The sequence below is a fragment of the Ahaetulla prasina genome, chromosome 12, assembly GCF_028640845.1.
Source record: "Ahaetulla prasina isolate Xishuangbanna chromosome 12, ASM2864084v1, whole genome shotgun sequence".
NCBI classification, from domain to species: Eukaryota; Metazoa; Chordata; class Lepidosauria; order Squamata; family Colubridae; genus Ahaetulla; species Ahaetulla prasina.
The window spans coordinates 10166847-10300018 of record NC_080550.1 but is presented as its reverse complement, the minus strand read 5'-3'; the positions used below and the strand labels follow the sequence as shown (position 1 = coordinate 10300018).

At 42.3% G+C, this 133172-nt stretch overlaps 3 protein-coding genes across 6 annotated transcripts in view; 1 reads left to right on the top strand and 2 right to left on the bottom strand.

Annotated features, from left to right (window-relative positions):
- Positions 1-39352, bottom strand: part of URI1 (URI1 prefoldin like chaperone) — a 56828-nt gene extending 17476 nt beyond the window's left edge. The window contains exons 1-4 of the mRNA XM_058154833.1: positions 38893-39352; positions 19696-19730; positions 15245-15323; positions 11403-11538 (exon numbers count right to left, since the gene is read on the bottom strand). Of these exons, the coding sequence (XP_058010816.1) occupies positions 11403-11538; positions 15245-15323; positions 19696-19730; positions 38893-38976 (334 nt within the window). The 5' untranslated portion in view covers positions 38977-39352. The remainder of the gene's footprint in view (positions 1-11402; positions 11539-15244; positions 15324-19695; positions 19731-38892) is intronic.
- Positions 39353-80843: 41491 nt separating this feature from the next.
- Positions 80844-101271, bottom strand: CCNE1 (cyclin E1). 2 transcript variants are annotated; one of them, XM_058154786.1, is made up of 12 exons: positions 100816-101268; positions 99320-99371; positions 96888-96981; positions 95247-95315; positions 92131-92273; positions 90731-90866; positions 88472-88618; positions 86831-86926; positions 84014-84148; positions 83818-83929; positions 82607-82764; positions 80845-81405 (listed from the first exon to the last, which is right to left on the bottom strand). In XM_058154786.1, exons 2-12 carry the CDS (start codon positions 99331-99333, stop codon positions 81289-81291), a joined length of 1221 nt encoding a protein of 406 aa, XP_058010769.1. In that variant the 5' UTR covers positions 99334-99371; positions 100816-101268; the 3' UTR covers positions 80845-81288. The 2 variants fall into 2 exon arrangements, with proteins under 2 accessions (XP_058010770.1, XP_058010769.1); XM_058154787.1 differs by lacking the exon at positions 88472-88618 and having other exon boundaries at positions 80844-81405; positions 100816-101271.
- LOC131183977 (uncharacterized protein F13E9.13, mitochondrial-like) lies at positions 101009-132762 on the top strand. Of its 3 annotated transcripts, none has more exons than XM_058154800.1 (7): positions 101009-101146; positions 103094-103169; positions 114773-114953; positions 124929-125079; positions 127069-127196; positions 131603-131781; positions 132198-132327. In XM_058154800.1, exons 2-7 carry the CDS (start codon positions 103152-103154, stop codon positions 132243-132245), a joined length of 705 nt encoding a protein of 234 aa, XP_058010783.1. In that variant the 5' UTR covers positions 101009-101146; positions 103094-103151; the 3' UTR covers positions 132246-132327. The 3 variants fall into 3 exon arrangements, with proteins under 3 accessions (XP_058010783.1, XP_058010784.1, XP_058010782.1); XM_058154801.1 differs by lacking the exon at positions 132198-132327 and adding an exon at positions 104652-104734 and having other exon boundaries at positions 101092-101146; positions 131603-131811; XM_058154799.1 differs by lacking the exons at positions 101009-101146; positions 103094-103169 and adding an exon at positions 108196-108275 and having other exon boundaries at positions 132198-132762.
- The last annotated feature ends 410 nt before the right edge of the window (positions 132763-133172 follow it).

The following is a 133172-nucleotide window of genomic DNA, read 5'->3' as shown; positions in this document are numbered from 1 at the left end:
ACAGCGATTGAATCAGTTTTTTAAATTTGATAGTGTTATTTTAAATTTGTTGGGATTTTTGTCGTTTTATTGGCTGTACACCGCCCTGAGTCCTCGGAGAAGGGCGGTATAAAAATTCGAATAAATAAATAAATAAATAAAGCCAAAATTCACACAGCCACCCCTCTGGACAGAATTTCCAGAATTTAATTTCAGAATTAAAGTTCTTAACCAACAACAAGATACCAACAAGCAGCATCTAAAAGGCAAGTTCTGAGTCTTGAGAGTAAAAGGCTAGGATAAATAAAGATTTCTAAGATACCTCTTAAAAACCTCCCGTCACTTTCTTTATTGAGATACAATGTTCCAAAGCAATTTAATTCATCCCAATTAAATTTAGATACTGGGCTGAATCTTAAGTTAAGTGGGATTCTGCCTCACATCCAAATGCACAAAATACCATATGGTTACATGACTTCCCCCCAATAAAAATGAAGATGGAAAATATGATCAATTCCTTGTGTGTCTAATCACGCACTTGCTAAGAATATTCTATTTTATATTCTTTACAAAAAAACAAAACAGAAAGGGTACTATCAAGAGACCTGAACTGCACAGCCAGCTACACACTCTCTTTATCAGAAACCTATTTGATCTTAAGGGATCTTAAAAATTAGTTTGCAAAGTAGCAGATGGAGCTGTAGGGCAGAAAGGAAGCTAGACACTATTTAAGCCAAGCCAAGGACATTTAATCCTGAAACTTTTTTTTAAAAATAGATTTTTTTAAAAAAAATAAAATAAACATTGAGACCACCGACTGCTGTTAGCTTTGACTCCTAATTTTGGAGATAATTACTTAAAACCTAGCCAGAGCAACCTCCATAAAAGATAAACTACTGTTTGATAAATTAAGTAAAGTTTGTCGATTCCTAATTACAAATTGGAACACAAACCGTGGGGTCACTTAAGGAGAAAAATGGTTCAATCCAAGTACAATTTAAAAGACATGTCAACCAACATTTTCCCTTTTTATTAAAAACGGGGCTACAAGACTGTGGGTTATTTTTAATGCAACAGGCTGACTATCCTTCCAAATATTTCAAAGCAATCATTGGATAAAAGACACCCATGTCAAAATTTATAGTTACAGACAAGACTGGATTTAGTTCAACAATAATAAATCTTTCCCTGAACTTGCTTGCTAAGATTAAGGACAGATAGGGGAGCCTGAGCTGCAGGGATAAATGGAAATAGGTTTCACGAAACTTCTGTGAATTACAACAAAAAGTCGGCTAAAGCCCCCCCCCCTTTGCATTCTGGGGACTTGAAACAGAAAAACTAATCGTACAACAATAATTAAAAAGGGCAGGGTGGTCAAAGTTGATTGTTCTTTTGTGTTTAACAAGGTTATAGATTTTAAGCCCCGAATCTTGAAAAACCACTTGAAAATCTATAGCCTATAACAGCGGTCTCCAAACTTGGTCACGTTAAGACTTGTGGATTTCAACTCCAGCATGGCCTACCTGAGGAATTCTGGGAGTTGAAGTCTTAATGTTGCCAAGTTGGAGACCTGATCTAGAACGTCACGAGATAAGACTGGCCATCATGACAACAGTACCCGTGACCCCCTATGCTATTGAATGTATGTGGTATTTCATGTATGCTATTATTTTTCAAGCTATAGTTACTTGTTCAAGGAATCAAGATTGGTTTAGCTGCATTCGCATTCCCTTTTCCAATTTGTTCCTTCTTCTAAAGCAGGGGTCTCCAACCTTGACAACTTTAAGACTTGTGGACTTCAACTCCCAGAGTTCCTCAGCCAGCAAAGCTCAGCAAAGCTGGCTGAGGAATTCTGGGAGTTGAAGTCCACAAGTCTTAAAGTTGCCAAGGTTGGAGACCCCTGTTCTAAAGACCGTAAGTTCCCGGAAACTCCTTAGAAATTAAAGCTTTCTACCTGTAGCTAAAAACACAATCGCTCTGTATCCTGGGACCTCAGAAAAGTTTATTGGCTGTTACTACTTCATAAATCTTTTAAGATATCATCAGAATCCTACATTACTGTACCCTAATCTTGTAAAAGGCAGAAAATATATTGCTTTAAAGACATCTCCGAAGGAATAGAGATACTATATATATCCGTGATGGTGAGCCTATGACACGTGTGCCGGGAGTGGCACGCAGAGCCATCTCTCTGAGCACGTGAGCCATCGCCTGTTGCTCTTCCAGGTTCCGGTGCACCAGCCAGCTGGTCTTTATGCATGCGGGAGCATCAGAAACTGAAAGAGCAGCTGCCTGGTGCATATGCACCACCAGTGCTGGGAAGATGATCTTCCAGTTTCCAGCAGGCGCATGTGTACCGGCCACCTGGTCTTCCGGTTTCTGGCACACATGCACGTGCAAAGACTGGAAACCGGAAAATCATCTTCCCGAAGTACGCATGTGTGCCGGGCGGCAGCTCTTCCACTTTCCAGCATGTGTGCATGCGCCCAATTGTTTCGCCACTCTGTGCCGAAAAGGTTCGCCAACAGTGCTATATATTAAGGAGATTCAGCAAAGCAAAAATCTAGTTAAAATGAACTTTCTCCTTGCTCAGAGTTTCAAAGGCCTGATAGCACTAGAGCTGTACCTAAAGTTTTCTTAATTTTAACAGAACTCCCAAATGTTCTTCTGCTGTCTTACTTTTCTGCTTCTTTGTTTAACCATTAATTTTTATACTCTTTTTATTAAGAATTATCTTCAGTTCCCGAGAGACCGAGGATTCAATTTATCACTAAATATGTTTGCTCGTGTATAAAGATATAGATGATAGATAGATAGATAGATAGATAGATAGATAGATAGATAGATAGATAGATAGATAGATAGATATAGATAGATAGACAGAGACAGACAGACAATAGATAGAGATAGAGATAAATGGATAGACAGACAATATATATATTGTCTAATCTGTGCTGCAGGGGGATTTGAGCTGGAAGAAACAGCTGCGATCACACATTGCTCCCAGAAGCACGAAGCTGAAGCCTGAAGATGACGAATGAGACTTCGTCGAAACGTCGCCAAGACACTTCCAATTTTACACGGGAGAAAACCCGAACAACCAAAGACCTATATACAAACACCCGTGAAAACCTCAGAAAACAAATATATATATATATTTGTAGCACGATGTAGCACGACCACGAAGCCAAACAGCAGCAGTGCAGCTCACCAGCTCAAATCCCCCTGCAGCACAGATTAGACTGAGCACAACCAAGCCCCCACCAACACAGGACACACCCCCAGCCAATCAGAGCACAGAAAAACCCCCATCCAATCAGAGCACAGCCAAGCTCCCACCCAATCAGTTCAAACCCCCTCTAGCAGTTAAAAGGAAGAAACAGCTGCGATCACACATTGCTCCCAGAAGCACGAAGCTGAAGCCTGAAGATGACGAATGAGACTTCGTCGAAACGTCGCCAAGACACTTCCAATTTTACACGGGAGAAAACCCGAACAACCAAAGACCTATATACAAACACCCGTGAAAACCTCAGAAAACAAATATATATATATATTTGTAGCACGATGTAGCACGACCACGAAGCCAAACAGCAGCAGTGCAGCTCACCAGCTCAAATCCCCCTGCAGCACAGATTAGACTGAGCACAACCAAGCCCCCACCAACACAGGACACACCCCCAGCCAATCAGAGCACAGAAAAACCCCCATCCAATCAGAGCACAGCCAAGCTCCCACCCAATCAGTTCAAACCCCCACTAGCAGTTAAAAGGAAGAAACAGCTGCGATCACACATTGCTCCCAGAAGCACGAAGCTGAAGCCTGAAGATGACGAATGAGACTTCGTCGAAACGTCGCCAAGACACTTCCAATTTTACACGGGAGAAAACCCGAACAACCAAAGACCTATATATATATATATATATATATATATATATATATATATATATATATATATATAGAGAGAGAGAGAGAGAGAGAGAGAGAGAGAGAGAGAGAGAGAGAAAGAGAGAGATCGACAGACAGACATAATTTTATTTTTACATTTTTCTTTAAAGTACTTAAGTGCTTAATAAACAGTATTGTCTGGATCAATTTACTTACACAATATAATAATAATGCTGATAGTACTAATAATAACAGTAATAACAACAACTATAATAATAATAATAATGTTTACTTATGTATAATCCAATTCTAGGTATGATATTTTTGTAGGACTTGATTTCCCCCAATTACAAAAAAATGTCCTCCGTCAGACACATTAGTGTGAAAATCGTTTGATTAACAACCCTGTATTGTATCATTCTTTTGTGCAACTGGCATTGGGAAAGTAAACTGTTTTCAATCATGTTGTTAGAATGCCTGAAATACAACTCATCACACACTTAATCAAGACACAGATGTATAGTGTAAAAAGCATGCTAATGTAGCTTTTGGCTGGAGACGCAACTGTGGCCTTGCTTTAGCAAGAGTCGGAGGGGGGGAAGAAATGTTAATGAGAGCATTGTTTTTCCTTAATATGTTGGAGGTGGAGTTCACATGTTGCAGGATACTGTGTCGTCAAAAAAGTCCCGTTAATTTGACACGCGGGTGTTTGTGAACACTAACAAGAGTCTTTTCTTTAACCTAACTTATTATTTGGTTGCTTTTAAGGAACTGTGGAGAAGCATTTGGCACCAAAGTTAAGTGTATCTGGATTTTTAACCATGCCTTTGGTGAAGGGTCCTCAGCAGAATATTTGAAATCTATTAAAAGCATATCTAACAGATTATATAATAAGGTATGGAAAATAAATGTGATTTCCAAGTATGCTCTACAGCTTTCAAAATGTATTATCTAGCATCTTTCTGTTCCATTTGGGCTTTCTATCAAGAAATTACATATTCTTTTAGACATGTGGTTGAAAAATTATTTGTTGGCCTCCTAGGATAATATGGCCTTCAGTCATAACTCTCCCTCTCTCTCTCTCTCAGTAGCCTAGAGGCCTATAACGTATAACATGGTTAAAATAATATAAACAAGCTCTGGAACAGGAATTATGTTTTTATGATCACATTTATCTATATGAAGGATTTTCATTTCATTTCGCTCTAGCATCTGCTTTTAAATATTTTTCTTCCTACTTTTTAAAACTGCCCTGTTTATTGTCATTCACACTGGCACTACTAAACGTCAATATCGATTTGGAATTCTGGTTTTTTAGCAAGCTTTTTGTTTTATATAAAGGCCTGTGGTATATACGACAGTTTACTTTCATATAGTGCAGCGGATAATAAATTCCACGACCAGTGAAAATGGGAAATACAGTCAAGCGTCTAAGAACTCATGAGAACTAGATTCATGCACTTAATGGACAAGCAACTCATTCACGACTTAGCTAGGGGATGATGTGTTTGGCAAAACAACCAAGAGTCCAAGATACATTATATAGCCGTGATGGTGAATCTGTGGCATGCGTTCCAGAGGTGGCACACAGAGCCCTCCCTGTGGGCACGTGAGCCATCACCAACTGATCTTCTGGTTTCCAGGATGCATGCTGATCTTCAAGGGCGCTGAAGCACTGAAAAATGGCCTCAAAATGTCCTCAAAATGGCCTGAAAACAGGCCAAAGAACAGCCTGAAAATAACCCGAAAAATGGCATAAAATGGCCAAAAGACAGGCATGTGCGCGCCCGCCAGCTGCTCTTTGGGTTTCCGGTGCTCCAGCGCATGCATATGGATGTGCATTCCAGTTTGGGCACTCGGTCGATTCAAGTAGCTGGTTCAATAAGCAAAACAAACAAACAAACAAACAAGAGAAACAACACCAGTTCACACTTAAGAGAATTCTCATTGACCATGTTTGTGACTAACCTTTTTAAATGTTATGCTCCATTCAATTTATTAATGCCACAAGAGATTGCCAGACGTTAGGTCACAGAAAAAACTAGGAATCTGCTACATGATGTAATCCCTAGTACCCAAATCATAGACCACTAAACACAGCAGGGGCAGAAGATTTAAAGGAGAAACCTTGATTCGGGGTTGGTCGAATATTACATCCTAGAAATCCCTCCTAGGAAATACTGTACAAACCCATGATGGGTAGAAATTGCTTAAATGTATCTTGTTGCAGGAATTGGATATGTCTAGTCCAGTGGTGGGTTTCAAAATTTTTTGCCACCGGTTCTGTGGGTGTGGCTTGGTGGGCATGGCATGGCTTGGTGGGCGTGGCAGGGGAAGGATACTGTAAAATCTCCATTCCCACCCCACTCCTGGGAGGAAGGATACTGCAAAATCCCCATTTCCTCCGGATCAACTAGGATTTGGGAGGCAGAGAATAGATGGGGGCGGGGCCAGTCAGAATTTTTACTACCGGTTCTCTGAACTACTCAAAATTTCTGTTACCGGTTCTCCAGAACCGGTCAGAACCTGCTGAAACCCACCTCTGATCTAGTCCGGGGGAGGGGGTGTCAAACTCAAGGCCCAGGGGCCGGATCCGGCCCACGAGGTGCTTAGATCTGGCCTGAGGAGCCGCCCGGGAAACAGCAAAGGACCAGCCCGCAGTGCCTCTGCCAGTGAAAATGGAGCTTGGGAGGGCTGCGGGTGACCCCCGCGAGCTCCATTTTTGCTGGCAGAGGGTTGCAGGAAGCCGTTGCAGCCGAAAATGGAGCTTGGGGCTGAAACAATCTCCGCACTGGCAACAGGAAGGGCATCCAGCCAGTAACACTCAGCTCCATTCAGCTGCCCAAGACTTCACCCTGCAAGGGATTACGGGGTCTTTAAAAGATGATGATGATGGTTAATTCTGACAATATCCTTCATCTTATATGGATACTCTAACAAAATGTTCCTTCCTAGGAAACCTGTGCAGTCAAGGTGATATTAATGCCCTAAGCATATTGTCCCTATCCACCTTTTCACCTCCTTCTTGAGGTCAAGTGAAACGAGTTATTACCGGGCTGACGGAAAAAGAAATGTGTCCACTATATACATATGGCGACGTCACTGTGTATATTAGTAATTAGATTTATTGCTTGATTTTCAAGAGTGTTCCGACACAATACAAAGCATAATAATTACATTCAGCTTGAATATCAGGAGAGAGGATTGACACAATGCTACTGTATTTTAAATTACCGTATCATATATACAGAGTTGTCAAAAGATTCCATACAGATAGAACCATTAAAATAATCAAAGCCCCTTCAAAGTGCAACACTCAGAAGCAAACGAGATCTTGGAAGGCAATGACAGAGAGACAGAGAGAGACAGAGAGAGAGAGAGACAGAGAAAGAGAGAGAGAGACAGAGAGAGAGACAGAGAGACAGAGAGACAGAGAGAGAGAGAGAGAGAGAGAGAGAGACAGAGACAGAGACAGAGACATAGGAGTGCCAGTTATTCACTCCAGCCAGGCACTTGTGTTTTGGAAAACAGTGACACAGGTGACGGAGTAGCAGCTGCTGTGTTCTTCGTGCACTAACTCCCTGTTGGGAAATTCTTTCTGCTGCTCGATCATTATCTATCGTGCAGCTTGCAAAAATGCAGGAACCTCGCAGGAAAAAAAAAAAAAAGATGCTTAGCATTCCCCAGGCTAGAAAAAATTGGAAGCACGCTGGTCATCGCTGCTGGTTGCAGGGATGCCTGGTGGTCCCTTGCGGTCACAACGGAAGGGTGGCGGTGGCGTGGGAGGCATCCTGTATTAGCAGGAGAGACGGAAACAGAGTGTCATAGGCAAACTGTACCTGGACTTGGAGGCATAAGAAGTATGTATAAAGGTGTGTGAGTAACAGTGCAGTGGTGTCAGCCAAATGAACTCTGCTGTCCCAATCCACCCACTTATTCAGCACCCCAAGGGAAGGGGGAAATGGATGAACTACAACCAACAAGGTGGGTCTGGCAATAGACGCTTTTCCTCCATGCACCTGGATGGTGATTCAATAACGCACGGATGCATTAGCCAACAGTAGTAACGGCACTTATATACCGCTTCACAATGCTTTATAGCCCTCTCTAAGCGGTTTACAAATATCAGCCTATTGCCCCCAACAATCTGGGTTCTCAATTTGAATGACCTCAGATGGATGGAAGGCTGAGTCAACCTTGAGCCGGTCAGGAACAAACTCCTGGCAGTGGGCAGAGTTAATTCTGCATTCTAACCACTGCGCCACCACGGTTCAATAAGTACTGTATCTGTATGGAGTATCTGGTTTTTGCCAACACAATTTACCTGCTCTCCATTGTAAGAGGAGAAGGTTGTTTAAAGCAACACAGTCTAGACAAACATCTAGACAGGGAGGGTGAGGAAGACACGGGATACAGTTACCGGTAGTCCTCGACTTACGGCCACAATTGAACCCCAAGGTTATGTTGCTAAGCGAGACAGTTGTTACGTGAGTCTCGTTTCATTTTATGACCTTCCTTGCCACCGTTGTTACATTAGTAAAACAGTTGTTAAATGAATCTGGCTTCCCCCATTGACTTTGCTTGCTGGGAGGTCGCCAAAGGTGATCACATGACCCCTGGACGCTGCACCCGTCATAAATAGGAACCCGTTGCTAAGCTTCCAAATTTTGATCACGTGGCTACGGAGATGCTGCAACGGTCGTAAGTGTGAAAAACAGTCCTGTCACTTTTTTCAGTGCCATTGTAACTTCAAGCAGGTCACTAAACGAAAGGGGGTGTAAGTTGAGGATGACCTGCAATGAGGTTAAACACTACTGTACAACTATATATCATTTGTGGCTTACCTTTGTGTTCTATGACCTGCCCTGATAACCCAGTTCGTGGCGTGGAACAGGGTTGGATGCCAATGTCAGGAATGTCAAAGGCGAAGTAGCTATTAGGATTCTAAAGGAAAAAATGTTAGCACGTTTTATATTTTCCTGGACATTTCATGGGCAGGATGCTTCTCCTTGAGTCCTAAGAACGTACAAGGTAAGAGGTAGTGAATAGAACCCATACAAAAGAATATTCATAGCTCAGGTTAAACTGTAGAGTCCTTGGGGACTATTCGTAGCTCTCTCTAAATTTGTAGATGTTTCATTACCAAACTATGTAACATTATCACTGCTCATGAGTGTCGGTTTTGCAAACTCCACTCACTAGCACTGATGATATTATCTAGTTGGGTAATGAAACTTTGCAAGCAAACAACCAAGCTCAGAGAGCACCAGACTATAGCCCATGTACTGAGAACCTGAATTGTGTCCTCCCCTTCTATATATATACCTAAATGCGTATACATATACATTCCAATATTTGAGGGGCTGCCACAGGGAGGAAGGGGTCAAGCTATTTTCCAAAGCACCGAAAGGCCAGACAAGGAATAATGGATAGAAACTGATCAAGGAGAGAGATTCAACCTGGAAATAAGGAGTATTTTTCTGACAGTGAGAGCAATCAACCCATGGAACAGACGTTGCCTTCAGAAGTTGTGGGAGCTTCATCACTGGAGGCTTTCAAGAAGAGACTGGACTGCCATTTGTCAGAAAAGATGTAGTGTCTCCTGCTTGGGTGGGGTGGGGGGTTGGACTAGATGACCTACAAGGTTCCTTCCAACTGTTAATCTATTAATATACATACATACATACATACATACATACATACATACATACATACATAAATAGATAGACAGAGAGAGAGAGAGAGAGAGAGAGAGAGAGAGAGAGAGGGATAGGGATAGGGATAGGGATAGGGATAGGGATAGGGATAGGGATAGGGATAGAGATAGAGACAGAGACAGAGACAGAGACAGAGACAGAGACAGAGATAGAGATAGAGATAGAGATAAAGCTAGCTTAGCTACTTTTCTCCCTCCCACTGAAAATGGTTAAGATCTTCCTTTCTTCTTTTATAAATGCATTTCCTGTTCACTTCTGGTAAAAAAAACAACCCCCAGCTGTTAACAACAGAAATCAAACACTTAAATCAGTAAAATCACAGCAAGTGTTAAAAATATAGGAGAATCATCATAAGCCACTACATCTTCATGCTATGCTTTCCAAGGAAAGAAAAACCCGAGAAATCGTAGGAAAAATTAGACACAGTTTAGCTAATAGGGAAAAATACCTGATGAATGCCTCTAATCAATTTGTAAGATAAAGAAGCAATATATTAAACAAAACATGGGTAGAAACAGAATGTAAAAGCCTTATCTCATAACATGGCATTTTATGCCAGCCGTCAATTTTGACTGGTGCCAATATTTGTATTAAAGACTGCCTGTTGCAATTTACGATTGAGTAATATTACAGTACCATATGTTAATGCAATCAGTGTTGCCATTTTGTGAATTCATTTGCAGCCCCATCTCACTAGAAAAACCAGCTCAATTGCAAAGTAATTCTCAAAGTTGAAGTTTTTGTATTTTAATTTGTTAGGTGTTAAGACAATGAAGCGTGCTTTGTTTTTACCATTCACACAAACATTTGACGAATATATGGAAAAAAAATCAATCCTACGGAAACCAGAATCTGCTTTAACATTCAGAGGGTGCTCAGATCAAGGTTGTATGTTGTTGTTGTTGTTATTACTGTTGTTGTTATTATTATTAATTGAATTTATATTGCCGCCTATTCGTACATGGCAACTCAAGGCGGCTTACAGAATATAAAACCTCATTTAAAACAATAAAACTAATAAAAAAGAATCAAATAAATTAATAAAATAAAATAAAATCACCCCCCACCCTCCAGACAGCAGATCACACGAGCCATTTAATGGGCCTCCATCTCCCTCTGGGTTTCCCGGGCACACTGGCAGAACCAGGTCTTCAGTGCCTTCTAGAAAAGTATTAGAGTGGGGACCATTCTAATCTCTGGGGGAATGATGTTCCAGAGAGAGAGGGAGCCACCACTGAGAAGGCCCTTCTTCTGGGTCCCACCAAATGTATCTCCCTCGGGGATGGGACCCGCAACATTCCCTGCCTCCCCACTCTGATGGGTCGGGTAGATCAGAGGTGGGTTTCAGCAGGTTCTGACCAGTTCTGGAGAACCAGTAGTAGAAATTTTGCGTAGTTCGGAGAACCGATAGTAAAAATTCTGAGTGGCCCCACTCCCATCTATTCTCTGCCTCCCGAGTCCCAGCTGATCTGGAGGAAATGGGGATTTTGCGGTAACCTTCCCTGGGAGTGGGGTGGGAATGGAGATTTTACAGTATCCTTCCCCTGCCACACCCACTAAGCCACACCACTGAGGTATTGAGACCCACCACTGGGGTAGATGTGACCGGCAAGAGACAGTCCCTCAGATCACCTGGTCCCAAGCCAGGAAAGGGTTTTCAAGGTGACAACCAGCACCTTGAATTGCATCCGGAAGCAAATCGACAGCCAATGCAGCTCCCGCAGGTGTACACTGAGGTCTGCACAAAACCATCCGGGCAGTACGGTAACCACGTTACAATTGATTTGAGTGTCATCAAAAACTGGGAAGATAACTTACGTTTTTTCCTGTGTTCTACTAGATCGCCGGCCTGTTTTGCTGAACATTTTGCAAACCAGTTGTCCCCAAGGAGAACCGTCACCTCATTGGTGTGAACGAGTCGTCCTGGCATGAAAGCAAGAGGACCAAAGGGGACCTATCGAAGTAACAACAGGAAAAAGAAGGCAGTAAAAAATAATCTACGGAGACAGATTTCACTGATGGGCAGTTCTACCTTTGGGCTAATGTTTCCAAAAAAAAAGAAAGAAAGAAAGGACAACAGGTAGTGCTTGACTTACAATCATTTGTGTAGTGACCATTAGGAGTTACAACGGCAGGGACAAAAGTAACCTGTCACCGTTTTGCACACTTACAACTGTTGCAGCATCCCAGTGGCCACGTGATGGATGTATAGGTGCTTGGCAACTGGCAGGTACACTAGAGGCCAAAATTGTGGAAACCTTTTGGGAAAAGTGTATTTTTGAGGTTTGATGGTTAATAACCACTTTTTTGTTTTTGGAGTTTCAAGATAATCATATTCCACTGCTGGAATGGCCTGGGAATAGCCCAATTGAAAATCTATGGAGCCAACTAAAGAAACTTGTTAGTCAGAAGCGACCCAGTAATAAAACCCAGTTAATAGAAGCAATCATTCAATCTTGGTTTCATATTATAACAGCTGCAGAACTAAAAGACTTGGTTCATTCCATGGGAAGACGTTGTAAGGCCATAATTCATGCTAAAGGCTACCCAACTAAGTATAAACTGACACGATGATCATTTGTGTATATCTTGTTTTTTCTATGGTGATAATTTTTATATATCTCGCTTTTTTCTACGGGTTTCACTTTTCTTCTTTATACTGTAACTGCTATTCTAATAGCAAATCCTTCATAGAAGTTATTGCATTACATTCTTGATTAAACTATCTTTCCATGGATATATAATTTTATGGTACTACTCCAAAAAAAGTGGTGTTATTAGCTAGTTTTAGAAAATACACTTTTTCCAGTGGAACAACTTGCCTCCAAAAGTTGTGGGTTCTTTAACACTGGAGGTTTTTAAGAAGAGATCGGACAACCATTTGTCTGAAATGGTGTAGGGTTTCTCTCCTGAGCAGGGGGTTGGACTAGAAGACCTCCAAGGTTTCTTCCAACTCTGTTATTCTGTTAAAAGATTTGCCCAAAATTTTCCACAATTTTGGCCACTACTGTATTTTTGACAGTTGTATGGTCCTGGGTTGATGTGATGACCTTTTGCGACCTTCTGACAATCCAAGTCAGTGGAGAAGTCAGATTTACTTAACAACTGTGTTACTAACTTAACACCTCTATGGCTCAGGCTGGTAAGACAGCCTGTTATTAACAGCAGCTGCTTGCAATTACTTGCAAGTTCAAGCCCCACCAGGCCCAAGATTGACTCAGCCTTCCATCCTTTATAAGGTAGGTAAAATGAGGACCCAGATTGTTGGGGGCAATAAGTTGACTTTGTATACAAATATACAAAAATGATGAAGATTATCGCTAACATAGTGTAAGCCGCCCTGAGTCTTCGGAGAAGGGCGGGGTATAAATGTAAATTAAAAAAAAAAAAACCTGCAGTGATTCACTTAACAACCCTGGCAAGAAAGGTCTTAAAAAGGGTAAAACTTACTTAAGAAAAAAAAAACAGGAATTTGGAGCTGAATTGTCGTCATAGGTCAAGGACTAGTTGTGTCTATTAGTTAAACATACGATGCTTTCATGACTATCTCAGAGTCCTTCAGTGTATTTTGCAAAAACTGTTAATTAGATGTATATCTTACTTGCCAAAAAAGCTACCACTGTATCCTCTAAGTGCATATTTCACAGATCAACTCTATCACCAAGTCCTAGCGAGCTAATCATGTTCAGATATGCTTGATGCTACACAAGCAATTACTTCTAGGCAACAGGCTTTCTTACCAGAATAAAAACTTTTCCCAAATTAAGATTCTCTCAGTGTAAACTATTTTATATAATCAGTAACCAAGACTTAAAAGCTTTTTTTCCCCTTCTTTCGCGTCACAGGAAATTATTGTCAATCGCAAATGAAATTACAGACTTCACAAAATAACTACCAAATATGAATATTTGGTTATAGAGTTATTATATCAAATAGGCCAGACTCCGTAGTATGTTATCAACATTATAGACTTGAAAAAGAAAAAAATATACATGTCAGAATCAGCCCCAAAAAATCAGGACAACAGGAAAGTTTCAGCTTTATTCAGACGATTTATTCTGGTCTATACACAAGATACGCGGTGGCTCAGTGGCTAGGATGTTGAGCTTGTCAATCGAAAGGTCGGCAGCTCGGCGGTTCGAATCCCTAGTGCTGCTGTGTAACAGGGTGAGCTCCCGTGACTTGTCCCAGCTTCTGCCAACCTAGCAGTTTTGAAAGCACGTAAAAATGCAAGTAGAAAAAATAGGGACCACCTTTGGTGGGAAGGTAACAGTGCGCCTTTGGTGTTGAGTCATGCCGGCCACATGACCACGGAGACGTCTCTGGACAGTGCTGGCTCTTCAGCTTTGAAACAGAGATGAGCACCGCCCCCTAGAGTCGGCAACGACTAGCACATATGTGCGAGGGGAACTTTTACCTTTACCTTATACACAAGATGCAGCATGGTGGCTCAATGGTTAAGATATTGGGCTTGTCAGCTGGAAAGCCAGCAGTCCAGGTTCGAGATCCGAGCACCACACGACAGGGTGAGTTCCCATCCTCGCCCCAGCTCTTACCAATCTTGCATGCAAATGCAAGTAGATAAATGGGTACCACTTTGGTGGGAAGGTAACAGTGCGCCTTTGGTGTTGAGTCATGCCGGCCACATGACCACGGAGACGTCTCTGGACAGTGCTGGCTCTTCAGCTTTGAAACAGAGATGAGCACCGCCCCCTAGAGTCGGCAACGACTAGCACATATGTGCGAGGGGAACTTTTACCTTTACCTTATACACAAGATGCAGCATGGTGGCTCAATGGTTAAGATATTGGGCTTGTCAGCTGGAAAGCCAGCAGTCCAGGTTCGAGATCCGAGCACCACACGACAGGGTGAGTTCCCATCCTCGCCCCAGCTCTTACCAATCTTGCATGCAAATGCAAGTAGATAAATGGGTACCACTTTGGTGGGAAGGTAACAGCGCTCTTTGATGTTGGCCACATCACCGCAGAAATGTCTTTGGACAGCACTGGCTCAATGGCTTTGAAACAGAGATATGAGAATCACCCCATAGAGTTGGCAACGACAAGTGGAATAAAATCTGCAGGGACTCTTTTACCTTTTTTTATACATATGACTCTGGTCAACTAAAGTTCAACACTAAATTGGCGTCAGATATGGGTCAATGAGGTTAGACTTGGAGCTCTTTTTTTTTTTTTTTGCATTTATATCCCGCCCTTCTCCGAAGACTCAGGGCGGCTTACACTATGTTAGCAATAGTCTTCATCCTATTTGTATATTTATGTACAAAGTCAACTTATTGCCCCCAACAATCTGGGTCCTCATTTTACCTACCTTATAAAGGATGGAAGGCTGAGTCAACCTTGGGCCTGGTGGGACTTGAACCTGCAGTAATTGCAAGCAGCTGTGTTAATAACAGACTGCATTAGCAGTCTGAGCCACAGAGGCCTCTCTTGTGGGAACGCAATGACTCTAAGCTTAGGACACGCTTTACTCTGCCTCCCCAGCCTGCCTGCTCTTCGTTTGAGGCGATCAAGAATTAGATAGTCTGTTTTCAAATCTTCTAGACTGTGCTACATGCCTATAAATGATAAGCCTATAAATGATAAGCACACGACAGAGGCATAAAAACAAGCAAGAGTCAGATATTAAACCGCACCTACCATGATATCATATGAAAGTTTGTCGGGCAGCGTATTGAGTCTGTCCTGAAGTGCTTCATAGTCACCCTCAACCTTCTTCCTATAGGGAAGTTCAGACAAACATACTGTCAGTTCTAAATGTTGATTAACTTTAGGAACATAGAAATATATTATACACATTTTTAAGTTGAGGCTTGAAAACGAGAAACTGTGCTTTGCAGGTTATGGTGACAAAATGCCACAAGTAATTTGGATTGGGGGGAGAGGGAGTTCCAAAACATTTCTTCATCTTTTTATAAATATGGTATGTGAAATACGGTATGTGAGAGTACAGGTAGTCCTCAACTTACAACCACAATTATGCCCCAAATTTCCATGGCTAAACAGGACACTTGTTAAGTGGATTTTGCCCCACTCTGCCAAGCGTTCAAATTTTACTCATGTGACCATGGGATACTATAACAGTCATAAACCACTTTTTTCAATTTATTTTTTTTTATTTGCATTTATATCCCGCCCTTCTCCGAAGACTCAGGGCGGCTTACACTATGTTAAGCAATAGTCTGCATTCTATTTGTATATTTATATACAAAGTCGACTTATTGCCCCCAACAATCTGGGTCCTCATTTTACCTACCTTATAAAGGATGGAAGGCTGAGTCAACCTTGGGCCTGGTGGGACTTGAACCTGCAGTAATTGCAAGCAGCTGCTGTTCATAACAGACTGTCTTACCAGTCTGAGCCACTAGAGGCCCAATGTCATTGTAACTTTGAATGGCCACTAAATGAAGGGTTGTTGAAGTCAAAGACTACCTGTAATGAAAGGAATTCCATCAAGGGATATTCTCCAAGCTCAAAAAACTTGTTTCTAAAAAGACGGTTATTCTAAAGGCGTATGTTTTGACAATTTTTTTTTTTTATCAATATGCATTAGGTTCAATCATACACTCATCGGAGGCCTATTTAATTCAATTCCACGTGGACTCAGATAGGGTTGTGCTGTTAGAAAACCCTGTCATTTGGGACTTGCTGAGGATGGGTACCATATATGGTTGTTGTTGTTGTTGTTGTTGTTGTTTTAAAAAAAATGGCAATTACAAAAAAAAAAAGCTTAAAAGCACCTTCCACATAATGGTTCTCTTGTCTGCACAGCCATCGTTTGGCTTGAAAAGGGAGCCCATTCCCTTCCAGTTGATTGCATAGTTTTATTGGAAGTATGCCGCAGATTCCACTTCACAACTGGCTGATGGTTCTCAACGTGTGGAGTTCAACTCCCAGAATTCCAAGTGCCGGCTGGGAAATTCCAGGAGTTGAAGGACTCCGCAACATCTTAAGGTGGTCAAGGTTTAAGAAACCTTGCAATACAGCCTCTAGATCAGGGGTATCCAACCTTGGTGGCTTTTAAGACTTAATGAACTTCAACTCCCAGAATTCTCCAGCCAATCCAGAAAGTTGAAGTCCATAAGCCTTAAAGCTGCCAAGGCTGGGACAACTCTGGTCTTGATTTCAACTGCTTTGTAGGACTCTTCATAGGACATAGACTTGAATGGGCTTTTTCGTTCTGTCTGATCTAGCCAATTGAGCGCAACCAGACTAAAGGGAGAAACAGTTAGCCTAGTGGTCTCAATTCCGTGTCTTTCTTCCTACGGTCTACTGCCTTGCACCGAGATAGGAAGTGGAGGCGAATTACGTGGAGATGTGTGAAACTGCTTTCCCAAAATTAAGCCCCTCTTCTTTGAGGGGCTGAGCCGAACATCTCAGAACATTAGCTAGGGAGAAGAACAGTGCTGCTCTCTGTGGAGAAATCTGTACATCAGATTTCACGATAAAGGTTCTGCCAGGGGTATTACAGTGTTTAAAAAAAAAAGCTTGACTCCAGCAGCACCAATAGACACCAATATAATATCCATCTTATTGGAAATTAATGCAGCCTCTGAATTTTAAGCAGTAGAACAACATATTAGCTTTAAACCGTTTTGGGTTGGGTTTTTTTTAACCAACCGATGGCCACAATTGAATACGATGAGCATGAGATGGTCTTGAGCCTCCCTCCCTCCCTCTCCTTCTTATGCTCTGGTGGCAGCTTATGTGCATTTTAAACTAAGCCCCCTCCTCATCGAAACCAAACATCTGATACGTCTGAACTATAAATTATTTGTTTGGGAGGTCTTTCAGGCATGAAGAAAAAGCCTCTTAAAATAAATTTAAAATATTATATGCTTGATGGTGTATAACCAAAAGTTTAATCTCTCCACTAAAGGGGGCAGTTGCTATGATTTTATTATTATTATTTTTTTTGCAATAACCCTGCAGACAATAATCAAGCAAACTCCTGTTGTTCCTTCCGTAAAATCCAAGCAAACACAGCATGGATGTTGCATAATTTGGAATGTGTTAAGAGGGAAGGTTACCTCTCGTAACGCATAAACAACTGTTTACCTTCGAGTGTCCCTTTCCCAATTAGATGGCCATAGGAAACTATTTATTTATTTAAGCTGTTTCTATTAATTTTAAAAAAAGCAACATGTTAAAGCGATAAAGAGAAGACCGAGGAATATTTTAAGGGATGAGAGTTCCTCTAAAATCTTCAGTTTATCTAAAATAGGCCTCAACCTTAACGTTAAGACTTGTGAACTTCAACTCCCAGAATTCTCCAGCCAATCCAGAAAGTTGAAGTCCATAAGCCTTAAAGCTGCCAAGGCTGGGACAACTCTGGTCTTGATTTCAACTGCTTTGTAGGACTCTTCATAGGACATAGACTTGAATGGGCTTTTTCGTTCTGTCTGATCTAGCCAATTGAGCGCAACCAGACTAAAGGGAGAAACAGTTAGCCTAGTGGTCTCAATTCCGTGTCTTTCTTCCTACGGTCTACTGCCTTGCACCGAGATAGGAAGTGGAGGCGAATTACGTGGAGATGTGTGAAACTGCTTTCCCAAAATTAAGCCCCTCTTCTTTGAGGGGCTGAGCCGAACATCTCAGAACATTAGCTAGGGAGAAGAACAGTGCTGCTCTCTGTGGAGAAATCTGTACATCAGATTTCACGATAAAGGTTCTGCCAGGGGTATTACAGTGTTTAAAAAAAAAAGCTTGACTCCAGCAGCACCAATAGACACCAATATAATATCCATCTTATTGGAAATTAATGCAGCCTCTGAATTTTAAGCAGTAGAACAACATATTAGCTTTAAACCGTTTTTGGGTTGGGTTTTTTTTAACCAACCGATGGCCACAATTGAATACGATGAGCATGAGATGGTCTTGAGCCTCCCTCCCTCCCTCTCCTTCTTATGCTCTGGTGGCAGCTTATGTGCATTTTAAACTAAGCCCCCTCCTCATCGAAACCAAACATCTGATACGTCTGAACTATAAATTATTTGTTTGGGAGGTCTTTCAGGCATGAAGAAAAAGCCTCTTAAAATAAATTTAAAATATTATATGCTTGATGGTGTATAACCAAAAGTTTAATCTCTCCACTAAAGGGGGCAGTTGCTATGATTTTATTATTATTATTTTTTTTGCAATAACCCTGCAGACAATAATCAAGCAAACTCCTGTTGTTCCTTCCGTAAAATCCAAGCAAACACAGCATGGATGTTGCATAATTTGGAATGTGTTAAGAGGGAAGGTTACCTCTCGTAACGCATAAACAACTGTTTACCTTCGAGTGTCCCTTTCCCAATTAGATGGCCATAGGAAACTATTTATTTATTTAAGCTGTTTCTATTAATTTTAAAAAAAGCAACATGTTAAAGCGATAAAGAGAAGACCGAGGAATATTTTAAGGGATGAGAGTTCCTCTAAAATCTTCAGTTTATCTAAAACAGGGGCCTCCAACCTTGGCAACGTTAAGACTTGTGGACTTCAACTCCCAGAGTTCCTAAGCCAGCAAAGCAAAGCTGGCTGAGGAACTCTGGGAATTGAAATCCACAAGTCTTTAAAGTTGCCAAGGTTGGAGACCCCTGATCTAAAGCTTTAAATAAGGATATGCTTTCACAGCCATTGGATAAACCTTTTGAGTGAGGGGAGGAAAAAGTCCTTTGTAAATAGCAGACCGGATAATCTAAACTTGCACTTATGGAGATATCCGTTTAACTACTCAATTGTGAGTATTACATTTTCTTGGAAACAATAGAGAAAATAAATGGTTGGAACTGGAAGTTCGCAGAGGCTTTTTTAAAAGATTTTTTTAATGCAGTTATTCTAACTGGAAGAATGTGGAACATCTTTTTAAAGAGGTGCAGGTTTTAGAAGGAAGATTATAGTGGTGAATTAAAGCAATAACACAGGCAATGCAACGGGTGCCATTTAATAAGCCAAGCAGAGTCAAAAAGGAAGCGCCGGGATGCAGTATTATATGAATTTGGTTAATTTTCTAAAGAATATATATATCTATATAGGGCGTTTTTCTAAAGCAGACATAAGCTATTTGCATTGATATTTTAGGCATGCAATCAAACATTTTTTTCACTTACCAGTGCTGGATTTTTTCTTGGCAGCTACTGACCACCTGTCATTAAAACAGATAACTGCTCATGAAAAAGAGAAGGCTAAGCACACAGCTGCAAAGTCAATGTTTTAGAAACTAGAGCAGCAGCGTTATAGATTTAGTAGCGTCTGGCTATACATTTTTATTTGTCAGCCCAAAGGCGCAGAAATGTTCATTCTTAAGCAGCATACTTTATCACGATGCCCTAATCCAGACTGATAACCACAGAATAAATTACGGCAGCCTCCACTCAAGATTTTGATACAATGCATGCTCCACAACAAGATGGCACCATACAAGATAAGGCCGGTCTTTTTGTACGATCTACACATCTGCTTTCAATTCCCCGACCTTTGCGAAACCCAAACCAAATGTAGTTTATGAAGGACTGGCTTGTCTGTTTTCTTTAAAAGAACCCATTAAAACGATGCCATTTTTTTTGGACTAATGGAAGGTCTAAACCATAGCATCACTCCAGCAAAGTTCAAAAGATAAAAACAAAAAACAAATATATAGGGCTCGTATTTTTCCAAAGCATCATATGGGCACAAATGTAAGTAAACATAAACTTCTGTCGTTGTTGCCGTCTTTGGATTTCGTGAAAAGGTCACCATGTGGCCACCACCAACAGAATCACAAAATGCATTACGCTTGTTATATTCCACAAATTTTCATCTAGCAATTGATAGCATTCACCTCTGAAATACAATGTCTGGATCACTGAGCTCCATCCAGCCACCCAAATTAGGTAAATTTTATTTATAACCCATTACATTTCCATCGCACCTTTAAGGACCTATCCATAACATTCCTTCTTCGGTTTTTATCCCACTATTAACAATTGTGAAATTGGCCTTAAAAGAATGAGAGGTCCAAAGACACTCAGTGACCTTCACAGCCAAGGATGCTGAGTCACCCTACTCATAATCCCAAACCTTTAACCACTACTTTTATATTTATTTTTTTTCAAATTAAGCATATAGTCTTTGAGGTTTGGGAATCTTAGAAGTTACAATTCCAATGAATCATGAACAGTGTTTTTTCCAATTATAAGATGTGTGGACTTCTTAAAAGTTTAAAAATATGCTGATCCAGATTTGAGAAAGAACCAATGTGAGAAAGAACACTTGATTTAGTTTTAACCTGCCTGATAACTAGGAAGTAGTGAAAGAGAAACAGCGGAATCCAAAGAATTAAGGGTAGAACTTGTGTACATAAAGAGATTTCTTACATTCTATAAGGTGCCCTCCTGTCATTTTAATTCTCAAGAGCTTTTTTAAAAGCTGGGAAATCTTCCAGAGCAGACTTTAAAGCTACCAAAACTTGTTTACAGAAGAAGAAACCAGGAGGGTTTTGAGAGATGAATATTTGGGTGTAAATATCTTTTACCTAGAGCTTACATATTTTATGCATGCATTCAATTTAAATGTACCTGCTTTATTACATAAAGAAAGCAACCAACCAACAAACCCGCTTGAATGAAAAAAATCTGGTCACAGTGAGATTTATATAGGACTAATATATTGGAATTGCCATTGTGGTTGCAGATGGGTTGAAGTTTTTTTTTTTTTTTCAGTTTAAGAAGAAAGAAAACCAAGTAATATTACTCTGCTTATCAAATTCCCTAAAACTACACGTCTTAAGCCCATGAAGAGCTATAGATAATCCATTCTATCAGCTTAAGTCCGTTATCATAAAAACTAAACACTTAGGACAAATACGATTAAGGGAGATGCTTGATTTATATGTATCTTTCCCTTCTAAAGAGTTGTCTAAGATGTACACATATAGAATAGAATTACAGAGTTGGAAGGGACCTTGGAGGTCTTCTAGTCCAACCCCCTGCTTAGACAGGAAACCCTACACCATTTCAGACAAATGGTTATCCAACCTCTTCTTAAAAATTTCCAGTGTAGGAGCATTCGCAACTTCTGGAGGCAAGTTGTTCCATTGATTAATTGTTCTAACTGTCAGGAAATTTCTCCTTAGTTCTAAGTTGCTTCTCTCCTTGATTAGTTTCCATCCATTGCTTCTTGTCCTGCCTTCAGGTGCTTTAGAAGAATAGCTTGACTCCCTCTTCTTTGTGGCAGCCCCTGAGATATTGGAACACTGCTATCTTGTCTCCCCTAGTCCTTCTTTTCATCTAACTAGACATACCCAGTTCCAGCAACCGTTCTTTATCTGTTTTAGCCTCCAGTCCCCTAATTGTCTTTGTTGCTCTTCTCTGCACTCTTTCTAGAGTCTCTCAATATCTTTTCTACAGCGTGGCGACAAAAGTGGATGCAGTATTCCAAGTGCGGCCTTACCATAAAGTAGTATTAACACTTCTTGATATACAGGTAGTCCTCGACTTACGGAATGGAATGGAATGGAATGGAATGGAATGGAATGGAATAGAATAGAATAGAATAGAATAGAATAGAATAGAATAGAATAGAATAGAATAGAATAGAATAGAATAGAATAGAATAGAACAGAATAGGATTTTTTATTGGCCAAGTGTGACTGGACACACAAGGAATTTGTCTTGGTGCATAGGCTCTCAGTGTACATAAAATAAAAGATACAACTGTGGCAAGAAAGGTTTTAAAACGGGGCAAAACCCCACCTAAAGAAATGTCTCGCTTAGCCACAGAAATGTTGGCCTCAATTGCGGTCATAAGTCAAAGGACTACCCGTACCAACAGAACCACGCCGACGGTGTTATAGGGCCAGCGGGCACACATCCCTGAGACCACAATAAATACTGAATGCTGAACGTGCTGTAAACAGGGCTGTGTCCTATTACCGTTAAGGAATGCATTCTGTGTTACGAAATTGTTTTTTTTTGGGGGGGGGGAGGGAGATGAGATCTCAAATCCCCCATTTCTGCGTAGGGGGAAACAAGAGCTCAACGGAAACCTTCCGATTCCCAACGCAGGGCTTTCCGAGCAGAGAGCGCTAAAGGCAACGCAACCCGTGAAGTGCAGCATGTTCATTAACCTCTACATGATAATCCTTTCGTAGCTGCATATTAACTAGTTACATATTCATAATCATTTACATTATTTAGAAGACCTCCTATGAAAATTTCCAGGCTCATATCCATTAGCTGCAATGTGAAAGGTTATCCAAGATTGTCTGCTTAATGTTTCCAGGAAGCGGGTTTTTTTTTTTAATTAGTAAATATGTAAATTGGGAGCATATGCTTTCCCCCCCCCTCCTTTTTTTAAAAAATAAAATTGGGGAGATATGAGCCATCAATAGAAGAGCAGAAGAACATATGTTGTTTTCACTGACCTTTAACCCTTTAGATAAAAATCGGCAACGCCGATCCGCTTTAATTTCATTCTTCTTCTTTTGATATCTCCCATAAAGGGACATGGAAGGGCAGACTCAAAAGAGAAACATATGTGAAATCCCTTCATTAGGAGAAAAGACGTTGCCAGGGTCGGATCAATGGGTCTACCTGGCCCGATAGGATCTACTTTGGACTGGCAAAAGTGCCGAGGTCTTGGATGGGAATTTTTCCAGCTTGGAAACACTGAACTTCAGACCAGCTGCAGAGGGAACAAGGGTCCAGCCCTGAGTCATTGGCTTCAAAGAAAAACAACGATTTAATATGACATGTCTCTAGAAGCATTTCTGATAAGGTAATGGTTGGCAGCAACTTACACTGCCATCAAGCAGATTTGAAGTTACAAAACAAAGATGACTGATAAATAAGACACACAAGAGATGGGAGGGAGGAAACAAGACCTCTCGACTGGAAGATTTGAGGGGTGCTTGTCTATAGGAAATTGGTGGGGACCAAGGTAGAATAAAGGCGGCACAGTAGCTCAGTGGCTAAGACACTGAGCTTGTCGATCGAAAGGTCAGCAGTTCAGCGGTTCAAATTCCTGAGTGCCGCGTAACGGGTGTCAGCTCCCGTTACTTGTCCAACCTAACAGTTTGAGCACCCGCTTCGCTCGTATGCACGCCAAACTTGCGCTCTGCGCAACCACAGTGTATTACAGAACAGATGAGACGTGGCAATCCGCCCTGCCGAGCCTTTCAGATGGGCTAAAAACGACCGAATATAAGGTATGTATAATGCAGGGGCGGGCGGGAGGGCCAAGCTAACCGTCAGAGAGAACTGGTTCGCTCTCAGTTCACCATCACCACTATCGGCTCGCCCGAACCGGGCTGAACCGATAGAAACCCACCATTGGTATAAGGTTAACAAAATAAGCACCATCCCTTTAGATGGAGGAAGAATTGGGAGGGGGATCTCCAGGGATTTGAGAAGAAAGAGAGAGAGAAAAAAGATGGGGTTGGCAGAGAAGGAAAGATCTGAATATCTGTAAGAAAAGGGGCTGAGATTTACAGTCTGACCTTAAAGCACGCCAAGGTATTCTAGCACATAATTTACAGACATGAAGACTAAGATCATTGACAAGGGAAGAAGGCAGCAAAAATCAAGTAGTTGTTAATGTGAAGTGGGGGGGGGAAATGGTTTCTAGATATTTTATCTGGCACTCATTAAATAGCATATGCGCACCTTAATTAAGTTATGTATTTTTAACCTAAGTTGGCCAACGGTAATTCCAGCTGTCATAATATGAGTATCTGTCCTAGATAATTTTAAAGTTTTTAAAGACGAGATTGGACAACCATTGGTATGAAATGGTATACGATTTCCTGCCTGAGCAGGGGGGTTGGACTAGAAGGACTCCAAGGTCCCTTCCAACTCTTATTATTCTGTTATTCTAGCCTAAAGAAACCTAATAGAGTTTTAGGAGCTCCTTCTACAGATAGCTGGACTGATGGAGGTTCAACGCATTGGCCAAGCTGGCCTCAGAGAAATATAATGTTGTATTCAACTATGGTTAATGGATGTCATCACTATATAATAGCTTTAAGTACAAGATGAGGCTTAATCATGGATTTAGCTGTTTAACTATGCTTATGGAAAGAAATTATGACTCATTATTTTATCTGCAACATAATAGTGTGTGACATTTTTCCTCTTCATAAATGTTACCTACATATTCCAAATACTAATGGTTGATTTACGTAGCATAATATTTGAAATGTGTGGGTAGTTTTCAAACTTATTTCTAGGATGTACACTGACATGTATTAAATGTCCAAATCATTTTCGAAAAAAACAAAACAAGGATCACTTTTCTTTGGGGGGCCATAAAAACCATAAAAAGATGTTTTTGCTTATTTTCATTTATATAGCCACCTATCTCATAAGAAGCAAGTTCATATTTTGTTTTCAGAACAATTACAGGTCTTTAAAGGAGATGCACCAAGTGATTTAAAAGCTTGTACTTTTTAAACCTATATTAATATTTCTTGGGAACCACAAGGGGGCATAATCATGAATATCCTCACCAATAAATAAACAACTGCACAGGCATTGTATATAAAAAAAACTTGATTTATCTAAATAAATATTGGGCTGAAAACGTTCAAATTCTCAATATTAGAAAAAAGGAGGAAACTATTCCAATTATTCTCTGAGGCAGAAATGAAACAGTGTTATATGTGATCACAACTACTGTGTCTTGTTTAACAAACCATATATTAAAATAATGAATTAAAGTGATTTAATGCATGAATTCAACCACTGCCCAGTGTAACTTATGGATAAAGTAAGTTACACGAAAGAGGTTGAACTTTCAACTCAAATAAGTCAACTTTTTTATTTGTTCAACATCTCTTCCCATCAAGTATTCCAATGTGTATTTAAAAGAAAACAAGTATTTCTAATTATTTCCTTTCCTGAAATGGAACACATTTTCCTAAGGAAAAAAAAATCAATAGTATTGTTACAAAAATAATATATTAAACCAAGTAAATGCCATCGATTTATTGCTGTGTTTTTTTATTAGTTCCATTTGCTTTTTATTGTTGTCTGCTCTATTTTTTTTTTAAAGTTAATTTTTTTTTAACCACTGGAAAAGCATCAATCTCCCCAAACTAGGGGTTAACTGTCCTGATAGGCATCTGTACTCCATGAGAGTATAAGAGGGGACCTGCATAAATATATATACATGAATAGATATAGATACAGATACAGATACAGATACAGATACAGAGACAGAGACAGAGACAGAGATAGAGATAGAGATAGAGATACAGATACAGATACAGATACAGATTCAGATATATATTCATTCAGATCTGGCATATGTATGTGTTCCCTCGTATCACACATGCTCACACAACAAAACACGCAAAACATCAAAATAATATTCTTCTGAACAAATGTTTATTGCAATGTGCTAATTTACACATAGAGAACAATACGTATTTTAATCCGCGCTTTGTAAGCTTAAGTAGGGGTGGGCTGCTGGGGGTTCAAATGGGTTTGGGAGAACCTCTAGCTATGATTCTGTGCAGTTTGGAGAACCACCAAATCCCACTTCTGGCTGGCCCCGCCCACCCTACTCCGCGAGTCCCCACGCACCCCGTTTTGGATGCAGGTAAGTGCAGGGTGCATGTGGAGGCTCGGGGAGGGCAAAAAACAGGCCTACTGGAAGTTTGGGAAGTCTAGAAACAGGCACGATTCTGGCCTCCAGAGGGCCTCCAGAACCTGGAGAACCCGGGGACGGAAAAAACGCCCCCTGCCATGGTGCAGGAGGCCAATAAGGCCACACCCACCATGGCCATGCCCACCCATCAATCGGGCAGAGAACCCCTTGCCAAAAATTTTGAAGCCAACCTCTGAGCTTAAGAAAACTCTGCAGTGAATCCAGAGGAAGCTTTGAAGCAAAACTCACAAGACTTTCTTCTTTTAAGACTGGAAAGCTTCAGCAGCCTCAACTTTTACATGGCACTTTTCAATTGTAATTATTACAATTGTTTACAGCAGGGGTGTCCAAATATGGCCGCTTGAAGAGTGGTGGACTTTAACTCCCAGAATTCCCCAGCCAGCATGAGCTATAAATAGGAGCAAGTTGCTGGCTGGGGAATTCTGGGAGTTGAAGTCCACAACTCTTCAAGGGGCCAAGTTTGGACATCCCCGGTTTCTAGCTTTATATCGATGCCATTAAAACTAAAAAACTGCCTTGCGGGGGAACAAACTGTACTAAAAGCGCCTTACGACCGACCTCAACGTGAGTTACAATTGCCATGTAAAACATGCTGAAAAGTGTTCAGGATCTCACTGTCCGCAGAGTGTTTTCCCCAGCCTGCCGTCTCCAAGTGTGTTATCGAAGAAAAGGTGTGGCTGAACTTTGAATTTGATAGCTAAAGTCGGGTAATAAAGGAATAACAGAAAGTTAAAGCTTCCACTTTCGTTTTGGAAAAACATCCTAGTTTTTCCATTATCCAAGGATAGAAAACCATTGTTCACTTCATGAGTTGTTGTGAATCGAGTAAAAATACTGGGTTCTCACCAAAACACCTTATTTAAGCAATATGCTTTTAGCCTCCAGTCTCGCTGGAGGCTAAAACACATGAAGACCTTTTGCGGGAAATGGGTATGTCTAGTCTAGTGAAAAGGAGGAGGAGAGACATGATTTCAGGGGCTACCACGAAGATGAGGGGGTCAACCTTTTCTTCAAAGCACCTGAGAGCAGGACAAGAATCAATGGATGGGAACTAATCAAGGAGAGAAGCAACCTAGAACTAAGGAGAAATTTCCTAAGGATGAGAACAAGCAATCTGTGGAATAGCTTGCCTTCAGAAGTTGTGGGTGCCCCATCGTTGGAAATTTTTAAGAAGAGGCTGGACAACCATTTGTCTGAAATGGTACAGGGTTGGACTAGAAGACCTCCAAGGCCCCTTCCAACTCTGTTGTTCTATGTTTCACACTAAGCAAAAGCCAAACAGATTTGGTTCATGCATAAGCCCACTTGCATACTGTTTCTTCCCTAGTAAAGTACAAAGCATTAAGTGCAGAGGTGGTATTACAGATTAACAGAGCTGGAAGGGACATTGCAGGTCATCTAGTCCAACCCCCTGCCCAAGCAGGAGACCCTACATCTGCCTCTACCTAGGATCGAACTTACAACCTCCTGATTGGAGGCAAGAGCTGCACCTCTAGGCTACAGCAGCTGGGCTGTATTCAGTATTCAGCTGTTCTGGAGAACCAGTAGCAGAAATTTTGAGTTGTATGGAGAACCGGTAAATACCACCTCTGACTGGCCCTGCCCAGTGGTGGGATTCATGTAATTTAACAACCGGTTCTCTGCCCTAATGATTTCTTCCAACAACCAGTTTGCCAAACTGCCCAGAAAGTTAACAACCGAGGTGGTCCGAACTGGCTGAATCCCACCACTGGCCCTGCCCTCATCTATTCTCTGCTTCCCGAGTCCCAGCTGATCGGGAGGAAATGGAGATTTTACAGTATCCTTCCCCTGGAGTAGGGAGGGAATGGAGATTTTACAGTATCCTTCCCCTGGAGTGGGGAGGGAATGGAGATTTTACAGTATCCTTCCCCTGCCACGCCCACCAAGCCACACCCACAGAACCAATAGTAAAAAAAAATTGAATCCCACCACTGATTAGGTGATCAGAAGATCTACATCCTACTTTGAATTTCTTCTTTTTATATGAAATGGGAGGGGGGGCGGCATTGGCTAGTTTATTACACTAAGAAATTACAAGCCGTGGTTTATCATGCTGCATACCAACCTCTAGTTTAAACTAATCAGAGCTTATCCATTTCAGATATAACAGAAGATTTTAGCAAGTTAAACTTTAGTGGCTTCGGTTTACAGCCATGCTTTTACAACGAAAAGCAAATTCTCCAGCCCAAGCCAGCTCATGCATATAACTAAATAATGCTTTAGCATTATATCTCAAATGGGTCTAACTCTAGTTAATTAACTAGTTAATGAAATAGTGCGCTGTAGAATTAAGCAGTTAAATCAAGCAATTAATGTATACCAGATCTACATATTTACATATATAACAGGAAACTGGCGTATTCAAGACATATTGGAAGTTTCAGACTCCACCCTTCCTGTGGAGTTCGTAATCCCAAGCCTTGCCATAACTTAATTTCATAATGCTAAGATATGCTTGGCATAGCTTAATAGTTCTTATTTCAGTAAATAAGAAGTGAATATAAAATTCCCAAGAGGGATAAATTTATTCAGGATAATTCTACCATTATGTGCAAATCCTTTAAAAAGAATTAAGTGCTCAGTTCTAAAAAAAATATATATGTTATTTTATATATATATATGCGCACGGGCGCGCGCACACATGCACAAAAAGAATAATTTTACCCAGCTGCCCTTTTATCTAGTCTCTCTATGCATCGCTGAGAAATTCAGTCTCTATAAGCTATCTTGAGCTTAGCAAATTTGGGGATTCACAGATCAGTACTCCTGACCTTAGAAATACATTATTTCCCATGCAAGCAAATGAACTTAATGATCCAAGCACTCAAGCACCTTAGCCAAGTTTCTTTCTGGAGCTTATTACAAACCTTTAAAGAACACATCACCATCATCATCGTTATTATCATCATCATCTTAATTCATTAAACATGAAACTCAGTCAACTTAACATTCAAAAAGGCATCACAAATACCATTGACTTGTGCTGATGGTTGATACAGGTTGCTGCCAGTGTCCTAGGTATTATTATTATTATTTACTTTATTCATTAAACATGAAACTCAAGTCAACTGAACATTCAAAAATGCATCACAAATCCATTGACTGGTGCTGATGGTTGATACGGGTTGCTGCCAGTGTCCTAGGTATCAACCAAGTACCTTCTTAAGATATATGATGTTCCAAGTAGCAGAGTTTTTTGTAGTTTATGCTGGTGTTATTGTAGGAAGCTGCAATTTGTTGAATGTATCTTATAAAATTCTTGGACATGGTACCAAGTGCCCCGATGACAACGGGTATCACTGTTACATGTTTCATCCACAGCCGTGTAGTTTCAATGGCCAGGTCGCGATATTTCATGATTTTTTCCAGTACTTTTTCTTCAACTCTGGCATTTCCTGGTATCGCGATGTCAATAAATTGTATGTTTCGATTTTCTAAAACTGTGATATCTGGTGTGTTGTGTTCAAAATGATGATCCACCTGTATTTGAAAGTCCCACAAGATCTTCACCTTCTCATTTTCTGTAACTTTTTCCACTTTAAGTTCCCATGACTTTTGGGATACAGACAAGTCGTATTTTTTACATAATGACCAGTGGATTAATTTAGCAACTCGGTGGTGTCTAGCTTTGTAATCAGTTTGTGCGATTTTGCTGCATTCACATATTAAATGTGAAACAGTTTTGACTTTGTTGTTGCAAAGTCGGCAGTTTGGATTGTCAGTGGATTTTTGTATCTTTGCTTTCATGGCATTAGTTTGTAGCGTTTGTTCTTGAGCAGCGAGTATTAAACCTTCCGTTGCTTTCTTGATTCCCACAATAAGCCATGTAAAGTTGTCATCACATTTTCCTTCGATGTTTTTCAAGTACTGTCCATGCAAAGCTTTGGTTTTCTATCTATTTAATCTGTCACTATTATTATTATTATTATTATTATTATTATTATTATTATTATTATTATTATTATTATTATTCACATGTGAAATCAGAGCTGCCAGTTCTTTAGGTGTTGTTGGGCTTCGTAAGCATCAAGTTCTTGGCAAGAACTGAGGATGCCACAATGTGTCGGCGTAATACAAGTGTGGACCTAAGCAATGGGGCCTTTTGTAATTTGTCAGATGGAAATCTTGTTGATGTGCCATCCAGAGCTTTTGGGTATGGCACCCTGTGTGCTCATAACCACTGGGGCCACCATATGTGATTTCCACCATAATCTTTCAACTTTGATTTTTGGGCCTGGATACCGTACTTTTCGGAGTATAAGACACACTTTCCCCCCTCCCCAAAAAAAGAGGCTGGAAATGCAGGTGCATCTTATACACTGAATATAGCCATTTTTGGCCTCCCAAAACCCCGTCCCGCGCGTCCTGTTTTCGCCAAAAACAGGCCCATTTTTTGCAGAAACAGGGTGCGCAGAAGGTTTGGGAGGCCTGCAGAGTGCTCCTGGGGGCCGGGGAGGGCAAAATCTTTTTTTTTTCTTGTTTACCTCTTCGAAATCTTGATGCGTCTTATACTCCGGTACGTCTTATAGTCCGAAAAACGCGGTACTTTGTGATCTACTCCAATACTTTTTCTTCTATTTTATTATCCCATGGCAATTTTTGTGAAAGCCAACAGTATTCAAATGGTACTCCAGATATTTGGGGATTTCAGCCAAGATGTGTTGTGTCCCACTCCTCCGCTGATGGCCGGGTCAGGGAAATCCGAATCAGGCGTGCCTCTGCAGCTCTGCCAAAGTCCTAGCAAAGTTCTCAAGGCAGGCAGGAGACCAGAAAGTGACTTCAGCAAGATATGTTAGACTTTGCCTGACTCAGAGAATGCCAGAAAGCAGATCCTTTATATAGGCCATGGGGTGTGGCTCCATGACTCAGCACTTATCCAGGCCTGCCCCTCCCTTCCTTCTGTCGCCGCCGCCTATCAATTCTTCTGAAGCGAGGGTCACTCCAGTCTGTAGCTGTTGGCAATTGACCTTCCTCAGGCTCACATGCTGTGGGGGAGGGGGAGGGGTCTAGTTGCTCCATTTGCCTGGGCATGGAGCCAGAGCTGGGGGCTGGAGGTACTTCTTCCTCCTCAGCCTGTCTGGGCATGGAGCCAGGGCTGGGGCCGGGAGGCATACTAGGACATTCCTCAGCGTTCGGAAGCAGATAAGAAGGCCCCGGCTGCGGTGAAAGCGGGCGAGACACAACAAGATGGCTCTTATTATTGGAACTGTCTCTGCTTTCTTTTGCCACAATGGTTCTATTTCTATTTGCGGGGCTTCGTATTTTGTGATTTTATTATTAACATGCCACCCAATTCCCAGAGATTCAAATAAGTGGCACTGTACAGCCTGTTCTATACTCTTTGGGGGGGAAGAGAGATGCATCCGGGTCAGGGAGGAAAATTATTTTGCCTAACTACAGCTCTGCCTAATTATTTCACTAGAAATAAACGCCAAAGCTTTCCAGTAAACATGCAGAATTTCTAAAAAAAAAAAATAAATTAAAAGTAATTGCTCAATAGTGTTCCCCAGTAAGATTTCACAACTCAATTTTATGAGTGGAAACTAAACTGGCCAGAAACGAAAATAATTGGTCTACCCATGTAATCGTTGTATAGAAGAGACCAGCTATGCATGCGGAAATGTTTTATTTTCCTCAATTAAATAAGGTACAGAAATGTCATATACTGTGCCAGGAATTTTCAGCATGATTGTCCCGTCCATGTCACTGATAGGAACAGAAGAGAATATCTGTAGCTCAGGATCGAACTGTGGGGTCCTTGGTGCTTGCTGAGCAGGATTGCTTTCTTGCGGGCATTTCGTTACCCAGCTAGGTAACATCAACTAGAAGATAGCTAGAAGACGCTATCTTAGGGGCTGCCACAAAGAAGAGGGAGTCAAGCTATTCTCCAAAGCACCTGAGGGCAGGAGAAGAAACAATGGGTGGAAACTGATCAAGGAGAGAAGCAACTTAGAACTACAGAGAAATTTCCTGACAGCTAAAGCAATTAATCAGTGGAACAACTTGCCTGCAGAAGTTGTGAATGCTCCAATACTGGAAGTTTTTAAGAAGGTGTTAGACAACCATTTCTCTGAAGCGGTGTAGGGTTTCCTGCCTAAGCAGGGGGTCGGACTAGAAGACCTCCAAGGTCCCTTCCAACTCTGAATAACTCTGTTATCCTATTCTATTCGAGAAGAGAGTGAGGATTGCCTTTATACTACTGAACTGATGATGTTACCTAGTTGGGTAATGAAATCCTGGTAAGAAAACAACTAAGCTCAGAGAACACCAAGAACCCCCTGCCACTGACTTAAGAGAAGCAGCTGTTATCCACCAAAATTTTAACGAGACAAATTTCTGCTCCAACTGCTCATTGGTCCTTTAAGAAGATAAAAGTCTAGACAAGATGAAATTTTAAAATATCTCCCAAACATTAACTTTGGGAAGTTATTTATAGTAGATTAAACTATACGGAGACTAAAACATATGAAGAACTGTTACAGGATTTGGGTTTGGCTAGTCTAGAGAACTATGGTTTTCAACTATGGTTTTCCCAGTTGCAATGTATGGCTGTGAAAGTTGGACCATAAGAAAGGCTGAGCGCCAAAGAATTGAGGCCTTTGAACTCTGGTGCTGGAGAAGACTCTTGCGAGTCTCTTGGACGGCAAGGCGATCAAACTGGTCAGTCCTAGAGGAAATCAACCCTAACTGCTCTTTAGAAGGCCAGATCCTGAAGAGGAAACTCAAATACTTTGGCCACCTAATGAGAAAGAAGGACTCACTGGAGAAGAGCCTAATGCTGGGAACGATTGAGGGCAAAAGAAGGGGACAACAGACAATGAGGTGGCTGGATGGAGTCACTGAAGCACTCGGCATGAGCTTAAATGGACTCCGGGGAATGGCAGAGGACAGGAAGGCCTGGAGGAACGTTGTTCATGGGGTCACGATGGGTCGGACACGACTTCACAACTAACAACAAGAAGTCTAGAGAAAAGAAGGACTAGTGGGGACATGATAGCTGTATTCCAGTATTTGAAAGGCTACCAGAAAGAGGAATGGCTCAATTTATTTTCCAAAGCACCAGAGGGCAGGACAAGAAACAATGGATGAAAGCTAATCAAGGAGATAACAACATCAAACTGAGGAGAAACTTCCTAACAATGAGGACAATTAACCAGTGAAGCACCCACAGCTTGCCTTCAGAAATTGTGGATGTTTCATCTCTGGAGGTTTTTAAGAAGAGACTGGACATTCACTTGTCTGAAATGGTATAGGATCTCCTGCTTGAGCAGGGGGCCGGACTAGAAGACCTCCAAGGTCCTTGCCAGCTCTATTCTGATGAAGATAGTAATTGTACTCTTATAACAAAGGCATGCCCCATTTCTGTCAGGCAACAACATGTTCACTAGAGACAAACAGTCCAATATTTTCAGCAAGTCTAAAGATTTTTGATTTCTTCTGAAAGGGCCAGTGCCTATATGTGTTCTTCTGATTATTTCAGCAACTGTCAAGTTTGGTTTGTGTAAATGAATTGAGCATCCCATTTACCACTTCTTTAAAATTATATCACTGCAAATCCTTTTCTCCAGCAAGTCTGTTCGTACATTTTCCAACATGTCATTAAATACCGTATTAGAACACTTGGTGAAGAAGCTCAAGATCTCTTCCAATTACGATGGCTGGAAGACAAAATGAAATGGGCAAGGCTCCCTCTGAGCTATAGATCAGATTTAATTTTACTCTGCTCCCGTTCCCAATATGTGTGTGCATTCACACAACCACGCACACATATATCCTTCCGCAAGCTCAACATTTTAGGGGAAAAAACAAAAAAAAGCACATTTGCTAGATATTAAGGTACTTATTTACACAACAGATTGTAATGACCTAAAAATAGTCCAGATGGTGCAGCAGTAAACATATGGGGAACCTTTCAAGAAGTGATTCCAAAGTGATTAGATTTAAAAGAAATAAAACACACACACACACACACAAAACAATTTGGTGAGTTTGAGTCGAGCTCCGAAATAAAAGCATCCGTGCTGTAACAGATTTATAAAATCAAAATAATTATTTGAAACAGAACGCCTTACCATGAAAGGTAATTTGACTTTTTTTTTTCCAGTTACTGAAAATAAGACTGACAAAATTCAGGTGATGAAGGTTGCCTACCACCTATCAGTTTGGGAAATTAAGGCATCCTTTCAGCTATCATTTACATATATATATATATATATATATATATATGTATATGTATATGTATATGTATATGTATATGTATATGTATATATATATATATATATATATATATATATAGGTCTTTGGTTATTCGGGTTTTCTCCCGCGTAAAATTGGAAGTGTCTTGGCGACGTTTCGAAGTCTCATTCGTCATCTTCAGGCTTCAGCTTTGTGCTCCCAGAAGCACAAAGCTGAAGCCTGAAGATGACGAATGAGACTTCGTCAAACGCCGCCAAGACACTTCCAATTTTACACGGAGAAACCCAAATAACCAAAGACCTACATACAAACACCCGCGTAAACCTCAGAAAACATATATATATATATATATATATATATATATATATATATATATATATATATATATATATATATATAGAGAGAGAGAGAGAGAGAGAGAGAGAGAGAGAGAGAGGGAGAGAGAGGGCTCATGGGAATGCTATGTTTTCAATAGAACATTCAGATTCACCAACTTCAGTGTGACCTGAAATTGTTGACCTAGAAAATAAACCTAAAACCTGAATTGGAGTTTACATGCAAATTCATTCCCAATTATCCCCTAAGCTTTCTGAACTTCAACAGCCTAAAAAATGTTATTTTTGTCGCTATTTTTGCTAAAACATTTTGAGTCTGCAACGGTCGCTGATTTACTGCAAGTAACTTGCAGCATTTTACAGCTTTCGATATACTGGTGCTTCTTCAGTAAATTTGCTTGTTATGTTGTATTGTTTTAAAACCTGATGAAACGAAAACCTGGCTGGTCTTTACTGATACATTTAGCCTAAACAAAATATAGAGAAGATAGCAACTAAGGTAGCTAATGCCAAATAGTATACTTAATAGGAGATATCAGATCTCAACAATCTTGATTCAGGGCAAATTTAAATTATTTTTCTAAAAGACATTTTATAAGCCAGTTAAGATATGAATTCCAGTTAGTTGATCGTATCACATTGTTCTAGTTTACACATAACAGTAACCCTGGAAGATTTGTTTCAGTCATGATTAGGGAACTGAACAGAAAAAAGGAAAACAGAAAAGAAACACAATATATTTATCAGAGAATTATTGGCAAGTCCAATCTATTATACTTTAGCAGCCATCACTCTGCTAAACAAATAATTCCCTCAACACTGTCAAACTATTGACTAAATCCGCATTACTATTAGTCTTCTCATGGTTCCCATCACCCATCTCTTTCCACTTATGATAGTAACTTTGTTGCTTGTATCCTTACGATTTATATTGATATTGTTTCCTGATTGCTTATTTGTACCCTATGACTACCATTAAGTGTTGTACCTTATGATTCTTGATGAACGTATCTTTTCTTTTATGTACACTGAGAGCATCTGCACCAAGACAAATTCCTTGTGTGTCCAATCACACTTAGCCAATAAAAAATTCTATTCTATTCTATTCTATATGCACCAAGACAAATTCCTTGTGTGTCCAATCACACTTAGCCAATAAAAAAAATTCTATACTATTTTATTCTATTCTATTCTTATCTCATGTACATCTGTATTAAGTTGTAATACACTTATATAACTATCATTCTTTTTTTAACCTACTGTATTTTGCATGAATTGGTTCTTTATTACATTATACTTGTCTATGCAAAGTTTACCCCATAGGCAATCTGTAGGGAACAAAGGATAGGTCAGTTTGTTAAAACTTTGATTTGATGAGTAAGTGACAGTGAGTGGGACCACACAGCACACTAAAGCATAATCATAAACCAGAACATTTTGATTGACATCATACGCTAATCCCAATATAAACAATCCCGTCAAAATTTAGAACAGTGCCCTGAATCCAGTTGTTCTCTTTTACAGTCATCAATATATGAATTTACTTCATTCATAATCACATAATGGAAAGGCTGTCACAGGAAGCACTATAAAGTTAAAAAAAATATAGAAAGAAGTAGGAGAAACAGCTCGCACCATATTTTTGGGGTAGTATAATATAGTATTACCAGCAACTTATTTTGAAAAACAAGGGACTTTTATCTGTTATAGGCGCACAGACTAACACAGTAGTCTTGAAGTTAGAACGGTTAAATGTTGAAGTTGGAATAAAGAAATATAGCTGAAAAGAATTAAGATAGAACAAATCAGGTTGAATATTCTCATCTAAGGCTGTGCCATTATGTACCTTACCAGAAAGGGAGAGTTTAATCTCCAAGCATCAAAAACATTACTGATTGCAGTAGCATTGTGACTACAAGCATATCAGAAGGATTCAAAGAACAAGACTGTGTTTAAAACACTGTTAAGGTTTTTTTTTCTTTTTGTCATTCCCTGCAAGGTCAGAGTTAAGCTAGGAGCTTAGAGGCACATCTTATGCAATTATAATGTATAGGCAAAAATATCTCTTTATCAAGAGGGAGAATTAGGGTCAGAGCACTCCTTGGAAGAAATACGGAGGTATACGAAGTAGTACATAAATCATACATTTGGACATTCCAATGATTTGGGGTTGATGTTTAGTCCCAAATACATACATGAAATGTTAGCCCTCAGCAAGACAAATATTTTACAAGCATTGTTGTTTGAAAAAAAGGCCTAACGACATAGGCCCTAGACATATATGAAGTACTGAACGCAAGTTCATTTTTTACTTTGCTATAATGGGGTATACCATTACGTTAGCAAGCCACATGATTGCTGAATGAAATGAAAACTTTACCTGGGTGCATCAAATACAATGAGACTTCATAGCTACATTTTCCTTGTTTACTTATTAGACCTGTGACTATTCAGTACATACAACAATATTAGTTCTAACATATCTTTTTAAGGTTTTCTTTTACAGATCCTTTAATCTTGGTTGTTAGGTTGTACCTGAAAGCCCTCAATCAGATCTGCACAGGGCAACAGAGAAAAGTATTACACTTCCCATCCAACTTTTCTCATTATTAAAAAGGCACCGACTTGTTTGAGTTCAATTGGACTTCGGGTGACTTCAAATCCATGTTGTTCTCCTGGCAAAATACCAAAGTGGTTGCCCGCTTCTTCCAGAATGAACATGAACGCACATAGACAGAGACATTTAGACTAAGTTCCTGGTCTAGAATAAAAGTTCTGAGATTTCCTAGTGGTCTCCTATTCAAATTCTAACTGGTCTTATGGTACAAAGCAATTAGAAGCTGCCAATTTCTTTAGAAGGCATTAAACCTAAGAAAGAGCCAATTATGGACTGGAAGGAGGGAGGGAAGCATAGGCATAGAAAACGCAGGAATAGGGAGAGAGTTAAGGAAGGAAAGAAGAAGCAGGAAGGGAGAAGGAAGGTAATAGGTTATATAAGAATAAGGGGAGAGAGTCAGAAAAAAAGAAAAGGGATAAAAAAACAGGAAGGAAGGAAGGAAGGAAGGAAGGAAGGAAGGAAGGAAGGAAGGAAGGAAGGAAGGAAGGAAGGAAGGAAGGAAGGAAAAGGTAGAGGGGAAACAAGGAGAAAGGTGGAGGATGGGAGGAAGGAAAAAGGAAGGAAGGAAGGAGGGAAGGAAGGAAAAGGTGGAGGGGAAACAAGGAGAGAGGTGGAGGGTGGGAGGGAGGAAAAAGGAAGGAAGGAAGGAAGAAGGAAGGAAGGAAGGAAGGAAGGAAGGAAGGAAAAGGTGGAGGGGAAAGAAGGAGAAAGGTGGAGGGAGGGAGGGAGGAAAAAGGAAGGAAGGAAGGAAGAAGGAAGGAAGGAAGGAAGGAAGGAAGGAAAAGGTGGAGGAAACAAGGAGAAAGGTGGAGGGTGGGAGGGAGGAAAAGGGAAGGAAGGAAGGAAGGAAGGAAAAGGTGGAGGGGAAACAAGGAGAAGGGTGGAGGGTGGGAGGGAGGAAAAAGGAAGGAAGGAAGGAAGGAAGGAAGGAAGGAAGGAAGGAAGGAAAAGGTGGAGGGAAACAAGGAGAAAGGTGGAGGGTGGGAGGGAGGAAAAAGGAAGGAAGGGGTAGGGAGAAAGGAAGGAAGGAAGGAAGGAAGGAAGGAAGGAAAAGGTGGAGAGAAACAAGGTGGGAAAAAAGGGAGAGAGGGAGGGAGAATGGGAGGAAGGACAGGAATGGACAGGAAGAGCGAACAGGTAAGAAAAGGAGAGCAAAGGAAGAAAAACAGGAAGGAAGGAAAGAAGGAAGGAAGGGAAAAGGAAAGTAGCTCAAAGGCGGAAGGCAGGAAAGAAGGGAACGGAGAGAAAGGAGAGAGAGACAAAGGGGGGGGGGGGGAACCAGGCCTTGCACGCAGCCGCCAAAAGCCCAGGAAAGGCGGAAGCGGCGCGGGGGCAACCACCAGGCCCCGGCCGGCCGTGCAAGGCCTCCTCGTCCTCCTTCTCCCTCCACCGCCTGCCTGACACACCCCCGGCGGGCCCTCCGGCGCACGCGGCCCGCCTCGGCCTGCCCGCCGACTTGTCGGGGGTGGAGGGTGAGGTGGGGGGTTTACCTTCCCGTGCGAGTCCCGCAGGCGGCCCAGCCGGGCGGAGGCGGAGGCGGAGGCGGAGGAAGCGGCGGAGGACGGGGGCTCCATGAGGCGGGAGGGCCTCGGCGCGGCCTCAGCGGGGCGAGTGAGTCCTATAGAAGTGTTTGTGCCGCGCCAGGCGCCGGCCTCGCAGTCGCATCCGGGGCGCTTCGGCCTGAGGGGAAACAACAACCGCCGCTGATGCCGATGCCGATGTCGCCGTTGCCGATGATGCCGGAGTAGCCGGAGCCGCCCGGGCAGGCATCTCAGTCTCGCATGCTGGGACGGCCTCCGCCGCCAGCCGCCGATGCTCCGCTCGGCCGACGCAGTCTGGGAAGCGGCGGGGGAGGAGGAGGAAGAGGAGGCGGCGGAGGAGGAGGAGAGCCGCTCCCCTCGCCGCGCCTCCCAGGCTCGGCCTCGCAGCCCACGGTGGGCCCGAGGCGGCCCGCTCGCTCGCCCGCCTCAGCCCGCTTGTCAAGACCCTCCTGAGGGGGGGGAAGAGGAACGCGGCTGGCCGTGGTGGGAGCTGCACGGAAGGGCGCTCCCATGGTGCACGGCGGGAGTATGGGTGCCCCGGTGCTTGGAGGGCAATGGGGCCTCGTTTGAAAAGGACTGAGCGACCCGTCGTCCGCAGCCAGAGCAAGGAGGCCGCTCCAGGAATGGAGATGATGGGTTCATTTTATTCCCAGCTGAGTTTGTGGGAACTATGCCTTTCCCATCATCCACAGCCAGAGCAAGGGTGGCACTCCGGGAATGGAGATGATGGGTTCATTTTATTCCCAGCTGAGTTTGTCCTAGGCCGGTCCCATCATCCACAGCCAGAGTGGCCTCCAGGACTGGAGTTGGGTTCAGGTTGTTCCCAGCTGAGTTTGTCCTAGACCAGCCCCATCATCCACAGCCAAAACAAGGGTGGCACTCTAGGAATGGGTTCATGTGGTTCCCAGCTGAATTTGTGTGCACTATGCCTTTCCCATCATCCACAGCCAGAGCAAGGGTGCACTCCAGGACTATAGTAGGGTTCAGGTTGTTCCCAGCTGAGTTTGTCCTAGGCCAGTCCCATCATCCACAGCCAAAACAAGGATGGCACTCCAGGAATGGAGATGGGTTCATGTTGTTCCCAGCTGAGTTTGTGTGCACTATGCCTTTTCCATCATCCACAGCCAGAGCAAAGGTGCACTCCAGGACTATAGTAGGGTTCAGGTTGTTCCCAGCTGAGTTTGCCCTAGGCCAGTCCCATCATTCACAGCCAGAGCACTCCAGGACTGGAGGATGTTGTTCCCAGCTGAGTTTGTTTGCCCTGTGCCTTTCCCATCATCCACAGCCAGAACAAGGGCACAACTCCAGGATTGGAGTTCGGTTCATTTTATTCCCAGCTGAGTTTTTCCTAGGCCAGTCGCATCATCCACAGCCAGAGCAAGGGCACACTCCAGGACTGGAATTGGGTTCATTTTATTCCTAGCTGAGATTGTCTGCCCAGTGCATTTCCCCATCATCCACAGCCATTGTACGGCAGCACCCCAGAATGTAAGTTTGAAGTTCAGTTCACGTTATTTCCAGCTGAGTTTGTCTGTCCTAGGCCAGTCCCATCATCCATAGCCAAAGCAAGGTTGCACGCCAGGATGTGACATTGGAGTTTGATGCACCTTATCCCTAGCGGCCTCTAATCCTTTCCCATCATCCACAGCGGAAACCTGGGTGGGCTCGAGTTTGGACTGCAATCGCAGTCAGAGTCAGAGAGCCTTTCTAAAGAACTTCTCTCATCATCCACAGCCATAGTAAGTTTGCGACATAGGACTTTGGTTCGTATTGTCCCCAGTTTATTTATTTATTTATTTGATTTCTATACCGCCCTTCTCCCGAAGGACTCAGGGCAGTTTACAGCCAGGATAAAACAACATAAATAAAAATTAAAACAAATTTTAAAAAACTGATTCTAAAATTTGAGTTATGATTCTAAAAGTTGAGTTAGACTGCCTCTCAACCTTTCCCATCATCCACAGCAGAAATAAGGCTACCTGCCCCATCATCCTCCACCTGCCAACCTCTCAGACTTCCCACATTGTATGCACAACTGATATCAACTCCAGCAATGGTTAGCCCTGTCAGGCAGTATAAATAATAAGTGAACAAATGTATTTGTTCAACTGTTACAAAAATTCGATAGATCTTATGCCAACTAGGAAGCGAGATAAACTAGATTTCATTGTTCTCACACTCTCTCCAAAACATGCAAGATTATAATTCTTTAATGTCATTAATTTAAAACTACGATAAACATACTGAAGAAATGTCATTTGGTATGTTAATCATAATTTCATATAATTTATCACTGTATTCTAGAATGACCACCACCACACCTTATAAGCCATCTGGACAATCCTGGGCCAGTCCCTCTCTCTCAGCCCTACGAAGGAGGCAATGGCAAATCACTTCTGAAAAATCTTGCCAAGAAGACTAGGGACTTGTCCATGCAAGAATTGGACATAATTGAACAGAAGAAGAAGAAATCCTATACGATAATATATGTTACAAAAAAAAAGCACAATACAAAAACATGTAGATAAACATAGGTTTTAATAGTTTTTTTTAAAATCAATGGATTTCACATCTTTCATATGATGAAATCTTAAATTTTTATAAATATACCGAACTGGATCTTAACCTTATAGGACATGTTTTAGACATTCACTTGATGTCACTCTTATCGGTTGGGAGCTGCCCAGAGTTTGATACTGTAAGAGGGGTAGATATACAGTATAAATGTTTTCAATAAGTAAAATATTTCAAAATGTTTAAGTACCTATCCTCAGAAAATGTTTTTCCAGCCTTCTTTAGGTTCAAGGACATCACATCTTCAAAATATATGTACTGTATACTGTGCAGATAAATGGTCAAACCATTGTATTATGACAAAATAGTTTGCAAGTTCCGCAGATTCTATAAAAGCCGCGGAACCTAAAGCAGCCTGTTGATAGAATTAGGAAGGAACAAAAGCACGTAATGAACCAGATAATGCATGTTTTGCTAACTGAAACTTGTTTAAGGGAATCGAATTAAAAGTCAGGTTTTTAAAACACTTTGCTATTGAAATGAACCAAGCTTGTGACACAATGGTCATAATTAACTAGAACAGAAACCTTGATTTTAGTCCAAATGAAACTAATGTTAGAGTTCTCACCCCACTGATAGATAAATATACTACTAAATAATACATTTAAGAACAGGGAGCATTGATTGTGCTTATTATATAATCATCCACCCCTCACCGGCAAGTTGGCTTAGAGTTCTTGCCATTTTATGTAACTTCTATTTTTATTTATTTATTTTTATTTATTTTATTTATTTACATTTATACCCCGCCCTTCTCCGAAGACTCAGGGCGGCTTACACTATGTTAAGCAATAGTCTTCATCCTATTTGTATATTATATACAAAGTTAACTTATTGCCCCCAACAATCTGGGTCCTCATTTTACCTACCTTATAAAGGATGGAAGGCTGAGTCAACCTTGGGCCTGGTGGGACTTGAACCTGCAATAATTGCAGGTAGCTGTTGTTAATAACAGGCTGTTTAGCAGCCTGCGCCACTCAAGGACCCATGAGTGTCGTTTTTGTCGTTCGTTTTTTGCTAAAGACCTTCCTTTCCATCTTGCTCTAGCTTTGCAGCACTATGAGAAAGGCCCTAATTAAATAATCAACTTTATAATCAGGGAATCTCTCGTATGTGTCATTGAGATGCTAAGGATACTGAAGGTCCCCAAAATGTCTTGTTGTTTCACAAATCTAATGAAGCAAATGAGCAAACCACCAAGAAAAAAAGAAATCCGGTATTTGTAAATAGCTGTATCCATTATACAGCAAAACCCAGCATGAAGTAAACAAATGAGATACAGTATAGTAAATTTATTGCAAGACTCACCATTTTGCATCTGTTAAATACAGTGAGCAAGTGCACCAATGGCTCCAGTTGTGTCAATTCATACAACTTTTCACCAGTGGGTGTGCCACTAATGGTTGCTTTAGTGAGTAACAAAAATATTCTGCATCTGCAGTCTTGCTCAGCGCTGGCAATCGACAAGCATTTCACAAGGCAAAACGAGTTACTATGCTGTCATTACGATACAGACAAAATGAGATGGTTGCCGAATGCCTCCATTAAAAATTCCATATAAAAAAAAAGAGAGAGATCAGGCAGATGCTTCTCTAAGAAGATGAAACGTATCTTTAAACCAAAATTCAGTGTTGTAGTTTAATTTAACCCATGACGTTAATCGGAAGCATGTGGGTATAGATAGGACTTGTTTGGTCCTGACTAAAGAAGATTAAGGATTTCCATTCCTAGTTTTTCTTTTTTTCAGTATCTTTTTCTGTCTGGGTGTGTGTGATGGTTCAGGAGTTAAGGACACAGCTTGCCCGCTGGAAAGTTGACTGTGGGTTGGAAACCTGAGCGCCTCATGACAGCGTGAGCTCCCATTACTTGCCTCAGCTGCCAATTTGGCAGTTCGAAAACATGCAAATGCAAGTAGATAAATAGGTACTCCTTTGGTGGGAAGATAGCAGAGTTCCGTGCATTTTTAGTGTATAGTCTTGCTGACCACAGAAAAGTCTTTGGTCAACAATGGATCCTTCGGCTAAGAAATGGAAATGAGCACCACCCCTTAGAGATCAGGGAAAACCTTTATCTTTTTCCACAGGTAGTCCTCGACTTACAACAGTTCATTTAGTGACCATTCAAAGTTATAACAGCACTGAAAAAAGTGACATAACCATTTTTCACACTTTTGACCTTTGCAGCCTCCCCGTGATCATGTAATCAAAACTCAGATGCTTGGCAACTGACTCACACTTACGACCAGAATCATGTGGTTCTCGAATTACAACAGTTTGTTTAGTGACTGCTCAAAGTTAGAATGGGAATGAAAAAAGCAACTTATGACCTATTTTCACATTTACGACCCTGAGGTCATGTGACCAAAATTCAGACACTTGGCAACCGGTTCATATTTATGATGGTTGCAGTATCCTGGGGTCATCTTTCGTGACCTTTTGACAAACAAAGTCAATGGGGAGACCAGATTCACTTAACAACCCCGTGAGAAGAGTTGTAAAACTCATTGAGTAAAAGAAATTTTAACAAATTTCTCACTTAGCAATGTACATGTTGGACTGAGGTGCGGTCATCAGTTGAGGACTACCTGTATATTTTTTAAATGGACTGACCCGAAGGGCATTCCTCATGCAACCCTCACCAGGTCAACCCAAGAATCATCATCAAAAGAGTTACAATAACAGCTTCAAATCCAGTCTTTTTTTTTTTAAAGGAAAACCTGATATTAGATTGATACTGAGATCCCTAGCAGCAGCAGCAGAATAGAGCGGGATACAGATTTCTGATTGATTCACACACTAAGACAGGATAAGGGATTCTATACGGGTTTGCTTGTTAACTCGAGTGACAGTATACAGCTGTCATGGCGAACCTATGGTATGCAAGCATTGCCCTAGCTCAGCTCCAGTGCACATGCACATGCTGGCCAGCTGACTTTTTGCCCTCCCCAGGCTCCAAGAAAGCCTCTGAAGCCTGGGGAGAGTGAAAAATGGGCCTTCCGTGCCCACCAGAAGTTGGGGAACGCGCCATTTCCAGCCTCCGGAAGGCCTCCAGGGGGTGAAGAAGGTTGTTTTTGTCCTCCCCAGGCTCCAAGAAAGCCTCTGGAGCCTGGGGAGAGGAGAGCGAAAAACGGGCCTACTGGGCCCACCGGTAACCTTTTTGCCGTCGCGTGCCAAAAGCGGGGGGGTCACACATGCATGGGGAGCGGGGAGTGGAGGGGGCATTGAGTTATGGGTGTGGGCATGTGCGCAAGCAACCCCTCCGCACTCCCCCTGCTTTTGTCACGCGACAGCAAAAAGGTTAGCCATCACTGGTATACAGTATATATAGCTTTGTGATCCAAGTGTTGGTGCTTTTAATTTATACATAACTAAATCCATACCTTGCCTTTCTTATCGAGAGAAGCACTCAACAGATGCTTATTTTCTTATCTATCATGCTCCCCCCCAAAAAATTTAGCTATACGGGTTAGCTATACCCCTCCCCCACTTCCATTCCAAAGGAAGAAATGCGGTGATTCATTTTGCATCTGGTTGCAATCTTATTTACGCACAGGCCCCTCCCGTTCCAAGTGCACACTCCGGGCTCCGTTATTTTAAAAGAGGGGGGAAAAATGGACAAGACATCCTCAGAAAATAAGTTAAACCAGCCCTTTTGCCTGGAATGTCCTGAAATCCATACAACTGCGTGACCCCGGAGCAGGAGGAAAAGAGCCGATAATAAACAGCTCCGTTTTTTTTAAGAGTTCATTAACAACCGGCTTACTTTAAAATTCTTACCTATCCCTTTTGTTTGCACAACGTTATGTTTTGTTTCTGGCAGTGACGCAAACCCTTTCAGTGCATTTTCCCTGTTCGCTTGATATCATATATTCATTAGCAAGCCCGACCCTTTTTAACAGCTAAAAATTCAATCTATTTCCCTGAGTGCCCACTGCTCCTTTCATTTCTTTCACCTTTTGTATTGTTCCTTACCATCTGTTCTGTTCCACCAGAACCCGTATTCTCTTGCCCAAGGCATCTATTTACCGACTCCCTACCAGTTTTGTTTAATTCTTCCCAGTCAACTTCCAAACGCTACCGAGCCTTGCATTAATCTTTATTAAAAACAGAAATTGTACGCGAGGCTGTGAAACAAATTGAGAGAAACCACAAGATTTCTGTTCGTCTGTATGCCAAAAACCCGAGAAATCGGTCTCGTGGGTGGTATCTATGGTTTTGAAAAGAGAGGCTAGGAAATGGTTCAAAAAAAGATGACTCCTTTCAGGGTTGGTTTGGTTTTTTTGTTTTGTTCTTTAATGAACTTTGGGCGACAAAAAAATAAAACCCTCCACAAATGTTGTTTGGCAATGCTAATATATAATAACAGTGTGTGAGAGAGCTCCAAAAATTCAAGCAATTGTATTTTTGTTCCACCCTAAAGGCTATCTCGCTTGCAAAACCAGGTTGATGGTTGGTTTTATCATGCTATTATCCAGCTTTGGCCAAAGTCAGAATTGGAAAAAAAGTTAACCAAAGTTAGCTTTCTGCATTTTGTCAAGGACCTAGGAGTACTCATCTCAAACGATCCCCAGAGCTCACTGTAACAGCATTGCCAGAAAAGGCATTAAGAATTGTTAACCTAATCTTGCAAAGCTTTTTCTCCATTAACATTGTACTGCTAACTAGGGCATACAAAACCTTTGCCAGACCAATTCTTGCATACAGCTCATCCACCTGGAATCCACACTGTATATCGGATATTAACACAATTGAGCGGGTCCAGAGGTATTTCAAGAGAAGAATCCTCTACTCTACTCACAATAGAATCCCTTATGCCATCAGACTGGAAATTCTGGGCTTGGACAATCTGGAATTGTGCTGCCTGTGGTCCAATCTAAGCATAGTACACAAAATTATCTGCTACAACGTCTTACCTATCAATGACTTCTTCAGCTTCAACCTCAATAATACACGGGCACACAATCAATACAAACTCAAGGTTTTTTTGATTGCAAAAAATACTTCAGCAGCCGAGTGGTCAACGCCTGGAATGCTCTACCCGACTCCGTTGTTACATCTTCAAACCCTCACAGCTTCAACCTTAAACTACCGTGGACCTCACCCCATTCCTAAGAGGTCCATAAAGGGGGCGTGCATAAGCGCACCAGCGTGCCTACCGTCCCTGTCCTACTGTCCCCATTTATCTGTACTTATTTCCTTCGCTTATGTTTATTTTTTTACCTATACCTGCTATCTTGTACATTTTTGACAAATAAATAAATAAATATGGCAGAACAGTTCAGATGATGAGGTCAGCTGGCTGGCTGGTTTTTAATACTTCAGGCATGTTTCGGTTACATCACTGTTACTCGCTTGAGGATTTCCAGAGTGAAAGAGAGAGATTATATACATATCCTGCTAAACTCTTGTTGGATTACTGCGCTGTGCACACAGCTGCCTTTGAAAACCATCCAGAAGTTCAAAACAATTCAAAATAGACCAGCAAAATTGGTAATCAGATCTGGAAAGTCTTCCGCCTGTGGTTTGCTTCCTCTTTGTGTTGCGTTGTTCAGTTGTGAGCGATGCTCTTAAATATATATTCAGAAGGTGATTAAAGCTTAATTAGTACTAGTGATAGAGCAATGTGTTTTAATACCGTGTTTCCCCGAAAATAAGACATCCAACCTGATAATAAGCCCGAGCGCATGCGCTAAAATAAGCCCTCCCCGAAAATATTTAAACATATGCGCAACCGGTCCCCGCCATTTCCTCTGGTTAGGGTTAGGGAGACAGAGCTGGAAATTGGGTAAGATGGCAAGAGGAGCCCCGTCTTGCTCCACACACCCCAAAATACAGCAAGCATCACAACCTTGCTGTCTATCCTAAGGTAGCTTGTTGCAAAAAGATATACCCACGTTTAAACAAGACCCTGTCTTATATTTTTTTTGAAACCCGAAATAAGCTACCTTAGGATAGACAGCAAGGCTGTGATGCCTGCAGTGTGTAATACTTACTGGATCTCTCTTCCAACAAGTTCTGCCATCTCAGGTAACTGTCTCACTTTGTCCAACAGTAGGACAAATCACCTGGAGAGGAAAGCCCAAGGAAAAACAGTGGAGTCCTTGATGAACGTGGTTTTTTCTTGCAGAGGTTTCCTTACCCAACAAGGTAACATGTTCGGTGTTACAAAGTAGTGAGATTTGCTCTCTGTTTATATACAGTGGCTTATCCTGTCAGTGTTGGTGGGTTTCTTGTTTTCTTCTGGGTCGTTCTTTGATTAGGCTGGTTGTTTAGTATTTGATTGAACAGAGTACACAACATCCTAATCAAGGAACTATTTATTTATTTATAAAACTTACAGCCCTCCCATGTTACCATGTATGAAGGTAACTTTCAAGAAGAAAACAACCCTCACACTAAGACTGACAGGCAAGCCACAGAATAGAAGCAAAAAGGAGAAGAAGAAAAATCCCTCTCCTCTAGCACTGACGATGTTACCTGGCTGGGTAATGAAACGTCTGCAAGAAAACAGCCCAGCTCGGAGAGCAACAAGGACCCCACAATTCAACCCTAAGCTACAAATATTCTCTTCTACTGGTACCCGAGGAAAAAGTCTACACAGTCCAGTGGTGGGTTTCAAAATTTTTTACTATCGGTTCTGTGGGTGTAGCATGGTGGACGTGGCATGGTGGGCATGGCAGGGGAAGGATATTGTAAAATCTCCATTTCCACCCCACTCCAGGGGAAGGATACTGTAAAATCTCCATTCCCTCCCCAATCCAGGGGAAGGTTACTGCAAAATCCCCATTTCCTCCCAATCAGCTGGGACTTGGGAAGCAGAGAATAGATGGGGGCGGGGCCAGTCAGAATTTTTACTACCAGTTCTCCGAACTACTCAAAATTTCCGCTACCAGTTCTCCAGAATTGGTCAGAACCTGCTGAAACCCACCTCTGACAGAGTCCATAAAAACACTCCAACTTAAGACCTAGATAACTTGGCGCACAAGGCAACAGTGCCTAGACATGAGATTTTCCAATACTAGTAAGCAGCTGCTAATAATAGGATCACAACTCTGGACCTAGAACTTACTCGCTTTTTATTGATCACTCAATCAAGCCTTGAAAGTCAAACCACTTTCACCCATGCTGATACAATGACTACTGTATTTCCATGTTTTCGACACGAAAATCCTAAATGTGTTTTTGCTTACTAATCTTTCAGCATATCACCCATTAGTTCACTTCCCCGTAAATGTAATAGTAAAGCAAATTTAGTACTTACATCATATATCACACACACACACACCCCAAAAAAATCAAAACTATCAATACGAGAACTAGAAAAGGCAGTCATTTGTCTTCAGGACCTCATTTTCTTTGAAATGACCCATCTTGGATTTTAGATTAAAAATAGCAAGTATGCAATTCATAAATACCCCATGAATTTCATGTAAAAAAAAAGTTAAAATCTCATCTATGGTATTTTAGTACCTGACTTGTATATTTATGTGACTATTGTTAGAAGTGACTAATTGGGTTTGATTAGCTTCATCATTAATATTCTGTCCATAATTTAACATGCTTCAATAAAATACCCTAAAGCAGTATAATGATTAGATTTCAGGAATATGTGTTTTGCAATTAAGTTGCCCTTGATTTTGATATGCAGATTAAAAAATGGTGGTCTCATCTAAAAAAAAAAAAATACTGCCCTTATTAACTCAGCAGCCTACTCTGAAGATTAGGTAAGAAATCCAAGATTTTGCTCTTTGTATATGCTAGTTAAAATGTATTTCAATCAAGCATATGTGAGCAAATCAGATTTGATTAGTTAAGTTCACAGTCATTCTATCTAAATGAATAATGTGTCACCTAACATTGCAAAAATTTGATTAATAGTTTATCAGTTAATTAAAAATGTGGTTTAATTTTTCTCCTCTTTTTTTTTCCCGGTGTGTGTGTGTGCATGCGTGTGTGTGCGTGCATTTTAGTATAATGCAAGGTAGATAGTACCGCACTTGCGTTCATCAGAAATGCAAAATAACTTTATCTTGAATCTATTGTTCTTTCTCATTCCACAGCCAACTGGCAAAGAAATTAAGATCAGCGAACAATCTGTATAACAGCAAAGTAGAAAAACTTTTATTTGCTTACACATATGGCTGCCAGTGGTTTAAGTTCAAGCAGAAAAAACAACTGTTTTTAATCTATATTTGGCGGCCAGAAAAATTGCTGGTCTTTTTTTTTTTTTTAAGCCCCTTTTCTATCCTGACTTTAATGACCTTTAAACGTAATCCTGACCGTGTGAGCATCATTGTTCTACAATTAAACCCCATATGGCTGGGGATTGTATTTAAATGACCCAAATGCTGTTGGATTATGGGAATGTTTCCAAAGGAAATCACCTGGAAACAGAGATAAGTGTGTTCCATTGAACTTCTGGGAATACCGTAGTCCTTTCCTGAAGTGATCTTCAACTGGTTTTAAGAGGATGCTCTCTTTAAATATTAATTTATATTGGCGCAAACTAAAATAAGTTGGTTTGGGCTCTTGAGTGAAGTCTTCTCTAGGAATTAGACCCCATCAAATGCTGCCATACTTTATATAAACTATCAGATCTGTAGGATCTACAGATCTCTAGGACGGGTCTATAAACTTAGCTGTTTTAAGATTTGTGGACTTCAACTCCCAGAGTTCCTTGGCCAGCAAAGCTTGGTTTGGCTCTGCAACCCAACAAGACAGACACAGACTTCAGAGGATAATTAGAACTGCAGAAAAAAGCAATGGCTACCAACCTGCCTTCCACTGAGGACCTGTATACTGCATGAGTCAAAAAGAGGGCTGTGAAAATATTTACAGACCCCTCACATCCTGGACATAAACCATTTCAACTCCTACCCTCAAAACTACACTATAGAGCACTGCACACCAGAACAACTAGACACAAGAATAGTTTTTCCCCAAATGCCGTCACTCTGCTAAACAAATAATTCCCTCAACACTGTCAAGCTATTTACTAAAACTGCACTATTAATCTTCTCATCCTTCCCATCACCCATCTCCTTCCATTTATGACTGTATGACTGTAACTTTGTTGCTTGTATTCTTATGATTTATATTGATATTGATTGTTTCCTGATTGCTTATTTGTACCCTATGACTATCATTAAGTGTTGTACCTTATGATTCTTGATGAACGTATCTTGTCTTTTATGTACGCTGAGAGCCTATGCACCAAGACAAATTCCTTGTGTGTCCAATCACACTTGGCCAATAAAAAATTCTATTCTATTCTATTCTATTCTATTCTATTCTATTTTTATGATTCTTAACGAATGTATCTGGTCTTTTTATGTACACTAAGAGCTTATGCACCAAAGACAAATTCCTTGTGTGTCCAATCACACTTGGCCAATAAAAAATTCTATTCTATTCTATTCTATTCTATTCTATTCTATTCTATTTTTATGATTCTTAACGAATATATCTGGTCTTTTTATGTACACTAAGAGCTTATGCACCAAAGACAAATTCCTTGTGTGTCCAATCACACTTGGCCAATAAAATTTTTTATTCTATTTTATTCTAAAACACCACAATACGGAGTAATCTGCATTTAATTGCCGTGCTGATGTCTTCGCTTTTCAAAATTAGATTCATGTTCATCTCTATTGCGTGACCTCCACTCGATCCAACGTTTTATTTCTGGACTGCATTCACTGCTCTGATCAGTCTGATCAATCTATCAGTTGATCAATCTGTGACCAGCACAGATATAGGAGATATATATTTGCTGCAGCCAAGACATGACTTCAGTTCTGCACACATCTGTCAATAGGCCCTGTTGAGCTCAGTGAAGTTGCTACAAATAGAAATCTCTAGGATTGTGGGTTGTTCCCATAATACTGTAAGATTTGCTGATAGATAGGTCAACGGGCACATTTCAAAAGCACTGTTGGAAGAAATATCCATCTGGGTTCAGTTCCAAGTGGGGACAAAGACACTGGAAACATGGAGGCTGCTTGGAAAGATGGTTTAATGGTGGTCAGGATCACATGGCTTGAGATCCTGAACAGAAAAGGGGCTGAGATCCTGTGTGCTCCCTGGCTTTATGCTTTTTCTGAGCTTTGAACTTTCTGGGGAACAGGAAGAGTATCCTGATTGGTTGTCAAACTCCCAGGTGGTCTAGGGGTCTTAGTTAACATTGTAGGTTGTCCCTCAAGCTTGCCTGAGCCTTGCCATGTGGTGAGTTTCTGTTCTATTGTGTTGCAAATGATGGGGGGATTGAGTGAGCTTGGTTGAGGCTTTAATGGCCCATTGACAAAGGTGGGGGGGAGTCAGGAAGCTGCTTTGTCTTTAAAACATGTTTCTCCATTTCTCATCCAGGGAAATATATTCTGCCTTTTAAAATATTTTCTGAAATATTTCATTCTTCTAGGAGGGGGGTGGGTGCTAAATTCCTACAGCACCTTGTCTGACACTCATCTTTTATCACGCTATTATGATAATCATAATGCTTAAGGTGGAATAGTTGACATAAATGGACAAATTATTAACATTTTTCTTACATTCTATATGCAAGAAACCGCTCATATCTTCTTTTAAACATAAACCTCTTTGTTCTGTGATTTGGTAATCAACAGATGGATCATATTCAAGTTTTCTAGCTGTCAGCAAGTCAACATATAGACCTGGTCCACCAGCAGAACTAACTCAGGGCTCGCATTAACGATACCTTATTACTACGGCACAACTGGTTTGCAGAACGTTCATAAATTATGGTTTACGAGCAGTGGTGGGTTGCCCCCGGTTCGGGCTGATTCTATACAACCGGTAGTAAAACTGGCGGGAGGCTCCGCCCACTGACCCAAATGTCTTCAAAACTCTTCTGTGCATCATCCGCAGAAGAGCACATGTGCATGTGGGTGGAGCGAGCATGCGCGCGCGGGCATGTTGCGAACCAGTAGTAAAAGTAAGTAGAACCCACCCCTGTTTATGAGCCACAGTTACGTTGTTTACAAACCACAATGTGTCAAACTGAACAAGCTACTTTATGGTTTGGTGTACTCAGAAAACCCAACGATTTGAGGTTTTTTCGTCCAGCATTCTTCAGCCTGGAGTTTTCCAGCCATTCTGAAATGAAAGCATATCCCACCAGTTTGGGTAATGGAAATTGTAATCCAGTTTAGCTGGAGAACATCAGTATATTCACCTCCAAGCCAGATAACCCCCAAAATAGAACATTTTTTGGATTTATCGTTGTTCATCTTTTAAGTTCCAAAGCTAAAAGCAGGGATATATATATATGATCATCCTTCCAGAAGAACTGGGAAGTTTCAATCTTCCAAAATTATGATGTGAAAATGCAACGTTTAGTACAGCGCTGGATCATGAACTAATAGGATTCTCATGTTGGATAACGCAGTCTGTAATAATTTTGTATAACACGGTTTTGCCCGTAGATGTTTTTTATTATGGAACAACTTTAGAACAACTTTAGAACTTGCAATTCCTGGCCCCTCTCCTTCCCTTTTTAGCAAAGTGATGGATTTATTTTACACATGTTCATCCCATTCTACAATCCAAAAGAAGCCTGCAAAATATCTTAACAATTCATTTAAAAAAATCAATTAATTCAATCAAAAGCAATTGAGTCACAGCCAACTTAAGGAACAATGGAAAGGCCGGGGGTGGGGGGGCAGAGTTTGAACAAAAAAAATAATAAAATGGTTACCAAAACCAGATGAAAACCGGGCTACATTCCAATAACAAGGAATTATTCAGGATGTGATTTGTGAAAAATATATATCTATATATATATTTATATTTGCTAAAAGCCGTTTCAAAATGTGTTACTCCTCTTGGGCTAATAAGCAAAACAGCTCTTATACTAATAACTAATTGGCATTTCCTTTTGAGAAATGAGTCTCCATTTCTCTTTGGCTGTGTGTCTTGTCATGCACAGGAACACCCACTGAAAAGACCACACTGTACAGCTTTCCAACATAGGTGTCATTTAAAGGTAGGATGGTACGGTAATGTCCAGTTGTGCCCGACACTAGAGAACTATGCTCATCTTGGTTTCCTAGACAAGGGAACCAGCATTGTCTGAAGACGCTTCTGTGGCCATGTAGCCAGCGCAACTATATGTCAAGGCACATGGAAGGCTCTTACTTTCCCACTGAAATGGTACCTATTTATCTACTCACATTTGCATGCTTTTCTCTTTTTTTTTTAATTAAGTTTTTTTTTATTTTCTTAATTTTTTTTATCAACCTATCAAATCGATGGGTGAACAGTGCGGCACCTGAGTGTCATACATTCTAATACAAATAAAACTAATCAAGTTTATCATAATCTTTACGTTCAATCTGTTTATATATTTCTAACAATAATACATACTTATATTAAGTTATAATCTACCCGTGTTTCCCCGAAAATAAGACCCTGTCTTATATATTTTTTTTGAACCCCGAAATAAGATCACACTGCTCGGGTCTCGAATCTAGACTGTTAGCTTTCCAATTGACAAGCTCAACGTCTTTAACCGCTAAACCTTCGTGCCCCTCAAAGGTTTTACGAGCAAACTGTGCTACATTTCAGTGGGTGGAATTAATGCTTTCTTTGTTCTACTGCTTCCCCCAAGAAATGCCACCAAAATGGACTCCCACAGTTTCAAGTTAGACTTCATAATAGCAAGATTCTTTTGTTATCTCTACTTTTGTTATCTCTACTTTCTAAAGAAACAAGATACAGTGAATCCCCAACCTGCAACAGTTCATTTAGTGGCCGTTCAAAGTTACAACATCACTTTAAAAAATGTGGCTTACGACCATTTTTCACTCTTACGTCCATTTTAGCCTCCCCATGGTCACGTGATCAAAATCCAGACGCTTGGCAACTGACTCATGTTTATGACCGTTGCAGCGTCCCGGGGTGACCTGATCTCCTTTTGCGACTTTCTGACAAGCAAAGTCCATGGGGAAGCCAGATTCATTTAGCAACTGGGGTCCCAACTGATAAATTGTAGTGATGCGTTTAGGGCCGCGGTGTGGCTCAGGCTGTAAGAAGCCTGTTATTAAAACACAGCTGCCTGCAATTACTGCAGGTTCTAGTCCCACCAGGCCCAAGGTTGACTCAGCCTTCCATCCTTTATAAGGTAGGTAAAATGAGGACCCAGATTGTTGGGGGGCAATAAGTTGACTTTGTAAATATACAAATAGAATGAGACTATTGCCTTACACACTGTAAGCCGCCCTGAGTCTTCGGAGAAGGGTGGGATATAAATGTAAATAAATAAATAAATAAAATAGAATGAGACTATTGCCTTACACACTGTAAGCCGCCCTGAGTCTTCGGAGAAGGGTGGGATATAAATGTAAATATAAAAAGAAGAAGAACCGTGGCAAGAAAAGTCGTAAAATGGGGCAAAACTCACTTAGCAAATGCCTCGTTTAAGAGCAGAAATTTTGGGTGGTCGAAAAAGTCAAGGACTGTAGTTCTTTCGGTAAGCAGTTATGGTAAAATTGCAACAAGGGCTGTTTCCCACATATACAACTCAGTGAAGGAACTGGAAAGATTTCCAGTTGATTTCCATCTTAACTGAGAAGAGCCAACAGTTTGAAGCCGCCAGCCTCCTAATGACTTGTGCTAAATGTATATACCTGCAATAGATAGCAACTAATTGCTCATGGATAATGATGTAATAGGTTTCTCATCCAACATTAATAAGTAGCTATATTAATATATCACAACCTGGTAATGTGGTATGACTAGGATCTATATCAAATGATTATGTCAATGGGCCATTAAGCAAATAGTATATTAAACCCAGACTACAGCATAAGCCTGGGAATACAAGTGTACATTGAGAATTTAAGCAAGACACTTAAAAACATTGGAATTAAGCTACAGAAAAGGAGAGGCCCATTATAACTGTTTTATTTGATGGATGTTATTTTGGGTTGCATGATGCCACAGTTTGAATTCTATCAGAACCCCGTTCAGCTATTAAATACAGTAGGATTCAAATGGGAGGGGGGAAGAGGAGGAGGAGAAGACGAGGAGGAGGAGGAGGAGGAGGAGGAGGAGGAGGAGGAGGAGGAGGGGAGGAGGAGGAGGAGGAGGAAGAGGAGGAGGAGGGGAAGAAGAAGAAGAAGAAGAAGAAGAAGAAGAAGAAGAAGAAGAAGAAGAAGAAGAAGAAGAAGAAGAAGAAGAAGAAGAAGAAGAAGAAGAAGAAGAAGAAGGGGGGAGGAGGGGGAGGAAGAAGAAGATAGATAGAAAGATTGACAGATAGACAGACAGACAGATAAACAATCTATACAGGAATGGTGCTGTTCCAACATGGATTAATGTCACTTGTGAACTCAGATGACAAGGGCTTATTCCATAAACATGAACAAAAACAAACTAGCAATGATCTGTTTTGTTTTGGGCTAGATCCATCTCCAGCATGGCCTCCATGACTCATTTTCATTAGCCCAAGTTAGAAATGACAACCGTTAACAGTCCAACCCTATTTGAGAGTCTCCAAATTGGGAAAGATGGCTCTTAACTGTCCAATCACCATGGGAAAAAAATCCTATCTTGTGAGTTCCTGATTTTGGTTTTGGTATAAGGAAGAGCAAAATCTAGCATGGATTACCGTATTTTTCAGAGTATAAGACACATCTTAGTTTTTGGGGAGGAAAATAAGAAAAAAGCTGATTGGCAGGTGGACTGGCTTCCAGGAATACCCCCAATCAACTGTTCCCAGAGGTGAATTTTAGCAACAGGTTCCTTGGTTGTGAACTCTGTGCCTTGCTTTTTTTTGCTTTTTTTAGTTCCTCTGAAAGCCTCCAAAACAGAACTTCAGAAAAAAAGGCCTCTGAAGGGGGCTTTTTGGGGGCTTCTTTTCTGAAGCTTCTTTCATCCTCTGAAACCTCCGTTTGAGAAGCTGGGTGGGGCTATATTCGGAGTATAAGACGCAGCCAGATTTTCACCCTCTGTTTTGGGGGGGGGGGGGAAGGTGCGTCTTATATTCCAAAAAATACGGTATTTTACTTGCATGCCATCTGGATCACATGTAAATAGCAATCAGGTAGAAGAAATATATAAAGGCGATCAAAAAAAGGAAGGAACAATTCTTCCTCTTCTTTTTTGCGCCATATCCGTCATCGCACGTTGGCGATCCGCAATTGACAATCCTCAATTACCGAAACTGGATTTTTAGTAGAAAATCCCATGTACTAGGGAGCGTGGTTTGATAGGGTCCAGGAACCATGGGGCCTGCCCTCTGGAATCATCCCTCCAGATTGGCCCCAACTCTGCTTACCTTCTGCAAGGCCTTGACGCTGTTGATGGAACCCATTTCCTGGTTGCATTGATCATATCATCCGTTGTTGTTGTTTTTTTAAAAAAAACACCTTTGGATGCTATGTGTTTTTATGTGACCTTTTGTACATGGCTTTATTTTTAACAGTCCTCAACCTATGACCACGACTGAGCCCAAAATTTCTGTTGTTAAGTGAGACATTTGTTGAGTGAGAGTTTTGCCCCATTTTTACAACCTTTCTTACCACAGCCGTTAAGTGAATCACTGCAGCTGATCATTTAGTAACCCGGTTGTTTTTTTTTTTTTTTTTTTTTGTTCGAAAAGTTTTTATTAGTCAAAAAAGGTTTATACAAATACATATCAGGTATGGTAAATTTTCATTTTTCTTATCTAAAATAAGAATTTTACTCAAATTTTTTAACACATACAACAGCCATAAGGCAAGCAGGTGACACGAAGTAGCAAAGTTTGCAAATTTTAAATACGTAATAAAGAAGAGACAAGAATAAACAGAATATCGTACAAAAGAGAATAAGGAAAACCAACACAATCCCAAATATCTTTATCACTTCCTAGTTTTGGATCTCAGAACTCTGGGTTCAGCCTGACCCAACTCCAGGGCCGCAACAGCGGCAGCCGCTTCAGCCCCATGATCTATAACCTCCCCTTCTTCAATTCCTGGGTCATCTGATTCCAGGAAGGCTTTGTGTTCCTCCACATAGGCCGTAGCCTCCGCAATTGTACTGATTTTTTCGTAATGCCCTCCCGGAAAATCATCAATCCCTCTGGCATCAGCCATCTGAAGCCCACTCCTTCTGGTACAATTTGCTTGACAAAAATAATATTTCTTTCTTTTTCACGTACCTGTCTGGGAATCTGCCTCAGAATGGCTATCTCCCTGCCCCTGTAAATCAGTGCCCCACTCCTATGTTTTCTAAGAATTTCATCTCTCGTCTCTCTTCTCACAAATTTGACATGAACCTCTCTGGGAACTGCATGCGTGCGTGCATATTGCGAATTAACTCTATAAACTCGATCCACATCCCAATTCATGAAATCAACACTTCTCCCAAGAAATTCTCCCAACAATTTAGTCACAACATCTCTCAAGTCTTCTTGGTCCACTTCTTCCAAATTTTGAAACCTAAGGAAATAAGACATTTTATCCATCTGTAGTCCAAGCACAGCATTGCCTGTCGTCTCCTCTCTTTTCTGCACTGCCCGCATTTCACCCTCCAGACCTTCCACTTTCTGCTTGTTTTCTGCTGAGACTTGTTGAGTATCCTTTAAATCCTTTTGGATAGTCACAATTTCTTCTCTTATTTCCGTTTGGCCTCTTTGCAAATCATCCAGTTAGTAACCCGGTTGTTAAGTGAATCTGATTCCCCCCGCATTAACTTTACTTGCGAGAAAGTCGCAAAAGATGGTCCCACATGACCTTGGGTCACAGCAGCGGTCATAGGTATGAACCAATTGCCAAGCGTCCGAATTTTGATCACGGGGCCACAGGGCTGCTGCAGTGGTCATAAGTGCGAAAAACGGTCATTAGCCCCTTTTTTCAGTGCCGCTGTAACTTTGAAACGGTCACTAAACGAACTGTTGTAAGTCGAGGTCCACCTGTATGGTTAGCTGACTCAAAATCATGTATCTTAGATGGGTGTAGATTTTAGATAAATAATAGCGAAGGAGTTCTTCAGTATGATGCTAAGCAGACAATATATTTCCCCTGTAAGATATGCAAGAATAAATAAAAATGCCAAATTGTTGTTCAGTGATTGACAGTTTCTTAGAAAATGGAGTGGATCAAAAAAAAACAACACCAAGTTAACAATAGAATGCCTAAAAATGTTTGGGATTGTGATTTGCAACACAATAGCTCACAATAGCTCACAAATAACAAAGATCTGATGAAACAGACGCCAGGCGTTTTTCCCTTTGATATATTCATGAAGAAAGCCCCAGGTTTGCAAATCCTAAAATTAAAAACAACAACAACAACAATAATAATAATAATACAAAAGAGTCACTTAAGGTTCAAGGCTGCTAAAGTTTTTGTGCGACTTATGGACTGTTTCTGCACGTAATGCAGGAAAACAGGACCATAAAATTGACTTTTTCCCTCAAATGAGTCTCTCTCTCTTTTTTTCTTTTTTTTTTTACTTATAAATTTTCCCTGCAGCTGAATTTAACTTTGACCCAAACATTCACCTTTGGAATGATTTTGATAAAGGAATGGGAATGCAATAGAAATCATGCACAGTTCCAGGAGTGGGCTTCAAAATTTTTAGCAAGGGGTTCTCTGCCCGGGTGCTGGGTGGGCGTGGCCATGGTGGGCGTGGCCTAGTCAGCCTCCTGCACCATGGGGGGTTGGCGTTTTTGCCCTCCCCAGGCTCCAGAGGCTTTCTTCACACCTCCAGGAGGGCAAAAGCAGCCTCCCCAGGCTCCGGAGGCCCTCTGGACACCATAAACAGGCCCATTTCCAGCCTTCCTGAACTTCCAGTAGGCCCATTTTTTGGCCTCCCCGAGCCTCTGCATGCGCCCTGCATTTACCTGCATCCAAAATGGGCTGCGTGGGGACTCCTGGGAGGGGACGGGCGGGGTGGGCGGGGCCAGCCAGGAGTGGGGTTTGGGGGTTCTCCGAACTGCACAGAATCTTAGCTAGAGGTTCTCCCGAACCCCTGCGAACCCCCCAGCAGCCCACCCCTGCACAGTTCCAAAAAAGAATATTTTGTAGAGTGGTCCATGCCTTTATTTCCTTCCTTCACTCTACAGACAACAGCAACAAGCCAAATTCTTAATTCTATCAATGTCATTTCATGGATTATTTGTTTTTTAAATGCAGCTGACAAAAAAACCCCAAACCATTAGATCTGGAAACTTCCAAATGACTATTTATTTATTTATTTCGTCACAACAGTATATATAAGCATAAGCATGTAATAACTATATTAATTGGATATAATGAAAGGAAACAATAGGACAGGAACGGTATGAATGACTCTAATGTTTGATAAGTAGTTTATATAAAATTTTACAAATATTAATTGGGAAATAAAGGGTTTAATTTAGAGGGAGTAATGGGGAAATAATAATAGGGAAGCTGATAAATGATTAGAATTCAGGGCAAAGGGTAAGATTAGATATACAACATAAATACATAAAAGAAAGAAAATAAAAACGAGAGAGAAAAGGTAAAATATATTAACGTAAGCATATAAAATGTGTTGGAAGAGAACTAAAAGTTGTATGGATTTGAAACCTGGCCAATATTCTGTTCAGAAAAAAATGTATGTTTGTGTGCGTGTGTTAAAAAAAAATAAAAAACTTTTTACCCAAAAAAACCCCCCAACCATATAATATTCACAGTTTCTCTGAGACGAAGAAATGATCATTTTCATATGCGTTTGATTGTTGGTCTAACACAGGGGTGTCAAATTCAATTTCATTGAGGTTCGCATCAGGGCTGTGGTTGACCTCAAAGGGGGGGGGTGACTGGGTGGGTGTGACTGACTAGTGGACAGGGCCAGTTTGAGGCCATTCCCCAAACTGCTGGCATGTTTCCTCTTCGCATTGGGTAGACCAGGATCTGACCACATCGTGGGTTGAATCCAGCCTGCAGGCCTTGACATGGACACCTCTGGTCTAACAGCATCTAAACTGGGAGTGGGTTTAGTTTCCAATGCCTTCAAATTAAATGGGGGCGGGGGCTGGGGGGCTCTTGAATGCACTTTGTGGAGGTAGCACTAATTTCTTGGTGATACAGAATGATCACTTCTTGGCCCTTCGTCATTACGGCAGTGATAACCAGCTTTTGAACTGCAATAAATGAGGCCAATCAACGTTACTTTTGTCTCATTACTTCAAGAGCTCACACATAAATTTCCTCTTCTCTTGCCCCCCCCCAAACACCTCCTTTGGTCGGAATTAACCGGAGCACTCAGTGTTGTGTTATAAGGCTGAGGTCTTTCTCAACAAGAGATCAAATAGTTTGATCTTTGCTGCGTCCAATAAACTGACTGGCAAATGGGGTTTTTTTGCTTGCTGTGGTGTTTTTTTTTTTTTAAAAATCTCCTCTCCAGCTTGACAAAGAGAGAGGGAGGGAGGGAGGGAGAGAGAAAGAGAGGGAGAGAGAGAGAGAGAAAGAGAGAGAGAGAGAGAGAGGGAGAGAGGGAGAGAGAGGGGAGGGAGAGAGAGGGGAGAGAGCAAGAGGGAGGGAGGGAGAGAGAGGGAGAGAGAGAGAGGGAGAGGGAGGGAGAGGGGGAGAGAATGAGTGAGAGGGAGGAGAGAAAGAGAGAGGGAGAGAGGGAGAGGGGAGAGAGAGAGAAAGAGAGGGAGAGAGAAGGGAGAGAGAGAAAGGGAGGGAGGGAGAGGGGGGAGAGAGAACAAGAGAGAGGGAGGGAGGGAGAGAGGGAGAGAAAGAGAGAGAGGGAGAGAGAGGGAGGGAGAGAAAGAGGGGGGAGAGGGAGGGAGGGAGGGAGAGATATTAAGATTTTTAACTTCAGTATAATTTAGAAAAGGATAAAGTGATAACAACTGTGTTAAGCCACTAATATTTCCCATTTAGCTTTGCCAATGTTATCACTTGGGTGACAAAAATGGAAGAAGGGGGGGGAGATCCTCTAAAATGACGCTGATGATTTATTACCACTGCCTGAAACGTTGTGAATTGTAATTCAATAAGAAAATATTTAGAAGCCAAACTTTATCCCAGAGCGGTGTTACTCTCCAGATGCTGTCAAACTACATCATCCAGAATCTTTCACCATTTGCCATTCCAGCTGTGGATGCTTAAGAGAATTAAACTCATGGATGTATCCCATTTCTGGATCACCGGGATGGGAACAGCACTAACATTATTAATGTTATTATACAATAACATTATTATTGTATCCCATTGTATTATGGGACCAGTCAGGTAGTTCAAAATTTCCTACAACTTGGTAACATCTTTTGAAGCTCTCTGAGGTCACCTATATTTTGGAGATGTCCCCGAAGGATGATTGCAGTCCTGGAAAAGAAATAGTGTGTAACAAACCCAGCTCTACCCCCAGAGGTAGAGGATTGGTCAAGAATGAGAGGAAAATAATCACTCTCTAGCATCAGCCACCAGAGTCCATTATTTTACTCTACAGTTAGGGTCAGACCCAGGGGTTAAAGACACTGAACTTGTAAACTGGAAAGCTGACGTCCCAGGTTCGAGATCCGAGCACTGCGGAACGGGTGAGCTCCCGTTCCTCGCCTCCAGCTCCTGCCCACCTAGCAGCTTGAAAGCATGCAAATGCGAGTAGATTAATAAGTACCACTTTGGTGGGAAAGCAGTAGTGTTCCATGTGCCTTTGGCATATAGACATGCTGGCCGCGTGACCACGAAAAATGTCGTCAGATAACGCTGGCTTCCTTGGCCAAGAAATGGACATGAGCCCTAGAGTTGGACACGACTGGACGGGTAAACCGTTATCTTTACTAGCATCACCCAATAGAGTGGAGTGGAGTGGAGTGGAGTGGAGTGGAGTGGAGTGGAGTGGAATGGAATAGAATAGAATAGAATAGAATAGAATAGAATAGAATAGAATAGAATAGAATAGAATAGAATAGAATAGAATAGAACAGGAGTGTTGGAATGAAGGATAGTACAGGAAAGGACAGGACAGGACAGGACTGGACAGGACAGGATAGGATAGGATAAGATAAGATAAAATCAGAGTTGGAATGGAATGGAATGGAATGGAATGGAATGGAATGGAATGGAATGGAATGGAATGGAAAGTAGAGTAGAGTAGAGTAGAGTAGAGTAGAGTAGAATAGAATAGAATAGAATAGAATAGAATAGAATAGAATAGAATAGAATCAGAGTTGGAAGGGACCTTGGAGGTCCTCCAGTCCAACCATTATTTACTCCAAAGTTGGAACCAACAGTATTGTTTTTGTAGTTGCTCTCTTTAGCCACCTCACTACAGCTTTACTGTTTTTCGGAGATGACTATTGACATACGTCTGTATTAGGAAGCTGGCAGTTCGCTTGAACAACATTATGTGACTGTTTTATTGAAAATCTGGCATTCTGCCTCGATTTTGCATATCTCTTAACCGAGATGCATGCATTACTACCGATGAGGGGAAAGAAACCCAATAAACATACACACACACACACACACACACACACACACACACACACACGTAATTTACGATTTCCATCGGAAATACCAACAGAATTGTGTGGATTCTTAAGCCATTCTACCATTTCCAGTAAAAACTCTCTTGTACTTGCCAAAACATCAATTTGCAACTGCAGAATCCTGATCCTTTCTCATCGCTTCCCTCTATTAAAAAAAGATGTTCATCCGTAATAGGAGAAAAAGAAAAATCCAGCCCATTCAAAAAACAAAAACACAACCCACAGGTTCCTACTTGCCAACATTTCAAAATTCAGGAGGTGTCTTTCATATAAATGAGAGAATAATTTCTTTTCAGGCAGGTGCGTTATTCCTTTCCTGGATTTCTGATGTTTTCACAGCAATTCAAGGCACAGGAGCCCCTGTAAGGGAGGAAGGGTAGTTATCAGCTCACCTGTCGTGTCCCACTCCTCCTCTGACAGCCGGGTTTGGGAAGTCTGTATCAAGCGTGGCCACGAAGCCTCTGCAGCTTTGCCAAATTCCTGTTGGAGTTCTCAGGGCAGGCAAGGTGTGCCTTCAGCAACCAGATAAGACTTTGCCTGACTCAAGGAATGCCAAAAAGCAGATCCTTTATATAGGCCATGGGGTGTGGCTCCATGACTCAGCACTTATCCAGGCCTGCCCCTCCCTTCTTTTTGCTGACGTCGCCTCTCCATTCTCCGGAAGCGAGGATCCGTCCACTGTGTCTTTCCGTCCTCTTGCTCTGCTGCCGGCAATTCTAGCACGTGGCTGGCTTCGTGCTCACATGCTGTAGGAGGGAGGTTTGTTTGCTCATTCTGTCCGGGCATGGTGCCAGGGCTGGGGGCTGGAGGCATGCCAGGCCATTCCTCTTCACTATCAGTCTCTGGCTCAGATAGCAGGAGATGGGAGGGGCCCGGCTGAGGAGAGGAGGGCGGGTGAGGCACAACATCACCATTCTGCTCAGATCAGTGTGTCGAGCGATCCTGCATTGCCCACAATTGCCCAACGAACTCCAAAGACGGACAAACCAAGTTACAAAAAGTGTAGACCAGCCTCTCTTTAAGGTCTTAGAATAGAATAGAATAGAATAACAGAATTGGAAGGGACCTTGGAGGTCTTCTAGTCCAACACCCTGCTTAGACAGGAGACCTGTTCTGTTTCCCTCCCCCAATACTCCCAACAAAGAGTCAGTCAAAGGCCTTCTCTTCCGATTTATTTACATAGATAAATGTCCTGGCCACGTCTACCCACGGGCCTGCCAAGTTTCTGGAGATAACGAGGAAATTATAGATAAGGCCAGAATTACTCATGAATATATTCTTCCCTCCATTGATACAGTTTGCCCGCGCAAATTCATTGCTTTGTCAAAGACAAAAAACCAGGAAGTCCCGCCTCCTATTTATAGTCTCTGCAGATGTCACTGCATGACCATCATTCCTTGGCTTTGTCCCAACACTTCCTCTGCTGCACGTGCCAGTCACGTCTGCGCAGTCTTGCATCACTCCAAAACTGTTCTTGGGGCATTGCCAAATCAGAAGAAGGCTCGGGAGAATCAAGCCTTGCCGGCCCCTCCTCCTCCCCTTTCAGTGGGTGCCAGGGAGGGAGAGGGCCCAAGAGAAGCATGTCTTGCCAGGTCTTCTCCTTCAGTTTCTGAATCATCTGAGTCCAGGAACCTGGGTCACAACAAGACCCTACACCACTTCAGACAAATGGTTATCCAACCTCTTCTTAAAAACTTCCAGTGTTGGAGCATTTGCAACTTCTGGAGGCAAGTTGTTCCACTGATGAATTGTTCTGACTGTCAGGAAATTTCTTCTTAGTTCTAAGTTGCTTCTCTCCTTGATTAGTTTCCACCTATTGCTTCTTGTCCTGCCCTCAGGTGCTTTGACTTCCTCTTCTTTGTGGCAGCCCCTGAGATATTGGAACACTGCTATCATGTCTCCCCTAGTCCTTCTTTTCATTAAAATTAAACTAGACATACCCAGTTCCTGCAACGGTTCTTCGTATGTTTTAGCCTCCAGTCCCCTAAACATTTTTGTTGCTCTTCCCAATTCTCTTTGGTAGAGCCCAATGAAGTCTGTTTTTTGCAGTTGGATTACTTTGAAGAGGCCTTATTGCTGCCTTAACCTTGGTTACAATAGCACTTAGACTTATATACCACTTCACAGTGCTTTACAGCCCTCTCTAAGTGGTTTACAGAATCAGCCTCTTGCCCCCCAACAATCTGGGTCTTCATTTTATCCACCTTGGAAGGATGGAAGGCTGAGTCAACCTTTAGCCTGGTGAGAGTTGAACTGCCAAATTGCAGGCAGCCGGCAGGCAGCAGAAATAGCCTGCAGTACTGCACTCTAATCACTGCGCCACCGTGGCTCACCAGGTTTATCCATTAAGGCCCCTCTCCAAATAATGATCAGGCACATATTTGCACATAAAACTCAAGGGCCCTGTGGGTTTTTTTTTAAGGATGGTCCTGAGCTCATGTACAAGTCTGTGCCTAATCGTTATTAGTCTTTTAAACCATTATCTATTATCACCAACATTAGTGCTCAATCAACGCATCAAACAGAATTTATTTATTTATTAGATTTGTTTGCCACTCATCTTACTATAAGGATGATCCATGAGCAATCCTCACACAGATGGTGCTGATCTTAACTCCCAAGGGATTTTACGTGACCCTGGTCACTTAAGTGGTTTATGTCCTTTCCTTTGCAGGTTGTCCCTCGTCTGCAAAATCTGATTAAGAAGTTGTCAAGAACATTCAGGTATCTAAACCCCTTGTGCTTTTTTTGTGAATGGGCAGGACTCAACAACCATTTTGTGAGAGTGCCTGCGCCATAGTTCCTAATGTGACTCAGAACTCCTAGTTTAGGTAGTAGAACAGGGGTGAAATGCTACCAGTTTGGACCGGTTCGGGCAAATCGGTAATAAAAAATGCTACCTCTTCGGGCGAACCAGTATTTCCGACAGTCAGCTGAGCGATGATCAGCTGTGACGCACGATTTATATTAGCTAGAATTGTCGGATTTCCTGCTTTCTAGCTAATCTAAATTGCGTGGCACAGCGGATTCCTCCTCCCCTCGCTGTTCTACTTACCTTTGCAGACTCGGAAGGCTTCAAAATGAGCAGTAGCCGGCTCATAGAATCGGTAGCAGACTTCAGTGGATTTCACTCCTGGAGTAAAGTGTTATGTGATTCCAGCTAATGATGATTTATGCAATTAACAATGGTTAGTAAGATTTGACTTCATGTGATGTATGAACACAGCCAAGTCTTGGCTACACTAGTACTTCTAGTGACAAAAAGTGGGGCCGTATACCAGCCATCGTATAATAAATCTATCAGATGAGCTCCATTATTACAGCTGTTTTTTAAAAATTTTGTATCATCTAACCATACCTGTTTTCATAACCTTTGAAATGACATCCAAAATCTAATCCTGGGATTACGGTGAAGATCTTTCCTCAAAAGCTCATCCGTAATGTTTCAATTCTAATTGTTTTGTTTTGTTTTTTAAAAAGGACATTTCATTGATACGTAGCCTAAATAAATATAGGGCGTACATGTCCACAAGGTGGCAGTAGAATCTTTGAAATATTCTATTTGGCTAATCAACAGTGTCTCTTCTAGAAAAGGAAGCTCATGTAACTTCCTATTCCAATTTTGGTATAAGTAACGCTTGAGTATGTATGTATGTCGAGCCTCTCCATTGAGAACACAAACCCTGTTTGCCTTACAGCTGAATAACCATTAATTTTTTTTGGAGGGGGGGGGAGGTGACATACACATTGAGAAAGGAAGAAAGCCAGCTGTCATGTTTACCAATCTAATTTGTGAAATTTCATATTGTTGTGGATTGTTATCCCATTTAGGAAGCTAGGAGACCTAGTTACTGACAAACGTCATCAAATAGGTACATACATCCAACAAGGACCATGTCAAGTACCTTAGAGTACTCATATCAAATGATCTAAGTGCCAAAGCCCTCTGTAACAACATCGCCAAAAAGGCATTAAGGATTGTAAACCTAATCTTGCGTAGCTTCTTCTCCGGTAAGCTGACAATTACACTACTAATCAGAGCATACAAAACCTTTACTAGACCAATTCTCGAATACAGCTCATCTGTCTGGAACCCGCACTGCATATCAGACATTAAATTGAACCTGTCCAGAAATATTTCACAAGAAGAGTCTTCCACTCCTCTGCTCACAACAAAATACCTTATGCCACCAGTCTCGAAATTTTGGGCTTAGAAAATTTAGAACTACACCACCTTCGGTATGACCTAAGCATAGCTCATAAAATCATCTGCTACAATGTCCTACCTGTCAATGACTACTTCAGCTTCAACCACAACAATACATGAGCACACAATAGATACAAACTTAACGTAAACCGCTCCAAACTCAATTGCAGAAAATATGACTTTAGCAACAGAGTTGTTAATGTCTGGAATGCACTACCTGACTCTGTGGTCTCATCCCAAAACCCCCAAAACTTTAACCTTACTACTGTTGACCTCACCCCATTCCTAAGAGGTCTGTAAGAGGCATGCATAAGAGCACCAGTGTGCCTACCGTCCCTGTCCTAATGTTCCCTTTAATTGTATTCACTTAATATATTCAATTCATGCTTATATTTATATATATTATCTAATATGTACTTGACAAAATAAATAAATAAATAAATAGTAAACTCTTGAATTGTTTAACCATGTTTCATGGAATAACAAACCTCTGATTCACTTGTTCACCCATAAACTGTAGTTTACAAACCACATTAGTTGAATTTACAGATTATTCTGTTCAGCCATAAAGAAGGAAAGTGAGTTTTGACTTAATAGGATAGGTGAAACCAACCAGTTTCTAGTATTTATGTATGGATTTATAAGGGAGGGAGGGAGGGAGGGAGGGAGGGAAGAAGAGAGGGGGAGGGAGGAGAGGGACCGAGGAGGAGGGAGGAAGAAGAGAGAGGGAGGGAGGGAGGAGAGGGAGGAAAGAGGGAGGGAGAATGAGGGGAGGGAGAGAGGGAGAGAAAGAAGGAGGGAGGGAAGGAGAGAGAGCGAGAGCGAGAGCGAGAGAGGGAGGGAGAGGGAGAGTGGGAAGGAAGGAGGGAGGGAGAAAGATAGAGAGGGATGGAGAGGGACAGAGGGAGGGAGGGAAGGAAATGGAGGGAGGGAGGGAGGGAGAGAAGAATTAAAATATGAAAAATACATAGTTCCTTCTTCCACAATAGGTCTGGAAATCAAGGACAAATTCATTGCCGATGCATTTTACCATATATCAGGCTTACCAGGAAAATGACTAGCAAGGGACTGTGCATTTTGCCCTGCCCAAAGATGATCACAATAGAATTCAACCATTACACTCCCCAAATGCAGTTTGTGGCTTTGTGTGAAGGTACTTATCCAACTGTGGTTTATTTAATAAACCTGCATTAAGCCAAGAAGGTCTAACATTCAACAGAACAGATGCCTCCATCTAGCATTCGGTCTCCTTTTCCAAAACAAAAAAACAAAAACCCAAAAAACCCAAAAAAACCTTCCAGGGGATTCAGGCCGTTCCATGGTCTTACGATGTGTCTTCCACCTACTCCCTTAACGAATTCATTTTTTATTAAACAGCCAAAGCAAATATTTCACTTTGCATTTTAACAAACAACCAAGTAAATATTTAAGTGAGACCAGCGTAAACTCTTGGCAGGTCTACTCTAACAAGTAGCACTCATTTACTTTTAAATATTTAAAAGCCCACATTCTGCCAAAGCGCCTCCTTCCGAGGCAGAACTAAATGCCTCGGGCTAGGCTACACGCTTATTTGGACCCCGATTCAAAGCACAGAGCTTCCTCTGCAAGGCATTCCTCTGATTTCAACCATTCCCCAACCCCACCCACATAGAACCATCTTCTCTAAACAGCCTTTGTGAACAGCTTCACCAGAAACCCAACCCCGGCACCACCCTTGATATTCTCAGATTTATTGGGCAGCCCTCGAGATTCCAGCTTTGATTAGAAAGAGAGAGATCAAATAAAGATGAATAAAGGGTCCTTGAGTGGCTCAGACTGTTAAGACAGTCTGTTATTAACAGCAGCTGCTTGCAATTACTGCAGGTTCAAGTCCCACCAGGCCCAAGGTTGACTCAGCCTTCCATTCTTTATAAGGTAGGTAAAATGAGGACCCAGATTGTTGGGGGCAATAAGTTGACTTTGTATATAAATATACAAATAGGATGAAGACTATTGCTTGACATAGTGTAAGCCGCCCTGAGTCTTCGGAGAAGGGCGGGATATAAATGCAAATAAATAAATAAAAATAATAATAAATAAATAAATAATATTTGGAACTCTGGGTTGAAACTTGATAGGAGGGGTCCTTAGTGCTCTCTGAGCTTGCTTGTTTTCTTGCAGAGGTTTCATGACCCAAACTAAGTAACATCATCAGTAAGGAGTGGGGTTTGTTCTCATTTTGGCAAAAACTAAGGTTAGCCATCACTGACCTATACCAATCAGAATACAAGCTCAAAGTCAAAGCCCAACAGAGGGCATAAAACCCAGGCGCTCTCAGCATCTCAGCCCTTTTTCTGCTCAGGAACTCAAACCACGTGATCCTGTGCATCAATAAACCTTCTTTCCAAGAACTTCCGAACCACCCGCCGCCATCGCTACCGGATCGGGTGATCCAGTCCGACCCGGGAGCATTTCACCCCTGGCTCAAGGCCAGAAATTGTTAACGGATAGGATATCACCGGAAAATGTCAGAAGACTAGATTGAGAAGTGGATAAAACATCCTGAAGAAAACTAGTGAGAAGTCGCTCTATGGATAAGTGCGTGAATTCAGCAGTTGAGTTTGAGACTTTCCCTTGTCTTTCAAGGGCAGATGACAAGAATTAAAGACATAGCTAGAAACTAAACGTGTCTATGGTACAGTATATAAAATAACATCCATTATATTTCAATGTAAATTAAACTGAACCAAATTTAAGGCATTCTTTTTCCTGCCTCACCCAAACATTTTGGAGAATGTGGCTGCCTTAAAAAGAACCCCATACCCCTTACTATTGGTCTGTTTTCCTGGACTCCAAGATCACTGCAGATGGGGGCTACAGCCAAGAAATTAAAAGACGCTTGCTCCTGGGGACAAAAGCTATGGCAATCTAGATAGCTTACTAAAAAGCAGAGACATCACTCTGCCAACAGAAGTGCGTATAGTCAAGGCCATGGTTTTCCCGGTTGCAATGGATGGCTGTGAAAGATGGACCATAAGGAAGGCTGAGCGCCAAAGAATTGAGACCTTTGAACTCTGGTACTGGAGAAGACTCCTGCGAGTCCCTTGGACTGCAAGGCGATCAAACCGGTCAGTCCTAGAGGAGATCAACCCTGACTGCTCTTTAGAAGGCCAGATCCTGAAGAGGAAACTCAAATACTTTGGCCACCTAATGAGAAGGAAGGACTCCCTGGAGAAGAGCCTAATGCTGGGAAGGACTGAGGGCAAAAGAAGAAGGGGACAGCAGAAAACGAGGTGGCTGGATAGAGTCACTGAAACAGTCGGCATGAGCTTAAATGGACTCCAGAGGATGGTAGAGGACAGGAAGGCTTGGAGGAACATTGTCCATGGGTCAGACACGAGTTCACAACTAACAACAATAACCCTGCAATCTTCCCCTGTCTGGTGTTTTCCAGATGTGCTGTTATCACAAACCAAGATTCCTGATTCTTCTGGAGAGCTCATTTCCCCTTCCCTCTCTTTTTTTCCCTTTCTCTCCCTTCCTCACTCCCCCTTTTGCAGACCAGAAATGTCGGGATGGCTTTGATGGCATTTAATTAAATATTTGGCAGTGTTTAAATTAATTAAATATTTAAACGTTAAATCCTAAATAGGACGTGATCTCCGCTGCGAGGACATTCTGCCTCGGAGGCCATTAGTCATTTAATAGAAGTCAAATTGATGTGTGGAAGGCAGCCCCCACCCACCCCCCACCCCCTGAGCTAAGTGAAGTCTAAAGTGGAGGCACTTTGCGGCCTCATTAATAAGTAACCAAAGCTGGATCCAAGCTCAACATCAGCTAGGCTTAGTCCTATTAACGGAAATGTTAATGTCCCTCCAGTGGACGCGAGTCTCTCCGATCCAGACGGTTGATGAGATGGACAAAAGATGAATTGGTGTGCCCTGTCGTTGAAAAGTTAGGCAGCCAACTTTCTGCTCCCCGCTAGGTTTAGCACCGCGCCAAAATCGGCCTTCTACTCTCCTGAAAACTTTTCCACCCCAAGCCCCCTTGGAAAAACCCGCCAGCTTTTCAGTGTCTTTCCCAGAGTGCCTTAGACGTTATGGATAAACTAAGGATAATGTATGCATTATCCGAGCATCATTGCTGGAGGTACTGCAGAGCACTTGTTGTTGGAAAATGTGCAACCAAAGAGTTGGAAGGGACTTTGGAGGTCTTCTAGTCCAACCCCCTGCTCAAGCAGGAGACCCGATACTTGTAGCATTTCAGACAAATGCTGAAAGCCTCCAATGATGGAGCAGCCACAATTTCTGAAGGCAAGCTGTCCCACTAATTGTTCTGTCAGGAAATTTTGACTTTAGTTCTCTCCTTGGTTAGTGTTCTGACCTAGGTGTCCCAAAAGCACAAAGCCGACTCCTCGTCCCGATAAAACCCTTTTTATTTAGTTTAAAGGGAAATTCCTCTCCAGCAAAGTCCCAGCCAACAGTCTTTGAAGAGATTTCACAACTACAGACCTTTATCAGGCTTGGAGAGTTGCCAGGCCAATAACTTCCAAACGCCTCACTGGAGCAGCAATTACTTGGCAAGAAGTTGAGGGCCTCTGTAGCTCAGACTGGTAAGACAGTCTGTTATGAACAGCAGCTGCTTGCACTTACTGCAGGTTCAAGTCCCACCAGGCCCAAGGTTGACTCAGCCTTCCATCCTTTATAAGGTAGGCAAAATGAGGACCCAGATTGTTGGGGGCAATAAAAAAGTTGACTTTGTATATAATATACAAATGGATGAAGACTATTGCTTGACATAGTGTAAGGCGCCCTGAGTCTTCGGAGAAGGGCGGGATATAAATGCAAAAAAAAAAAAAAAAAAGTCAGGGACAGATCTTCACCCTCATGAATTGAACTAATTGTCTCCTGCAAACTCCCCTCCCCTTTCGCTCCTCTTTATTCCCTATGGGAGGGGCCATTCACCGTCCACCTGTGCCTTTACTCCCGAGTCGGCCCTTGTTCCTTAGTTCTTCCCTTCTCCTGGCAGCTCTATACATACGCACACTGGGAACAGGCTCCAGGTGTTCTTCTGCCCCACTGATGTCTGACTCTGAAGGCAGCTGATAACTGTCAAATGGCCCTGGCCCCATCTCTGCCTCCAACCTAGAGCGCTTATCAGAGCATTCCCCAGATTCCAGGACTGGTGCATGTTCCTCCCCAACCCCCTCACTGTCCGAATCTGCTGCCAGATCTGCTGGCCGCTGGAGGGCCACAACAGTTAGTTTCCATCTGTTGCTCCTTGTATTGCCTCTTGGTGCTTTGGAAAATAGGTTGACCCTCTCTTCTTTGTGGCTAACCAGACCCAACAACTTCTGGGCTTCCAGATCTGCTTAAGGCTTCATGAGATCTGTCCCCTACTGACATCTGCACTTAGAATAGAATAGAATAGAATAGAATAGAATAGAATAGAATAGAATAGAATAGAATAGAATAGAATAGAATAGAATAGAATAGAATTCTTTATTGGCCAAGTGTGATTGGACACACGAGGAATTTGTCTTAGTGCGTATGCTCTCAGTGTATATAATAGAAAAGATATCTTCATCAAGAATCATAAGGTACAACACTTAATGATAGTCATAGGTACAAATTTAACACCTAATGATAGTCATAGGGTACAAATAAGCAATCAGGAAACAATCAATATCTATATAAATCGTAAGGATACAAGCAACAAAGTCATGCAGTCATAACAGGAAGGAGATGGGTGATGGGAACGATGAGAAGATTAATAGTAGTGCAGATTTAGTAAATAGTTTGACAGTGTTGAGGGAATTATTTGTTTAGCAGAGTGATGGCATTCGGGAAAAAACTGTTCTTATGTCTAGTTGTTCTGGTGTGCAGTGCTTTATAGCGTCGTTTTGAGGGTAGGAGTTGAAACAGTTTATGTCCAGGATGCGAGGGGTCTGTAAATATTTTCACAGCCCTCTTCTTGATTCTTGTAGTATACAGGTCCTCAATGGAAGGCAGGTTGGTAGCAATTATTTTTTCTGCAGTTCTAATTATCCTCTGAAGTCTGTCTCTGTCTTGTTGGGTTGCAGAACCCAGCCAGACAGTTATAGAGGTGCAGATGACAGACTCAATAATTCCTCTGTAGAACTGTATCAGCAGCTCCTTGGGAAGTTTGAGCTTTCTGAGTTGGTGCAGAAAGAACATTCTTTGTTGTGTTTTTTTGATGACTTTTTTCATGTTAGCTGTCCTTTTTAGATCTTGTGATATGGTAGAACCTAGAAATTTGAAGGTCTTTACTGTGGATACTGTTTTCTCTAGTATTGTAACAGGTGGAAGTATGGAAGGGTTTCTCCTAAAGTCCACCACTATTTCTACGGTGGTAGTAAAAGATGGGTAGTTACGGATTATTGGGAAGAGGATTGGACAAGGAATGAGAGAACACTTCTGTCTGATGATTGGAGCAATAACTAGGCGAGATGGGTGGCCTACAAGTCTAATAAATAAATATACATAAATAAATAAAACCAGTAAGGACAACAGCTTGCAAATGAACACACACAGCACCCCTGAGGCTAGTTTTTCTTTGGTGGTGTGACGGAAAAATATAAGCAATTTCTTTTCCACTGGGAAAATATGAACTACAGTTTTAAAGAATGTAGTAGAAATGTTCAACCAGTTTCTAAGCGAAATGTGTCCTTACTTTACAGATAGTTCTCAATTTGAATGTCTTTTGGGGATAATCCTGTTACTTAAATGCTCTCTGATGCAAATCCAGTTAGAGATAAAGAATAGTAAGCTGAAGAAGAAGGTTTAGACAAAAGATAAGGGAGAGACAGAGGTTATCTACTCTCTTCTTGCCTGCATGATTGAATTGTAGGTGTTTTCTAGATAAATAACAAGGAGATATGTTTTCCTTTGAGGGATGCAAACCCAAAGAGTAACAAACCACAACAGATTTCCTGCAGTGCAAAACACCTTATTATCTTAAACCAGAGCGCTCCAAGCTTAGCAACTTTAAGACTTGCTGTTGTGGTCCGCCAGCAGCCTGCAGACCTGGCAACGGAGTCAGATAGCGATGAGGCTGAGGAAGAACATGGGCCAGTCCTGGAGGCTGGGGAAGGCCCGGATGAGGGCTCTGCAATGGAGGCAGAGGTGGGGCCAGGGTCATCGGGGAGTGATGTGCGGACTCCGGAGCCTCCAGAGGCTGACAGTAGCGAGGCAGACGAACAGGAGGAGCCTGTTCCTAGTGCACACATGAGAAGAGCTGCCAGAATGCAAGAGCAGCTAAAGCAAAGAGGACGACTCGGGAGTAGGGCCAAGAGATGATTGACCCCTCTCATAAGGCTTAAAAGACCAGCAACGGCGTTTGGGCTCTTTGCCGGAAAACAACGCTGATAGCTTTGTCTTGCTGCATTTGTTTCTTATCGGTGTCTTCTGCTTTTGAACTTTTGCCAAGAAAGGCCTTTGGCAGTTTGCCTAATTAAGACCAAGGTTGGTGATAGGACTGAGGAATTGTGTTGGGAGGAATTTCCTTTGATTTAGTTTGGACTACGCTGAGAATGAGTTAATTCTCAGCTGTTCTAATAAAGCTTGTTTGTTTTTACACTGACTGAGTTTGCTGGTACGTATTTGGGCCTGGTCATAACGCTTGCAGACTTCAACTCAACAACGTGGCTAGCTGAGGAATTCTGGGAGCTGAAGTTCACAAGGCTTAAAGGTGCCAAGTTTGGAGACACCCTGTTATTAAACCATCTTCTGCAAAAAAAATAAAACAAAATTGACCCCCAAATCCCAGGGGTCAGCCCGTGAAACCTAGCACACAGCCACATTCCAAAAGGTGTAGAACTAAGTAAGAAAACAATCTACTAGCTTCCCCACCCCAAGAATGCATTTTAAATACCAGATTTCGATCATCCACAGATTTCATTTCAAACCTGTCTACTTCTAGTAGTTTGTTGGCAATTTAAAAAAAGAAGGGATGGAGAAGAAACATTGCGAAATATGGAAATTTTAATGCCACACCTAGAAGTTACCAGAGGAGACAAGCTGTATTAGGTATTGCTAAATATTGGGCAAATTTCAAGTATTCTTGTATTGTTTGGGAGGTGGGAATCACTCAATGATTGCTTTCACACAATAGGGGCTGGTACCCAACTGTGCTAGGATTAGTACAATGTGTCAATCAGTCCTTGCGGAAGAAAAATACAATCCAGTCATTATTCAAATTTACCCTTAATATTAGGCAAAAATGCAAATATTTCCTGCTAGGTGCGGAAATAAAGCAAGCAGAACACAGATGAGGTTCACGCTTCCACAAGCTAGATTAGTTGATGAGGCTGTATGCCCTCATGCCTAACAGACTGCAGGAAAGGAACGGATATTCAGTATAAAATAAAACAATCCAATAATAATAATAATAATAATAATAATAATAATAATAATAATAATAATAATAATAATAATAATAATAACAACAACAACAACAACCACCACCACCAACAACAACAACAACAAATTCGTTTGTTTAATGAATGAAGAGAATAATAATAATAATAATAATAATAATAATAATAATAATAATAATAATAATAATAATAATAATAATAATAAAAAACAGCTACCATCTGCCTGTGACAAAGAACTGGTGCGACCATAAGCCTGGAAAAGTGATCAAAAATGAGCATGCAAAACTACTCTGGGACTTCTGACTGCAGACTAACAAAGTTTTGGAACACAGTACCCTGGATATTAAGATTGTGGAGAAGAAAAAAGTGTGGATCATCGACATTGCCATACCTGGTGACAGCAGAACCAATGAGAAACAACTTGAAAAACTCACCAAACATCAGGACTTGAGAATCAAACTGCAGAGACTCTGGCATAAACCAGTGCAGGTGGTTCCAGTGGTACTTGGCACACTGGGAGCTGTGCCTAAAGACCTAGGCAAGCACTTAAAAGCAATTGGCGCTGACAAGATCACCATTGGTCAGCTGCAGAAGGCCACCTTACTGGGATCTGCTCGCATAATCCGCCGATACATCACGCAGTCTTAAACGCTTGGGAAGTGTTCGACTACTGATCTGTGATACGAAATCCAGCATAGTTATCCCATTCGCTGTGTATACAGTCATTTTGTGTATAATAATAATAATAATTTTAAGAAGGTACTTGGTTGATACCTAGGACGCTGGCAGCAACCCGTACCAACCATTAGCACCAGTCAATGGTATTTCTGATGCAACCCACCTCTGAGTCTTCTTTCTCAGGATGCATCCCGTGAGAGTAGACCTATTTTAGAGGAGGGGGCAGTTAAGGGACAAAACGCTTCAAGTACAAACGTTTACCCTGAATCTTCCATTTCTCCAAAAAGGGACAAAAATAGGCAGAAAGTACCACTCCAGGAGACTTCTGGGCCTCACCAAAACGAGGCTAGTGAAGGAGACACCCGTCCCCAGCAGTGAACTATGCCTTGCCACTATCCTTGAACGCTGCCCGTTTTTATATCAGCGTAGCTAAAAATTGATTTTTGGTCCTGTAGTAGAAGAGGGGGAAAAAAGGGTCAAACCGGGCAGCGTCGTCTTGCAGTTGGAAGGAAAGTACAGCATTTTAAGGAGCCGGAAACTTGGACAAGTTGGAAGCTCCTCACTCCTGCCTATCACTTTCAATATTTGAAGCCCGATTAATTAACCTTGCAAGATACATCGGTGACAAAGGCGACGTTTCTTGGAATACGAGCATCGCTTGGCGTGGGTATTTTAAGCTGACAGACCTGAGCATATGGTCTTTCAAGAACAGAGTTTCGTGCATATGTATCCGTTCACAGAAAGAGCATTAGAAGAACGCAAGCAGTTTACAAAGCCAGCGTAACCGTATAGATGTGTGGGAGAAATAAGCGGAAATGAACTTCACACATAAGAGGGAGTTGGGGGGGGGGAAGAGAAATAAAAATGACACAGATTTATTTTCATCTCTCGGGCAGACTGCCTCATAGCAACCGTGAAAGGCTGGGAGATGTAAACTTGAGAAAACAAGAAATATTTTAGTGAAATCCTTGGGAATGTATGGCAAGAAGCTAGCTGGTGTGAGCTTTCACGGTGCTGGGGGGACAGGTGGGGGGGAGAGATAGAATCAGAATCTTACGACGGGTAACAAATGAAGCACACAGTCAACCTCATTCTGTTGTTTCTAATTTTTCTCTGTGGTCCTTTAATTAATTTGGAAAAAGATTCTTCTTTGCGTTCTAAAGCAGGCGTGTCAAAACTCAAGGCCTGGGGGGCCGGATCTGGCCCGCAGAGTGCTTAGTTCTGGCCAGTTGGACTGCCCTGGAAAAAGCAAAGGACCAGCCCCGCAGTGCCTCTGCCAATAAAAAAGGAATTCGAGCTCCCTTTTTGCTGGCAGAAGGTTGCAGGAAGCCATTGTAGCCAAAAACGGAGCTCGGGAGCCTGTTTTCACTGGCAGAGTGCTCAAGCCACCACAGGCCCCGACATGAGTGACGTAGAGCTGGCCACGCTCACCCTGCCTGCCCCCCTGTCCCCGAGGTCAAACACAACCCTGATGCGGCCCTCAATGATATCGAGTTTGACACCCCTGTTTTAAAGGGTAAAGGTTTCTCTGCCAATTGCGACCGATTATAGGGCACGGTGCTCATCTCCGTTTCTTGGCCGAGGGAACCAGCCTTGCCCAAAGACAATTTCCGCGGTCATGTGGCCAGCATGACTATAGGCCAGAATGCAAAAGGGGGCGCAATGGCTCAGCTGAGCTTGTCACCTGGAGAGCTGACAGCTCGGGTTCAAGACCGCACAACGGGGGTGAGCTCCCGTTACTTGCTCCAGCTCCTGCCCACCTAGCAGTTGGAAAGCATGCTGAGACATTGCAACCCCCCCCCCTTTGCATTCTGGCAATATATAAATGGATGAAATAAGGTTAGATCTCAATTGCAAACTGTTCCTTGGTGAGAATAGGATACTGTAGGTCAAGGATGTCAAACTCAAGGCTTGTGGGCTGGATTGTCTGGGCCTACTAATCTACTACTACCTACTACTGGATTGTCTGTGTAGTAGTCTACTACCTACTACTGGATTGCCTGGGCTACTATTCTACTATTGATTTCCTGGGCCTACTATTCTACTATTACTGGATTGTTTGGGTAGTAGTCTACTACCTACTACTGGATTGCCTGGGCCTACTATTCTACTACTACTGGATTGTCTGGGCCTACTATTCTACTACTACTGGATTGCCTGTGTAGTAGTCTACTACCTACTACTGGATTGCCTGGGCTACTATTCTACTATTATTGGATTTCCTGGGCCTACTATTCTACTACTACTGGATTGTTTGGGTAGTAGTCTACTTACTACTGGATTGTCTGGGCTTACTAGTCTACTACCTACCACTGGATTGTCTGGGCACTAACTAACTACTCTTCTTCAGAAGGGTACCCTTCTGAAGAATATTCACAAATGCCGGCTGATGACCCCCGATCCCATAAGCTTAAGTGTATTTATACAAGGCAAGGCAAGAGCTCTGAGCTGTTGTATCGCCTTCCCTTTATAATAAAGAGTTTTGCATGGAATCTGTAAAAATAACCTTCACTCTGCCCTCCCTTAAAAAGCTGCTGGAAGTTAACATCGATCTAACAAACCGGCGTAGAAACCTCGAAACCTCCCCAAAAACACTTTTGACTTGAAATACGCGGAACTTGTTAACACGACCCGGAGTTGCTCAACCGTGAAGACAACCCACCACTCTGCAAGCCTTTTCTAGAAAGCAGCTGCAGCCGCTTCTCACCTTTTCAAAAGACATGGAAGTGCTTTGGCTTCTGCCGCTCCCAACGTTCACAGTGGCGACCGAGCGAGTTCAATTCTCAGCCAAGGCTATACTTAGTTCCACCACCGTCTCCTTTTTCCGCAGATCAGAAACTCCAGCTGCTTCCCTGCACAACACGAACCAAACCTAAACCTACAAATTCTCCTAACTTGACATCTCCCTAGAAAGTCGAGAAGTTGCACAGCTAAAAAAAAAAAAATTCTTTAGGGCCAGAGGAACTACAGGTAGTCCTCAAACTTAACCACTGTGAGGGAGGCCCATGTTTCTGTTGCTAAGCAGGGCTTTTGCCCATTTTATGACCTTTGATGCCACAGGCGTTAGGTGAATCATTGCAGTTATTAAGTTTGTCCCACGGTTGTTCAGTGAATCTGGCTCCCCATTGGATTTTGGTTCTCAGAAGGGTCCCAAAAGATGATCCTAGGACATTGCAACTGTCATAATACCAGTCAGTTGCCAACTGTCTGAATTTCAGTGCCGTCGTAACTTTGAATGCTCACTAAATGAACTGTTTGTAAGTCAAGAACTACCTGTATATGCCAGCAGCTTACCTGACCTTTGTAGTATCCCTAGGGTCACGTGATCAAAAATTCAGACACTTGGCAACTGGTTCATTTTTGTGTCAGTTGCAGTATCCCCTTTGGCGACCTCCTGACAAGCAAAGCCAGCCAGATTCGCTTAATAACCCGTGTTACTAAGTTAACAACGGCAGTGATTCACTTAACAACTGTGGCAAAAAGGTCGTAAAAAGGGACAAAGCTCGCTCGATAAATGTCTCGCTTAAGCCACAGATGTTTTGGGCTCCCATTGTGGTTATACGTTGAGGATTTAACTTGGGGTGAAATGCTCCCGGTTCGGACCGGATCAGCCGATCCCGTAGCGATGGCGGCAGGTGGTTTGGCGAACTGGTAGCAAAAATCCCTGCCCCACCCACCCATGCCTAACCAATCACCCGGTCACACGCTTACTGCTTCTTCCAACTCACTCGCTTTTCCCACCCGAATGGTAGAAATAAGGTTGTAAAAAAATGCTTTTAAAAGGTAAAAAAAAAAGGCTCGGACGATCGCAGCTGAGCTGCGCGATCGTCAGAGCCTTTTTTTTTTACTTTTAAAAGCATTTTTATACAACCTATTCGGCTGAATGTTGTAAAAAAAAATGCTTTTGAAAGTAAAAAAAATCGCGCGCCACAGCTGATCACACACACACCCTGCGCGCTGTTCTACTTACCCCATGCCTCCTTTTGGTGTACACTGCGTGCATGTGCACACCTTGCATTTGGTGTGTGGTGCGCATTGCGCATGCGCAGTGCACGTTTGGCACGCAGCCAGCGAACCCGTAGTAAACAGGTTCAGATTTCAACATTGATTTAATTGTATAACTATACGCATTGGTTTCAAAAGCGTTGGGATACTGCTAAGCCGTCAGCAGTCGTTTAACGACAGTGGTTCATACACTCAATCACATTTTGATTTATCCTAAAGTCCAGTCACATCCAGCCCACTCAACTTTAGATGTGTGCCGCTAACACTATGGGAGTGTTTCTATGGGAAACACTATTTTTTTTTAATTTGAATTTATAGCCCGCCCTTCTCAGGGCGGCTTACAATGTGTTAAGCAATAGTCTTCATCCATTTGTATATTATATACAAAGTCAACTTTGTACAAACACTATGGGAGTGTTTCTTTCTAGCAGTTAAATAAATCCACTCCATCCTCAACCTTCAGCCGTTCCGACGTTAATACAAAGTGCCATTACCAAAGACTGCACTTTATTTAAAAAAAAAAAAATTAGAGATACATAAGAGCATTTACAAAGGATTTTAAAAAAAAAATCAGGCTGTAAACTCAAAGTCAAGCTCAAAATCAGGCTCAAAACTCAAACTCAAGCCTGCAAAGAGGCTTGCCTTTCATGGCTAACTGCAACCAGCGCATTGTTGGGGCTTCGCAAACCTCTTTCTTTTCGATCAAAAACAACTCTTTCCTTAGCAGCAATCCAAGCACATCCCCCGTTTGAGGGGCGGCTGGTATATTCGAAGAGTTCATTTAAAGACAGACATTCCATTAAAAAGAAAAGGAAAAAAACAACAACCACCCAGTTTTCAAAATCTGGCCGGTTTCTTCCATAAAAATACATAAAGAATTTCCTCCTCCACCCCCCTCCCCAAAATTCTAGCATTAATCTGGAGTCATTGGCAGCATCACGCAAAAATGCAGGCGTGTGAAAATAAAAATATAGGAGCAGGGAGTTGTGTTTTTTAAAAAGCAGCCGGTCAGGAGAAGGAGCAGCTTCCATAGCTTTAGCTATTTTGAGGTCCGAGAGAGTTTCTTGCTGCTTTGAGGTGGGGTAAGCACACCTGCGGGCAAAGGAGAACATCTGTTCTTCTCAGCTAACATAGCTTGTTTGGCTCGAGCTTTGTCCTGGAAGAGAAGAATACCAAAAGGAAACCGTGACTCAGTCATTCAAGTCCACCGATTGATTTTTTTTTATTATTTGCATTTATATCCCGCCCTTCTCCGAAGACTCAGGGCGGCTTACACTATGTTAAGCAATAGTCTTCATCCATTTGTATATTATATACAAAGTCAACTTTTTATTGCCCCCAACAATCTGGGTCCTCATTTTACCTACCTTATAAAGGATGGAAGGCTGAGTCAACCTTGGGCCTGGTGGGACTTGAACCTGCAGTAATTGCAAGCAGCTGCTGTTAATAACAGACTGTCTTAGCAGTCTGAGCCACCAGAGGCCCTGATTTATACAGCTATGGGATTTGCAAAGCAGCCCTGCTTTAGTTATACAAATGAAAAGGTGGTCCCAACAGTGCTTTCCAGTCTAGCTGCCTCTTGGAAAAGCACTTTGGGAGAACTGTGACCTGGAGGACTGAGACTCTCCATAGACAAATGAAAAGGTTAAATAACAACAAAGCAAAGCCACAATTGATGCCTTGCTACCCTGCTGTGCGTTTCTTTCGTTATATTAAAAAATAAAACATAGCCAGACTGGAACAGGTTGCAGTTCTTCTCATTAATCCTCGACTTACAACATTAGCAGAGCCTACCCGTTACTGTCATATGTCTTAAAAAGGGCCATTATGTGTGACCAAACCCAATTTTTATTACCTTTATTGTGGCAGTCATTATCGAATGCCGCAATCACTAAGCAAACTCGATCGTTCGCTATTGGACCCTTTTGCAATTTCAATTCCAGTTTCCAAAATCCTGGGGATGCTGTGGAGTGGCGCGGCGGCCTAGAGGTGGAGCTCTCGCCTCACAATCAGGAGGCTGTGAGTTCGATCCTAGGTAGAGGCAGATATTTCTCTGTCTGGGCACAAGGAGAATGTATCTGCTGAACAAAGCTCCGCATTGGCGACAGGAAGGGCAGCCGGCCAGTAAACACTCTGCTAGCTCCATTCAGTTGCCTAAACTCCACCCCGCGAGGGATTATGGGGTTGTTAAAAAAAGATGATGATGATCGTGAGGATGTCGTGATGGCTTTAAGTGCAAGTACCAGTTGTAAGCGCCGTTGTAACTTCCAACGGTCGCTAAACAAACAACTAATAAGTCGAGGACAACCAGTAATTAACAAGGGTTAACAACCTTTTCAGGTTCCGTGTTAACTTACCAGCAAGTCGAAGGTGTTTATGTGCGTTTGTATATTGTGCAAATCTTCAGCAGGGACTCCTCTGAAGTGCTTCAGCACTGAACTCCCCACTTCCTTGATAGCCATCGCAAAGGGGACCATCCATTTCACACACTTCTCAATGTCGCTCAGTTCATATCCTGGAAAAAAACAACCCAGAAACAAAAATTCCTGCATCTTCTATACCAGCTTTGCTGGCTGAGGAATTCTGGGAGTTGAAGTCCACAAGTCTTAAAGTTGACAAGGTTGGAGACCACTGCTCTATACTGCTTTTACTTCCCATCCTGAATATAGATAATTTTATGATCTACATGCTGTGAAAATATCTACAGACCTCTCACATCCTGGACACAAATTGTTTCAACTTCTACCCTCAAAACGACGCTGTAGAACAGGGCTCTCCAGCCTTGGCAACTTTCAGCCTTGGTGGACTTCAGCTCCCAGAATTCCCCAGCCAGCTTTGCTTGGAGCTGAAGTTCGCCAAGGCTTAAAGTTGCCAAGGATGGAGACCCTCTACACACCAGAACGACTAGACACAAGGACAGTTTTCCCCCAAATGCATCACTCTGCTAAACAAATAATTCCCTCAACACCGTCAAATAATTTACTAAAGACTGTATTACTATTATTCTTCTCTTCCTTACTAGTATCTATCTCTTCCCTCTTATGATTATAACCATGTTGCTTGGATCTTTCAATTTATATTGTTTTTATTTGTTTCCTAGCACGATTTGATAGCTTATTAGTAACCTTGACTATCACTAAGTGCTGTATCTTTTTATTCTTGAAGAATATTATTTTATTCTTATGTACACTGAGAGCATATGCACCAAAGACAAATTTCTTGTGTGTCCAATCACACTTGGTCAATAAAGAATTCCATTCCATTCCATTCCAATTCCAATTCTATTCTATTCTTTCTATTCTGTTATTCTATTCTATTCTACTTTCTCTTCTCTTCTCTTCTTTTCTCCTCTACTTTCTATTCTGTTCTATTCTATTCTATTCTACTTTCTATTCTATTCTACTCTACTTTCTATTCTATTCTATTCTATTCTATTCTATTCTAATCTATTCTGTTCTGTTATTGTATTCTATTCTAGTCTACTGCACATTCCATTCCATTCTATTCTATTCCACTCCTATTCCATTCCATCCCATCCTATTCTAGATAATTTTACGCAAAACCTTACCCGAAACCCGCTGCATCAACTCGCGAGAGGAGAAATGATACAACGCTGAAGCAGCCAGGACTCCGTAGGTGTGCTCCAAACAGCCCACATCAAGGACACACAGGTCCAAAAGCTGAGAAAAGAAGAACGTCAACGATCAGGAGACCATTTTCAGGCTGAGAGAGGAAAACCTGTTACAAGTAGGTTCTATCATTACCTCTGCTACTTGCACGAATATCTCTTGAGAATACTGGGGCAGCAGCATCTCACAAATCTCATTTAGATAGGCGACCTGCATGTATATATTTAGCCAGGACACAATCGTCAGGGGACTCAGGTTCCATTTCAGTGCCTGGAAGAAGAAAAGAAAAGAGATGCATGCCTTGTCTATCGGGGGTTTTCAAACTCGATTTCACTGAGGGCCGCATCAGGGTTGTGTTTGACCTTGGGGGGCCAGGGTGGGCGTGGCCAGCTTGGCGTGACTTGTGTTGGGGGTGCCCAGGGGTGAAATTCTACCGGTTCAGACCGGTTCACCTGAACCGATAATAAAAAATGCTACTGGTTCGGGTGAATCAGTATTTCCGACGATCAGCTGTGCAACGATCAGCTGTGCCGCACAATTTAGATTTGCTAGAAAGCAGGAAATCATTTTTGCGATTCGCTTTCTAGCGAATCTAAATAGCGTGGCACAGCTGTTTCCCCCCCTCCACTGTTCTACTTACCTTTGCAGACTCAGAAAAGGCTTCTTAATCTTCCTTTTTCAGCACTGTGCGGTACCACCTGCAGCGCGCCTGCATGCAAAATGCGCATTTGGCGCGCACCCTGCAAGCACGTGCAAAGTGAACCGGTAGCAAAGCAAACCGGTAGCAGACTTCAGAGCATTTCACCCCTGGGAGTGCCTGCGGTGGCCCGAGTGCTCTGCCAGAGAAAACGGGCTCCCGAGCTCCGTTTTCTGCTGGAACGGCCTCCTGCAACCCTCTGCCAGCAAAAACGGAGCTCGGCCCTTCTGAGCTCCGTTTTTGCTGGCAGAGGCACCGCACGCCAGTCCTTTGCTGTTTCCAGGGTGGCCCTGCCAGCCAGATCTAAGCACCCTGTGAACCGGATCCGCCCCACGGGCCTCAAGTTTGATACCCCTGCTTTATATCCTCACAAAGGAAAACTGCCATGGGGTTAAGACAGACAACCTATTTAAAGCTACAAAGGGTTCTATTCCAGCCAAACTATAAAGCTCTTTCACGGAGATGCAACATTACTACCTATTCAGCATCTAAAGACCCCGTTCACCCATCTGTACATCTCCATACGCATCAGAAGGTGCAACTGGGTATTCCTGACCCCACGTCTTGATGAAACATCTACTGCAGCGGTTCTCAACCTGTGGGTCGCGACCCCGTTGGGGGTCGAATGACGATTTGCCAGGGGTCGCATAAGACCATCGGAAATATGGGAAGTATACTTGCGAGTCGAAGAATCGCGCTCCAATGGTTGACTCCACAAGCCAGTTGCAGGCTCTTCAAATCGCTAGCCGAATTCGGCTTCTGGCGCGATGAATTAAAAAAGAGAAATCTTTGCACTGATGTCTCCCTCTCAAGCCAGCTGCAATCAGTCCCAATCGCTAGCCTAATCTGGCTTCAGGCGCGATAAACTTAATAGGGGAGGAGTCTCCGCTTTAATGCTTCTGTCCTCAAGGCAATCGCAAGCAGTTCAGATCGCTAGCCAATACGGCTTCAGGCGCGATAAATTCAAAACAAAAATAATTTTACGATTGGGGCCGCCACATCGTGGGGAATTGTATTAAAGGGGTCGCAGCACTATAAAGGTTGAGAACCACTGATCTACTGCATGATGTTACATCTACATCAACCATGGCAGTGGTGAAATCTGAACCGGTTTACTATCAGTTTGCTGACGCATACACAGTGCGCACCATGCACCAAATACAAGGTGCGTGTGCACAGTGCATGCCAAACGGAGGCATGGGGTGAGTAGAACAGCATGCACGGGGGGGGGGAGAGGAGGTGATCAGCTGTGGTGTGCAATCTTTTTTTTTTACTTTTAAAAGCATTTTTTTAACAACCTATTCGTCCCAAGAGGTTGTAAAAAAATGCTTTTAAAAGTAAAAAAGGAAGGCTCTGATAATTGCGTGGCTAAGCTGGGCATGGGCGGGGGTGGGGGTGAGGGATTTTTGCTACTGGTTCTCTGAACCATCATCGCTACCGGATCAGCCGATCCGGTCTGAACCGGGAGTATGTCACCCCTGAACTTTGGCAATTTTAAGACCTCCTGGATTTCAACTTCAACATGCTGGCTGGGGAATTCTGGGACATGAAGTCCACAGGTCTTAAAGTTGCTAAGGTGGACACCCCAGTCTACTGGAAAGCACGCAGGTTCATTTTTTAGAGCTCGGATGCTTAAAAGCATTGAAGTCTGACTCTTGAAATCAGGGCAAAAGCTGATAATATTTTGAAATGGAATGTGTTTTTACATAAAGGCGGAATTTGGAGAGGAAACCTTGAAAGCAATTCTTTGCAGTGAGTTTTCTTATTCTTTCTGCGTTGTAGGATAAAACTTTTCGAAACAAATTATCTTTGCACAGTTGCACCAACACTGAAACAAGTTCTTTGCACAGTTGCACCAACACTGAAACAAGTTCTTTGCACAGTTGCACCAACACTGAAACAAGTTATCTTTGCACAGTTGCATCAATACTGACAGAGTAAGCCACTAGTATATAAAAACATGAGCAAACCCTAACCCTGATGTTGTTACCTAGTTTGGTCATGAAACGTCTGGAAGAAAATCACCAGCTCAGACAGCACCGAGGATCCCACAGTCCTCCTCCTTCACTCTGCAAACCTCATTCCCTTCTACCACTGATGATGTTACCTAGCTGGGTAATGAAATGTCTGCAAGAAAGCAGCCAAGCTCAGAGAGCAACAAGGGCACCACAGTTCAACGTGAGCTACAAAATATTTCTATCGGTACAGCTGCTTTTCTTCATTTCTTTCCAAACCACATATATAGTCCTACCAACCTTCATAATAATGAGTTCCATGCTAATAATGTCATCTTCTGTGCAAGCACCATCAGTGACATAGGCGAATTGATGAAGCTTTGGCGGGTAGATCTCCTGCAACAGAGAAGAGAATCAATACACGGGCCCATTCAGTTGTCTGAAAAGATTGCAAACCTGGTAAAGCCAGACAATTAACTCTCATGGATTTACATTTTGTTTTAACAAACTATTTTAACATTAAAAAAGGTAAAGGTTCCCCTTGCACATATGTGTGTTCCTGACTCTAGGGGGTAGTTTCAAAGCCGAAGAGCCAGCGCTGTCCGAAGACGTCTCCAAGCTAAATGCCAAAGGCATATGGAACGCTGTTACCTTCCCACCAAAGGTGGTCCCTATTTTTCTCCTTGCATTTTTTATATGCTTTCGAACTGCTTGGTTGGCAGAAGCTGGGACAAGTAAGGGGAGCTCACCCCGTTACACGGCAGCACCAGGGATTTGAACCACTGAACTGCCGACCTTTCAATCAACAAGCTCAGCATCTTAGCTAATGAGCCACCATGTCCCTAGCATTTTAACATTAAGAGGACTTTTTCTGAGCCTTCATCAATTAAAGTCAATTGTAATGACAAATAACACAGAATCACAGCTTTATATAAACTGGGTCTTGCAAGATATAAAAATGTCTTAAAGCCAGCCAAGATACATCATTTTTTATTATTATTATTAAACAAGCCATCAAACCAAAAACAGCACTGCTCTTTTCCTGCAGGTTTCTCCAACTGGTTGTATTTTCTACCTTTTTCTTCTCCTTGGGGAACTCTGGGAATTGAAGTCCACCCACTTTTAACTTTGCCAGTTTGAAAAACACAGCTCTACAACAGCGGTCACCAGCTGGTGGTCCATGGACCACTGGTGGTCCGCGAAAACTTTTTTGGTGGTCCGTAGAAAAATTATTTGCATTTTTAATATTGCACTAAATCAGGGGTCCTCAAACTACCTGGGACGGACACGTGCAATGAATGTTTGTGTTGCTGTAGAGAGTCTCCCCCTTTGGGGTCTTTTTGTGTGGGTCGGGGGGGCAGAAATTCAGACTTGGGGCCTGCTTCAGCCTTCTGGTGTGGGACTTTGAGCGAAGGCTGGAGGGAAGCGCCGCTGGTGACGAAGAGTCAGAGGACCTTGTTCCAGTAGGACTGCCTCATGGCCTAGAACTGGCTGACCATCTCAACCCACTGGGCCTCCAGGCACCGGTACCTGGCCTTGCACTCCCATAGGTCTTCCTTCTGCTTGGAAAGCCTATGCTCCTAGTCCTCAGTGAGGTGCTTCTGCTGAGCCTCCTTCTCGGTCAGATCCAATTTGAACTGAGCCAGCTGTTTCACCAACTCTTTCTCGTAGTGACTGCTTAGCTCCAACAACTGCTTCCTGTTGGGGCCCTAAGGAGCCCAGACATGGAGGCGGGGAGTTGGCCACACCCACCCAGTCACATGACCACCTAGCCACGCCCACCCAGCTGGTCATTAGGCAGATCATATTAGTGGTCATGTGACTGGGTGGGTGTGGCCAACTGTGGGATTTAAAATTATGAATTCAATGGTCCCTGAGGTCGGAAAGGTTGGTGACCCCTGCTCTATGGCATGGCTCAAACACTCTGGAGCGAGACCTTACCTCCAGTTTAGCAGCAATAAATAAAGACGATATCCCAATTAGCTGAAGGAGCGTCTTGACAACATTCTGTTGTGTTGCCATGAACCGATCAAAGAAATCCTGAGCTAAATAAAACGTCTCTCTGTGAAGTCTGTGGACCTCACACACCTGCAACACACAAATGAATAATGCTCCTTTAGGTTAAGGTCACTCTGCCATTGTTAGAAATCCGCAGGAATGCATGTTAAGACAGCAGATTAGATCTCCATTTGCCTTCTCTGTAACACAAATACATTCCTGCAAATACAGCAGATGTTTATTCTTTATAGTAAAGTTCCTTGCTGATCTTTTTCAAAGTTAATTAAAGACATATAGATAGTCCCTGCTTAGCGACAATTGGGACCGGCAACTCCACTACCCAGAATCACAGTCATTAAGAGAAAAATCATGCGACCACAAATTGTGATTTTTTTACTTCTGGGTTTCTTTCTCCATTAATTGTGCTTGTTGCAAGCCGATGGGGTGCAAATAAGTGACCACAGGATGCTACGACCGTCATCCACATGAGGATTGAACACGCAGTGGTAACTGAGTGGTTGCTAAATGAGACAGTCACTAACTGTAGGCTACCTGTATTGCAACAGTTTTTTTGTGTATACAGAAAAAATCATGTGAACTGCATCGTGTTACACTAAGGTGTTCCCCATCCCATAAGGCGGCTGCAAGAGTCCAGAGTAGAGTGGAACGTAGATTTGTTCTTGGAGAAAGAATCAATTTTGGTGGGATTTGGTTTTGGGGTGGTTTTGTGTGTGTGTGTGTGTGTGTGTGTGTGTGTGTGTGTGTGTGTGTGTGTGTTTTTTTGCAATGGCAGTGAGACCATTAAGAATCTTGCCCCAAGCTTTTATTTCCTTTTGCAGCCAACTGTGAGATCAGGGTTCCTCAAAATGGCCAATAAGACCCTAAGTTTAATGGGACTATCCAAGGAGTTGAGTCAATAAATGATGGAAGGTCAATTGGAGTCAATTAATCTTCTGGGGCCTCTAAGAGCTCCACACCAGCTCCAAGTCCTGAAGGTAAGGGGGCTACTGGCCACTCAGTATTGTCCAGTTAGAATGGTTAGGTAAAGGTAAAGGTTCCCCTCGCACATGTGTGCTAATCATTCCTGACTCTAGGGGGCGGTGGTCCCTATTTTTACGTGCTTTCGAAACTGCTAGGTTGGCAGAAACTGGGACAAGTAACGGGAGCTCACCTTGTTACGCGGCAGCACTAGGGATTCGAACCGCTGAACTGCCGACCCGTTGATCGACAAACTCAGTGTCTTAGCCACTGCATGGAAATGGTTAGCCATACTCAAGCAGCGTTGAGTATGATATTATTGTTGAGATGATCATTTATAGCAACCTTGGCCACTTTAAGACTTGTGGACTTCCAACTCCCAGAATTCCCATGGCTTGCTGGAGAATTCCTTGGTGTTAAAATCCGCAGGTGTTATGTCTCGCCCAATCTCACCACAGCCGGGGCCTTCTTATCTGCTTCCGAACACGGTGGAATGTTCTAGTATGCCTCCCGGCCCCAGCCCTGGCTCCATGCCCAGACAGGCTGAAGAGGAGGAAATATCTCCAGCCCCTAGCTCTGGCTCCATGCCAGGCAAATGGAGCAACTAGACCCCTCCCCCTCCTCCACAGCATGTGAGCCTGAGGGAGGTCAATTGCCAACAGCTGCCGACTGGAGTGACCCTCGCGTCAGAAGACTTGATAGGCGGAGGCAACAGAAGGAAGGGAGGGGCAGGCCTGGATAAGTGCTGAGTCATGGAGCCACACCCCATGGCCTATATAAAGGATCTGCTTTCTGGCATTCCCTGAGTCAGGCAAAGTCTAAACATATCTTGCTGAAGTCACTTTCTGGTCTCCTGCCTGCCCTGAGGACTTTGCTAGGACTTTGGCAGAGCTGCAGAGGCACGCCTGATTCGGATTTCCCTGACCCGGCCGTCAGCGGAGGAGTGGGACACGACAGCAGGTCTTAAAAATGGTCAAAGTGAACCTGCCTGATTTATAGTGTTACTAGTTTCATATAGGAAATGCTTGTGGATCAATGAACAACCTCAAAAGGTTGATCAGCTGAAAGGTTTGATTAGATGCACCGTTCAAACTAAGGGGAACTAAACAAGGTAGCAAACCCCACAGATAAAACTATACTGTGAGAATGACAGACCTTCAAAATAGCCCAAAATTGACAATTAAATCAATCTCGTATGTTTGAATGAGCAAAACCACGTCTCACCTCCATTAGCCAATCTAGGAGAATTACTCGCATTTTAGGTTCCAAGAGCGGATGCTTTTCCATATAAAGTTTATCTCTTGCGTACTTCTGTTCCTTATTGAGCATGTTTTGCCAGAGTTCATCTCTATCTGCCCAACTACCAAAAAAGAAAGAACATTAAAACAGAGCTGGATTAAACTTCCCACCATTTCTGAATCTCCTCTTCAGCATCTCATAGAAATTTGACAGTGGAGCCAATTTGATTGCTTATTTGTAGCCTATGACTATCATTAATTATTGTATCATTAAGTGTTAAATTTGTATCCTATGACTATCATTAAGTGTTCTAAGTGTTGTACCTTGATGAACGTATCTTTTCTTTTATGTACACTGAGAGCATATGCACTAAGACAAATTCCTTGTGTGTCCAATCACATTTGGCCAATAAAATTCTATTCTATTCTATTCTATTCTATTCTATTCTATTCTATTCTATTCTATTCTATTCTATTCTATTCTATTCTATAATTAAGTGTTGTACCTTATGATTCTTGATGAACGTATCTTTTCTTTTATGTACACTGAGAGCATATGCACCAAGACAAATTCCTTGTGTGTCCAATCACACTTTGCCAATAAAATTCTATTCTATTCTATTCTGTTCTGTTCTGTTCTACTTTATTTCCATATTCTATTCTATTCTGTTCCGTTCCGTTCCATTCCAACTCTGATTCTATTCTATCCTATCCTGTACTGTACTGTACTATACTATACTATCCTTCATGCCAATCCTCTATTCTATTCTGTTCTGTTCTATTCTACATTATTTCCATATTCTATCCTATCCTATCCTATCCTATCCTTATTCTATTTTTTTTTATTTTTTTATTTTTATTTTTATTCGCATTTATATCCCGCCCTTCTCCGAAGACTCAGGGCGGCTTACACTATGTTAGCAATAGTCTTCATCCTATTTGTATATTTATATACAAAGTCAACTTATTGCCCCCAACAATCTGGGTCCTCATTTTACCTATCTTATAAAGGATGGAAGGCTGAGTCAACCTTGGGCCTGGTGGGACTTGAACCTGCAGTAATTGCAAGCAGCTGTGTTAATAACAGACTGTCTTAGCAGTCTGAGCCACAGAGGCCCATTTGCTTGAATGGAAGCAAAATTTGCCATGGATTCTCAGAGACCAACAAAACCGGTTTATAAGCCACAAGATAGGCTTTAAGGTCATTTAAAAGCTTACGATCCCCCAAGCCTCGTGAAAATGTACGTCCTGCTCACTCTCATAATGCCAATCCAAAATGAAAAGTAAAAATGCTCAGTTTCTCATTACCTGAATTAAACGGTTTTAATAACTAACAAGAAAAAAAACAACCCAACCCAGCATGTATCAAAATGGTGAGAAACTTACCCCAAGACAGGCAACGGTGTCTCCTTAGCCAAAACCACCCTGTGATGCCTCGAAGTTGTGAAGTTGTTTGCATTCTCAAGTTCTTCATCTTTTTCTGGTGTAGGGATCAGCAAGTGCGAATAAGGACACGCGGCATAATTCGACTATCGAAAGAAAAACAACAGCAGAGTCAAAGTTCAAAGTTCCAAAGAGGTTTACTGAACTGCAGATTCATTTTCCAACAAGTACAACTTCCAACAAGTTTACAAGTTAAAGACTGGGATTCCCCACGCCCTCTTTTACTCTGTAACCGTTTCTCCTACACGATCATTTGCAAGGGGCTTTATTCTGCTTATGTTCTCATCACAAAAACTTCGGTGACTTCAAGAGAACAGTAAATGGTCACCAGAGCAGCAGCTAATCTAGTTAAAGAGAACTTGCCATACTGGAGTTGCTTCACCAGAGAAAAAGATATTCTGCAGAAGGAAAACGGGACTTTTGCTTTAGAATCTCATCTTTTTTTTATTTTCCATCTGATGGCAAAATTCCGTTGTAATGGGAGAAAAATAAGATACAAAGGGAATCGGGTGGGAAGAAAACATGTCAGTTCCAAACTGCTACTTCTGATATTTTTAATGGTAAATAAACTTCGAAAGAGTAAAAACACAGTTTCTTCTTCTCTCTCTTTTTTTTAAAAAGATTGTTTCCATTCAATGCATGTACAAGCCAGACACAAAATATATGAATTTAGCCATCTGAAGATAATAGTGCTGCTGTGTACCAAAGGAATTTATTTATTTTATTTTATTTGTCAACCAATACAAGAAAACAAATAACAGAGTAGACGCAGACATGGACACATGAAAAATGTTTGGCACAAAAAAAGAAAGGATATAAATAGGCAAAACATAGCCAGAAACACATACAAATAGCGCTGTTTTTATAATACATATGTTGTACTTATGTATAGATGTGTATAGATTACTTATTGCTTTATTTAAGGAATAGAGAAACGGGCAACTTGTGTTTCAGTATTGCAATATTGAGAGTCACTGTTGTGGTCCGCCAGCAGTGATGAGGCTGAGGAAGAACATGGGCCAGTCCTGGAGGCTGGGGAAGGCCCAGATGAGGGCTCTGCATCAAAGGCAGAGGGGGGTCAGGGCCATCGGGGAGTGATATGTGGACTCCAGTGCCTTCAGAGGCTGACAGTAGTGAGGCAGAGGAACAGGAGCAGCCTGTTCCTAATGCATGCATGAGAAGAGCTGCCAGAAGGCAAGAGCAGCTAAAGCAAAGAGAACGATTCGGGAGTAGGGCCAAGAGATGATTGTCCCCTCCTATAAGGCTTAAAAGTCCAGCAACGGCGTTTGGGCTCTTTGCCGGAAAACAACGCTGATAGCTTCGTCTTGTTGCATTTATTTTGTATCAGTGTCTTCTGAACTTTTGCCAAGAAAGGCCTTTGGCCGTTTGCCTAATTGGACCAAGGTTGGTGATAGGACTGAGGAATTATGTTGGGAGGAATTTGCTTTAATTTAGTTGGACTAAGCCGAGAATGAGTTAATTCTCAGCTGTTCTAATAAAGTTTGTTTGTTTTCACACTGACTGAGTTTTCTACTACCAACTTGGGCCTGGGTCACATCATACACAGCAATATGTAATACTAAGACACAAGCTGATTATATATCCATTGAAATAAGGATTCCTGTTTTATGAGTAGAAAATGGGCCAGACATAGAAAGGAACAGACAAAAGGTATCTCACAGCCTCTCTTCAAATAGAATTAAATCTATATTACCCGATGCTGAACGTCGGCAAGTGTTCTTTTCATTTGAGAAAGCTCAATAGGCTAATATTTTAAAGGCTGATTGACAATTAGATCAGTTTATTCTGATCAAAGTCAATCCATAACCAAGAGCTTTTTTTTTTTAAGAGCATTTTGTTAATTAATTTTCCACAGTAGCACATGCTACCTAATTCGTGGCAGATTCCAGGCAGCTTACCACCGGCAAGAGAAAATGTGAATTAAAAACAATTAAAGGTAAAGGTTCCCCTCGCACATATGTGCTAGTCGTTGCCGACTCTAGGGGCCTGTGCTCATCTCCGTTTCAAAGTCGAAGAGCCAGCGCTGTCCAAAGACGTCTCCGTGGTCATGTGGCCGGCATGACTCAACGCCAAAGGCGCACGGAACGCTGTTCCCTTCCCACCAAAGGTGGTCCCTATTTTTTCTACTTGCATTTTTACGTGCTTTCGAAACTGTTAGGTTAGCAGAAGCTGGGACAAGTAATAATATATAACAACAGAGTTGGAAGGGACCTTGGAGGCCTTCTAGTCCAACCCCCTGCCCAGGCAGGAAACCCTACACCATCTCAGTCAGATGGTTATCCAACATTTTCTTAAAAATTTCCAGTGTTGGAGCATTCACAACTTCTGCAGGCAGGTCCTTCCACTTATTAATTGTTCTAACTGTCAGGAAATTTCTCCTTAGTTCTAAGTTGCTTCTCTCCTTGATCAGTTTCCACCCATTGCTTCTTGTTCTACCCTCAGGTGCTTTGGAGAATAGTTTGACTCCCTCTTCTTTGTGGCAACCCCTGAGATATTGGAACACTGCTATCATGTCTCCCCTAGTCCTTCTTTTTATTAAACTAGACATACCCAGTTCCTGAAACCGTTCTTCATATGTTTTAGCCTCCAGTCCCCTAATCATCTTTGTTGCTCTTCTCTGCACTCTTTCTAGAGTCTCAACATCTTTTTTACATCGTGGCGACCAAAACTGGATGCAATATTCCAAGTGTGGCCTTACCAAGGCATTATAAAGTGGCACTAACGGGAGTGGCAGTAACGGGAGCTCACCCCATTACACGGCAGCACTAGGGATTCGAACCGCCGAGCTGCCAACCTTTGGATCGACAAGCTCAACGACCTAGCCCCTGAGCCACCATGTCCCATTTAAAAACAATTAAGATAACCTAAACATCATGCCAACCCAAACAATCAGACTTAAGAAAGATGGCAGACACAAAAATTGAGCAAAAATGTAATTTTTGTACAGAATAACATGTTACTTCATGCCTAGGAAGTAACTGCCCATTCATGAAAATTTCGTCATAAGAAGTTTGGCGATGTTAAAGTGCTAAAGTTACCTGATTTTCATTTGATTTCCTGTCGGTTGTATTTATACTGGGAATATCTTCATCTGGATCTTGTAAAAACTGGGGGGGAAAAGAGTAATTCAGGATTAGGTTTTGCAGTGTAAAAAAATAAGATAGATGTACTACTGAAATTAGATTTTATTCTGCTTGACCCAAGTCCCTTCAGCTGACTTCAAAACACCACCTGTTATTATAGTTAAAAAGTAGTTACTTCCATTGTTACTACTTTGGTATGTATTGCCTCACTTCACATGATTTGCTACTTTCTCTTAAGTACAAAAACAAACTCAATAGCCTTGCAACAACAATATTAACAGTTAAGAAGTTAATGTTTCTAGACAGGAATCAAATCCTTCACAGAGTCGATCAACATAGCGGAGATAGAAAACAGCCCCTTCATTTCTACAGCAAGGAAAATGGATGCCAAGAGGAAAAACTTTGGTTGCAGTCATCAAACAGTTTTGCTGTGTGTATGTAAGAGACACCGAAAGATTTCACCTCCAATCCCTGATATCATCTCCAGAAATGTTTGGAGAAGATTCTTGCTTGAACTCTACTCCCACCCTCAAGTTACAGGAGAACTAACAGGCCCTCCAAATACTAATCAGTCACAACTCCTAGTAGAATCATCTCAGGCAGAGACAATAATAATTGTTTCAACTCCTACCCTCAAAGCGACGCTATAGAGCACTGCAAACCAGAACAACTAGACACAAGGACAGTTTTTTTTCTCCAACGCCATCACTCTGCTAAACAAATAATTCCCTCAACACTGTCAAACTATTTACTAAATCTGCACTACTATTAAACTTCTCATCGTTCCCATCACCCATCTCCTTCCACTTATGACTGTAACTTTGTTGCTTGTATCCTTACGATTTATATTGGTATTGTTTCCTGATTGCTTATTTGTACCCTATGACTATCATTATGTGTTGTACTTTAGGATTCTTGATGAAGGTATCTTTTCTTTTATGTACGCTGAGAGCATATGCACCGAAGACAAATTCCTTGTGTGTCCAATCACACTTGGCCAATAAAGAATTCTATTCTATTCTATTCTATTCTATTCTATTCTATTCTATTCTATTCTATTCTATTCTATTCTATTCTATTCTATTCTATTCTATTCTATTCTATTCTGATGAGAGTTGCTAGGAATGAAACAGCAGTAGCATTTTTAAAAAATATCGGGCAAGTAATTGCCAGGTCAAATGTATGATTAAAATAGGATTTACTTTTATCATCTTCTCTCTTTCTTTCTCTCCCTCCCTCCCTTCCTTTTCTCTCTATTCTCCCTCCTCTTCCTCCTCTCCTTCCTTCCTTCCTTCCCTCCCTCCCCACCATGAATTTAGCATCCTTCTGGGTAAAACAGAGCAGAGAAGGGAGATGAGAGGCCTGGCTTGGTGTGGTTAGTGGCCAATAAATCCTTCCTTCTCCCTCTCTCCCTCTCCCTCTCCCTCCCTCCCTCTGCCCCACCCAGGAATCAGGAGCCATTTTTCAGTCAGTCAAATCATTTCCATCAGCCCTGCGTCCTCCAGTTGTGTTGGATTACACCACCATCTTACTCCGCTCGGACAGCCACGTGCTGATTTTACAGCAGAGAGCAATCCATTACAATTGGGTACTTACTACGACGACATCAGCTTTTCTTTTGCGGGTCCGGACAACGAACTCAGAAGCACCATCCCTCTCGGCTTTCTCAAGTTTCCTGTCCTTGCAGTCACTACAAGAGACATTTGAGACAATTGAGACAATATAAATTGAGACAATTTATATACCGCCCTGAGTCCTTCGGGAGATAGGGCGGTATATAAATTTGATTAATAAATAAATAAATAAAAATTTGGATTACTACGACACACTCTACAGGGGGCTGCCCTTGAAAGAACACTCAGAAGCCGCAGCTGGTCCAGAATGTGGCAATAAGCAGTCTTGGGCATTTTTCATGATGCCATTAACTTCTGCAAGCTACATTGGCTCCCAGGTATAATTCAAGGTGCTGTCATCACTTGTAAAGCCCTCCATGGCATAGAACCAGCTTATATTATGTGAGACCATCATTTCTACTAGTGGTTTCTGCCTTTCCCATTAGATCAGCGGTGAAATTCAGCCGGTTCTATCCGGATTGCACAATCCGGAAGCACCAGTGATGGGAGGCTCCACCCACCCGCTCAGACATCATCACGTCCTGTTTTTGACCCTCTGCGCATGCGCAGAAGGTTCTGTGCATGAATGGAGGAGACACGTACACTCACATTTGCAAAGCGATAGTGAAGGTAAGTGAATATCACCCCTGCATTAGATCGAGTACATCTAAGATCTAGCTCCAGGTCCTTTCCATTAACCAAGGTCATCTTGTTGGATTTTCTATTGAGGCCAAATAAGTAAGCTTCATTTTATTGGGTGGTGGTGTTTCACCTTAACTTAACCCATCACTCATCTCCTTCCACTTAAGACTGTATCTTTGTTGCTTGTATCCTTACGATTTATATTGATATTGTTTCCCAATTGCTTATTTGTACCCTATGACTATCATTAAGTGTTAAATTTGTATCCTATGACTATCATTAACTGTTCTAAGTGTTGTACCTTGAGGAAGGTATCTTTTCTTTTATGTACACTGAGAGCATATGCACCAAAGACAAATTCTTGTGTGTCCAATCACACTTGGCCAATAAAATTCAATGCTATGCTATGCTATTTCATTCCATTCCACTCCCATTCCATTCCATTCCATTCTATTCCACTTCTATTCCTATTCCTATTCCTATTCCTATTCCTATTCTATTCTATTCTATTCTAGTCTAGTCCAGTCCAGTCCAGTCCGTTCCATTCCATTCCATTCTAAAACTTCCAAAACTACTTGTGGGACCCACCTTTCTTCTTTAGTTTCTGCCCACCTCACCAAATGTAGTAGAGATGGGAGGCTGAGGATCCCTTCTTCTAAATAACGTTGATCTTACTGGGGCCCTAGGATCACTTCTGTCTTTTGTCCTGTGGCACAGCATCCTCTGGAAGCTCAGATGGCCCAACCCTGTTAGTGTTTCTCAAGGCACTGAAAAAAACCAGCTGTTCCCCCAGGCATTTGGGCAAGGAGGTAAATGAGCTTTGCTCTAATGGAGGTACGTGGGGGTCAAACGTGAGAGCTGGGAGGGGTTATGGCAGAGGGCTGGTTTGTTTGAAGCTTGTAAGCCACCCAGAATCACTTGTGGGTATATGATTGATATAAATAAATAAAGGTAAAGGTTCCCCTCGCACACGTGTGCTAGTCGTTCCTGACTCTAGGGGGCGGTGATCATCTCTGTTTCAAAGCCGAAGAGCCAGCGCTGTCCAAAGAGGTCTCCGTGGTCATGTGGCCAGCATGACTCAACGCCGAAGGCGCACGGAACGCTGTTACCTTCCCACCAAAGGTGGTCCCTATTTTTCTACTTGCATTTTTTACATGCTTTCGAACTCCTAGGTTGGCAGAAGCTGGGACAAGTCACGGGAGCTCACTCCATTGTGTAGCACTCGGGCTTTGAACCGCTGAACTGCCGACCTTTCGATCGACAAGCTCAGCATCTTAGCCACTGAGCCACCGTGTCCCTTATAAATAAATAGGCCTAACTTAATCATCTCCCTTCTCAGCATAGTTGGTGTGGTGGGTTAAGATGCTGGGGAGTTCTAGTCCTAACTTATGTATGGAAGCCAGATGGGTGACTTTGGGACAATCACCAGGAGATGGTGAGTTCTAGTCCCACTTTAGTCATAAAAGTCCGCTGGATGACCTCGGGCCCCTCGCTTTCTCAGCCCAACTCTCACCTCACAGGGTTGTTGTAGGGAAAATAGGAGGAGGAAGGACTACTACTGCCTTGAGTTACTTATAAAGGAATGAAGGTGGGATAAAAGTCAAATAAAGGAAGGAAGGAAGGAAAGGGAGCAACCACACTTAGCAATAAGCTGAATCTTCATGATTGAATTGGAGTCAGAAAGTGTCTTTCTAATTTACTGAAGAGAGCAAAGGGCCTAATTTCAGAAACCATGTTTCAGAAGGGTGGAGCAGAGACAAATATGCAACTCACCTCTCACCAGGCATGGTGGTTTGGAGAATTCAAGATAAGGCCCAGCCAGAAACTGAAAGGAAAAAAAAATGTTTGCAGATATATATTTTTTTCTTCACTAAATCAGTTGTGAGTCAGTATTAAGGCAACTTGGTTTTTTGTTTTTAAAGAAAAAAAGGGAAGAGAAAGAACAATCATTTATAGATGCAAAGCCAGAATAGGGACTTATTTTGTTTAAAGAGACCACAGATTTGACTCTTAGCATGGCCAGAGGGGGAAAAAAATATTAGGAAAGCAAAATAAAAAAATAAAAAAATGGATGACATTAACAAGAGCAGCCAGAAGCTCTACAACAGCAAAGAACTGAAAACAAGAAAGGGAAAACCAAGGAAACTATTCAGAAACCATGTATCTATATTTAAAATTTGACACTTATTTATATATGTATTAAAAAAAATCAGCAAGCCCCAAGGGCCATGTAAGTCCACCCACCCTCCAAAGCAATCAAAATCCCATAGGATTAATTAGGCACCCCATATAAGCCCCCCCCCAAATATGGCTCGGCCACCACTCTCCCCACATGTGCCCACGACTGATGGGGACAGCAAGACAACCCCCCCTCCAGCCTTCAAGCACTACCATATCAGACATAATAAATGCAATGGTTATAAGGGGAGGGGGGGTTAGGATAGGCCCTGCCATCCCCCCCCCGCTTCCTCTCTTTATAAAGATACCTCTGCAAACACCCCAAGAAGCCCCTTCCCCAAATATGGCTCAGCCAACATGTGCTGAAGGTAGATAAGAAGCCCCCCCCCATTATTCAAGCATAATATATTTAATACATAAATGCAATAATTGAAGGGGGGGGGGAATGGCTAGGACAGGCCCTGCCATCATTCCTCCCCCCACTTCCCCTCTTGAAAAGATACCTCTGCAAACACCTCCAAGAAGTCCCCTTCCCTCCAAATATGGCTCAGCCAACATGTGCTGAAGGTAGGTTAACCCCTCACCCCAATTATTGAAGCATAATATATTTAATACATAAATGCAATAAGCTAAGAGTGGGGGGTGGCTAGGACAGGCCCTGCTGTTCCCCCCTTCCCCTCTTTATAAAGATACCTCTGCAAACACCCCCAAGAAACCCCCTTCCCCCAAAATATGGCTCAGCCAACATGTGCTAAAGGTAGGTAAGAACCCCCCCCCCAATTATTCAAGCATAATATATTTAATACATACATGCAATAATTGAAAGGTGGGGGATAGCTAGGACAGGCCCTGCCATCATTCCTCCCCACTTCCCCTCTTGAAAAGATACCTCTGCAAACACCCCCAAGAAGCCCCTTCTCCCCAAATATGGCTCAGCCAACATGTGCTAAAGGTAGGTAAGAAGCCCCCCCCCCATTATTCAAGCATAATATATTTAATACATAAATGCAATAATTGAAAGGTGGGGGGGGATAGCTAGGACAGGCCCTGCCATCATTCCACTCCCCCCACTTCCCCTCTTGAAAAGATACCTCTTGCAAACAGCCCCCGAGAAGCCCCTTCCCCAATTCGCAGGGAAGGAAGGGAGGCCCCTTCTAGGCTGCCGGCGTTGGCGGGCGGGCAGGCAGGAAGGCGGGCTCGTCCGGGCCTGCGGTTGGGCGCCTCCTTGCAAGCGCGGCGGGTCCCCTGCGCGGCTCGCAAAGCGCGGTTTTTGGCGCACAGGGCGGGCCCAAGGCCCACGAGCGAGGGCATTTACGCAGCGCCCGCAGCCTGGCGCGGGTCTCTCCAAGGGGACCCATCCGCGCGCGCCTCCTCTTCGCGCCGGGGCTCCGGCAGGTGGAGGGCGGAGGGACCCCCATCCAGGTGAGCGCGGGGGAACCGGCCCGCACGGCTCCGGAGACGGGGGGGGGGAGCGGTGGGAAATCCCCCCCCCCCGGGAGAGGCGGTGCTTCTGCAGAGGCGGAGCGCGGAGGAGCCAGTGCGTAAAGCTCGGGCTGAGCGCGAATGAGCGGTGGGGACGGCGGCGGGGCGGTTTCTCCCGCGTTGGGCGACCACGCGTGGGAGCCAAGGAGAGGGAGGGCGGAGGGAAATCCCCGAAGGTGGATGGGAGGAAGCTGGGTCCGCAGTTATGGGGTGGGGTGGGGGGAAATCCCGTGGAAGGGAAAAGGGGGAGGCTGCCAAAATGCATTCCTTGGGCGCAGACTTTGGAGAGATGCCGGGTGCTCCCTTGCAAATCTTTCTTTCAGAAAAAATCTGGGAATTTTTTTTTTTTTAAATATTCATTCATTTTTTTCCCCAAAAAATAAAAAAAAATAAAAAAAAGTTCTGTTCAACTGGACTTAGGAATTGCACCCCATCTCCCCGGCCCATCGGTGGGTGGGAGATGCCAAGCCTATGTAGCATCTCATCATTTTCCCAAAATAGATCCGGTTCTTTTCCAGTGTTGGAATTAATTGCCCTCTGCATATTTAAAGGCTGCAGTGTGTGTGTGTGTGTATATATATATATATATATATATATTGCTCCCAGAAGCACGAAGCTGAAGCCTGAAGATGACGAATGAGACTTCGTCGAAACGTCGCCAAGACACTTCCAATTTTACACGGGAGAAAACCCAAACAACCAAAGACATATATTACATACATACATACATACATACATACATACATACATACATACATACACACACTAGTCGGGTTTTTCCCTAGCCTGAGTTAATTTTAAAATTCAAATGTTTACTGCACAGGCAATCCTTGACTTGTGACCGCAATTGCGCCCCAAATCTTGGTGGTTAAGCGTGATATTTGCTAAGTGAGTGTTGTCCCGCTTTATGACCTTGCTTGGCCCAGTTGGTAAGTGAATCACTGCAGTTGATAAGTTAGCAGTCCGGGTTGTTAAGCAAATGTGGCTTTCTTATTGACTTTGCTTGTCCCAAGGTGATTGCCTGACCTCAGCATACTGCAACCTTCATTTGTGTGAACCAGTTGCCAAGTTTCTGAATTTTGATCACATGACCTCAGGGTCTTAAGTGTGAAAATAGGACATAAATCACTGTTTTCAATCCCATTGTAACTTTGAACGGTCACTAAATGAACTGTTGTAAGTCAAGGATTACCTGTTTGCTCTTTGTTAAATTACATTTAACTGACTGCCATTATTATTACCTTTCATTTTGGCTGGATGCATATCATCCTAAGAGCTTTGTCCAAAGGATTACTTGCTATTTTTTTATTTATTTTGCATTTATATCCCGCCCTTCTCCGAAGACTCACACTATGTTAAGCAATAGTCTTCATCCATTTGTATATTTATATACAAAGTCAACTTATTGCCCCCAACAATCTGGGTCCTCATTTTACCTACCTTATAAAGGATGGAAGGCTGAGTCAACCTTGGGCCTGGTGGGGCTTGAACCTGCAATAATTGCAAGCAGTTGTGTTAATAACAGACTGTCTTAGCAGTCTGAGCCACCAGACTGGGCTGAATAATGAAATCTGCTGGTTATTTTTGGGCAATAAATGACAATTATTTCTTAGATCAATTTTAATTTCATGAGGGTGCATCTGGCAGAGGCAAGCGGCCAACTCTTGATGGGGCAGGGGGAAATCTTGGTAGAAGTGAGTGCTAGAAAGTTGTAAATCTTGAAAACAGGTTCTGAGAGCGGAACACACACACACAAACACACACAAACACACACCCCTCCCCCTTTGTATTACTAGAGTATATAGTAATAGGAGATAAATCTCTTGCCTATATAGATCCTAAAGGCAGCTGGCTGAGCAGGAGTTGATGCGTTTCTCTTCTCTCCAGATGCAGAAGTTTCTGCAGCTTTTCGGGCGTCTGAAATCGGTCGTCCTTGGCATGGTGCATGTCAGAGCATTGCCAGGTAAATGCCATCTCATTGTTGTTTCTCTTTAAAAGACATAGGAAAAATGGGGATATTACCAAGGAGCGGTGGGAAGGTAAAAGATAGTTTTCCCACTCTTCAGTAGCACTTAGACTTATGTACCACTTCATAGTGTTTCCCAGCCCTCTCTAAGCTGTTTACAAAGGCAGCATATTGCCCCCAACAACCTGGGTCCTCATTTGACTGACATAGGAAGGATGTGGAAAACTGAGTCAACTTTGAGCTGATGAGAATCGAACTGCTGGCAGTTGGCAGAGTTAACCTGCAATATTGAATTCTAACCACTGCACCCTCATGGCTCAGTAGACGAATTGATCTGTCTACATCCTTGGTGGATGTAAAGTAAATCTCCGATAAATTTATGTCTAACATCTCTCCCAGCCGACCTGGAGTTCAGATTGGGGAATTTTTGTTTGCAAAGTATGGACAATACCACTGGATCCAGTGGTGGGATTCAGCCAGTTCGCACCACTTCAGGAGAACCGGTTGTTAACTTTCTGAGCACATTGGTGAACTGGTTGTTGGAAGAAATCATTAGGGCAGAGAACCGGTTGTTAAATTATTTGAATCCCACCACTGACTGGATCCTTGCATTATAGTGAACTGTGCCCGTTAGGTTTGTTTGCCTCAGTTTCTCCAACAGGTTTTCTTCTTCCACTGTGTTTACAGAGCAAGTCTACCTTAAAACTTACTCCCAAAGCTGTATCAACTTATGTGATCTAGTCTTGAAGGACAGGATATTCATAAATAGGATGGCCAGTGTTTTGCATTTATTTCTGAAGGCTGTCTACATAATATGAAATAGGAATATCAAATTAACTCAGTTCAGTAATACACTTGAGTGCTTTTTTACTGGGGGCAAACTCCTTGTATGCCTCACCACACTTGGCCTAATGAATAAATAAAATACAGTTTTTTAATGCCAGAGGAAGTAATCAGCATACAAGTGACTTAAAAGAAGATGTTAGGTAATTAGAATAACAGAGTTGGAAGGGACCTTGGAGGTCTTCTAGTCCAACCCCCTGCTTAGGCAGGAAACCCTACACAACTTCAGACAAATGGTTATCCAACATCTTCTTAAAAACTTCCAGTGTTGGAGCATTCACAACCTCTGGAGGCAAGTTGTTCTCACCGTCAGGAAATTTCTCCTTAGTTCTAAATTGCTTCTCTCCTTGATTAGTTTCCACCCATTGCTTCTTGTCTTGCCTTCAGGTGCTTTGGAGAATAGCTTGACTTCCTCTTCTTTGTGGCAGCCCCTGAGATATTGGAACCCTGCTATCCTGTCTCCCCTAGTCCTTCTTTTCATTAAACTAGACATACCCAGTTCCTGCAACCGTTCTTCCTATGTTTTAGCCTCCAGTCCCCTAATCACCTTTGTTTGTTTCCTTTTTGAATAGACTTGTCTGAGTATGGCAAAGTTTAATGAGTATACAGTACTTGTCTATATCTTCATCTTTACAGGGTCACCATGTGGTACATTGCCTTTGGCTCAGATCATTGAAGAAGCCTGTGGAGAGGCTGAAATGTATAGGGCTGCTGGTGTCGTAAGTCCTTTCTTTTACTTTCTTTCCTGTTTTTGAACGTCCTTAGTTCTTAATCTTAGTTCTTCTATAGATGTGAATGCAAAGCATTCAGGGTAACAAAGCTTGACTGATTTGAGTTGGTTTGGAAGCTATGCAGGTGTTGTGGTCCGTCAGCAGCCTACAGAGCTGGCAACGGAGTCGGACAGAGTTGAGGCTGAGGTGAGGCCAGGGCCATCGGGGAGTGAGGTGTGGACTCCGGAGCCTCCAGAGGCTGACAGTAGTGAGGCAGAGGAACAGGAGGAGCCTGTTCCTAATGCACGCATGAGAAGAGCTGCCAGAAGGCAAGAGCAGCTCAAACAAAAAGGACAACTTGGGAGTAGGGCCAAGAGATGATTGTCCCCTCCCATAAGGCTTAAAACAGACCAGCACCGCGTTTGAGCTTTGCCAGAAAACAATGTTGTAGTTGAGTCTTCTGCTCCGTCTTCTGCTTTGTCTACGTCTTTGTTTTTGTGGCTTCTGGACATTTGCCAGGAAGGGCCTTTGGCAGTTTGCCTTTTTTGACCAAGGTTTGTGAGATAACTGAGAAATTTGTGTTGGGAGGCATTTATTTTACTTTGCGTTCAACAACGCTGGGAATGAAGTAATTCCCAGCTGTTCGAATAGTTTGTTTGTTTTTTCACAGACTGAGTTTATTATTACCTACTTGGGCATGGGTCACAACAGCAGGGCTAGGTAGCATCGTGATTAGATTAGGGACTATCAACATATCTTGTGATTCAACAGTTGAAAGAACATTTAAAAATTATTCTAGAAAAAGACATTGTCAGACCATGTTTGCAATGCCGCTAACAATACGCATGGACCTCTTACATGAAGTCACTGGAAGTTGAACGTCTGCCAAGATTCTCAACCATCCAGGTCATCATGATTGTCCCAAAGATGCTTTTCAAAAGACAACTGGATTTTTCTTTGGTTTTTTTTTTCCTTAAAGACATTTTGCTTCTCAACGCGACCCCATGGACAACGTACCTCCAGGCCTTCCTGTCCTCTACCGTCCCCCAGAGTCCATTTAATCTCACGCTGACTGCTTCAGTGACTCCATCTAGCCACCTCATTCTCTGTCATAATAAAAACATATAATTAAATATATGTAATTGTGGAAATATAAAGATATTCCTGAGAATTTTAATATCATCTTGTCTTCAGATTGCTGCTTGATTTAGCTATAGTTTGATTCCTATTGTCTCCTTATCTAAAACTTACCTTCTACCTTCTTTGATTCTTTACCTTCTACCTTCTTCTACTTAAGGTCTTTGCTTCTCCAAAGATGTTTGTTTCTTTAAGGTTTGATTAAGAATCAACAGATTGTAGGGGCCCTAACATTTCTACCACCTGTTTTTTTTTTTACATCAGATGCATCTTAAAAATGGGTTTTTCTCTTCTCTGTCATCCAGGACATGTGTGTCCCAAAGGTGCTTTTTCAAAAGGCAACTGGACTTTCTGGTTATTCCTTGAAGATGTTTCCCTTCTCATCCAAGAAGCATCTTCCGTTCTCTAAATAGAATAGAATAGAATAGAATTTTTATTGGCCAAGTGTGATTGGACACACAAGGAATTTGTCTTGGTGCATATGCTCTCAGTGTACATAAAAGAAAAGATACGTTCATCAAGGTACAACATTTACAACACAATTGATGGTCAATATATCACTATAAATCATAAGGATTGCCAGCAACAAGTTACAGTCATACAGTCATAAGTGGAAAGAGATTGGTGATGGGAACTATGAGACGATTAATAGTAGTGCAGATTCAGTAAATAGTCTGACAGTGTTGAGGGAATTATTTGTTTAGCAGAGTGATGGCCTTCGGGAAAAAACTGTTCTTGTGTCTAGTTGTTCTGGTGTGCAGTGCTCTATAGCGTCGTTTTGAGGGTAGGAGTTGAAACAGTTTAGGTCCAGGATGCGAGGGATCTGCAAATATTTTCACGGCTCTCTTCTTTGTTCGTGCAGGATACAGGTCCTCATTGGAAGGCAAGTTGGTAGCAATTATTTTTTCTGCAGTTCTAATTATCCTCTGAAGTCTGTGTTTTTCTTGTTGGGTTGCAGAACCGAACCAGACAGTTATAGAGGTGCAAATGACAGACTCAATAATTCCTCTGTAGAACTGGATCAGCAGCTCCTTGGGCAGTTTGAGCTTACTGAGTTGGCGCAGAAAGAACATTCTTTGTTGTCCTTTTAATGATGTTTTGATGTTAGCTGTCCATTTGAGATCTTATATGATAGAACCCAGAAATTTGAAGGTTTCTACTGTTGATACTGTGTTGTCAAGTATTGTGAGAGGTGGAAGTATGGAAGGGTTTTTCCTAAAGTCTACCACCATTTCTACGGTTTTGAGTGAGTTCAGTTCCAGATTGTTTTGGTTGCACCACAAGGCTACTCGTCGACCTCTGCCTATATGCGGATTCGTCATTGTCTCGAATGAGACCAATCACTGTTGTGTCATCTGCGAACTTCAGTAGCTTAACAAATGGATCATTGGAGATGCAGTCATTGGTATACAGAGAGAAGAGAAGTGGGAGAGCACAGCCTTGGGGGCCCCTGTGCTAATTGTACAGGTATTTGATGTGATCTTGCTTAGCTTCACCTTCTTCTTCCACTGTGTTTACAGAGCAAGTCTACCTTAAAACTTACTCCCAAAGCTGTATCAACTTATGTGATCTAGTCTTGAAGGACAGGATATTCATAAATAGGATGGCCAGCGTTTTGCATTTATTTCTGAAGGCGGTCTACATAATATGAAATAGGAATATCAAATTAACTCAGTTCAGTAATACACTTGAGTGCTTTTTTACTGGGGGCAAACTCCTTGTATGCCTCACCACACTTGGCCTAATGAATAAATAAAATACAGTTTTTTAATGCCAGAGGAAGTAATCAGCATACAAGTGACTTAAAAGAAGATGTTAGGTAATTAGAATAACAGAGTTGGAAGGGACCTTGGAGGTCTTCTAGTCCAACCCCCTGCTTAGGCAGGAAACCCTACACAACTTCAGACAAATGGTTATCCAACATCTTCTTTAAAACTTCCAGTGTTGGAGCATTCACAACCTCTGGAGGCAAGTTGTTCCACTGATTAATTGTTCTCACTGTCAGGAAATTTCTCCTTAGTTCTAAGTTGCTTCTCTCCTTGATTAGTTTCCATCCATTGCTTCTTGTCCTGCCTTCAGGTGCTTTGGAGAATAGCTTGACTCCCTCTTCTTTGTGGCAACCCCTGAGATATTGGAACCCTGCTATCCTGTCTCCCCTAGTCCTTCTTTTCATTAAACTAGACATACGCAGTTCCTGCAACCTTTCTTCCTATGTTTTAGCCTCCAGTGCCCTAATCACCTTTGTTTGTTTCCTTTTTGAATAGACTTGTCTTTGAGTATGGCAAAGTTTAATGAGTGTACTGTACTTGTCTATATCTTCATCTTTACAGGGTCACCATGTGGTACATTGCCTTTGGCTCAGATCATTGAAGAAGCCTGTGGAGAGGCTGAAATGTATAGGGCTGCTGGTGTCGTAAGTCCTTTCTTTTACTTTCTTTCCTGTTTTTGAACGTCCTTAGTTCTTAATCTTAGTTCTTCTATAGATGTGAATGCAAAGCATTCAGGGTAACAAAGCTTGACTGATTTGAGTTGGTTTGGAAGCTATGCAGGTGTTGTGGTCCGTCAGCAGCCTACAGAGCTGGCAACGGAGTCGGACAGAGTTGAGGCTGAGGTGAGGCCAGGGCCATTGGGAAGTGAGGTGTGGACTCCGGAGCCTCCAGAGGCTGACAGTAGTGAGGCAGAGGAACAGGAGGAGCCTGTTCCTAATGCACGCATGAGAAGAGCTGCCAGAAGGCAAGAGCAGCTCAAACAAAAAGGACAACTTGGGAGTAGGGCCAAGAGATGATTGTCCCCTCCCATAAGGCTTAAAACAGACCAGCACCGCGTTTGAGCTTTGCCAGAAAACAATGTTGTAGTTGAGTCTTCTGCTCCGTCTTCTGCTTTGTCTACGTCTTTGTTTTTGTGGCTTCTGGACATTTGCCAGGAAGGGCCTTTGGCAGTTTGCCTTTTTTGACCAAGGTTTGTGAGATAACTGAGAAATTTGTGTTGGAAGGCATTTATTTTACTTTGCGTTCAACAACGCTGGGAATGAAGTAATTCCCAGTTGTTCGAATAGTTTGTTTGTTTTTTCACGGACTGAGTTTATTATTATCTACTTGGGCATGGGTCACAACAGCAGGGCTAGGTAGCATCGTGATTAGATTAGGGACTATCAACATATCTTGTGATTCAACAGTTGAAAGAACATTTAAAAATTATTCTAGAAAAAGACATTGTCAGACCATGTTTGCAATGCCGCTAACAATACGCATGGACCTCTTACATGAAGTCACTGGAAGTTGAACGTCTGCCAAGATTCTCAACCATCCAGGTCATCATGATTGTCCCAAAGATGCTTTTCAAAAGACAACTGGATTTTTCTTTGGTTTTTTTTCCTTGAAGACATTTTGCTTCTCAATGCGACCCCAACGTGGACAACGTACCTCCAGGCCTTCCTGTCCTCTACCATCCCCCAGAGTCCATTTAATCTCACGCTGACTGCTTCAGTGACTCCATCTAGCCACTTCGTTCTCTGTCATAATAAAAACATATAATTAAATATATGTAATTGTGGAAATATAAAGATATTCCTGAGAATTTTAATATCATCTTGTCTGCAGATTGCTGCTTGATTTAGCTATAGTTTGATTCCTATTCTCTCCTTATCTAAAACTTACCTTCTACCTTCTTTGATTCTTTACCTTCTACCTTCTTCTACTTAAAGTCTTTGCTTCTCCAAAGATGTTTGTTTCTTTAAGGTTTGATTAAGAATCAACAGATTGTAGGGGCCCTAACATTTCTACCACCTGGTTTTTTTTTTACATCATAGTAATATCAGATGCCTCTTAAAAATGGGTCTTTCTCTTCTCTGTCATCCAGGGCATGGGTGTCCCAAAGGTGCTTTTTCAAAAGGCAACTGGACTTTCTGGTTATTCCTTGAAGATGTTTCCCTTCTCATCCAAGAAGCATCTTCCGTTCTCTAAAGATGAAGATGCTTCTTGGATGAAAAGCGAAAGGTGTTAAAACAACAAGAGAGAAAGTCCAGTTGCCTTTTGAAAAAGCACCTTTTGAGTCTTTCTCTTGTTATTGTATTGCTGTTTATCCTGCATTTCAGTATAACATGTATAAAGTGGGATGCAGTGGCTCAGTAGGTAAGACGCTGAGCTTGTCGATCGAAAGGTCAGAAAGTTCAGTGGTTCGAATCCCTAGTGCTGCCACGTAACGGGGTAGCTTACTTGTCCCAGCTTCTGCCAACCTAGCACGTAAAAAATACAAGTAGAAAAATAGGGAACACCTTTGGTGGGAAGGTAACAGCGTTCTGTGCGCCTTCAGCATTGACTCATGCCAGCCACACAACCATGGAGACGTCTTCGGACAGCGCTGGCTCTTCGGCTTTGAAACGGAGATGAGCACTGCCCCCCTAGAGTCGGGAATGACTAGCACATATGTGCAAGGGGAACCTTTACCTTATTTGCAGACTTGGGATGCAAGTCCATAATTCTTAATATTTCCCCCAATTCTGTTCTGTTTAACATTTAACTTTATAGGCTATCTGGAGAACTCAAAAGCTTGCCTCCAATTTTTTCACATTTTAGTTGGTAACCATTTCTTTTTGCAGCTATCCTAGCCTCTTTCTTAGCCTCTTTTGGAGATAAGGAGTGCTGAAACTGAAATAGAAAAATAACTAGCCCCCCCCCACTCCAAAAAAATAAATCACATGAGCATCATGCTTTTTTTTAAAGAGTGTGTAGACATGACTGATGAAAGCACATCTTCAGTTTTTCTTTTTAAGGTGCCTCGTTTGATGCATTAGTGATTCTTTTTAAAAAGAACGTAATAAATATGGAAGATTTATAATGTTGGAGCGCATAAATGAAAACAAGTGAATGCTCAGACATGATGCCATCTGTGCTGAAAAATTATAGCTGCTCTGTGCTTGTTTTGCCAAACACAATCAAAATTGCCGTGACAAGATTATATGCAGTGACAGATCCCAAGGAGTTTAGAGCTCTCTCAGTTTTGCCAGTTTCTGATATTGTTGTTCTAAAAGGAATGGCGGGGGGTGGAAAGACAGTGGCATTTTTATAGAATTACTAATATTTGTCTGTAAAATATCTGTAACTCATCATTAATGTTACTGGAGAAGCCATAACTCCAAATGTCGGCGATATATTCTCCCTAAACATTTTTATTCAATCCTAATTTTTCCTTCGAAATTTACCCATAATGTGAAGAGAAGGAAGTATTATTAGTGAAAATGGCAGCTATAATTCACGACCAGCAGAGTTTAATCTCTTCTTTGGAAAGAATCAAGCAATATAATTTAGAATGGAATGGAATGGAATGGAATGGAATGGAATGGAATGGAATGGAATGTAGAGTAGAGTAGAGTAGAGTAAGAATAGAATAGAATAGAATAGAATAGAATAGAATAGAATAGAATAGAATAGAATAGAATAGATGAATGGAATGGAATGTAGAGTAGAGTAAAAATAGAACAGAACAGAACAAAACAGAACAGAACAGAATAGAATAGAATAGATTTTTTTATTGGCCAAGTGTGATTGGACACACAAGGAATTTGTCTTGGTGCATATGCATATGCAGTGTACATAAAAGAAAAGATACATTCATCAAGAATCATAAGGTACAACACTTAATGATAGTCACAGGGTACAAATAAGCAATCAGGAACCGATCAATATCAATATAAATCGTAAGGATACAAGCAACAAAGTTACAGTCATACACGCATAAGTGGAAGGAGATGGATGATGGGAATGATGAGAAGATTAATAGTAGTGTAGATTTAGTAATAGTTTGCTGATTTTCTCTTTTTGGGACACAGATGCTAATATAATATCTCTATCTAATAGTACCTTAATACCTTAAGTCTGTTGTTAGTATTATTTTCAATTCATTAATAGTGATACTAACCTCCAAAGCTCTATTATTGAGTTCTTCTATGAAAATGTTACAGAATAATAGAGTTGGAAGGAACCTTAAAGGTCTTCTAGTCCAGGGGTCTCCAACTGTGTCAACTTTAAGACTTGTGGACTTCAGCTCCCAGAATTCCTCAGCCAGCATTGCTGGCTGAGGAATTCTGGGAATTGAAGTCCACAAGTCTTAAAGTTGACGAAGTTGGAGACCTCTGTTCTAGTCCACCTTCCTGCTCAAGCAGAGACCCTGTACCTTTTTGGACAATCCAGCTGTCCAATCTCTTCTTAAAAAGGGCCTCTGGTGGCTCAGACTGCTAAGACAGTCTGTTATTAACACAGCTGCTTGCAATTACTGCACGTTCAAGTCCCACCAGGCCCAAGGTTGACTCTAGCCTTCCATCCTTTATAAGGTAGGTAAAATGAGGACCCAGATTGTTGGGGGCAATAAGTTGACTTTGTATATAATATACAAATGGATGAAGACTATTGCTTGACACAGTGTAAGCCGCCCTGAGTCTTCGGAGAAGGGCGGGATATAAATTCAAAAAAAAAAAAATCTCTACTGATGGAGCACCCATATTTAAGAGCAATTTTCCTTTCTTCCTATGCTTGATTTAAAGCTGAGTAGGAGAACAGAAGGTGTTCCACACCCCATAATTCTTGACACGCGGTAGCTATTCTCCCCCCCACCCCCCGCCCAGAGACATGATTTGACTAAAAATAATTCGGGGATTTTTCCATTAATAGTTTTCTTGTTATGCTTGAACTGGGAAATAATTGGGAAACACATCAGGATCTTAAACCAGGGAAGGTTAGATGAAGATTCCAAATTCTTTTTCCCTATTTCTGAAACCAGCAACCATCGTTTCCCAGTTCATACATCACGAAGAAGTTTAGCTAATTGAGAACTTCAGAGGTTAATTATGACATGCTCGAAAGGAAGATTGAGAAAAAGCAATGTGCACAAGTCAAAAAAAAAAAAACACCACTTGTTCACATTAAGTCTTTATTAAGACCTTATTAAGTTAGGATGTGATCCTTCAAACGCAGCTAGCAAATATATGAGATATGGAGGATATATGAGATGGTGGAAGGAAGGCTGAACAGGGAGCTAAGTGCCTGTTTTCATTTTAGCAAGCTGTTTGAAGCATACTGGGAAAATATCTTTTTCCATCATCTTGTAAGCTTTTGCTGCTAACTTCTGCGAGTTCTCCTACATGGAGACTTGTTGTGACTCCGGCCCCCGAGCCTGTTCTCATGGAGGAGGATGACGCAGAGAGTGTGAGGGAGAGGAGCCGACAAGGCCTCCCTCTCCAGGTCCCTCCTTCCTGGCAACGCCTCAAATGCCTGTGGAAGGCCAGGAAGAAGGCGTGTCAGAGCCCCCACAAATAGAGGACGAGGAGGATCAATCCTGGATTGACCCTAGGCAGCATAGGCAAGAGAGGCGTGCGCAGCAGAGGAAGAGGTGTGGCAGGCCCAGAGCGTCTGGGCTGGGAAGTGAGAGTCTGGGCTGGGAAGTGGCTCACCAGGCTAATGCAGCCTGTTATTAACACACAGCTGCCTGCAATTACAATTACTGCAGGCTTAGTCCCACCAGGCCCAAGGTTGACTCAGCCTTCCATCCTTTATAAGGTAGGTAAAATGAGGACCCAGATTGTTGGGGGGGCAATAAGTTGACTTTGTATATAAATATACAAATAGGATGAGACTATTGCCTTACACAATGTAAGCCGCCCTGAGTCTTCGGAGAAGGGCGGGATATAAATTCAAATTTTAAAAAAAAAGAGTGCTGAGTCACTGAGCCACGCCCCACAGGGGATAAAAGTGGGTGGGGTTGCCATCTGGCCCTTGTGACGGACAAAAGCTACTAAGGGTGAACTGCATCTTGTGAGCTTCAGACAGTTTTTGGATTTAAGGCTTGGATTTTCGTGAGTAACTATTGACCATTCTTTAGACTCCTGGTTGCTCCGGCAATGGACTGTAAACACGCTGACTCTTGATAAGAACTTGGCAGGCACTCGGGGAATAGCTGCCAGAACTTTCCTCCACCAAAGGAAACCAGGCCAACTTGTAAATAAATTGCTGGCAGACGTTCTTCGGCACGTGTGTTTTCTTTGGTGAGGTGGGGGGGACAGAACAGACCTAGAAGTCTTCATATTTATGCCAGCGAGAAGCAGAAGATTAACCACATACAACCAAGTGGATGATGTGTCTCTTGGTGTGACATTTGGTAGCCAAAACAGAGTTTCCAGAGAGTTGCTTTCAGCTTCTGGGTAGACAGATAAATATAGTCCTCAACTTACAGTAGGAGGCCACTGGACTTTCTTGCTTTTTCCTCAAAGAGATTTCGCTTCTCACCCAAGAAGCTTCTTCAGTTCTTCCATTCCCCACCATCCAATCGGAGCTGAAGAAGCTTCTTGGATGAGAAGCGAAATGTCTTCAAAGAAAAAAAAAAACACCAAGAAAGTCCTGCGAGGCCTCCTGAAAAAGCACATTTGGGACAACCATGACCTGGATGACTGAGAATCTCTACAGACTTTACAGCCGGTTTCTTAGCAACCGTTCAAAGTTATGACAGACCCTCTCCAAAAAGAACTTGCAATCCAATTCCAATGTTTCAGCAGCAGCCCCCCCCACACACACACACACCCGACAATCACATAACTGCATTTTGAGCACTCAACAACCAGCTTGCATTTACAATCGTACGCAGCATCGGTGGCCCCATGACTATACTTGATTACGTTTTTGCCAAAACCCATTGTTGAACTTCCGCTTTTGCCCCCTAGCGAATCACGGCTTTGCTTTAAAGAACGTGTGTTTGCTTAACAACCACACATTCACTTAACAAGCAGGCTCCGTTACGGTCATAAGCCAGGAAGTACCTGTCCCGTCCTAACGGCTTCGTAGTAGTTCTGATTCCTTTTTTTTCTCGAGCCGTTTTCCGAAGCTCTTCTGACTTGAATAGCGTCTTCTGCATTTATTCCCACAGGACGGCTTGATTGTTGAAAATATGCACGATCGGCCTTACACATTCGATGTTGGTGCAGAAGTTACAGCAGCTATGGCGGTGATTTGTGCCTCAGTAAAACAGGCGTGTCCCACGCTCCCCATTGGGGTTCAAATATTATGTGCTGCAAATCAGCAAGCTTTAGCTGTTGCCCTTGTGTCAGGTGAGTGAAGGAACCACCACCTCCTCCTCCTCCTCCTCCTTCTTCTTCTTCTTCTCCTCCTCCTCCTCCTCCTCCTCCTCCTCCTCCTCCTTTTACTCTTCCTCCTCCTCCTCCTCCTTTTCCTCTTCCTCCTTCTCCTCTTCTTCATCTTCTTCTCCTCCTCTTCCTCCTCCTCCTCCTTTTCCTTCTCGTCCACCACCACCACCACTACTACTACTACTACTTCTCCTCCTCCTCCTCCTCCTCCTCTTCTTCATCTTCTTCTTTCTCCTCCTCTTCCTCTTCCTCCTCCTTTTCCTCCTCCTCCACCACCACTACTGCTACTACTCCTTCTCCTCCTCCTCCTCCTCCTCCTCCTTTTTCCATCTTCTTTTTCTTCCTCCTCTTCCTCCTCTAAGCAGAGGCTAGACAGCCACTTCTCTAAAATAGGATAGGGTCTCCTGTTTGAGCAGGGGGCTGGACTAGAAGACCTCCAAGGCAGTGGTGAAATCTGAACTGGTTTACTACCTGTTTGTTGGCTGGGCGCTGCGCGCCAAACGCGTACTGCGTGCGCATGCCCAGTGCACACCACGCACCAAATACAAGGTGCGCACACACATGCAGTGCACACCAACAGGAGGCATGGGGTAAGTAGAATGGTGCATGGGAGGGGTGATCAGCTGTGGCGCGCAAGCTTTTTTTTTTAACTTTTAAAAGCATTTTTTTACAACCTTTCAGCTGAATAGGTTGTAAAAATTGCTTTTAAAAGTAAAAAAAAGGCTCTGATGATTGCACGGCTCAGCTGGGATCATCAGAGCCTCTTTTTTTACCTTTTAAAAGCATTTTTTAAAACCTATTCCTACCATTCGGGCAGGAAAAGCGAGTAAGCTGGAAAGAAGTGGCAAGCGGGCGACCAGGCGATTGGGTGGGCTTGGGCGGGGGGGAGGGGAGGGGAGGAATTTTTGCTACCGGTTCTTCGAACCACCGCCGCCATCGATACTGGATTAGCTGATCCGGTCTGAACCGGAAGCATTTCACTCCTGCTCTAAGGTCCCTTTCAGCTCTATTCTGATTCGGACTATCTGTAATGTGTGTTTTTATCTTTCTCACCTGGAGGGGGGAAGAGTTGACGGATCTCAACCGATGATGGGAACTTGTTGATTTCATAAATACTGCCTGGATTTTATTTTATTTTTTTACTGTGTGTTCCCTTAGAGGAGCAAGTGCTTCATATGACTCAAATGCTTCTCGTTATGGCTTTTATGGGGCAGTTGCTTGCTTCAAGCATGGTACACGAGAGGGATGCAAGCAGGGTCGTTTTTCATTTCCTAACCTTTGTTTTTCTACCACTGTGGTCTCTTTTATTATTATTATTATTATTTCCAGCAAAAAGAGAGAGAGAGAGAGAGAGAGAGAGAAAAGAAAATCCATTAAGGAGTGACAGATGGAATAGCTACAAAGTTGTATTTATTATTGCTGTTTGTCTTTGTTTCTGCCCTCCCTCCTCCTCCTCCTTCTTCTGGAGCTCTTTTTATTTTTCAGCACAACAAAAGCAATTCACTTAAAATAATATATCAACTTTGTCCCGAGAAAGACACAAGTTGCAACACATTTTGCTGTCTTTTCGCAAAATAAATTACGTTATAGCACCAACTTGAGAGCCGCCGACTTTCTCTTCGTGATTATTTAATGCTCATTTTCCTGGCCTCTGTATTTTCCTGATGTTGGCATAATTCCTAACTTTGCAAAACAAACAAACAAACAAACAAAAAAATCAGAGAAAAATCAGCTCTAGGAACACACAGTTCAAAGGCCTGGATTATGCCATAAGCTTTCTGATCTCTTCTCCTCCTTCCTTCTTGCACACAGTTTGTACAATTTTCGTTGGTGCGGGAGTTTTATTAGCAGCAGATTGAAAGGTCAGCGTAAAAAAGTCTTATCGGAACATCAAAGTTACTTTCTTCTTGGTGCGTTTCAGAGCTGACCAAGGATGATATTAACATGAGTGCTACTAGTGGGGTAATGGAGCTCTTTTCTTCATTTGAGGATGGAAAATAATTAGGGGAACCGAAGGCATTACGGTAGTCTTCAACTTACAGCCACAATTAAGCCAGTTTCAATTTAGTTTGCTCCTGGTTTGCTCGCGTGCACATGCAATGCTTCTGTGCCTGCGCAGAAGTATACGGGAGGAAGGGCGAAGCCTCCCGCCACCGCTACTACGGATTTGCCTGATCCGGGGCAAACAGGTAGCAACCCACCACTGAATTAAGCCCAAAATTTATCTCGTGAAGTGAAAAAAATTGTTAAGCGAATTTGCCCTGTCTTATGACTTTTCTTGCCCCAGTTGTTAATAGCAATAGCACTTATACTTATATACCACTTTACCATGCTTTTACAGCCCTCTCTAAGCGGTTTACAGAGTCATCTTCTTGCTCCCAATAATCTGGGTCCTCATTTTACCCATCTCAGAAGGATGGAAGGCTGAGTCAACCTTCAGCCTAGTGAGATTCGAACTATCAAATTGCAGGCAGTCAGGAGAAGTAGCCTGCAGTACTGCACTCTAACCACTGCGCCACCGTGGCTTAAGTTGAATCACTGCACGTTGTCAAATTAGTCACACGGTCATTAGGTGAATCCAGTTTCCCCACTGACTTTGCTGGGCAGAAGGTCGCAAAATGATTCCTGAAAACATTGCGACCGTCCATAAACATGAGTCCATTTTCAAGCATCTGAATATCAACTCACGTGAACATCAGGGATGCTGCAGCAGTCATAAGGGTGAAAAAGTGGGCCTAAGTCACTATTTTCAGTACAGTTGTAACTTCAAACGGTCACTAAGTGAAATGGCTGTAAGTCAAGAACTACTTGTATTTTGCATGTACAGGCAGCATTAGCACTTATACATTGCTTCACAGTGTTTTACAGCCCTCTCTAAGCGGTTTACAGAGTCAGCCTATTGCCCCCAATAATCTCTGTTCTCATTTTACTGACCTTGGGTGGTCCTTGACTTGCATTCAGTTGCTTAGTCACTCAGCCTTCCATCCTTCCAAGATCGGTAAAAGGAGGAGCCAGATAGTTGGGGGCAGTAGGCTGACTCTTTATTAGGGCAATAAAGCACAATGAAACAGTATATAAATCAAAGGCTATTGCCCTCCCTCCCTTCCTTCCTCCCTCCCTCCCTCCCTCCCTCCCTCCTTCCTTCTTTCCTTGCCCTTCCTTCCTTCCTCCCTCCTTCCCTCCCTCCTCCTTTCCTTGCCCTCCCTCCCTCCCTCCCTCACTCTTTCCTTGCCCTTCCTTCTTTCCTTGGTGGCGCAGTGGTTAGAATGTCATATTGCAGGCTAGCTCTGCCCACAGCCAGGCGTTCGATCCTGACCAGCTCCAAGTTGACTCGGCCTTCTATCCTTCCAAGGTTAGTAAAATGAGAACCCAGATTGTTGGGACCGATATGCTGACTCTGTAAACCGTTTACTGTAGAGAGCACTGTAAAGCGGGTCCTTGAGTGGCTCAGACTGCTAAGTCTGTCTGTTATTAACAGCAGCTGCTTGCAATTACTGCAGGTTCAAGCCCCACCAGGCCCAAGGTTGACTCAGCCTTCCATCCTTTATAAGGTAGGTAAAATGAGGACCCAGATTGTTGGGGGCAATAAGTTGACTTTGTATATAATATACAAATGGATGAAGACTATTGCTTGACATAGTGTAAGCCGCCCTGAATCTTCGGAGAAGGGCGGGATATAAATGCAAATTTAAAAAAAAACAACCACCGTGAAGCGGTATGTAAGTCTTAAGTGCTTATTGTTACTCCAAGTTATAAAGATTCCCCTGAAAGCTACTAAAAACCCGATTCCGGAGTTCTGACGTCTGCATGCAGACATGCACATAGGATCATATGACTGCGTTTCATTATAACCTGATATAACCTGTGCAGTGAGGTGGACTTTGGTACAGATAGACTTTTTAGTCTTTGTGTCTTTGTAAAAGGTGGACAATAAATCGCTAACCTTTTTCACAGGGTTATTGTAGGGCCAATGGAAATAGGTTGTGTTTAGCGCTTCGGAAAACTGTGCATTTGAAGGCACCGTGCCAGTAAGACATCCTTTGTCGAACCAATAATTAGACTTTAATTTGCTTTTGGTGCATTTCAGACAGAAAGGGTGACTGCGTGTTTTAATGAAGCCGACTTTCTTTATGGCTGGAGCATTAATAATCAAAAAATTCTACCCACAGAGCCTTAGCTGTGCTTGGCTGGCACAGTGAATTAAAATTTAAGCGTTTCGTTTGTACGGTATACGGCGTAATGTATAAAAGATGATTAATATTGAGGACATATATTACTTTTATACATTTTTTAAATGTATCTTGATGTTGACGGTGACGGATGAATTGTCTATTATACCTAACATCTGTTCTCTAGCTTCGGCGCTACTTTTTCTATTACATTTTGTTTTCAGAAACGATAATGCCGTTTTTTCCCCCCCTTTAGCGTTGCAGATGATTGCTTTGCCTTACTTAAACAATTAGGCACTTCAGTCAATAAGCAGAATTGATTAGGCAGCAGATACGGCTTCATATTAAAATGCACTTTATAATTTAGTTGTTTTGTTTTCTGTAATATTCTTTCTATAATTTTTTTAAAAGACTTTAAATTCAAATGCTCTTTTTTTTTTTTTAAACCTAGGGATGGCTCTTCATATTCATTTATTCTGACTTAAGGTGACTTCTGAATATTTTTCTCCATATTTGTGTAATTTCTAGTACAGGTACCTTAGTCCTCAATTTAAAACAGTTCGCTTTTAAAAGGTTAAAAAAAGGCTCTGATAATCCCAGCTGAGCCGCGTGATCATCAGAGCCTTTTTTTTTTTTACTTTTAAAAGCATTTTTTTTACAACCTCTTTGTCCGAACAGGTTGTAAAAAAATGCTTTTAAAAGTAAAAAAAAAAAAAAAGATCGTGCGACACAGCTGATCACCCACCCCCGCAAGCGCTGTTCTACATACCCCATACCTCCTTTTGGTGTGCACTGTTTATTTTATTTATTTATTTATAATTTAATTTCTATACCGCCCTTCTCCCGAAGGACTCAGGGCGGTTTACAGCCATATTAAAAACTAACACAGAATACAAACCACAAATTTAAAAGCAGAATTAAAACCAAATATTTAACAGGCCAAATCAAACTAAAACGGTCATAGACCGACATAAAACCCATTTAAAATTTCGATTTAAAATTTCACTTAGGCCACGATGAAATAATAAGATCTGCATGGTATGCCCTGCGCATGCGTACACAGCGAGCAAACTGGTGGTAAACCAGTTCAGATTTCACCTCTGGGGTCAACTTATTTTCCAAAGCAACAGAGGGCTGGATAAAAAACAATGGATGGAAACTAATCCAGGAGACAAACAACCTGGAATTAAGGAGTAATATCCTGACAGAACAATTAACCAGTGGAACAGAAGTTGCCTTCAGAAGTTGTGGGCGCTTCATCATTGGAGATTTTTAAGAAGAGACTGGACTGTCACTTGTCTGAAATGGTATAAGGCCTCCTGCTTGAGCAGGGGGTTGGACTAGAAGACCTCCAAGGTCCCTTCCAGCTCTGTTCTGATTCTGAACAAAGTGATCAATCCTACAGCTAGGAAGAGTAAAGGTAAAGGTTCCCCTCGCACATATGTGCTAGTCGTTCCTGACTCCAGGGGGCGGTGTTCATCTCCATTTCAAAGCCGAAGAGCCAGCGCTGTCAGAAGACATCTCCATGGTCATGTGGCCGGCGTGACTCGACGCCGAAGGCACACAGAACGCTGTTCCCTTCCCTCCAAAGATGGTCCCTATTTTTCTACTTGCCTTTTTTACGTGCTTTCGAACTGCTAGGTTGGCAGAAGCTGGGACAAGTAACAAGAGCTCATCCCATTACGCGGAACTCGGGATTCGAACTGCTGAACTGCCGACCTTTTGATCGACAAGCTCAGCGTCTTATCCACTAAGCCACTGCATCCCTATTCTGCTACTTAGACTTAAGGATGGACAGCTATTATACAATTTCTCCGCTCGTAAGCAGTATGAGGGACCGCAGATCCCTGTAACCTATTTTCTTTCTTGATTTGAGGGATGCCTATAAAGAACAATAATTTGTCTTTAATGTCATGTATTACGTATTTCACTAGCTTATCCGGAAGTCTTTTTCCCTTGATTTCCCTCTCCCCTCTTGTTTCTGAGCGGGAACACACTGAGCTTTTCTCCTGGGTCTGGAACCGTTTGCCAAGCTGTCTTCCCAACTGTTTCATTATTAACAGGTGTACCATGTGTTTTTCAGCAGTGCATAATTTCCTGCGCAGAGTTCCTGATTTAATTAACCACATCTGTTTGAGGCTGCATAGAAAGGTGTGCATTATTGACTTGCGGACTATTTCTGGCATCGGTAAAGATACAACTCTAAATGTCTTCTGCTCGGCAGCTATTATTTTGATTATCTTCTTGATAACGCTCAAAAGCACTCGGGTCCCGTTTCTTAGAAACACGTCCATTCGTTCTTCCTCCTCCTACTCCTCCTCATCTTCTCGGTTTCTTTCCTATCTGATGTTGTAATTGAAAAATTACACCATGTTACATTAAAGTCAAAAGCCAATACTTGTATCTTCTAATGCTCTGCAGCTGGTAATCTAGTTTATTGAGTTGCCTGCATTGTGATCATCATCTAAAGTCACTGGTTTCATTTCATCTAGTTTAGGAGTGCTGTTTTCCTTGGAGAGCCAGTTTGGTGTACAGGTAGCCCTTCATTTATGACAGTGGTGGCATTCAGCCGGTTTGTACCGGTTCAGTCGAACCGGTATCGGAGATCACTGGTAGGCCCGCCCAACCCAGGGGTGAAATGTAAAATTTGTTACTACCGGTTCTGTGGGCATGGCTTGGTGTGGGGGGGGTAATGTGACTGAGTGGGCATGGCCAACTTTTTTTTTAACTTTTAAAAGCATTTTTTCTGCAACCTCTTCAGCCAAAGAGGTTATAAAAGAAATGCTTTTAAAAAGCTGTGATGATCCCAGCTGAGTTGCCTGATCGTCAGAGGCTTTTCTTTTCTTTTAAAAGCATGTCTGTTTGTTTTTTGCTTTTAAAAGGAAAAAAAAAGCCTTTGACGATCAGGCAACTCAGCTGGGATTGCCAGAGGAGCCTTTTAAAAGCATTTTTTCTACAACCTCTTCAGCCAAAGAGGTTGTAAAAGAAATGCTTTTAAAAGCCTCTGATGATCCCAGCTGAGCTGCGCGATCACCAGAGGCTTTTTTTTTACTTTTAAAAGCATTTTTTCAGCCGAAGAAAAAATGCTTTTAAAAGTAAAAAGAAAAAACCTCTGATGATCACACAGCTCAGATGGGCATGGGGGTGGGCAGGGATTTTTGCTACTGGTTCCCTGAACCACCCACTGCCATCGCTACCGGATTGGACAATCCGGTCCGAACCAGGAGCGTTTCACCCCTGGCCCAACCGCCCTGGTGCTATGCTGTCCTATTTAGCCATGTTTTCAAGGCCGGACTCATGCATGGAAAAAACACTCAAGAGCAAAGCACATGTGTGGAAGGCGCATGCACTAAGAGAGTATGCGTGCGCTCGGCGAACCTGTGGTAAAAATCTTTCAAACCCACCTCTGACTTAGGACCACAATTGGGATTAGAATTTTGGTCGCTAAACAATGTGGTGGTTAATTGAATCGTCACATGACTAGATCCAATGTTATGACCATTTCTACCATAGTCATTAAGGGACCAGCCCAGGGGTGAAATGCTCCAGGTTCGGACCGGATCGCGCGATCCAGTAGCGATTGTGGCCGGTGGTTCGGTGATCCGGTAGCGATGGCGGAGTAAAGCTCCGCCCACTGCCTAGTCATTGCTTCCTGGTTTTAACCAGGAAGTAATATGTTTGCAGAAGGTTTTGCGCATGCACAGAAGGTCTGCACATGCATGTGACGTGCGCAAGCAAAGCGAGCGCATGTGCATGGCCCGTGCACTTCCGAACTGGTAAGGAAGGTAAGTACATTTCACCTCTGGACCAGCCGTGGTGATTAAGGAAATCGGGGTCATTCAGTGAATCACAAACTTGTTAAGTGAATCTGGCTAAACCAGTTTTGCTTGTTGGAAGTCAGCTTCGAAGGTGGCAGGTTGGTATCACAGGACCCACAAGACAGTGCCATCCAAATTGTGATCACATGACCATCGGGGTGGGGCAGTGGCTGTAACTTCAGGCCAGAAGTCACTGGTGGTCACTGAGGCCTCTGTAACCTCAAACCATTGCAAAATGAACAGTCGTCAGTCCTTGATTGGACTACCTGTAATGATGAAGGCACCAGGCTACAAACTGGGAGACTCTGAGCTTTAGTTCTACCTTAGGGATAAAGTCAGCTGGATCAGCTTGGGCCAGTCACACACTCTCAGCCCCAGGAAAAAGGCAAGGGCAAAACCACTTCCGAAAACTTTGTCAAGAAAACAGCAGAGACTTGAAGTCGCCCTGGGCCAAAACAGATTTCAAAGCACCATAAATAAATAAACACATCAATGATTCTAGAGTTTCCAGTAATCAAATGAGACTCTGGGCCTACAGTATACCAAAGCAGGGGTGCTATTCGGCAGGTTCTGGAGAACCAGTAGCAGAAATTTTGAGAAGTTCGGAGAACCAGTAGCAGAAATTTTGAGCAGTTCGGAGAACCTGTAGTGGAAATTTTGAGCAGTTCAGAGAACCGGTAGCAGAAATTTTGAACAGTTCGGAGAACCTGTAGTGGAAATTTTGAGCAGTTCAGAGAACCGGTAGCAGAAATTTTGAACAGTTCGGAGAACCAGTAGCAGAAATTTTGAGTAGTTCGGAGAACCTGTAGTGGAAATTTTGAGCAGTTCAGAGAACCGGTAGCGGAATTTTTGAGTAGTTTAGAGAACTGGTAGTGGAAATTTTGAGCAGTTCGGAGAACCTGTAGTGGAAATTTTGAGCAGTCTGGAGAACCAGTAGCAGAAATTTTGAGCAGTTCGGAGAACCAGCAAATACCACCTCTGGCTGGCCTCAGAGTGGAGTGGGAATGGAGATTTTGCAATATCCTTTCCCCTGGAGTGGGGAGGGAATGGGGATTTTGCAATATCCTTCCCCTGCCTTGCCTACCATCCCATACCACACCCACAAAACCATGCCCACAAAACCCGTAGTAAAAAAATTTGAATTCCACCACTGCACCAAAGCCTCCTTTTCTTTGGAACCTGACAGTGTAAAGTGTGCTAAAGAGCAACTTTTTAGCAAAGTAAAACAAGCAAGCTGTTGCTCATACAAGCAGCTGAAAGAGGAGACGGCTGGCTTGTTAAATTGGGTGATGCCAGATCCATTCCTGAATAGCCCTCGCTACTGGAAAAAAAAAAATCTCCTTGTGCTACAAAATTTCTTGTTTGTTTCATTGACTCTTGCGTTTGTAGCCTAGAAACACAGCCTGGTCCTGTTTGTTTTCCAAAGGTCTTCCTTTTGGGGTGTTCTTTTAAAATCATATGCAGAATTGCGAGGTTACCATATGCATTCTTAAAATAACCTAACATGGTAAGAGATGAGAGGAAGAGAAGGAGAGGAAGAAGAAAAGAGGAGGAAGGAGGAGGAGAAGAAAGAAGAAGAAAAGAAGAGGAAGAGGAAGAATTAGGAGGAGGAGGAGGAGAGAAGAAGAAGAAGAAGAAGAAGAAGAAGAAGAAGAAGAAGAAGAAGAAGAAGAAGAAGAAGAAGAAGAAGAAGAAGAAGAAGAAGAAAGAAAGAAAGAAAGAAAGAAAGAAAGAAAGAAAGAAAGAAAGAAAGAAAGATTGAACTGACATTCTATTCCTGCAACATCTTTATCTGTGTTTTCCTTGCTAAACACCCCATTGATCTGTCTAACATAACCTATTTTATTTTGGGCATCATCTGGGAAACTTAATTAGACATAATTGAGGACCAAGCAAAATTAATTAGCTTTATCAACAACACTGATTATTTATTTGTTTATTGCTATTTCTAGGGGCGGATTTTGTTCGAGCTGAAGGCTTCGTTTTCTCTCACGTGGCTGACGAAGGAATTCTGAACGCTTGCGCTGGGAACTTGCTAAGATACCGCAAGCAAATCGGGGCTGAACACATCCAGGTTTTTGCTGATATTAAAAAGAAGCACAGGTAAATGGGATCCCTTCTGAAAACAATATGCCTGATACTGCATTCCGACTGTTGTGGTTTTAATTTCTAAAGTCTGTTCATTTTTATTACGTTATCATATACTGTCTGTTATAGACAATAAGGCACCATCATAGTGAGCGAAGTATTAACTAATTCCATAAATAAATCAATATTTATTTGACAACAGGACCCACTTAAGATGATGATGATGATGATGATGATGATGATGATGATGATGATGATGATGATGATAGGAGGAGGAGGAGGAGGAGGAGGTAGTGGTGGCTGGCCTGGATGGCTATTGGGTGTGGTCCCTTGGTTATGGGAATGCCAGTCTTCAGATCAGTAGTGGCTTAGCCACCATGAACCAACTGAGACATCTACCATCACCAATGAATGGAAGAAATCAACAAAATTCCATACCGGATCGGTTGTCATCCCGATCAACAAGGACTGCGTTAGATGCTATGCCTCCTGAACATCTGCCGAAAAATGGGTTTGTTCTGTTCCCCTTCCCCACTTCACAGAGCAAACGCAAAGACGCGTATCTCCGTCTTTTTATTTGCTACAGACCTGATTTTCTTCAGTTGAGGAAATACTTGGCAGTGACTGTGCAGAGGCCTGCCAAGTTCTGAGTCCGTTATCTCGTATCCAAGATCCGTTGCCAAAAACTCATTGACAAAGTCCTTTAACCCTCCAGCAACCGAGCTGCAGTGCATCCTTGGTAGCTTTTTTGTCCGTCACAAGGGCCACATGGCAGCTCCACCCACTTTTATACCCTGTGGCTCAGTGACTCAGCAATCTCTGAGCCTGCCACACCTTTTCCTCTGACGCTTATCTTTACGTCGCTGCCTCGGATCAATCCAGGATTGATCGTCAGCAGCTGGGACTTGAGGCGTTGCCAGGGAGGAGGAGGGTGCGGGAGAGCGAGGTCTTGTCAGCTCCTCCTCCTGGCCTGCAGCTGGAACTTGGGGCAGTGCCAGCGAGGAGGGTCCTGGCGAGGGAGGCCTTGCTGGCTTCTCTCCCTCACTTTCCGAGTCACTCTCCTCCATGAGGACAGGCTCGAGGGCCGGCTCGGGGGCTGGAGCCACAACAGGGCTACAAGGCAGGGGTGAAATGCTCCTTAGTCACAAATGGGCCAAGGTTCCCCACCCCTGCAGAAGACTTGTTGAGGCAGTCCCCAAAAGTTGGACACAGTTGAAGAGATGATAGATAGATAGATAGATAGATAGATAGATAGATAGATAGATAGATGGATGGATGGATGGATGGATGGATGGATGGATGGATGGATGGATGGATGGATGGATGGATGATGGATGATAGATAATGGATAGACAGATGGACAGAGTTGTGTAGTGGCCTACCAGTTAAGACGTTCGCTTTCCTATTAGGAAGGTTGAGAGTTCAATCCTAGGTAGCAGCAGATTTTCTCTTTCCTAGGGTGCAAAGAAAAAAATATCTGCTGTGCACTCTGCATGGCATCAGGAAGGGGATCCGGCCAGTAAATGCTCAGCTGCATCCATTCACCTAACCCTACCCTGAATTAAGGGATTACAAGGTCGTAAAAATGAAGGGATGGATGGATGATAAATATATAGGTATAGACATAGATCTAGGGAGCTATAGACAGACAGATGTCTCAAAGGGTCAAACATATCCTCATATCTAAGGAATATCTAATATTCCCACCTCCTATGTTCACGGAATCAACTCTGTGAGATTGGTTGGACCGAGACAGAGGGACTGGCTCAAAAACACCTTGCCGGCTTTCATACCCAAGGGAGGCCTAGAACTCACTGTCTCCTGGTTTCTATGCCAGCACCTTCTGGCTGTCTTATGGTTTGGCAACGACTAATCAGCAAATGCTATTGCACTTGTCTCTGTTTTATCAAATCAAGGAAATTATAAGGAATTGTATAAGAAGAAACCTAATGAGTAAAAGGCCGCTGATAACTTTACAAAGGTTGCATCCATGTTCTCCCCCAGTGCTCATGCGCTGACGGCTGATGTCACGGTGGCGGAAACCGCTAAGGCTGCTGAATTCTTTCTTGCTGATGGGGTGGTGTTGACTGGAACTGCAACTGGATCAGAGACAAATCCCAAAGAACTAGAAGGTAAGAACTGTAAAAGCCACATGAAGGGATCCCATTGGTTGGTTGGTTGGTTATGTATGAAGACATTTCTACATCACTTGCTTCAAAAGACACTGTTCTGGTAGTTTATTAGCTCCTGTCATCTTTGTAAAGCCTTACATTTCAAAATCCAGTTGGTCCTCCTTCAGATCTGTTGAAATCTGTCTGTCTAGATCAAGGGTGTCAAACTCGATTTCATTGAGGGCCGCATCTGGAATGGTGTTTGGTCTCGGGAGGCCATGGAGCATGACCAGCTCCACATCACACATCGAGGCTCCGTTTTTGGTCGTGATGGTCTCCTGCACTCCCTCTGCCAGTGAAAACATAATCCAGGGGAGTGCACGTGGCCCTCCCGAGCTCCATTTTCACTGACAGCAGCATCGTGGGCCGGTCCATCATTGTTTCCAAGGCGGCCCCATGGGCCACATCTAAGCACCCCACAGGTCGGATCTGGCCCGTGGGCCTTGAGTTTGACAGCCCTGGTCTAGATGGATGGATGGATGGATGGATAGAGGGATGGCTAGATCGATGGATAGATGGATAGAAAGATGGATGGATGGATGGATGGATGGATGGATGGATGGATGGATGGATGGATGGATGGATGGATAGAGGGATGGCTAGATCGATGGATAGATGGATAGAAAGATGGATGGATGGATAGATAGATGGATTGATGGATGGATGGATAGATAGATAGATGGATGGACGGACAGACAGACTGATAGATTCTGTCTGTCTGTCTAACATCTACCTACCTACTTATCTTTACTGAAAAAGAAAATATTTCCAAATATCAAAATATAAACTATAGTGAGCTGCTTGAGTCTTCCACTCTGTGATTTGACTTGGATCCATTTTAATCTCAGAATTGTAGAAAGGGTCATAAGGATCAATCTAGTCCACCCCTCTGCAATAGTCAGGAAAACTGATTAAACCATCTGTGAGATATAGACATCTAAGGGTTGTGCTTAAGAGTCTCTCTGTGGGATAGATGGTTGGTTTTAAAAGTTTGACCAATAAATAAAAATAAATAAAACCCTCAGAAATCGAGAATCCACAACCTCCCTAGGTAGACTATTCCACTACTGCATCTCACCAGAAATGAGGCTTTTCCTCCTATTTAAATGAAATTTTTGGTAGCTGCAACTTAAAATTGTTATTTTTTGGTTCTGGTTTCTGTGACTATGAAAAATATTTCTTGAGCGTGTTCATTATAGGTTACCTTTAAATAGCTCATTTAAAAACAAATATTATTAGCACCTTTTCTGGCCGTAACCAGTTAGGGCACCTGTGTTAGTTTTCATATGACATGCATGAACTTAATTTGAAGTATATAACTGTATAATAGAGTGTATATATTTCCTCATTTTTCTTAATTAAATAAAAAAGGGGAATAAAAAGGCTTAATTACTGATAATAGCTGTAAGGCATTAATAATGACACTCTTCATAAGCTTTTCAAAACCTTTTTTTGAAAGATTTTGTCTAATAAAAAAACATTAAAAGTATAGAAGGTGGAAAATAGTATATATACAGCAGCTTGGAAATGGATGCTCCATTAGGAAAAATAACATTTTCAGAAATGTTGCACCAGTGATAACGTCTAAACACTGATGGGTCAAGTTCAATCGAGGTTCATTCTGTCTTTTTTTTTTTTTGAAATAGTTGAGAAAGGGATAACAGAAATACAAGGCAAATGCTTGTTGAAGGGCAGGGATAGAGATAGAGATGGAGACACACACAGAGAGAGAGGTAGATAAATGGAGGAAGGTAGACATGGATGGATGGATGGATGGATGGATGGATGGAAAGAGATGGATGGATATAGATAGTTGGCTAGGAGAGATGCATGGAGAAGATAGATATGGGGATACAAAGAAAGAGAGATGGAGATAGATAAGTGTGTATTGTATTGTATTGTATTGTATTGTATTGTATTGTATTGTATTGTATTGTATTGTATTGTATTGTATTGTATTGTATTGTATTGGCATCCTTCAGTCTCAAAAGACTATGGTATTGTGTTCTGGAAACAGCATCTAGTGTGGCTAAAAAGGCCAATTTGAGAGAGAGAGAGAGAGAGAAAATGAATAGATATATAGATTAGAGAGAAAGATACAGAGAAAGAGATAGAGATACATAAGTATATATATGGATGGATGGAGAGAAAATGGATAGATAGATGATAGATAGATAGATAGATAGATAGATAGATAGATAGATAGATAGATAGATAGATAGATATAGAGATATAGAGATAGATAGATAGAGATATAGATAGACAGAGATATAGATGATAGATAGATAGATAGATAGATAGATAGATGATAGATAGATAGATAGATAGATAGATAGATAGATAGATAGATAGATAGATAGATAGATAGATAGATGATAGATAGATAGATAGATAATGATAGATAGATGATAGATAGATAGATAGATAGATAGATAGATAGATAGATAGATAGATAGATTATATCTATCTATCTATCTATCTATCTATCTATCTATCTATCTATAGAGAGAGAGATGGAGAGAGAGAGAGGCAGACAGACCGACAGATAGACAGATAATTAGATGAAAAGAGAAAGGGAGAGAGAGAGATGTATACACACACATACACACACACACACAGAGAGAGAGAGAGAGAGAGAGAGAGAGAATTAAACCTGCCTGAGGACATTCAGTCTTTCTTCAGCGACAAGAATGATCTCACAAGGAACCAAGATAAATGGAACCCTAAACGCTGCAATTCCATACGATGAAAATAGATCAGAGGCAGCTTAGTGGGCCGGGTTTTCTTCAGGAAAAAAAAAAGAAGAAGGAGAAATGGCCATGTAATTGTTCTACGCGAGCAAATTGATCCTGACTCTGCCTTTGGAATCCCTGCAGCTGCTTAAGCGGAGACCGTTTGGGGTTCCTTTCATCATCTAACTGAATAAACCCACTGAGCAGCTTACGCCGATGGGCTTTTTTTGATCTCCGTGCTTGTCTCTTTGAGAGCTGCGCTGAGAAGGGGCTGAGATTATATTATCTCATTTCCAGCACGGCTAATGCTGTTTTTGGCACTCATCATAGGGCAGGAGAGTCAAAGCACCCGGGCTCTTGTTGGTGGGTTTTGCTGGAGAGAGTAAAGCGTTCATGAGTACAGTCTTTTCATTTGCAGTTTAAGAGAGAGCAGTGTGTGTGTATGTATATGTATGTACAACCACAATAAGAAACTATCTGCTGCGAACTCCGCATTGGCGACAGGAAGGGCATCCAGCCAGTAAACACTCAGCTTCATTCAGTTGCCCCGACTCCACCCCCATACAAGGGATTATGGCAGGGATGAAATGCTCCTGGATCGAACCGGATCGCGCGTGATCTGGTAGCGATCGTGGCTGGTAGTTCGGCGATCCGGTAGCGATGGTGGAGCAAACCTCTGCCCACCCACCCGGGGCGTCATTACTTTCTGGTTTTAACCAGGAAGTAATGTGCTTTTTACCGTGCAGAAGGTCTCCGCACACATGTGACACGCGTGTGAATGCAAGTGAAGTTAGTCTGCACGCGTGGCGTGTGCCCTTCTGAACCAGTAAGGAAGGTAAGTAGATTTGAACTCTGAATTATGGAGTCATTAAAAGACAAAAAAAAAATTGGCCATGATTGGCTGCTCCTGAATATTTGCTGTTATCAAGAAGAATGCAGAGGATCTACTGTACAGGTATTCCTTGAGTTAACACTCAAGGAAGTTCCATCGCTAAGCAAGGTGGGTTGTTAAGTGAGTCATGTCCAATTTTACAACCCTTTCGCCATGGTTGTTAAGTGAAACACTGCCGGTGAGTGAACCAGGCAGTCATTAAGTGAGTCCAGCTTTCCCCACGACATTGCTTGTCGGAAGCCAGCTTGGGAGGTCTCAAATACATGCCGGTTGCTCCAACTGTTATAAATGCATGCCGGTTTCCAAGCATCCAAACTTTTGATCACATGACTGTGGGGATGCTGCAATGGTCATGAGTGTAAGGATCAGACATAAGTCACCTTTTTTTCAGGGCTGTTGAATGGTCACTAAACGAATGGTTGTAAGTCAAGGATTACCTGTATAATCAGTTTAGGATCAGGAAAATACTAGAGTCATCCTTGGTGTAAGGAGAGGATGGTAAGAAAGGGAGCTGCTGGGACAGGTAGAGCAAGGGAATCCAACTTGGCCAACTTTAAGACTTGTGGACTTCAGTTCCCAGAATTCCCCAGGCAGCTGTGGAATTCTGGGAGTTGAAGTCCACAAATCTTAAAAGTTGCCCAGGTTGGACACCCTAGATGTAGAGTCATTATAACCTCAGTTAGTCTCCCTTACAAATTTTATTATTAAGTTCCATTATGAATTTTCTTATTTACTTTCTCTAGAAGTCAGATCTGCGGTGAAGATTCCAGTACTGGTGGGGTCTGGTGTGACTTTGGATAATGTGAAGGACTACTTAAGTGCAAATGCCTTGATCGTTGGCTCCTATTTCAAGAAAGAAGGCCATTGGGCAAATGGCATTGACCTTGATCGTGTGAAGAAGTTTATGGATTATATTGGGAAAGTAAGAGTGTAAATTTGTTTGCTTCTGCTGTGAGTTTACAATCGAAGCGCAACTGCACCAAATATTTTATCTTGCAATGAATAGACTAGACTAGACTAGACTAGACTAGACTAGACTAGACTAGACTAGAATAGAATAGAATAGAATAGAATAGAATAGAATAGAATAGCAGAGGTCGAAGGGATCTTGGAGGTCTTCTAGTCTAGCCCCCTGCTTAGGCAGGAAACCCTACACCACTTCAGGCAAATGGTTATCCAACATCTTCTCAAAAACTTCCAGTGTTGGAGCATCCACAACTTCTGCAGGCAAGTTGTTCCACTGATTGATTGTCCTCACTGTCAGGAAATTTCTGCTTAGTTCTAAGTTGCTTCTCTCTTTGATCAGTTTCCACTCATTGCTTCTTGTTCTACCCTCAGGTGCTTTGGAGAATAGCCCGACTCCCTCTTCTTTGTGGCAGCCCCTGAGATATTGGAGCACTGCTATCATGTCTCCCCTAGTCCTTCTTTTCATCAGACTAGACATACCCAATTCCTGCAAACCCAATTTTCCCGGTCTTTTTAATACTTAAGAGAGAGGATTTTTTTTTTCTGAATTCAGAATTTAAGGCACACTCTATACTCATATACATGTTCATCGCCCTATACTAGATGGAACACTGGATGAAAAATATATAGGGAGAATGGTCCTGAAAATATTATGAAAGCAGATCACATGGAAAGCTGATAAAATTGCAGTGCTTATGTAACAACAAATCCTCAGTCTCCTAGCCCAATTGGAAGGAAAAATATTTAGATAATTTTTACATTAGATTACTTGTATATAAAATTATCTGTGTAAATTTTAGTAATTCATGTACATACAATGAACAAATATTTTTCAGATTGAGTTACCAATAAACAATTTTTGGTGAAATCTGAGACTGAACTCAGATTTTGTCTGTTACATCCTCGTGTAAAATCAAATTTTCACTGTACAGTACCTTAAGTTGGGAACCTCACTGGTTGACTACCAAATGATTCGAGATCAAACAGATTACAGGAGTTTCCTTGGCAAGAGTTTTAGTCATTAAAGGTAAAGGTAAAGGTTCCCCTTGCACATACGTGCTAGTCGTTCCCGACTCTAGGGGGCGGTGCTCACCTCCGTCTCAAAGCCGAAGAGCCAGCGCTGTCCGAAGATATCTCTGTGGTCATGTGGCCAGCATGACTCAACGCCAAAGGCACACGGAACGCTGTTACCTTCCCACCAAAGGTGGTCCCTATTTTTTCTACTTGCATTTTTACGTGCTTTCGAAACTGCTAGGTCGGCAGAAGCTGGGACAAGTAACGGGAGCTCACCCCGTTACATAGCAACACTAGGGTTTTGAACCACCGAGTGCTGACCTTTCGATCAAC

What these genes read in the sequence shown, in the direction of transcription:
- LOC131183977 (XM_058154801.1), top strand. Translation starts at nt 103,094, where the DNA reads ATGCAGAAGTTTCTGCAGCTTTTCGGGCGTCTGAAATCGGTCGTCCTT. An exon ending in AGCTGTTGCCCTTGTGTCAG is followed by an intron (nt 114,954 to 124,928) that starts GTGAGTGAAGGA and finishes TGCTATTTCTAG; the next exon opens with GGGCGGATTTTGTTCGAGCT. An exon ending in GATATTAAAAAGAAGCACAG is followed by an intron (nt 125,080 to 127,068) that starts GTAAATGGGATC and finishes GTTCTCCCCCAG; the next exon opens with TGCTCATGCGCTGACGGCTG.
- CCNE1 (XM_058154786.1), bottom strand. An exon ending in GAAAAGCTGATGTCGTCGTA is followed by an intron (nt 95,316 to 96,887) that starts GTAAGTACCCAA and finishes TTTCCCCCCCAG; the next exon opens with TTTTTACAAGATCCAGATGA. An exon ending in GGAAATCAAATGAAAATCAG is followed by an intron (nt 92,274 to 95,246) that starts GTAACTTTAGCA and finishes TTCTTTCGATAG; the next exon opens with TCGAATTATGCCGCGTGTCC.